Raw genomic sequence first — 142,165 nt, forward strand, 5'->3', positions numbered from 1 at the left:
GGGAAGCAGTTAGAAGACCATAGTCCTGTGACTTCCTTTCTACATTAGCTCAGCAGAGCTGCCATAACAAAGTACTACAGATTCAGGGCTTAAACAACAGAAGTTTATTTTCTCACAGTTCTGGAGGCTCATAGTCCAGGATCAGGGTGTCAGCAGGTTTGGTTTCTCCTGAAGCCTCTGTCCTTGGCTTGTGGGTGGCCGCCTTGCCTTCTCACTATGTCCTCACTTGGCCTTTCCTCTGTGTGTGCCTACCTGATGTCTCTTTGTGTGTCCAGATTTCTTCTTCTTCTTCTTCTTTTTTTTTTTTTGGTCTTTTTTTGCCATTTCTTGGGCCGCTCCCGCGGCATATGGAGGTTCCCAGGCTAGGCATCGAAAAGGAGCTGGAGCTGCTGGCCTATGCTACAGCCACAGCTACTCGGGATCGGAGCCCTGTCTGTGACCTACACCACAGCTCATGGCAATGCCGGATCCTTAACCCACTGAGCAAGGGCAGGGACCGAACCCGCAACCTCATGGTTCCTAGTCGGATTCGTTAACCACTGCGCCACCACGGGAACTCCAGATTTCCTCTTCTTATAGGATACCAGTCAGTTTGTATTGGGATCCATTTTAACTTCATCATCCCTTTAAAGGCTCTACCTCCAAATATAATTACATTGTGAGGTACTAATGGGGGTTCTGAGAATTTGAACATACGAATTTGCGTGTGTGTGGAGGGGGGGAACAACACAGTTCAGTCTGTAACACTTTACTTTAGTAACGTATATAGGGAATGGGGTTTGGAAATCACTGACTGATAGTTGTTTTCCATCTACTCATCAGAAAATAACCCACTCATATAATCTATAAAAGTTGTCTGTAGATTGGACATTGTGATTTGTTAATAATGACTACTTTTATTTCTGAATCCCTGATGCCCAGTAGAGAGTCTGAAACAAATGATGCTGGCACTAGTTGAATTAATGAAAAAGATAAATTAATAAAATCATTATCTGCAGTGGTAATACACATTGCACTGTGGCTGCCCTTTAGAGTCTGGGAAAAAGAGCTATAGGCTAAGACTTGCCCAATGTGTGACTGGGTAGGAACTTTTGCCGCTGAATTTTCCTTTTATTTTATTTCAAGGTTATTGTTACATTTTTGTCTTCCATAGATCAGGAGCTTTCTGAGAACTAAGTCTTATACATCTATCTGTATTCCTGGCCACTAATCCAGTTCCTGGCAAAGTATGAGTACCATTAAAGTCTGTGGAAGAAATGAGATAATTAGATTAAAAAGTTTTAGTGAGCAGAAGCTGTTAACTTTGCACTCAAGTTTCATAAGGCTTTTTTTTTTTTTTTTTTTTTTCACTTTTGGTGGTTGTGGCAGTGGTGAAACTTCAGAAAATGCTTAATTGAGGAGTTCCTTTGTGGTTCAGTGGGTTAGGGATCTGGTGTTGTCACTGTTGTGGCTCTGGTTGTTGCGGGCATGGCTAAAAAAAAAAAAGCTTAATTGAGAAAACAACAGCCATCAGTTAAAAACTCCCTCATCATCACTGCTATTTCTACAAACTGATTTGTATCTTTTTCTTTTCTCTCTCTTTTTGGGGGGTCTTTTTAGAGCCACACCTGCAGCACATGTAAGTTCTGGGCTAGGGGTCAAATGGGAGCTGCAGCTGCTGGCCTACGCCACAGCCACATGCCACAGTCACAGCAAAGCCAGATCCCAGTGGCATCTATGACCTATGTCACACCTCGAAGCAGTGTCATATCCTTAATCCAGTGAGCAAGGCCAGGGACCCAACTTGCATCCTCATGGATATTAGTCAGGTTCTTAACCCTCTGAACCACAGCAGGTACTCATATATATTTCTTCTTTTTTTTTTGGTCTTTTTAGGGCCACACTGGCAGCATAGGGAGGTTCCCAGGCTAGGGGTCTAATTGGAGCTGTAGCTGCTGGCCTACACCACAGCCACAGCAACACCAGGTCCAAGCCGCATCTGTGGCCTACACCACAGCTCATGGCAACGCCGGATCGGATCCATAACCCACTGAGTGAGGCAACCCGCAACCTCATGGTTCCTAGTCAGATCCATTTTTCCGCTGCACCACGACGGGAACTCCTATATTTATTTCCTTAGTGACTGCCTCCCTTACTAATCCTCAAGGTCTGTGTGCCTCAAAGGTTTAGAGCTTTGCTTCAAGAACTTACCTGGCACATGTAAGTACTCTGATATTTGTTAAATAAATAATTTAGTAATTAAAAAAAAAATCCAGACTGGGAGGCATACTCCTCTTGACCTTGTAGTCAAGCCTTATCTCTTCCTGCCTTTATTTCCTAGCCTTGTGAATCAGGGAATGGGATGGGAGGACCAAGCCAGATAGAAGAGGTGGCAAGCACAGAGACTAGGAGAAGGCAATCAGAACTCGTTATGAATGCTGTTCTTTGGGTTTCCTCCACTGGAAGATGGCACTGAGTGGTACAGAGGGATGCAATGTCCTTTTCTCCATTTCGGAGTGGTGTCGAAGCTTCAAAACGTAGGCTTCTATTCCTCTAAAAGAACTCGAGAAGACCTAAGTTTGGGCAGCGAGGACGAACGACCTAACACGCTAGGAAGCCTTTGGTTTCGCTTGGCGAGGGATGGGGAGGTGCTACTGGGCAGGGGCGGAGTCCTGGACTCTGCAGGCTCCGCCCCCGGGCCGGTGGAGGCGGCTGGTCCTCACCTCCCAGGCCTGGGCGTGTCCCGGCGGGCGCACGCGCGCGCACGGCATGCTGGGAAGGCACCCGCGCGGCGGCCATTTTGTCTTGTCGGCTCCTGTTTAGAGGAGGCTTTGAGGCCTGTGAGCGGGCCCGAGGGGGTTGGCGACTGTGTCGCCGGCGTTTTCTTTGGAGGGTGCCAGGGCTGGTGGGAGCAGCCCCCCGAGGAAAGCACCATGATTTCGGCTGCGCAGTTGTTGGATGAATTAATGGGCCGGGACCGAAACCTCGCCCCGGATGAGAAGCGCAGCAACGTGCGGTGGGACCACGAGAGCGTAAGTCCCGCGGGCCTTGGGCCTGTGCCCGGGCGCCGTGGGGGAGGGGAGCGGCGCGGGCTGGGGCCTTCCCCGGGCTGAGGTGCGATTTGGGGCCCGGGCCACCCCGGGGTCAAGTGTCTGACCCCCGTGGCGGGAGGGAGCCGGGAGGATAGCCCAGAGGGAGGAGTCGGCCTGGATCCTCGGATGTGTGGTGATTTGTTTTTCGTTGTTGATTTACTATCAAGGAAGTCGAAAAAGACCCTTGGCAGAATCGAGAAGCACTTTAATGAGGCAGGGAAACGCGGGAAAGGAAGGAGTATTTGATTACGTTTAGAGGCTCCGGAGTTTTCACTCACTATGAAATAGAGCAAAGGGCAAGTTCTTCCGTTATTTGGGTTGAGCGTCAGATTTAGACTGAAATTTCTGGCCAGGATTAGTGATAAAAATCGTGGCAGTGTAGTATTTCAGTAATGGTTCAATTTCGCTCGACGCTTAAGAGGAAGTAAAATTTTAAGACATCATAATTTCGTAGGGTTCACCGTGATTTACAAATATTTTTGCATAGCAGTACGTTCCAGTAAAGCCATTCAGTAAATGGTTAGTTGTCAGAGCTTTTTTCTTCACATGAAACTCATTTGCTCCTTTTAACACTTTAAAGATAAATGATTATAAATCCAGTTTCATAAATGAGGCTTGAGAGGCTGATCCAAGGTGTCCTGGCAAGTTGTTTAGCGAAAAAAAAAATCTTTGTAGTCTTCACTTTCCAGTGCTGTAAACCTGGCTGTCAAGCACATGCCGTAGGGGTATTTCTGGTGTTTTGAATATGGTGTGTAACGTTTATTTCAGGTCTTAGCAGAAAAATAGATGAAGAATTTAATTCTGCATGTGGTTATAATCTAACACATGGTAATTTAAAGGCAGTTGCTAATCAGAATATGAAGGAATAGTTAATAGCCTTTTAAAAAAATTGCATATTTTAAACAGGCTTTGGTCAGAGTGAAATTTTTCTTTTGCAATGCTGGAAAACAAGTTGGTGCTAGAGAAGTCCTTTCAGTATCTTAAATAAGCGTTTGAAGTTTTTGTGGGGTGATGCCTGAAGTGTTAACGGTAGGAATCATTGTATGGGTTAAATTCACTCATCAGTCACTGACCTCAGGAGAGGTGAAGCTTTTTAAACTTTTTTTTTTTGACATTTGGGTTTTTCCCTAAATTGTCAAAATAAAAATAGAGTAACTTTGTTGCTTGCCTTGACTTTTCTAGCCATTTCCTTGTGACACGTAACTTTTTTAACCAATGAAATCAGTAATATTTCTATCTAAGCTTAGCAAAAAAAAAAAAAAGAAAGAAAAAACCATTACAATTTGCTTGATGTGCAAATAGGACGTTTATCTATTTTGAGTTAAAGAGAGAAAATTGGTTTTGATTGCCTGCTCTTCAACTGGAGCAGCCTATGCCTGTGCCTAATTGGTTTTGAATAAGTTTTGTGAAGAAACTGTTTTCCTGATAGTATTTTATTGCCATATTGCATTATATGTGATGGGTTTGTAACATTAGCAATGATGCTCCCGGAAAAGCAACTTAAGTTTTATGCAATTTCAGTTACAGTTAATCTGCTTTACTCTTGGTTTTAGTGCTTGTCACTGATTTAAACTTTCAGTGCTTTGCCAAAATATTTTATGCCATTTTATGCCTTTGATGACAGATCGCACTTCATTCTAGCTTCAGGGATTTGAAAAAGTTAATTGCTGGTGTTTCAGCTTCCTGTTTCTAAGAAAAGGTTGAAGTAGACCAGGAACAAAGCACATGGCTCTTCTGAATAAATTGGAATTACTATAGAGTTTTATAGGGGGGTAAACTCGAGGCGTCACTTCCGGGTCATTTGCTAATGTTGTCTGTTAGTGCTAGAATCCTGGAGGAATGGACAACCCCAGAATATGATGGAAGGGTTTCACCATCCCTGTAACCTGATATTCAAACTATTTTTGCATTCCTACTTTATCTGGAAGTTTTTCTTTGCCACCCTTGCACTAGCTGGGAAAATCATTTCAGCTGGGTGGGGTCCTTTTGTTTAATGATGAATGGAAACTTCACCTTAGTGTTAGAAGCAGTTCCTAGATGTCTGTATCTGACTGATCTGTGGAATTTGTTTTAAATACAGATTTCTGTACTTCACGGCCACCCAATGCTCCCCTCCCCCATTCTGATTCTTTGGGTCTAGTGGAAGGCCCCCCAAATCTACACTTTTTTAAAATGGCATCTTTTGCATTCTAAAGCTCGTGAGCTACTCCTTCCTGACTCATTTCCTAAGCATTGGGTTTTTTTTTTTTTTTTTTTTTTTTTTTTTATTTTATTTTTTTTTATTAAATTTTATTTTATTTTCCCACTGTACAGCAAGGGGGTCAGGTCATCCTTAGATGTATACATTACAATTACAGTTTTTCCCCCCACCATTTCTTCTGTTGCAACATGAGTATCTAGACATAGTTCTCAATGCTATTCAGCGGGATCTCCTTGTAAATCTATTCTACGTTGTGACTGATAAGCCCAAGCTCCCGATCCCTCCCACTCCCTCCCCCTCCCATCAGGCAACCACAAGTCTCTTCTCCAAGTCCATGATTGATTTTCTTTTCTGAGGAGATGTTCATTTGTGCTGGATATTAGATTCCAGTTATAAGTGATGTCATATGGTATTTGTCTTTGTCTTTCTGGCTCATTTCACTCAGTATGAGATTCTCTAGTTCCATCCATGTTGCTGCAAATGGCATGATGTCATCCTTTTTAATGGCTGAGTAGTATTCCATCGTGTATATATACCACATCTTCCGAATCCAATCCTCTGTCGATGGACATTTGGATTGTTTCCATGTCCTGGCTATTGTGAATAGTGCTGCAATGAACATGCGGGTGCATGTGTCTCTTTTAAGTAGAGCTTTGTCCGGATAGATGCCCAAGAGTGGGATTGCAGGGTCATATGGAAGTTCTATGTATAGATTTCTAAGGTATCTCCAAACTGTTCTCCATAGTGGCTGTACCAGTTTACATTCAGCATTGGGTTTTTAATTGTGCGCCAGAAGCAGCACTTGGGGGAAGCTCATTTTTAAGTGAAGGATGAGTCGGTGATGCAAATTACCTTTCATTTATTTGTTAAGGTGTAAGTGTATGTAACTACTATCAGGGAAAGTGGTTTGCTTTACAGGCATTTCCAACTTTTGTAGATTAACTTTGAATCTGAGAGAAAGTAGTTTTCAGGTAAAGTCAAATCAGCTTTAATACTATTATTCCAAGGATTCATTGGCACACCCTCTTCGTTTTTTTTTTTTTTTAATATTTTTACATTTCCTTGAGATTATTAGTATTTTTTTCTCTACTATGTTAATCCTAAACAAGCTAATAAGGAGTGTGAATACCTTTCAGTTAGTGGCTGCAAGGGAAGATTTCAGTGTTTGACAGAAGGCCTTAGTAACCTTCTGATCATTTGAAGAGTTGAGGTTGTAGAGAATTGTAAAGTCTGATCTGAAGTTTTTATTTTTATATATAGTGGGAACTTTGTAGTTCAAATTGAGGGTTTTATATTATAGATTTCAACCACAAAGTGAAATTGCATAACTGTTGGCTTAATTCTAATAACATATAAGTGAGATGTCTTTCATCAGTTACCAAATTCAGTATGTCCTCTTGTCATTGAAGTTTAATAATTTATGAAGGGAATGCTAGCAAATATTGTCATTGACACTGAAAGTTGTTTAGAAAAGAAAAAACAGTTAAGGTTTTCTGTACATATTTTTACTTGTGAACTTTGTTGTTAACATCTAAAAAAGGGATTCACAATCTAGGACGGAAATTGGAAACAAAAATTAGTAATTATAGTGCATGACGTCTACAAGTATTTTACTAGATAGTTGTAGTTCATAGTCAACCCCCAGTTTTTTTTTTCCCCCTCTCAGAAATGTAAACATTGCCCTGTGGACTAGAGGTTATGGATCTGATATTGTCAACTGCTGTGGCTCAGGTTCAATCTGATCCCTGGCCTGGGAACTTCTGCATGCCATGGCCAAACCGCCCCCCCCCAAAAAACAAAACCAAACCAAACCAATGAGTTTGAAAAAAAAAAAATTACTTCTGGAAATTGCCAGCAGTGTGTCTATATGTTGTGTCAGTAACTGCTGTGTGTTTTTTTTTCCCTTTTTCTCTAAAACACGTGCAGAAGTGAATAGTACACTGAACTATACTGAACTCTGCCTGTACCCCTGCCCATACCGAACAAAACAACGTCAAAAACACTTGGCCAATATTATTTCCTCTGTATCGCTTATCTTTCATTATTCGAAGCAGTTCTATCATTTCAGTCTAAAACACATCATTACCTACCTCTAAAATGTAAGGATTTAAAAAATAACTACAGGGAGTTCCCATCGTGGCTCAGTGGTTAACGAATCCGACTAGGAACCATGAGGTTGTGGGTTCGATCCCTGGCCTTGCTCAATGGGTTAAGGATCCGGCGTTGCCGTGAGCTGTGGTGTAGGTTGCAGACGCGGCTCGGATCCCACGTTGCTGTGGCTCTGGCGTAGGCTGGTGGCTACAGCTCCGATTCGACCCCTAGCCTGGGAACCTCCATATGCCGCAGGAGCAGCCCAAGAAAATGGCAAAAAGACCCCCCCCCAAAAAAAACCCCACAATATTATCATGCCAGAAATATTAAGGTATTAATATTGATTTCTTAATCATTATTAAAAAATAAAATAAAATTTTAAAAAATATTGATTTTTTCACAAGGGAAGAAAGTAGCTTAAATTAGTGTACAGGACTTCATAGTTTAATGAAATATGTTTAATTTTCTTATAAGTTGGGGGAAATTCCTGCAATTTAACAAAAATGGATCACTCTTATGGTAGATACAACAAAATATTATGGATATAGCACTTGGCCTGAGAGAACCATTATTTGGTGACAGATATGAAGGAGTAATGCCCTTTTGTTATTAGCACAGTGGGGGAAAAGTATAGGGTCTAGAAAAGCACGTCTGAGAGGGGCACTTAATCCAGACTGGGGTACTTGGGGAAGATTTCTTAAAGTGGCTTTTCAATATTGGGACCTAAAGGATTAGTAGGAATTAGCCTGAGGGAGAGAAGACAAATGTTACTGGGGCTGGAGACCGTCTTGGGCCTGAGAATTTTTATTTATTTTTAATTTTTTTAATTTTTTTTTTGTCTTTTTTTTGTTGTTGTTGTTGCTATTTCTTGGGCCGCTCCGGCGGCATGTGGAGGTTCCCAGGCTAGGGGTTGAATCGGAGCTGTAGCCACCGGCCTACACCAGAGCCACAGCAACTCGGGATCCGAGCCGCGTCTGCAACCTACACCACAGCTCACGGCAACGCCGGATCTTTAACCCACTGAGCAAGGGCAGGGACCGAACCCGCAACCTCATGTTTCCTAGTCGGATTCGTTAACCACTGAGCCACGATGGGAACTCCGGGCCTGAGAATTTTTAAATAACTGAAGTCCTTGATTGTTTTTTGTTGGGAGAAGGGGCATGTGGATAGATGGGCAGGAAACTTGTTTTGAGTGTTTTTTATAAGCCTTGTTAAAAGTTGGGACTAAATAACAGTAAATAACTGAAGGCTTCTTAGCAGGAGAGAGGTGTTTACTATCTGGCTGCTGTGGAAAATTGATTAAAAGGAGAGTGAGGAGTTCCTGTTGGCTCAGCGGTAACGAACCTGACTAGCATCCATGAGGATGCCGGCCGGTTCCACCCCTCGCCTCAGTGGGTTGAGGATCCAGCCTTGCCGTGAGAGCTGTGGTGTAGACTGGCAGCTGTGGTTTGGATCTGACCTCTAGCCTGGGAACTTCCATATGCTGCATGTGTGAAAAGCAAAAAAAGGAGAGTGAACATGACTGATTACTATATTAGGAATTGGTGTTACTGATTTATGTTCCCTCTGATTTAGAATTATTAAATTGATTTTTTAACAAAAGTAAACTTGCTTTATTATAAAAGATTAAAACTTATATAGGCTAGTGAAAGGACAGTGAAATCTGTCCTTGCCTCCCCTTCCCATCACCAAATCTCCCCTGAAAGGCTTAAAAATTGGTTTGTATGTTTCCAGATTTTTTCCTAAAATTTACAGACATACATGTATAAGTGTAAGTTGTTCTATAGTAGTTGAGTGTAAGTTCTATGTTAGTTCATATGTAAGTTAATATATACTTAACTTTAACTTAGAGTGTGGAATCTTTCCTTGTAGGTACATGTAAATCTGTCTTCATCTAACTTTCCTGGTGGATATGTAGATTATGTTAAATTCTTTTACCATTACCAACCAAGCTGCAGTGAACATTCTAGTACATATAGCTGAGTCACTAAGTCACATGCACAGTTTATATTTTGATGGGTGCTGCCAAATTGTGCTCAACTCTAGTAATGTTTGGAGCATTCATTTTTCCCAGCACTGTATTTAACATCAGATATTTTAATTTTTGACAGTTTGACTTTAATGTGATGGAAACTAGAAATTAAAATTTTTGGAGTTCCTGTTGTGGCTCAGGGGGAACAAATCTGATTAGCATCCATGAGGGTGCACGTTTGATCCCTGGCCTCTCTCGGTGGGTTAAGGATCCGGTGTTGCTGTGGCTGTGGTGTAGGCTGGTGGCTACAGCTCCTATTCAACCCCTAGCCTGGAAACCTCCATATGCCATATGCCGCAGGTGCAGCCCTAAAAAGACAAAAAAGGCAAAATTTTTTTCTTTTTCCTAGCTAGAGCCCTAAGATTAATTGTATTTCTGCATTTTCTTAACTGGTAGTGAAAAGTTTGCTCTTAAGGTTGAATTCTTCTGGTCATTGGCGTCACCTTATTTATCAAAAGAATAATCGTAATTATGAGAATTCTGCCCCCTCCCCCCAGCTGTCCCCATGTTTTCTTCCCCACCTTTGGTTATCAGATTTTTAGGTCCAAGATGGACATTTAGTTAAGACCTGCTGAATTAAACAATGTGTTAATATTTTTATATATCCTCAGTCCCTGAGAAGGGTTAAAAGAAGCAGTCTAGGAGTTCCCATAATGGCTCAGTGGTTAATGAATCTGACTAGTGTCTGTGAGGATTTGGGTTCGATCCCTGGCCTCACTCAGTGAGTTAAGGATCCGTTGCTGTGAGCTGTGGTGTAGGCTGGCAGCTGCAGCTCCGATTGGACCCCTAGCCTGGGAACCTCCATATGCTGTAGGTGTGGCCCCAAAAAGACAAAAAAAAAAAAAAAAGAAGAAGATTTAAAAAAAGCAGCAGCAGCAGCAGCAGCAGTCTAGAAGCAGTCTGTGTAGCTAGAGTTTATTGGGTTGAGTAACTTTTTTTTGGCCATGCTTGTGGCATATGGAAGTTCCTGGGGCCAGGGATTGAGCCTGAGCCAAAGCAAAGCAGTAGTCAGAGTCACAGCAGTGACAATGCCAGATCCTCAATCTGCTGCACCACAAGGGAACTCCCCAGTAACAAATGTTTTGATGTACCATTACAATAGTATCTAAAGGAGAGTTGAAGAGTGGAAAGAGCACACAGAACACAGAATTAGGAAAATAGATTTTAATCTGGATCCTTTTAGTAGCTAGATGCCTTGAGGGGGCGTCATGTGGCTGATCTCAGTTTCTCATCTCAGATGGAGTGATTGGACTAAATTATAATTAGATCTGTAGGCATGTCGAGAAGGCAATGGGTGATGTTTTAAAAATCAGACTAATTTGCCCATTTCTCCAATTTAATAAACATATAGGTTTGTTTTATTTTTTTTAATTTTTTTTTTATTGGTCACATCTGTGGCATATGGAAGTTCCTGGGCCAGGGATTGAATCCAAATTGCAGCTCTGGCAACTCTGGATCCTTTTAACCCACTGCACTGGGCCAGAGATCAGACCCTTGCCTCTGTATCGACCCAAGCTGCTGCAGTCAGATTCTTTTTTTTTTTTTTTTTTTTTTTTAAGCATTAGCTTTTTTTTTTTTTTTGTCTTTTTTGCCATTTATTGGGCTGCTCTCGCGGCATATGGAGATTCCCAGGCTAGGGGTCTAATCGGAGCTGTAGCCACCGGCCTACGCCAGAGCCACAGCAACGTGGGATCCGAGCCGCGTCTGCAACCTACACCACAGCTCACGGCAACGCCAGATCATTAACCCACTGAGCAAGGCCAGGGATCGAACCCGCAACCTCATGGTTCCTAGTCGGATTTGTTAACCACTGTGCCATGATGGGAACTCCTGCAGTCAGATTCTTAACCCACTGTACCACAGTGTGAACTCCTGTAAACATATAGTTTAAATTTTATAATCCCACTATGAAATACTTATTGTTTCCCTTTTTTTTTTGTATTGAGGACATCACGACAGAGTTACAATCTACGGTTTTTCATAGTGGCAGCCAAGATTCAAACTGTACCAAGTAGCCTCTCCAAGCATACCTGTTTCCACTTGCCTATTTCATACTCTATCCTTTTTTTTAAATTTTTTATTATTTTTATTTTATTTTATTTTATTTTTTTTGGTCTTTTTTGTCTTTTGTTGTTGTTGTTGTTGCTATTTCTTGGGCCGCTCCCGCGGCACATGGAGGTTCCCAGGCTAGGGGTCGAATTGGAGCTGTAGCCACCGGGATCCAAGCCGCGTCTGCAACCTACACCACAGCTCACGGCAACGCCGGATCGCCAACCCACTGAGCAAGGGCAGGGACCGAACCCGCAACCTCATGGTTCCCAGTCGGATTCGCCAACCACACCACTGCGCCACGACGGGAACTCCCTCTTTATCTTTTCATGGTTCCTTATGCCTAAACTGTCTTTCAGCTTTTCCACTTCTGAACTTAACCAATTCAAGCTTTACCATCTGACATTCATTCCTAAGTTCCTTTGTGTGTCTAGTGATGTGTGTACATTTTTTTAGGTTTTTATTTTTTCTATTATAGTTGATTTACATTGTTCTGTCAATTTCTGCTGTACAGTAAACGGACCCAGTCATACACATATATATATACCCAAACACTTACACACATTCTTTTTCTCACATCCTCCACATGTTCCATCACAAGTGACAGCAGGATCCCATTGCTTATCCACTATGTTTTAATACACTCTATTTTTCTTTTTTGTCTTTTTAGGGCTGCATCTGTGGCATATGGAAGTTCCCAAGCTAGGGGTCAAACTGGAGCTGTAGCTGCCGGCCTATACCACAGCCACAGCAACTAGGGATCTGAGCCAGGTCTGCGACCTATGCAACTCATTGCAACACCGAATCATTAACACACTGATTGAGGCTAGGGATTGAACTCTCATCCTCATGGATACTAGTTGTGTTTATTAACCGCTGAGCCACAACAGGAACTCCCTCCGTCATTTTGCTGTAATGGTGAACAGTATTAATCTTATATTTACTATGAAAACTTACATACATACATAAAAGTAAAATGCATAGCAATAATAAAATTTCATACAATGAGGGTAGAATGCTAAGTTTAGTTTTTAAATTATATAACTATGATTTGTAGCTTTAAATAATGGTAGAATGTTGGTAATAATGGTAAATATATTTTATGTATCTATTACAGTTGTAGGGAATTTGTTAATTTTTGGACCCTCGGAAACAGGGTTAGTAATTTGAAAGATAATTAACATTCCCTCTTTGTCTCTGTTCTCCTTCCCCCAAATGAAAGATATTCTTTTTTTTTTTTTTTTTTTTTTTTAAAGGCCTACACCGGTGGCATATGCAAGTTCCCAGACTAGGGTTTGAATTGGAGCTGTAGGTTGGCCTATGTCACAGCCAAGGCAATGCAGGGTCCAAGCTGCATCTGCAACCCTCGCCACAGCTTGAGGCAATGCAGGATCTTTAATTCACTGATCAAGGTCAAGGATCAAACCTACATCCTTGTGGATACTGTTGGGTTCTTAACTTGCTGAGTCACAATGGGAACTCCCAAGAGCTCTTTTTTTTTTTTTTTTTTTTTTTAATTTGCTTTTTAGGGCTACACCCGCAGCACGTAGAGGTTCCCAGACTGGGGGTCCAGTTGGAGCTACAGCTGCAGGCCTACACCCCAGGAACATCAGATACCAGCTGCAGCTGCAACCTGTACCACAGCCCATGGCAACACCGAATCCTTAACCCACTGAGCAAGGCCAGGGATGGAACCTGCAACCTCATGGTTCCTAGTTGGATTTGTTTATGCTGCGCCATGACGGGAACTCCTTTAGCATATTTATTTTATGGGTGATAGTCTGTACCTTTTAATCCTCTTCCCCTATTTTGCCCCTCACTCTTCCTTTTCCCCACTGGTAACCACTAGTTCTCTATATCAGTTTGTTGTTGTTGCTGTATTTGTTTTTTGTTTTTTTTTAACTTTATTTTTTGATTCCACATATAGGTGATATCATACATGTCTTTTTCCGGCTATTTCACTAAACATAATCCCTTCCAAGTCCATCCATGTTGCAAATGATTAAATTTCACTTCCCCTTGTGGCCCAGTGGGTTAGGAACCTGATATAGTGTCCAGGAGAATGCAGGTTCAATCCCTGGTCTTGCTCAGTGTGTTAAGGATCCTGCATTGCCGCACTTTGCAGCATAGGTTGCACATGTGGGTAGGATCTGGCATTGCTGTGGCTGTGGCATAGGCTGGGCGGCAGCAGCTCCAGTTTTACCCTAGCCTGGGAACTATATGCTGCAGGTGCAGCTATAAAAAGAAAAATTTAAAAGAAATCTCATTCTTTTAAATTTTTTTTGTGTTCCATTTTGTGTATATACACCACATTTTTGTTATTCATCTGTTGTTGATGGATAGTTGGGATGCCTCCATATCATGGCTGTTGTAAATAATGCTACCTTGAACATTAGGGTGCATGTATCTTTCCTTTGTTTTTTTCTCTTTTCATTTTCTGGCTGCCCTGCAGCATATGGAGCTCCCAGGCCAGGGATCAGGTCCGAGCCACAGCCATGACCTAAGGGGCAGCTGGAGTAACATCAGATCCTTAATCCACTGTGCCAGGCCGGGTATTGAACCTGCATCCCAGAGCTCCTAAGATGCCGTAGATCCTGTCAGGCCACAGTGGGAGCTCCTTTTTAAAAAATTTTTTTTCATTACTATTACCTGCAGCATGCAGAAATTCTGGGGCCAGGGATCAAACCTGAGCCACAGTAGTAGTGACAATGCCAGAACCTTAACCTGTAAATCACCACAGAACTCTCTCTCTCTCTCTTTTTTTTTTTTTTTGTTTTTTGTTTTTTAGGGTCCCCAGGGCATATGGAAGTTCCCAAGCTAGGGGTTGAGTTGGAGCTACAGCTGCCAGCCTGTACCACAGCCACAGCAACTTGGGATCTGAGCTGCATCTGCAACCTACACCAGAGCTCATGGCAGCGCCCAATCCCCAACCCACCGAGTGAGGCCAGGGGCAATATTTTGCCTGTGTACCCTAAGCCCAGCTTTTCTGATGATTTATTTTTTAAAATGACCACATAAATATCACATCAAGTATTTTGAACTGAGAACTGAGTGGAGAATACTTATGTATTTTATTTTATTTTTTATTTTTTTTCCTCTTTTTTTTTATTACTGAAATGAATTTATCACATCTGAAGTTGTATAATGATCACAACAATCTAATTTCACAGGATTTCCATCCCACAGCCCAAACACATCCCCCCATCCCCCAATACGTATGTATTTTAGCACTAGCTCTGCTAATGATTTGACTAGTATCCTTATGGATACTAGTCGGGTTCATTTCCGCTGATCCACCATGGGAACCCCTTGCTTATATCTTTTTGAATTAGTGTTTTCTTTGGCTATACACCCAGAAGTGGAATTGCTGGATCATACAGTAGTTCTGTTTTTAGTTTTTTGAGGAACTTGCATTCTGTTTTTCAGAGAGGCTGCACCAATTTACATTCCCACCAGTAGTGTAGAGGGGACCCCGTTTTTCCCCATTCTTGCCAACATTTGTTATTTTTGGTCATAAAGTGCCTTTTAAAGAACTAATTTATTTGTAGGAATGATGTTTATGTTACAGTATAATCTTTAAAATCAAGTATTAGAAGAATTTATAAAGAAAATGGTACGAAGATACTACGATACTACATGGCTACATGTAACAGGATAATGTTGACATAAAACTAAATTTGTGGTGTAAACATGGTATTCGAATATGATTGTTCTTTATGACTTTAGTTTTTCTAGACAGTTTATGAAACCACATTGCTTCAAATAAGTGTGAAGCAATTGACCTTTGAAGGAAAAAACAATCTATTTCAGATTTAACATCTAGCCTCTAAGTGTCTCACAAAAACCTGTCATTCATCTTTCTTTCATATGTCATAGTGCGCTGATAATTTACCCAATATCAAGGATTATATGAAGGGAGATATTTTGCTTAACAGGTTTTGGTTTTGCAGTGTTACAAGATTAAAATATAGGATAGCGCAGTCTCAGAATATATCTAAAGGAGTTACAAAAGTACTAATGGGGAAGTCAGTTTTGTTTTAATAGTTCTTCCTCATACCATCAAAGTCACTCAGTGAAATGCTGGCATGCGTGAAAATATCCAGTACGTTTTAGGGCCTGTTACAGGATCACTGAGTGAAAATACTGAATCAGATTGTGCTTTAAATGAGTGTTATTTGGCATTTAGATAGTGGTTTCCAAATCCTAGGCTGTAAATTGGTTCTGGTCTTTTTGCGGGGGGCGGGGGGGGGAGTGCAGTCTGGGACATGTGGAAGTTCTTGGGCTCTTGGGCTAGGGAACCTGGTTCACAGCAATAACCAGAGCCACAGCAGTGACAACTCCAGATACTTACCCTGGGAACTTCAGTTATGGTCTTTAACAAAGTTAGAACAATAAAAGATGACATTTATTCTGGTTGTCTTTCCAATATTTGTTGCTGCTGGGAGGTGGAGCAGTGGTTTCTGTTACCATAATAGAAATAGAAAATGCTGGTAACTGTCAGTCCTGCACTTCTTGTACTGGAATGCAGGCATCCGAAAGGCATTAATTTACCTAACTAAATGGTTTAACAAATGAAATTGTTGTACTTGGTTGAAAGATGAAGATCACGAAATGAGAAAATAGTTATTTGCACCCTTTTCTGGTATGGTTTTAAAACTGAGCAATATAAAAAAGTTAAATTACTTTTGTTTTTCTTTATTAGGTTTGTAAATATTATCTTTGTGGGTTTTGTCCTGCGGAATTATTCACAAACACTCGTTCTGATCTTGGTAAGTGAATTTTCTGTGTAACCTTTATCAAATTTATGATTAAAGAAAAACTGGTGCTTTATAATTTTGAAAAGAAGTTTTCTCTTAAAGGGTTGTTGATAAAGTAATTTCTTTCCTGGTTTAGATTTTGAATGTATTAATAAATGCCAGTCTGACTAAACATGGCGGCTTAATTGAATATACATATCTATTTCCACTCCCTCCTGAAACTCCTCCACTAAAACGAAAATTTAAAACCAAAAAAGGTGTTAACGGAAGAGGAGATAACATTAGAGATGTCAACAAATTTTTGGAAGATGACAAGTGGATGGAAGAATAGAAGAGAAATCTGTACCTTAAAAGCCTGCAGACGGGGATATTAAACAGAAGCAAGAGTTTGATCAGCAGAACCCTGGACAGGCTCAGGATTTGGAGGCACCAGGTACCATAGAAGGCAGAATTGAATCATGGGGCTGAAAATAAGAGATTAGTCTAGTTTAGGGTTTTTCAACCTTGACATCTAACAGTTTGACCTGGAAAATTCTGTGTTTTATAGGGGGCTGTCCTGTGCATTGTAGGATGTTTTGCAGCATCCTTGGCCTCTACCCATTAGATGCCAGTAACATCTCCCAATTGTGACAGCCATAAATGTCTTCAGGCATTGCCAAATATCCCTTGGGGGCCAAATTTCCCCTTCTTGAGAACCGCTAGTCTAGGTGATCAGATTCTTAAGACCTGTGCATCTAGTGATTCTATGTCTCCCACCCCTACAGCCCAGGAGACTAGGAGGTTGTTTCTGAAGAAATTGGGCTAAATAGACTAGTTCATCGGAACAAAATGCAAAAACCAAAACCAAAACCAAAAAACAAAACCCCAAAACCTGAGTGATTGTTTCTTCTCCCAGGGATGGTACTTAACTTGTATCATTCTAGATACATAGAAGAGAAATTAATTCATTAAGCCCAATGCTTGCCTTAAAGCATCAGAAACACGGTAGGGCTGGATGTATCTAGATACTGGGATTATGGATACAGGACAGGGCAGTAATGAATAAAAATGAGACTGTAAGCGAGATTAAATGAGTCTATATTCTTAATAGTGAGGTTTTCCCATTCCCTTCCTCTGCCCTGTTCCTAGAAGGATACAGCCAGATGTTTTTCCCCAGGCAGAAGAGAAGAGGATTCTTTAGAGAAAGTGAACAGTTCCAGAGAAGTGATTTACAGGTACTGACCCTTGGGGAAAGTCTTGTTGCTTGATTTTCCTGTGGTAAAGCCCATTAGTTGACAAGCCTTGCCTGTGCACACCAACTTTGAGTCAGTTTTTGGAAATGTTTTGCCAGCCAAGGAATACCAGTCAGACATTTTGAAGAAAACGTTCAACACAAAAGATTAACCAAAACCAACAGAAGGAAAGAATTTAGTGAAACATATAGTGGATGATGGGGGAAAACAGAAGAAAAAAATGTTAACGCCATAACTAAATTTAGTATCCTCAGAGAAATAAGATATTAGGAGGAATAGGATGTGTAAAAAGGGAAGGTTTGAAGAACTAAAAAGAGCTCTTGGAAATTAGAACTAGAGAAATCAAATCAGTGGAAAGTTTTTTGAGGATAAAATAAAGGAAATTTATGGAATATTGGGAAAAAATTAAAATTTGAAGAAGTTATCAGTCCATTGCTGATAGCTAATTAAGAATTCTAGATAGAGAAAATGGGAGGAAATTTTAAAATTGTATTACTGAAAGACTTGACTTTTTAGATTGAGTGTGTCCTTTAAGAGCTCAGCAAAGCAAATGAAAAAAATTCATACCAAGGCACACCATTTGTGAAATTTCAGAACACCATGGGTGGGGGTGAGGCACATAGGATTATCCATCAGAATGGCCTCAGATTTGTCAATAACAACACTGGACGCTTGAAGACACTGGAGAAACACCCTCAGGATTCTGAATGAAATTTTTTTTTTATCTAGGTTAGCCACATAGCCAAAGAGCAAACATGAGGGTGAGAAAAACATTTTCAGACATGCACGGTCTCAACAAATATATCTACCTCGAACCTTTTCTCTGGAAACTCCAACACATGGGCATAAACCAAGAAGGAGAAAAATAAGAGATCCAGTAAATTGCATCCAATACAGACCAGAAAAGGAATTTCTAAGGATGACAACTCTATTAGTGGACTTAGATAATAAGCAGGTTGGAAAGCTCATGGAAGAAAATGAAGCTGATATATTTTGGATCTTGAGGGAAATTAGTATTGAGACAGTTCTTGTGGCAGAGTTAAAGAGTTTGAAATGAGTTTGGATATATAGAAACATAGAAAAGACTAAACAGATGAAAAAATTGCAGTAAAAGTATAAAGTGTATCAAAAGTGTCATAATGCATCATAATGCATAATGTTTGGCTCAGCAGTTAAGAGGACTTGCATAGTTAATAAACACTGAGTGTTTATTTAACCTAAAATTTTGATGCCCAAGACAAAGTAAAATAAGCATAGAATTTAGAGATAGGGAAATGGATTCCAGAAGATATAGCTTAAAGGATTAAAATTGGTTGCCTCTTGGAGTTGGTAAGGGGTAGGACTAGCAACTTCGTGTACAGAGACTCAGAGTTAATAAGATGTCATTGATGGTTCAGACCAGTGGTCTGCCCTTATCCCAGTTTTCTTGTATCAGTAAGGAACAATTTTCTCGTTTCTCTTGTTCCTCTTTTTTCTTTACTTATGTAGTAGTTTTGCATTATACTAATCTTGAAGACAAGGAGAACAGTTTTCATGTGCTTACTTGGGCACATGCTTCATGGTTCAGTAAGCTCAATTTAGGTGTCTACAGACTACTGAGTGATTGAATGGATCTTATCTCCTAAAAAGAACTTTTTGTTTTGGCAAGAGAAAAGTTAACCTCAACAATAATATACACTTATATCTCTCATTCTTTCAGGGCCGTGTGAAAAAATTCATGATGAAAATCTACGAAAACAGTAAGTTGCCTTTGTTCTGGTCATCCCTCTCTTCTTCCCAGTCATTATTTTTTGAAGGGGACAAAGACTGAAGTAATTGAAATTTATGCAAAATGATTGTCATTATTTGGGGGTGGTAGAAAACTTCTTATGATATCTTAAGAGTACATATTATATGCCAAACATAAGCCTAAATAAGCTTTCTTTCTATATCACTTTTTCTTTTTTTGGCCACACCCATGGCATGTGACAATTCCCTGGTCAGGGACTGAACTTGTGCCACAGCAGTGACCTGAGCCACTGCAGTGAAAATGTCAGATACTTAATCTGCTGAGTCACACAGGGACTGCTCTGTATCACATTTGTGAAAAATATTATTGAAGTATAGATGATTTACAATGTCATAAATGATTTATCAAGAGAGGTTGAACTATGGGAGTTCCCATTGTGGCTTAGTGGTAACGAACCCAACTAGTATCCATGAGGACGAGGGTTCAGTCCCTGGCCTTGCTCAGTGGGTTAAGGATCCGGTATGCTGCAGTGTGGGTCACAGATTCGACTTGGGTCCCACATTGCTGTGGCTGTGGTGTAGGCTGGCAGCAACAGCTCTGACTTGACCCCTAGCTTGGAAACTTCCATAATGCTGTGGGTGCTGCCCTTAAGAAAAGTAAAGTGTCATATTTTAAATTCCACATATAAGCGATATCATATGGTATTTGTCTTTATCTGACGAAACTTAGTATCCATCTGGTAATCCACTGGTGTTCACTAGGTCCATCCGTGTTACTGCAAGTGGCATTTTTCTTCTTTCTAATGGCTGAGTAATGTGTGTGTGTGTGTGTGTACAGTCATGGTTTTGTCTGGGTATATACCCAGGATTGTAATTGCTGGATCTTAGGGCAATTCTATTTTTAGTTTTTAAAGGAAGCTCCATACTGTTTCTTGCATGGTGTGGCTGTACCAATTCACATTCCCACCAGCAGTGTAAAAGGGTTCCCTTTTTTTTAAAACCTTCTCCAGCACTCACTCTTTGTAACCTTTATAGTGACGGCCATTCTCACTAGCATGAGGTGGTACCTCATTGTAGTTTTGATTTGTATTTCTCTAATAATTAGTGATGATGAGCATCTTTTCATGTGCCTCTTGGCCATCTGTATGTCTTTGTTGGAGAAATTTCTATTTAGGTCTTCTGCCCAAAGCATCTGTTTTTTAACAGCCCCATTTTGTAAATGAGACTTGTCCTTGGGCCAGGGACACAGGTCCAGTGTAGTGTTTAAGCATCTGGATTTTCCTGAATGTAAAATGTATACTCTGAACCAAATATACTGCTAAATACTGCCTTCCTCTACCAGGATGAGGGAGAACTATAAATTCACTTCTTATAACCTGGTTTACTCTTTAGCCTAAATGCAGTAATCCGTGAGTTTAGTTAAGATGGAATATGAGAGTTGTAATGGATGAAGATTTCTTAAAAATAAAAGCTTGTTTTTTTCATTTTTATTAGGTATGAGAAGAGTTCTCGTTTTATGAAGGTTGGCTATGAGAGAGATTTTTTGCGATACTTACAGAGTTTACTTGCAGAAGTAGAGCGTAGAATTAGACGAGGCCATGCTCGTTTGGCATTATCTCAAAACCAGCAGTCTTCTGGGGTGAGTATGAAATTAATTTACAGTCTTTGTATAGTGTCCTTGTCCTTTGGAAACCCAGAGATCTCCCTATTATTGAAACTTGTGTTCAAGTTCATTGATTATTTTGTGTTCTTTTCTGACATAAAACTTAAAAGATGTTTTTTTCTTCAGTCTTTATTAGTAAATGTGCTAATCATAGGGTTTTTCCTCTTAAGTAACTGACAAAATATGCAGCTGATTAACAGAAAATGAGATAATTGTGTTACTACCCTTGAAATCCAGCATTTTAATTATTAAATACAAATACTAGGTGTGGTGTATGAGGAGTTCGGATGTTTATTTTTGTATTTTAGTTGTTGACAAGATTCTATTGTCTTCATTAGGCAGCTGGCCCAACAGGCAAAAATGAAGAAAAAATTCAGGTTCTAACAGATAAAATTGATGTACTCCTGCAGCAGGTGAGAATTGCGTGGTATTTTGGGAGGTGGGGGCCATACTTAAGGCACACAGAAGTTCCTGGACCAGGGATTGAACCTATGCCATGCCACAGCCTGAGCCACAGCACTGACAATGCTGGATCCTTTACCCACTGAGCCACTGGGAACTCTGAGAATTGTGTGTATAATGTCAGAAAATACTTGGAGAAACTCTTAACTGGAGAAAATATAAGGATGGCAAATAAATACAAGTAAAGGTGCTCAATGTCATTAGTCATTAGGGAAATACAGATTAAAACTACAGTGAGATGCTTATTGTTCACCTATTAGAATTGAATAGGTTGATCATATTAAGTGTTACTGACGCTCTCCATGTACCCTGATTCAGCCCTAAAAAGCAAAAAAAAAAAAAAAAAGTTAAAGGAATGCACCATGAGCCATTCCACTGCTAGAAGGAAATGAAAGCATATGTTTACACAAAGAGTTGTATACCAGTGTTCAGAGTGGGTTTATTCATAATAGGTGAGTGAAAGAAAAGAAGGAAAACAGAAAAAAAAAAACAAATCCTGGAAATAACTCTCAGATGTCTGTCAGTAGGTTAACAGATAAATTGTGATTATATAGTGTGATACTCAGTAATAAAAAGGAATTAAGTATGTGTAACAATATGGATGAATATGAAGTTTTTTAAGTGGCTATATTTCCCCCAAAAGTAATAAAAAGTACATGGTTCTGTTTATATAAAATTCTGGAAAATGCAAATGAATCTACAGTGACAGAAAGCAGATCAGTGGTTGCTTTGGGAGGAAATACTGCAGAGGAGTGGGAGGAAGTCTTTTGGGGTGATGGATATGTTTATTATCTAGATGGTGGTAGTGGGAGTCAAACCTTATGAAATTGTGCACCTGAGAAATTGCTGTTTATTTTTGGTCAAGTGTACGTAATTAATGATTTAAAAAAAAAGAAAATCAGGAGTTCCCATCATGGCTCAGTAGAAACAAATCCGAGTAGTATCCATGAGGATGTGGGTTCAATCCCTGGCCTTAGTCAGTGGGTTAAGGATCCAGCATTGCCACGAGCTGTGGTGTAGCTTGCAGACATGGATTGGATCCTGCACTGCTGTGGCTGTGGTGTAGGCCAGCAGCTGCAGCTCCAGTTTGACCCCTAGCCAGGGTACTTCCATGTGCCGTGGGTGCGGCCCTAAAAAGCAAAAAAATACGTGTATAAAAAATTTAGGAGTTCTCATGGCTCAGTGGTTAACGAATCCAACTAAGAACCATGAGGTTGCAGGTTCGATCCCTGGCCTTGCTCAGTGGGTTAGCGATCTGGTGTTGCCATGAGCTGTGGTGTAGGTTGCAGATGCGGCTCGGATCCTGTGTTGCTGTGGCTCGGGCGTAGGCTGGTGGCTACAGCTCTGATGAGACTCCTAGCCTGGGAACCTCCATATGCCACGGGAGTGGCCCTAGAAAAGGCAAAAAGACCAAAAAAAAAAAAAAAAAAAGAAATTTTTTTTTTTTATATTACATAAATTTTTTAAAAAAATCAGAAGGTTAAATTAAACCCATAGAGTCTTAACTAAACAAAACCAAACAAAAAGACCCCCAAACAACCATTAAATGCTAATGAAACTTGGGGGTAAAAAGAAAAGTACTTGGGATGATTTGGTTCCAAGACACCCTGATTGCTTTTTTTTGTTCCCCTTAGATTGAAGAATTAGGATCTGAAGGAAAAGTAGAAGAAGCCCAGGGAATGATGAAATTGGTAGAACAGTTAAAAGAAGAGAGAGAATTGCTTAGGTCCACAACTTCGGTGAGTAGCAACCTCATTTTGATTAACCCAGGCTGTTCATTGAGAATTACTAGGATGTGTTCCTATTGGAGAACAATTTTTCTAATGTCCTAATTTGAGAGTCAGCAGTCTTAAAGGGCCATATAGTAAATATTTTAGGTTTGTAGGTCACAAGATTTGTAATATAAAAGCTCTGCCTTTGTATTATGAAAGCAACTTCAGACAATACATACAGCAAGTGGGTTTGGCTTTGTTCCAATAAAACTTTACAAAAACCGGCTTCTAGCTGCTGGCTTGCCTTAGATCCGTTAAGTATTCATTTGGGCCTGCTTTTTATTTCCTTATTTGTTACAACAAATTACTCAGGTTGTATTTACCTTAGTTCAAAATTGATATACTCTTAAAAATACCTCTTACTTTCTTAACTTTCAATTAGGGAGTATAATATATCTAATTGAATATTATATTCAATTGTTGTAGATATTGATGCTAGAATATAACTGTTTATTGGTTCCCAAATATTGAAAGGATGTGTTCATGGTACATTCAGTGAGTTTAGTTCCTTAATGATTGTGAGAAACATTTTTAGTATGGAGCTCACACCTTTGACTTGTTGAACCAAGCAAGAAATGAGTTCAGACTAAGGAAGCTTTCTGAAATGTAGTTTAACTTGATTTCAAGGTGGTGTGGGTAATTCAAGGGTTATAGTTGAGGGATGGGGTCTCAATACTCCTGGGTGATATGGCAGGCTGATTGGTGTTGTCATGTTTCTCTTCTCTAAAAGTTGGCCAGTTGCTGCTGAATATTACGGCTCTGAGGAAATGGAAATTAGCAATGCACAAAATTGAAATCTAAGTGTTAAGTATTTTTTTGAAAATTTGTTCTCTCTTCCTCAGATATTCTTATCATAACTGATTTATCATTTCAGACAATTGAAAGTTTTGCTGCCCAAGAAAAACAGATGGAAGTTTGTGAAGTATGTGGAGCCTTTTTGATAGTGGGAGATGCCCAGTCCCGGGTAGATGACCACTTGATGGGAAAACAGCACATGGGCTATGCCAAAATTAAAGCTACTGTAGAAGAATTAAAAGTAAGTTTCTTATAAACACATTTTAGCTAGGGCTAGTAGTATATTTTAGCATGGTTAGAAATTGATCACTTATAACAAACCTCTTGATATTTTTGCTGATGTGTGTTATTTAAAGCAGTGATAAATCCCCGTACTATTTTTCTGCTTATCACATTAGTAAAGCACTTTATTTTCTCTACTCTTTAGTGCCAGGGATTTGGGGAAAAGAACATTCCTGAGGGATTAGTCAAATGATAGCTTGTGTATGCGCATGGTATTGAGATTTCTCCATTTCACCCTTAGGGCATCAACTTCCATAAACTGGTCTGCACATGCTTCATATTAGGTAACCATTGTTCGGCAGTGTCTTTAGGGTTATTTTTCTTTAAAAATTGAACTTGATTTCCTTAGGAAAAGTTAAGAAAAAGAACTGAAGAACCTGATCGTGATGAGCGTTTGAAAAAGGAGAAGCAAGAACGAGAAGAAAGAGAAAAAGAAAGGGAGAGAGAAAGGGAAGAAAGAGAGAGGAAAAGACGAAGAGAAGAAGAAGAAAGAGAAAAAGAAAGGGCTCGAGACAGAGAAAGAAGAAAGAGGAGTCGATCACGGAGTCGGCACTCAAGCCGAACTTCGGACCGAAGATGCAGCAGGTCTCGGGACCATAAAAGATCACGAAGTAGAGAAAGAAGGCGAAGCAGGTATATAGGACACATGAGGGGATGCTGAGCATATAGCAAGTGTACAGTAAACAGTAGTAACTACAGTGATAATTCCTTGCTACTTGGGATGCTCTTAAGTATCGTTAAGCACTAGGATGAATTATGAGAGTTGAAATCAGTGAATGAGTCTGTCTTTGAGGTAGCTTCATTGCCATTTCCCTTGAGGCAGTCTAAGGAGGTTTGATGCAGTCTTACTAGAAAGTCAGCGTACCGAATGGTCTCTCTCTCTCAAGGGCTTCTCTTTAAGAGACGAGTCTCCTCGATTCTAAGAAGACATTTAAATTATTCATTATTTTGGATAGGATTACCTTACCTATTCGAAAAATTGACGTTAGGATTATCAGTTCTTAAGATTTCTAATGTAAGTATGTTTTAATAATAGATTCTATTAATTTGCTTTTAAGGATGTTTTGGTTAGTCTTATTATTTAATAAACAGTATATAATTCTTCAAAGGTTTTTTTCTCACTGTAGTATCAGCTGAAGTTGCTTTCCTTTTGTTTTAAATTATTTAAGAAGTAGAGATCGGCGAAGAAGCAGAAGCCATGACAGATCAGAAAGAAAGCATAGGTCCCGTAGTCGGGATCGAAGAAGATCAAAAAGCCGAGATCGGAAGTCATATAAGCACAGGAGCAAAAGTCGGGACAGAGAACAAGAAAGAAAATCCAAGGAGAAAGGTTAGTTTTAATGAGAATTTAATTCATTAAGAGACTTCTTAATTTCTTGTCTCCCCACCCACTCACCTTTCTTTCTTTGGATGAAGGCAGAGTTCCACTTCAAGCTGTACTCATTTTCACTTAAAATGAACACCATTCATTAGGAGACAAGTATTATTTTCCCCGTTCCTACTCTGATTTGTGAGAATGACAGTTGACCTGGTGTTTTCTTAGCGTATGTTAAAACCACGTCCTTCAATTGAAAACTTTAAGGCTTATTATCCAGATTCTTCCAAGTACTGCATTACCTTTCAGGGTTTTAGGCTATGGCATTCTTGGTTATTGGCAACATTGGGTTTTTTTGTTTGGTTTTGATTTTTTTCTTTTTACTCGATGCAGTGTTCCATAATATGTCTTGTAGAGTAAATGTACATTATCTCATTGGTCCTCATGTATAGCATTCATTTAACTCAGTACTTCTAAATTTGCAGAAGTTGAATGCGTTACATGTGACTTAACATGTTTTTTATTGAAACATGTTCTTTTCCCTCTATTTTTTCTTTCGTTTTTCTGTGGCATTCCACTGTGCCCTCTTACTGGAATTTTTCATTTTGTCTTTGGCATGTTTTCACAAGGATATTCTCATCTTTTGACTTAGCCTTCATTGAGTAATTCTTTTAATCTTAATCATCAGGATCCCCTTTCTGTGTTTTCTTCAGATTTTTGAGCATCTATCATTTTTATATTGACCAGGCTATTCTGCTTTGCATGATTTTCAGGAATGAGAGAAAGGGCTTGTTTCTAATTTTCTTGCCTCTGCTTGTTGCATCTTGTCCTGCCTAACTGTGTCCATGTTTGGTCACCAACAATATATGTGCGCCTCTTTGAGTTTATTATTAGACTTGTATGTGATATTCACTATTTTCTTTTATGGAACTAGCCTGTGGTTTTTGTGGGGTATAACAGTGAGAAAACTAGCAGCACAAACAGTGGCCTTGTTGGGTCTTCTGCTTTTATTTTTCCTCAAATAAGTGCACCTTCTCTTTTAAAAGCATTTATATATATTGGCTTTTTCTACAACATGGAGCAAATGTTATTAAAAAGTAGGAAACAACGATGATTTTTTTTTAAAAAACTTAGCGTCATGAGCTTTAGTATTTGCCATTTAAATTTAGAAATTTTGTGATTCAAAAGGCAGCTGATAGGAGTTCCTGTCGTGGCTCAGTGGTTAACGAATTCGACTAGGAACCATGAGGTTGCGGGTTTGATCCCTGGCCTTGCTCAGCGGGTTAAGGATCCAGCATTGCCATGAGCTGTGGTGTAGGTCGCAGATGTGGCTCGGATCCCGTGTTGCTGTGGCTCTGGCATAGGCCAGGGGCTACAGCTCCGATTCGACCCCTAGCCTGGGAACCTCCATATGCCATGGGAGCAGCCCTAGAAAAGGCAAAAAGACAAAAACAAAACAAAACAAACAAACCAACCAAAAGGCAGCTGATACAAGAGTTAACTGACTAATAATAGTTGTGAGAAGGCTTCACCCAATGTTTTTGCAAGACTTTCTGTATGATGTATTTGGGGGATGAGGGTCAATTCTGAAGAGCCAGATATGGATATCAGAGATGAAGTCATTCACTTCTCCTTGAGAACTAAAGCTCTTTGCTATAGCATCATTTGTGTCAGTTGAAATAGTTGGATTGATTCTCAGGGACAAAAGCTAGTAGCTAGCCTTCATAATTATCTGGGATCAGAGTTGAGCAATAAATGGCAATGGCCTGACACAAAAGCAGATATGTTTGTGTCATTTCTGAAGAGAGCATAAAAGATAAGTTGAATTGCTTAGCCGTGATCCTAATTGTAATGATAACATCATGGAATATAATCAAACTTTTAAGTAAAATAAGCTGCATTGTGTTCAGATTATGAACAAACAGGGATTTTCCTGGTGAGATGTGGAGGAAGGAGTGAAGACTTGATTCAGAGAAAACTCTGCATCTGGTCCATCTTGGGTATGCCATTATACATTTATTTTTAACTTTGAGGTCTCTTTTAGAAGTGATGTGATTTATTGGCTTTTGAAAATACCATGTGGCCACTTGGGCACTCCAGTATAAATTTAACTGAAGGCCTGGACTTTGAGTCAGATATGAGCATAGCAAGCAATTGATTATGGCAGTGATTATGGCTCACTACTTCATGTGCTGTGATGAAAGCACTTTATCTGAGTCCACAAACGAAGAGTGGTTTCTTACACAAATCTATGGTGGTTTCTTACCACCAACCAATTTAGGGTGCTCTCTTTGTCAAGAGAGGTTCCTTTTTTAATACATAGCCCTAAAATCCACCACACTTTGTGGATGTCCTTAGGACTATTAAGATCTACCATATTTATATAGGGCAGAAGATAAGATTATTGGACTGACTACTAGTCCTCTACGGGGCAACAAGACGACTCTTCCTCATTGAAGCTACCTGTGCACCGGAGAAGCCCATAAGGCACAAAGGGAGGACTTTCCCACAAGGTCAGTTAGAGCACACTATACTGGCACAGTTCTCATAAGTGGACAGACAGACATGAAGCAAGTCCTGCAATCAGCTACGTGGACATTGCTTTGTGCATTATACAAGTGTTATGGACTAAGTATGCTCCTTCATATAAGATCTTCAATTCGTAAGGTTCTTTGAATGAGTGCCCCCCCACCCCCATATCATATTTTGTTTTCATTACACATCTCTCTCCCAGTTATTTGATGTTGTGTCTTAACAACTTTGTCTAGAATCTGTAAAGGGTTCTGCCTTTCTTAATGTCTGACTTATGAACTGCTCTGCTAGACTAGCTATTCTTAACTTAGTTTTAGGTGAAAAATAATAAAGTTTGCTGTTTGCTTTAACATTTTCTGTTAGAAATCTTCGGCAATACTTGGGACTGAAAAGGCTAGAACATACTTGCTCCATGTATCACTTTTTGCCTCTAGTATGATGTTTCACCATTCCAAAGAAAAAAGAAGGAAAAGTTGACGTTTTTTTCATTCTTAATGTACAGCTGAGTTGAATTTTAATTTCTCCTTTTGGAAAAACAATTCTGAGATGACATATACGTTACTTTCCTTAGCAAAGTGCAACAGTTCAGGACTTAGAATGGGATTGAGATCCACTTTTGTTGGGCTTGTCCCTCTTGGGTATTCAGACATGTATAGGTATAAGTCATCTTTTACATTTAAAAATATATAGTTGGAGAAACGTGCCTATTAAATGTTCAACTTTTTTCACCTTTTGCGGATACTATTTTTACTTTAACTTCATGTGAACACAATTTTTTTAATACTATCTTTCATACCTTTCCCATTGCCTTTTGATGTTCTTCACCCCAAATGAAATTTATTTACATTTTCGATTCTGCAGTGATTTGGTGTTGCCTGTACTTAGTAGCTTCTTACCAGTTTGAGAGAACTTGTCCATTATTTTGCCTTTTGCTTTCTCTAATTACCTGTCCCGTGCTCTTCTTCCTTTATAAATGACAAATTTTATCCCTTTGATAAATTCGTCTGACTATGTTACTTGCAGTCTGTGGGAGATGATTGTCTTTTCATCTCTCAATTGTTTTCACTTTTCAACGTGTCATTTGTATATTGTATTTTACTTTAAAATCCATGATCAATGTCTTCTTTTATGGCAGAAAAGAGGGGATCTGATGATAAAAAAAGTAGTGTGAAGTCCAGTAGTCGAGAAAAACAGAGTGAAGACACAAACACTGAATCAAAGGAAAGTGATTCTAAGAATGAGGTCAATGGGACCAGTGAAGACATTAAATCTGAAGGTGACACTCAGTCCAATTAAAACTGATCTGATAAGACCTCAGATCAGACAGAGGTAAGTGTATTGTTTCTCACTTTGATTAGGGCTTTTTGTTACTGTTTGACAGTGCAGCGTAAGTATGCACAGATGAAGATGGAACTAAGCCGAGTAAGAAGACATACAAAAGCATCTTCTGAAGGAAAAGACAGTGTAGTCCTGCAAAACATTTTGAGGTACATTGTTTTGTCTCAGCTATTTTGTAGCAGACTCGTGCCCCCATTAGTGTGCCTCTTTGGAAATTACTGCCCACATTTGTAATATAGTCGCCATTGAAAAGTTAATTATCCTTTTTTTAGGGATTTTGCTGTCATTTCTTTTTTTTTCTTTTTTTTTTAATAAAAAGGTTGAACTGTTTTTTTTTTTTTTTTTTTCTTTTTCTTTTTGGTATTAAGTCCATCTTGTGTTGGTACATTGGCAGAGACATATGCTTTAAAAACTTAAATATTTCTGAGGCACATGTTGGACTACGTTGTTTTAATTAAACTGCTAGTATTTCTTTGTCAAGGATGTTTCTAGTTTTTTGCTTTATTGCCTTGCATTCTAATGCAGTTTGTTCTGTAACTCGAGAGCCAGTAGCATTGGATTGATGGAAGTGTAGGGTTTATGAATTATTGCAGCTGACTACCATACCTCACACAGCGTTGGTGTTGTGAGCGGCCCATGAAAAGCCAAATTAAAAATCAAGGATTCAGTCAAACTAAGCAGGTACTCATGCCAGGTACTCCTTTCTCTACCCACATCCATGTTTGAATGCTATTGCCTGTGATCTTTACGCTTAACTGTTGTGTATCTTTTTTGTTCTTTACAAGAAGCACAGAGGGGTTTTTTTGTGTATTGCGTGAAAACTTGTAATCAAATGTTAACAGAATGGAATTTTTTTTCAACTGTGTGTAGGGATGCAGTGGTGCCCAGAATTAGATATCTTTAAAGAATTTTAAATACAATAAACACTTCATATTATTCGCCTTGTTACATTCAATGCAATTCTCAAGTCTTTAAGAGGTATGTGTTTATTAATATTTCCTACTGTGTAGGAGAATTTGCAGTCGGCCATAGGTGTATAGGAATAATCACTGGCTGATATTTAAAGCAGCAGTGAATAGCAAGGACAGACACCTTCCAACTGTGAAATACAAAGAACTGATGAGCCATATAGAATGAATTTGGGTTTTTAAAGAACTATTAAAGGTCAGGTTTTATAGGAGTTCTTAAAACCTATAAACTGTTCATTCTTTGGGCTAGTGGCATGGGATTAAATATTCCTAATGAAAGGAAGTACCAATTAGTTGATTTGTTGGTGGCATTCCTTTTCTAGGACAGCAATGTAGTTATATTTGTGTGAGCCATTCACACATAGGCAGGCATACACAGGCACATGGCTTTAAGACCACACTGATGCCTTGATAATTTAAAAGAATACGAACATTCCATATACATATATGAATTAGCAGTTAGTGACTGGGCCACTTAGTCATAAAAATTTGCCTTTTACATGTTGTCTAATTATCATTTTTCCCCAAATTTTGCATTGTAGGACTACCGTTGGAAGATTTTTGGAAGAAAACTGAAAACGGCATAAAGTGAAGATCGACATTAAAATGAGGTGAAAGAAAACAATAGTGGCATAGAAAAAGTATAAAGCTCAGTTAGTTTGTTTGTTTTTTTAATTAAAAATTAATTCAGGACTGATGTGACCTACCACATTTCAGAACATGTATTAGTAGCATATATATGCCACTGAAAACTTAGGTCCTGTATCATATTTTTTTCTTTAAGACTTTTTAAGAAATATTACCTAAATATGTGGCTTGCTCAGTGTTTAATTGCAAGTTTTCATTCTTGGACTTTGAAAACAAGATTAGTATTTGTGTGAATCAGACTAAGTGGGATTCCATTTTTACAACTCTGCTATACCTAGCCTTTGGATTTAGAAGTGAAAATAAAGTATCTCTGACTTTCTGTTACAAATTTGTCTCTGTCATTGAAAAGTTTTAGTATTAATCTTTTTCTAATAAAGTTATTGACTCTGAACTAGTCCCTTGTTTTAAATATGAGATACACTGTTACTAAAGGTGTTGGTGTACAGTTTTATCTGATTTATTGTTTAAAATTAATTTTTTTTATCAAATTTCCACAGATTAAATGTTTTAAATAATAATGGTGCTTCAATATTGGGTGGTTATGAATACATTTGAATTTTGCTTTTAATAATGAAGATACACTATGAACTAGAATATATTTTTACATCCCTGAGAGATTTCCTTAGTAGTAAAAAATTCAAAACATCCTTCTGATAAATGCAGTCATCCTCTAGCTATGAAATAATGATGTTAGAAGAGCACTCGAGACCTTTTAAATAGTTTTTGGTCTTAATATCCTCTATCAAGATTTTTTTAAATACATTTTAGATTATAAATGTATTTATTTCTGTGCATGGGTTGTGTAGTACATAAAGATTAAAAAAAAAAAAACTGATGCTTAAGGTGGTTGGTGGGATGGAGATAACAGCAAATTTGGCAGCACATTTCTATCTATAGTCAGCTTGCCGACTGTATAAAAGTATTACCTCCCATCTACATGTATGATAGCAATTCTTTGAGATTTATAATTTTCAAATATTACCATCAGTTTATAGCTAGAGAAACTTGAGAGTTAGTGCATTAAAGGACTTAATGGCTCCGTGTGGATGGAGAACTGGCACAGGAAATCTTGGTCTCTGTCTCATGGTCCCAGTGCCTCACTGTGCCACTGTATTCATTTTAATAGGCATAAGAATAGGCTGCCGCATTTATTTAAAATACCTACCACCAAGCTTTGGGAAATAATGAAGCTGCCACTTCAGAGGCTTTGTATGTGATATTATGGAGACTTCACTCCTGGCTTACGTAGCTAATCCTGGAGCAATAGATGGATAGTTTGTCAGAGTTGATTCAAGTGAGGATTAATGTGAAATGAATAAAGAATCTAACACGAAGTCAGCCACATCCCAGACACTGCTTTGTATAGTTTGAAAAGATTACGGCTGTAGGAATAAAGGACTTAAAAGTGATAGTTCACCATATTCTTTTACTAAGTATTAAGAAAAATAAGGAAACAGAAGAAATTTACTTAAGTATTAAGGTACTTAGCCATTAAGGTATTAGATCATGGAGAATATTAAAATGCCAGGTTTGTTCTGCCTCATGGAGAATCAATAAGTTTTTTTTAATGGAATACAGTAAGTTTATGAAGTCTTTGTCATCTTCATATGTGCAGACACTTAGATCTGTTGATCACTGTTGAAGTTAATGTAGGGTTTGAGGGGGAAGCCTAGCCTCTTGAGGTGTCCGTGACTAAAGTCTGGCCTTAATGATGGAGATAGAGAAATTGGGTCACACCCAACATCTGAAATTTATCAGGTTCAAAAGGAAATGATTCTTACTAACCAAATTTATTAAAATCCAATATAGAGGCCGTGTGCTAATATACTAATAATGCACATTTCTTTCAAGCAGACCAAAAGGTTGTCAGTTGCTTAATGTGTGTTTTCTCTTTGAAAAGCCTTTAAGGGAAGTCAGTTTTTATTACTCAAAAGATGACTTGATAAGATTGAAATCAGAGCAACCAGGGTTTTTTTTTTTAAAATCTTATTTTGGAAGATTTAAGACCAAAAAAGTGGGACAGTGTAATTAACTTTTATTAAAGCTCATCACCGGTAAGACTCAGCAGCTATTCTTTGTGTCTGTGTGTCCCTGTCCCTTGTTATTGTCAAGCAAGTCATCTTTTATAAATATTTCTTCATGTCTCACAAAAAGATAAGAACCTAACAGTTTATTAAGATAAGAACTTAAACAACAGTTCATTGGATGGACTTTTAGATGAACTTTTAACTGTAGTACTGGTCTGGTAGCTTACTTTCTCTTGTGCCTCTCAGGGGGACCTGGTTGAGTCTGCTGTTCTGGTATCTGCCCTTCTGCAGTGCAGAGACACTGCATCATCACCCTTTTGGTTAAGACATTTTTCCTTCAAACTGATATCTTAATTTTTCAATTTGGATTAAAACACGTTTCTTGCCTTCTTGAGCTAATCATATTGCCCAGCTTAGAGATGTTTTCCCTCCTTTACTTAGAGCATTACCCGCCTGCAGGTGATCTTTCTGGTCTCTTCAATATAGTTAGTGTTGTAGAGGATAACCAGTGCTATTTCTGAGGTCTGAGAATGCTTTGACCACATGTGGGCTGAGTTCAACCACGTGTTTAAAAGTTTCTAGAGATGTTAAAACAGGAATTTAGGGTGAGAATTTTTTGAGCTTGTGTCCATTCTCTGCTGTTAAAAAATGCATTGTAGATGAGGTTTGTGAGTGTTTTTAAATATGATTCTAAATGTGCATGAAACAAAAAACACTTAAGAACTTACTGTAATATATTTTCTGTGGGGTGGGACTTTATTCAGGGTTGTGTTCAAGTATGAGTTTGGACTGATTTTTAGTTGTTAATGAGAGAACTCCAGGTGACTGCCTTTTAAGAATTTTGTGTTACAATTTTAATGCTTGTACATGGTTCGAACAAACAACAAAAGTGTTAGTGATCTATGTCTCCCTTCTATTCCTGTCCCTCTTTGTCCTGCCCAGGGGCTACTAGTGTTAAGAATTATTTTTCCAAGTGGTTTTTTGTGGGGAGGTGGGGGTGGGTGTAAGTATTTATGTATGAATTTGTGTATGAATCTTTTAAAATATATGATAGTACACCATTATGTTCTGATCTTGCTGTTTTCACTCAGTATATTTAGAAACATTTGAGACAATAGGAGATAGCGATTTTAAGTTTAAACATATAGTATTCGAAAGTACATTTCGGAAGTAAATGTATTTTTCATTACTGTATTAGATTTTTTAAATTTCCTAATTTGAAAATGCAGATTGAGAGTTTCGTAGTTTATCTATTTTTTTCCTCTCACTCATCCCCAGTCAGTTGTCAACAGCTTTAAGAAGCTTTGGAAAACAGTTGGGCATATTGTGCCATGACTTCTCTTGTGGCTGTTCCACCTCTTTATACTTAACCCTAGAGAAACTCTTACGTATGTGCCAGGAGATGGATATAAAGATGTCATGACAGCATTGTTTGAAATAGGAAGAAAAGGAGACAGAAACAAACTGGAAAGACTTCAAATGCCCAACAGGTCCACTGGATTTATATTGTGGAATCTTCCTACAGTGGAACTCCACAGAAGTCAGACTGAACTACAGCTACACATGTGAACATGGATGAATCTCAGTGATCAAAACAAGTTGCAAAAGAATACATCCGCTATAGTTCCTTTTCTGTAAAGGTCAAAACCAGGCTGTTAAATACATGGTAAATGAAAAGCAAGGAAGTGATTCACAGTGCAGTGCATTGGAGGGGGGTGGATCACGGAGGGCAAGGAGCACCCTTCAGAGGAACTGGTGATTGCTGAAGCTGGGTGGGTGGTTTCTCTTTTAAACTGTATGTGTATGTGCTCTTGTATGTATGATATTTCTTAATAAAATTTAAATTTTAAAAAATGGGAAAAGGTCTTGGTGTAGGTAGTAAGTAGTAAAATAGATAAATGTATTTCATGAAATTAATCTTAGATGGGTAACAGATTAAAGGGTACTGGTTCTTGAGTGCCAGATTTAAGGGTCTTAATTGTGGTTTTTAAAGCTAGAAATGAGACCTAAGTGTATGTTTTCTTTGTGATATCTTTTTATGTTGATGTAATTTTCATTTGGGTGTCAGCCAGGGAGTTGCTGTTGGTAAGTAGCTTCCAAGGAAGCTTTTCTCTCAGATTTATGCCATCTGGAATAAATCTGGGAGGGAAATTGCTAGAGTGAGAAGAGCCAGTGTGTCCTTCCCTTTGTTCAAGTTAGATTGTCTTTTTAGGGTGCCTTTTTGTCCTTGTTCTATTTCTTTTTTTTTTTTTTTTTTTTGCACCCACGGCGTATGGAGGTTTCCAGGCCAGGGGTCACAGGGGTCAAATTGGAGCTGTAGCTGTTGGCCTACGCCAGAGCCCAGTCTGCAACCTGCACCACAGCTCATGGCAACACCGGATCCTTAACCTGCTGAGTGAGGCCAGGGGTTGAACCTATGTCCTCATGGATGCTAGTCAGATTCGTTTCCGCCGAGCCTCGACGGGAGTTCCTCCTTGTTCTACTCTTAATAGGGGTACTATGAAGTGTTTAAAAATATTTGCTCCTTGAGGGGGAAGTGGTTTGAAGGTGCATAAAATTCATGTAGCTAAAGGCCCTGTATCAGCAGTGGCCCTCTTACCCCATGCAACCACGTGTTTGAGGTGAGACTTAATCCTCATGGTGTAATCTCAGCCATGGGTTTATTCAGCACATTAGGTGCTGGTAAGTGCTAGGAGCTATTGGATACATCAGTGTACAGAATGGGGACAGCTCCCACCCCTGGTGCACTGAGTCTGCTCCCCTGATCGTGACTCCCTCAGGCCTGTGAGCTGTGTATATGGAAGGACTTCTAATGCTGTGAGTCACTCCATTCTAGGTGAACATATAAACAACAGAGTTGTAGATCATTTTGTGTTTTAGCCTAAATATGTTCTGGAACTCTTAAGGATAGCAATCTGATAACTGATAGATTTCAACAACTTAAAAATAGAAAATGACATAAAAATCTTTGAGGGGAAATGCACCTTACTCAGTAATTAGTTTTTTGAATCTATGCATGAAGGAGTTCCCGTCATGGTGCAGCGGAAATGAATCTGACTAGAAACCATAAGGATTCGGGTTCAATCCCTGCCCTCGCTCAGTGGGCTAAGGATCTGGCGTTGCCATGAACTGTGGTGTAGGTCACAGTTGCGGCTGGGATCTGGGGTTGCTGTGGCTGTGGCCGGCAGCTGTAGCTCTGATTAGAGCCCTAGCCTGGGAACCTCCATATGCTGTGGGTGCAGCCCTAAAAAGAAAAAAAAAAAAAAAAAATCTATGAAGTACATAATAAAAATTACTCTTGAAACTTGGTATTATTAATTTGTAGCCTTAAAACTTAGGTCGGTTATAGAAAATAAGTATGTTATTGGTGTAGGCCATATTGGAGTGAGGATGGGTATTAAGTTTGCTTATCTCCTTTGTGGTATTTAAATTACTACCCTGGATTTTATTGTACTGCACCTGTGCAGCTTCTGCTATTAGTGTAAGCTTTCCTCCCAACAGTAATTTTTTTCAAATATATTCTGTGTCACTTAAAAAGCTAAAATCTCACTTTTCCACAAATGGTAATTTGGGGCCATTAATCAATTGAACCCCTGCCTAAATTTATCCTTTTAAAAAACAAAATCGAGGAGTTCCCCTGTGGCACAGTGGGTTAAGGATCTGGTGTTGTCACTGCAGTGGCGCTGGTTTGATCCCTGGCCTGATAACTTTCACGTGCCATGGGTGCAGCCAAAAAAATAACTTTTAAAACAGTTGAAAATACCTTGGGGAGGTGGTACTTGGAGACTGACCTCCAAACATCCCTATCACAGTCGTAGCAATGGACTTGGCTTTCCTTTGGGGCCATGCTGTCTTAAAAATGTGGCTTAGGTACCAGGCTTCAGTGCTCAGGTCCTCCTACGATAATCCCGTGGATATTAAGTAAAATACAGGTTCAGGGTTCGTATTCACTCATTTCATGAATGAAATAGTATATACTTCTGTACCTGCACTAATCAACATTTCCCCACTCATTAGGCAAAAGGGTGAGAGAAGTGTTGATCTGACGCCCCCCCGGGCCCCTTCACCCTTCATCGAAGCTGTGAGCTGTTGAGAATTTGGAGATGGGGAACAGTGCCCTATTTCATTCCTCTTCTGGAAAAGACTTGCCCAGGGAGTCTGTTACTTATTCCTCTGTTCTGTAAGGATTAGAGATGATTTTACATGGTGTGAAAAGAAGTGACAATGTGGTGTCTGTTAATAAGTGTTGGTATATGGAGTCAGGCATGAGTGCTCCTAAGGTACAACCAGTTATTAACTAGAAGTTGGTGAGTTGACCCAGAAGGATTCCAGGTAGACTGGTAGAGAAGAATGTAGCATAGGATCTAATCACAGCCCATCTTGGAGCTAGTTGTTAGGCTACCAACCTTTTTTTCTTCTTCACCTGTTTGGTAAAGTTCAATGCTTTGGGCTGTGCCTTGGCTTTTCTGCAAGTTGGATGTTTAGCCTTAAAGGTGTTAGTCAAGTTGTGTAAGTCTTGTTCTTTTATGGGTAAGTTAAAATGGTGTAAAAAGGAAGTAATGGTACAAAATGCTTTTAGAAACAGCTTTGAACCAGTGTGCCAAGTGGGTCCTGACCTTCCTAGTTCCATCAGCTTCACCCTGCCCTTAATGGAGTTCATGCGAACAGATCCTGGCAGTTTGTCCTGACTGAATCTCAGGAGTGCATAGGATTGGGGTACAATTTTATAAACAAGCTTGTTGGTAAGTATCGTACTTAGGAGTTTTAATAGTTCTATTCGGCAAGAACTTTTTGAGGTCCTCTTCTCCCAGCCCAGAGTAGTTGGAGACAAGGAAATGTAATAATTTCTGAAGTACACACATGAGGTTAGCAAACTGATACATGCATGCATCCAGGCTTCATTATTTACAAAATAATTGATTCCAGTTTTTATTTCTCAGGTTTCTTAGTATGTCAGTTTTGCAGCATTGCTGTTGTAGCAGGGCTTCTCTATAAGGGATGGTGTGTATTCTATTGGTTCAGAGCTTCCATTTTTCCTTAAAATGAGTTCTACTTCCTGAGAGTCCCGTAGTCTTAGAATGTCTTTGTCCTTAATGTGGAAAACAAAATATACAATGATTCATAAGAACTCATGAAGTTAAGATGAAAAGGCTTAATAATATTGGCCAAGCATTGTTTTCAAACACTGTCTATCCATGGTAAAATAAGTTAGCAGCTGAGAATTCTTTTTTCTAGGCTTTGTTCCCTCCCAGTCCATGTTGCAGGTTTCCAAGGGGAATAAAAGTCCAAATTTGATGCTGCCCAAGAAGAAACTTTAGGGCAGGGCATGCATTTATTTATTTATTTATTTATTTATGTCTTTTTGCCTTTTCTAGGGCCGCTCCCTCCCTAGGGCAGGGCATTTAAAAAAAACTAGGAAGTATGTTCATTCCACACCATTTATATTTGAAAAAGAATATACTATTAGCCAAGTCAGACGTAAGAAAGTTGCTTTAGGAGTTCTGGGTTAAGGATCCGGCGTTGCCGTGAGCTGTGGTATAGGTTGCAGACACGGCTCGGATCCCGCGTTGCTGTGGCTCTGGCGTAGGCCTGCGGCTACAGCTCCGATTCGACCCGTATCCTGGGAACCTCCATATGCTGCAGGAGTGGCCCAAGAAATGGCAAAAAGACAAAATAAATAAATAAATAAATAAAACAAAATATATAAATAGAAAGTTGCTTTAAAAAAAATGCCCCCCCAAATGAGACTCTTCCTCTGAAATTAAAAAGAGATTTGTATTTTATTTTATTTTTTTTGTCTTTTTTTTTTGCCATTTCTTGGGCCGCTCCCATGGCATATGGAGGGTCCCAGGCTAGGGGTCGAATCAGAGCTGTAGCCACCGGCCTATGCCAGAGCCACAGCAACGCGGGATCCGAGCCACGTCTGCGACCTACACCACAGCTCACGGCAACACCGGATCCTTAACCCACTGAGCAAGGGCAGGGACCGAACCCGCAACCTCATGGTTCCTAGTCGGATTCGTTAACCACTGCGCCATGACGGGAACTCCCCAAGAGATTTGTATTTTAAATCTGTAAAATATATTAAAATCCTCAAAATTTTGTTTCCTGAGATTGCAATGGCTGACTTGTTAAGCAGTTAAGAGTGGATTTGTGTTTTCTGTTTTGGGGACCAATTTTGCCGAAGTTGGAGGCCGGCTATATGTAGTAAGCTAGGGTCTTAAATTTGAGTATTAGCTGTAATTCAGACAATTTAAAAGTGTTTGTGGAGTTCCCTTCGTGGCTCAGTGGTTAACAAATCCAACTAGGGACCATGAGGTTGCGGGTTTGATCCCTGGCCTTGGTCAGTGGGTTAAGAATCTGGTGTTGCCGTGAGCTGTGGTGTAGGTTGAAAATGTGGCTTGGATCTGGCATTGCTCTAGCATGGGCCAGCGGCTCTAGCTCCAATTAGACCCCTAGCCTGGGAACCTCCATATGCTGAGGGTGCGGCCCTAAAAAAGACAAAGAGACCCCCCCCCCAAAAAAAAGTGTTGATGAATTAGGTAGGCAAATTTGTAAAAGCAACAGATAGAAAATTACCTAGCTACCATGCTGGGTTATCATGCAGCCAGAATTTCTAATGTCTTGGATTTTGTCTTCATATTAGAAATGCAAAAACTAGTGGTAGGTTTCACAGAATATAATTTTACCCACCTGGAGCCCAATCTATATTTAGAACCTTGTAAACTCTACCTTTCTGAGCAGTGTGTTTGGTAGCTTTCTGATCTTCTCTACTTGCTCTGGGTTAATCCCCAGTTCACAGCAGCTCACTTTTAGTAGATTTTGGTAACTCAACTTTTGTCTGTCCAGTTCAACTTCAATGAAGTCATTTTCTTTGTGGCTCTGAATTCTGACTTTAAGCACCAGCTCTGGATCACCTACAAATTTATTCATAAAAGAAACAAAACATTTTTAAAGCCTTTCAACACTGTCAACTCTAGTAGCATAGATAATCCATAGTAGATCTGGAGCTTTTATAGGCATATATAAACTTTTAATTATCTGAGGCTTGGACTGCTGGGCAAGCTCTGGTATGTATGCCCCCGTATACCCACCAAAAGGTAGTTTGAAGCCAGGCTACAATTTGAAATAGGCAGTACATAGGCGTTGTCTACCTTGTTGGCCATTTGGAAACCTTCAAGGAAATTTGTAACCCTGGGGCTCTATATCCTTAAAAAGCCATTGTTGCAGAGAGGTGCAGGTCATTCTCTTGATTCCTACTGCAACCCCTGGGACTTCAAGATGAGAGAGAGGCTCTGAGAAATAGGATAATTCTGCCATCTTTTAGGACGGTAGCATTGAGCGAATCTTAAGGCTTAACTGTGTCCTAAGAAGGAGCAGTGTTGACTGAAGGTAGAGGAAACCGAATGGTAAATGAGGCTTTGCAATATGGCCTAGAAGTTGAGTCCTCACCTGGGCAGTTGTCATCAGGTTTGGCATTATCTGGATCATCAGCTGGCAACTGTGGTTTTGAACCTTCTTGTTTATATTCATCTGAGAAAGAATTGAGAAACAGCAGCATCTCAGCATTTAGTTCTCTGCCAGATCTGCCAGTTAGACAAGGGACAATAGAGCCCCATCTCCATTTCTGCTCTGCAGCTCCTCTCACGGGAAAAAACAGTTACGAAAAGGGCAGTAATTACCTTCAGACTTGAAGAGTAATTTTCCCTCATCACTGCTTAAGTCATGAAAAGGAACTGAGACTATTTTTAAGTGGTATGTAATCTGAGAAAAATATTTATAATCTGTGTGCTTAAGTTTTTACTTCAATAGGCTTTGAAGGCTGAGGGCTTTGTGCTTCCACTTCTGTAGCAGGGTTCTGCCGTTAGAAGAGTCCCTTTATGAGGAGACCTTCTCTCACCTAGAGGGAAGGGGAAGGAGGAAGCTTACCAGGTGCCAGGCCTCTGACATACTCAGAATATCCTTCCAAGCCTCCTCTCCACCTGGCACTGTGCTTGGCCTACCACGTGTAAAAGCATTTTATTCTCTGGTGAATCTGTCAGGTTAAGATGGCCCCTGGGTGGACAGGGTCTCTTACAGAGGTCGGAAATGATGTCCTTTGAAGTCAGGCAGATTGAGATTTGAATTTTTCTCACCACTATTCAGTAGCCGTGACAGCTTTGACAAGTTATTTAACCTCTCTGAGCCTGTTTTCTGATCTGGAAAATGGGATTGATTTCTACCTCACAAGGTTGTAAGAAGCAAATGAGATCGTGCACTGAAAGTATAACCACTCCTATGGCGCAGGTGCGGCCACTTTAAAAAAAAACGAAGAAGGAGTTCCCGTCGTGGCGCAGAGGTTGACGAATCCGACTAGGAACCATGAGGTTGCGGGTTCGGTCCCTGCCCTTGCTCAGTGGGTTAAGGATCCGGCGTTGCCGAGAGCTGTGGTGTAGGTTGCAGACGCGGCTCGGATCCCGCGTTGCCGTGGCTCTGGCGTAGGCTGGCGGCTACAGCTCCGATTAGACCCCTAGCCGAGGAACCTTCATATGCCGCGGGAGCGGCCCAAAGAAATAGCAAAAAGCCAAAGAAAAATAAAAAAAATTAAAAAAAATAAAAAAAACGAAGAAGAAAAAAGAAAGTCTAACCACTCCTGGCACATCCTGAACACCAGTATTGGCTGGCTGCTCTTAGAACTATTGATACTTGCCTCCCCCTGAAAGGACCCTTGGCCGGCTTCCTCTGCTGTAGACTACACCACTGGCAGAGTGGGGGAGGGCACCCCACCCCTCCCGCCCTCTGGCCCCTCCCCTCTCCTCCTTGAGGATCCTGTTGGAGACAGGACTTAAAGACTCACCTGCAGGCTTCTCCCTCCTGTCCTGTTGAGGTTCCGCCATGGATCAGCTCTGCGGTCTCTCAGATCAGCAGCCCCTCTCGCATTGATGCCTGAGCTCCCTCCCAATCAGATAAAAGCACCTTCTAAAGCCTCAGTGCATCTGTCTGTGATGAAACAATAATCCATTCTTGCCAATGGCTGGTGGGATAGGGCAAGGGTTGGCCTATTTTACAGACAGGCAAACTAAGGCTCGGGTGTGTTGTATGATGTGCACAGGATGGCGCAAATGGAGAAAGGGACTGAGATTCAAGGCTCCTTCCCCAGGCTGTGTCCACCTGGAAGCCGTGCAGGTCAATAGTGCCCACCCGAGGGCCTCTGGGAGGGGAGGCTTCGGAGGCACAGCTCTCCTTGGAAAAGGTTAGCAGCTACTACCTCAAAGGATAAGAAAAGCTAAACACTTAGAATCTTTGATTAAACAGGCTCTCTTCCCCAGTTTTTTCTCCCTTTTCTCCCAGTCCCTTCCTCCACAGTTGTGAGTGACAAGAAAACAAGAACAGGAGTTCCCGTTCACTCCTTGGCCTTGCTTAGTGGGTTAAGGATCCAGCGTTGCTGCAGGTCACAGGGGCGGCTCAGATTCAGCGTTGCTGTGGCTGTGCCTACAGCTACAATTTGACCCCAGCCCAGGGACTCCACAGGTGTGGCCCTAAAAAGAAAAATTACCAAAGAAAAAGAAAGCAAGAACATCCTGGTTCATACCTGGGGACGCTCCACCTTGGCGAGGATCCTGAATTCCTGATCCCTAATGTTAAGATGGAGGAGGCAGGGGCTGGAGCAAGGGCTTCAGTGAGGTCTGGGTGGGGCTGGGCAAAGTCCTGGGCAGGGCTGCTGCCTCAAAGGGCTGCAGGTAGGAACTCACATGTTCGGGGTGACTCTCCCATTTCATTTAACTCTCTAATGTCAGAAGACAGGGCGTCAGGTGGGCCTCAGCATCATGAAGTTAGAGGGAGCTTCGGAGATCAGAGGCCATAGGTTCTCAAACTTAGATGTGCATTGAAATCACCTGCCAAGCCTTTAAAACTGTGGGTGTCTGGATCCTACCCTCTGATGAATCCTATTTAATTGATCTTTGGTGCCGTCTGGGCCCTGGAATTTTTAAAAGGTCCCTTGCTGATTTTAATGTGTGGCCAAAGTTGAGAATCATGGATTTGGCCAAACTGCTTAAGGTGCAAGTGGGGAAACGGAGGCCCAAGACAGGGAAATACTCCCCCATGGTCACGGGGACAGCTGGGCACGGGCCTGGGGCTAGATCTGGGGCACCTGGTGCCAGCCTGATGCTGCCTCCCGAGCACACCTGATGGCCTCTGCTCCGGCTGCACAGAGAGGAGGAAAAGCAGGGATCCACCTGGCCTGACCTCCTAAGGGAGGGGAAGAAAATGCCCTTTGGCCAGCCTGGCTGCCAGGGCGTCAGCACCCTGTGCCCCTCGCCTGAGTGGATGTGGACTTGAGGACAGAAGTACTGGAGAGGAAAGTGCCTGTGCTTTGATGGCGCCTATTCTGTTTCCAGGTTGCTGCCTGCTTTGCCCATTCACTAGTCCACTCCCCATTCACCAGTTCACTCGTTCTCATGTTCACTCAACAATACTTACAGCAGTGGGGGGGACACTCTTTTCTTTAAATTTATTTTTTTTACTTTTTAAATAAAAGTATTACATGCTCTAGTATAAACAGTTTAATGGTGTTGGAGTTCCTGTCTTGGCGCAGCAGAAACATATCTGACTAGTAACCATGTGGTTGCGGGTTTGATCCCTGGCCTTGCTCAGTGGGTTAAGGATCCAGTGTTGCCGTGAGCTGTGGTGAGTTGCCCAGGCTAGCGGTCACATCAGAGCTGCAGCTGCCTGCCTACACCACAGTCACAGCCATGCAGGATCTGAGCCAGATCTGGGACTTACCCCTCAGCTTGTGGCAACGCTGGATCCTTAACCCACTGAGCGGGACCAGGGATAGAACTCACATCCTCAGGGATGCCAGTCGGGTTCTCAACCTGCTGAGCCACAATGAGAAGTCCCCAAGCGAGTAATTTTGTCATTTATCCCTCATTTGGTTGGTTTGATGTTTCCTTGTAATCAGCATCAGATTATGTGCTTTGCAGGAATCGAAGGGAAGTGCTGTGTCTTTCTTAGTGCATTAAAATGGGAGGTACATCTTGGTTTGTCCCACCTTATGCGACAGTGAATTTAATCACTTGTGAAAGGAGATATCTGCCAGCTTTTCCTTTGTACAGTGTCTTTTTCCCTTTGTAGTTAATATATAGCTTATGGGGAGATACTGTGAAAGCATACAGATACTCTATTCCTCTTTATTCTTTAGTTTTCAGAATCCACTGAAGACTTCGAGTTGCATCAGTTGCTACCGTGATGATTGCAAAATGGTGATGCTCTGATTCCATTATTCTTCCTACATTAATTTGGTAGTCTACTGTAAGCACTTCCCTTCTCATTCATTCATTTATTATCAGTATGGGCTCCTGGATTCTGAATTATACCCCATTATTACCATTATTTATGTTGATGCTCACATTATCCCAACTTTGTACAGTATCTTCTTACAGCTCTTTCCCATATCCTGTAATCCTGTCCATATCCATAATTTTATGAGCACTTTCTTACTTCCTGGCACATCAAGATATTCTGGGCTCAACTTGTGCTTCCCCCTGCCCCAGCCCTGGAAACAGTCTTTTCTCTAGGGAGCCAGGTTCCTCTCAGTGGGGAACAGGTATACTCAATTCTCTGAGGATGCTGAGAAGAACCCTTCTAGGCCCTTTTAGTGGATATAACTAGGAAACACATGCACACATGTACACGCATCTATAGCTATTTCTATGTATATAGGTTTAAGACCACACATTCATACTGAGACTTCCAATTCCATTTCAAAACCAAAGGGCTTGCCCTAGCTTTCTCCAATTCCATTTTGCAGTTCTCTTCTCCAACCGTGGGAAATCTGTCTCCTAACATCTTTAATATATTTATCCACTTGCTCAGTCTGACAATATACAAGTTCCAGAATTGCTTATTTGAAATACAGTTAGGTTGATTGTGTTTGCATTTTATTTTATTATTTATTTATTTATTTATTTTTTGCCATTTCTTGGGCCGCTCCCGCGGCACATGGAGTTTCCCAGGCTAGGGGTTGAATCGGAGTTGTAGCGACCGGCCTACACCAGAGCCACAGCAACGCGGGATCCGAGCCGCATCTGCAACCTACACCACAGCTCACGGCAATGCTGGATCCTTAACCCACTGAGCAAGGCCAGGGATCGAACCCACAACCTCATGGTTCCTAGTCGGATTCGTTAACCACTGAGCCACGACGGGAACTCCTGTGTTTGCATTTTAGCACTTTAGGGTTCTTTCTAATCCTTATTGATAATTTTTTGAGTATATAAAACACTAATATGGGAGTTCCCGTTGTGGCTCAGTGGTTAACAAATACGACTAGGAACCACGAGGTTGCGGGTTGGATCCCTGGCCTCACTCAGTGGGCTAAGGATCCAGCGTTGCCGTGAGCTGTGGTGTAGGTTACAGACACGGCTTGGATCCTGCTTTGCTGTGGCGCTGGCGTAGGCCGGCATCTATAGCTCCAATTAGACCCCTAGCCTTGGGAACCTCCATATATATGCTGCAGGAAGCAGCCCTAGAAAAGGCAAAAAAAAAAAAAAAAAAAAAAAGTAAAACACTAATATGATCCTAAGAGCCAAAATTTTACAAGAAATTATATTTAAAGATGAATGAGGAGTTCCCATCCGTGGCTCAGTGGAAACAAATCTGACTGGTATCCCTGAGGACACAAGTTCGATCCCTGGCTTTGCTCAGTGGGTTAAGGATCTGGCAGTGCCGTGAGCTGTGGTGTCGGTCACAGACAAGGCTCAGCTCTGGTATTGCTGTGGCTGTGGCTGTGGTGTAGGCTGATGGCTACAGCTCTGATTTGACCCCTACCCTGGGAACCTCCACATGCTGTAGGTGCAGCCCTGAAAAAGACAAAAAATAAGTAAATAAATAAATAAAGATGAGTGATTTGACATTTCCATGCACTTCCACGCCTTCCCCTGTGCTCACATTTTCTTTTTTTTTTTGGTCTGTTTAGGGCTGTACCCATGGCGTAGGAAGTTCCCAGACTAAGGGTTGTATCAGAGCTACAGCTGCCAGCCTACACCACAGCTCAAAGCAATGCTGGATCCTTAACCCACTGAGCAAGGACAGGGATCAAACCTGCATCCTCATGGATACTAGTCAGATTCGTTTCTGCTTCATTCTTTATGGGCCTGTTGGGTGCAGTCAGTAGAGCACAGGCATTGGTTATCTTTGTTTGGACTTGTTCAAGAATATATAATGAACAACCTTGAAGTCAGAGATAGCATCTCTTTCCAGAGAAAAGGGCAGCTTTCTTTACTTCCAGAATAACAAAGATAATGTCTCCTTTTGGGATAAAGTTCAGGCAGGTCTACTGCCCATTATAAAAGATGCTGGTTCCCTAAACTTGGGGGTTCCTCCTCTGTAAGCTTTTTTTTGGGCCCACACCTGGGACATGAGGAAGTTCCAGGGCCAGGGATCGAACCTGTGCCACAGCAGTGACCTGAGCCACAGCAGTGACAACCCTGGATCCTTAACTTGTTGGGCAACCAGGGAACCCCTGTGAGCTTTTTTATTATTAAAAAAATTATTTTCACATATTACTTTGAAAAAAAGAAAAAAATATTTTTAGTGGCTGAGGAAAGTGGTCCAGAAGGCAGCCTCGTGGAGCCTCCTACACACACACACCTGTGTGATATGGAGCAGACAGCTGAGAGCTCCTGGTACCCCCAAAAGGCTCAGGGGTATCATGCCTCCACTGGGCCTGAGTAGACCTGAGGTTGCAGTGAAAAACGAGACTGAAACCACCAGACTGTTTCTGTGATTAACAATCCAGGAACTGGGCAAAAATAACTTGGCTGCTGGCTTTAGGAAATACTTGCTCCTGGTAAATAAGACTGTGAACCCTCTAAATAGTACTTGGCCCTTGGCAGACCCTCAGACTGGCCTCTACAATTGGAGACCAAGCTGAAGATTCAATCTAACTTTATAAACAAGAAGGCATCTGGGAAGGGAGGGCTGGGGGCAGGGGCGGCTAGGAGGTTTACCTGTGAGTTCAGGGTCATAGGCACTTGGCTTAACTCTCTGAGCCTCGGTTTCTTCATCTATACAATAGACGATAATAGGATTTCATCTGTTCTGCAAGGATATATACACAAACATGTTTTTAAATTAGAGCTTTGTAGTTGTTTTTGGTCATTGCTGGATGGAATCCTGGTGGCCTTAGAGAAGTCAATTCAGATAAAGGCATAGAGTGACCACCAGGGGGCAGGAGGTGACGGGGGTGGGGAGGGCTCCATTTCTTCAGGGACAGTTCTTTTTGCTTTTTGCTTTTTAGGGTCACACCCACGACAGCATATGGAGGTTCCCAGGCTAGGGGTCCTATCAGAGCTTCAGCTGCCAGCCTACACCACAGCCACAGCCACATCAGATTGGAGCCTCATCTGTGACCTAGACCACAGCTCATGGTTAACGCCAGATCCCTAACCCACTGAGCGAGGCCAGGGATCAAACCCAAAACCTCATGGCTCCTAGTCGGATTTGTTTCCACTGCGCCACGATGGGAAGGACAGTTCTTTTCAAAGGCTCTTCACCCACCAGCCCCACTTTCCCTCAGCTGTTTTGTTTGCTTCTTGCAGGAGGGGAGCACTATTGTAGGTAGAAAAAATTCTCTTTGGTCTTGGAATCAGCAAGAAGGCTCCCTTGAGAAGGATGCTGACATATAAATAGACCTGTTGGCTATTTACTACCTTGTGTGAACGATAAGGGTGGGTGGAAGAGCAGAGTCCCAGGGCGGTTGACGAGATGGGGATTTGAATTTAGGATGAAGGGAACACAGGGCTGTTCAAGAGCTTATTGGGATGGTGGCTTATCAGGGTGCCACCACACTCCAGGGTTCAAGCAGCCAGGATCACTGTGAGGCTTCTGCCTATGGCATTCATGCTTCTTTGGTTTCGCTCAGGCTGTGGGTATCTTTCTCACACCAGGAGATGCAGGCGCACAGGTGGCTGAGAAGAGCTGGGGCTGAGAGTCCCCTCACCCGACCGGCCTACCTGCTGTTTGGTGCTGTGGGATTCTCCCTGCCCTGACCCATTTCTTTCCATCTGTATCTATGTGCTGGGTGGTGTGGTATCTGTTGTTTTTTACTTACTAAGTAATATAATGCTTCTGGTTAAAATTAAAAAATCAAAACCTCAAAAGCCTGAAAAATAGACAATTCCATTTGCCTGGGCACTTCCCACAAAGGCAGGGGCTGCTTCTGCTTCGTTCTCTGATGTGTGCCCAGAACAGACCAATGCTGGCACCTCAGGGTACCCAACGTTTGCTGAATGAATGAAAGGATTACGAGTGAATGAGCAGTTTGGTATGAATTTTCCAATATTTTTCCTGTGTGTACACAGCATAAATATATTTAGGGCAAAAACGGGATCCTGGTATAAATGTGGTTCTGAACTTCCTTTTTTGTTGTCTTTTTAGGGCCATACCTGTGGCATATGGAATTGGAGGGGTTGGATTGTAGCTGTAGCCTCAACTTGGGATCCAAGCCTTGTCTGTGACCTACATACACCACAGCTCACAGCAGCACTGGATCTTTTAACCCACTGAGCAAGGCCAGGGATCGACCCCAGTCCTCATGGATGCTAATTAGGTAAATTACCACTGAGCCACAACAGGAAATCCTTTCTTTCTTTCTCTTTTTTTAAGGCTGCGTCTGCGGCATATGGAAGTGCCTTGGGCTAGGGATCCAATCGGAGCTACACCTGAGGCCTATGCCACAGCCACAGCAACACCATATCTGAGCCGAATCTGTGACTTATGTTTCAGCTTGTGGCAACTCTGGATCTTTAACTCACTGAGCGAGGCCAGGGATTGAACTCGCATCCTCATGGAGACAATGTCAGGTCCTTAACCCGCTGAGCTGCGACGGGAACTCCCTGGACTTCTTTCTAATTGAACAATTCATTGTGGGTGTTTCTTCATGTTACTTTATACCAGGGATTCAGAGTTCCCGTCGTGGCTCAGAGATACACAGGCAAACCCAAAGAAAACCAAGGTCATGACCTGAAGATCAGAGCTGAAGTCCATCAGGCATGGAGCCGATCTATCATGCTGCAGAGCTGAGGCAGATAAAACGCACACCCAACATAAAAACATAGGGGAGTTCCTGTCGTGGCTCAACGATTAATGAATCAGACTTGTATCCATGAGAACGAAGGTTTGATCCCTGGCATTGCTCAGTGGGTTAAGGATCTGGCGTTGCCGTGAGCTGTGTTGTAGATCGCAGATGTGGCTTGGATCCCGAGTTGCTGTGGCTGTGGTGTAGGTTGGCAGCTGTAGCTCCAATTTGACCCCTAGCCTGGGAACCTCCATATGTCGTGGGAGTGGACCCAGAAAAGGCCAAAAAAAAAAAAAGAAAAGAAAGAAAGAAAAAAAAGGGAGCCCTGTTACATTGTTAGTAGGATTGTAAAATGGTGCAGGCACTTTGGAGAACTGTTTGGCAGTTCTTCAAAATGTTGAACATAGTTATGCTATGACCTGGCAATTGTAGTCCTATATACATTCAAGAGAAATGCCGCGGGTATGGCCCTAAACAGCAAAAAACAAACAAACAAAAAACCCAAAATAAAAAAAACCCGTAGGTCTCTCTGTCTGTTTCTAAAGTATACACCATTGTTTTCAGCGTGTATCTTGTAAGCATACATATGGTCAGTGCTCAGCCAATGTTCCTTCCTTCCTCCACTCTGTCCTCACATAATGCCCTTCCTCAGACCATGCCTCCCTGGAGCGGCCACTGCTGTCACAGGGCTGAGCTTTAGATCCCACTGAACGCCCTTAGTCCTCGCTCAGCCGCTCAGCCGGGTCTCAGAGCTTGGCTGGCCCTCCCCTCTTCTCTCCTCCAGGGCCATTTGTGGGACAGGTTGGAGCCACCGAGTTGCCATTCCCCTCACGTCCACCAGAGGCCGCCCCACGCCTGCCTGAGTTTCCCCCGAGAGCTTGTCTTTTAATTAATCTCGTCCCTCCCAGTCCTTCCATCTCTTCCAACACCACCTTCGGGTTTAAAGCCCCAGTCAGCATTCGGGGTTCCCCAAAGAGCCCATCCTAGCAGTCATTGTGATTTAAGCTGTCCTGTTGGAAATCAGCACAATGCAATCAATAGCTCAGTGTTGAAGTGTCCTTATCTGTAAAATGGGAATAATTTCCCACCTCTCTCAGAAATAATGTGTATAGTGTTTAGCGTGGAGCTTGACACACAGTACGTACGAATAAAAGCAAATCATTTTAGGAGTTCCCGCTATGGCACAGTGGGTTCAGAATTCAACTGCAGCAGCTTGGGTTGCTGCAGAGGTGGGGGTTCGATCCCTGGCCCAGCGCAGTGGGTTAAAGGATGTGGCATTGCCACAGCTGTGGCTTGGATTCATTCCCTGGCCTGGGAACTTCCATATGCCATGGTTGTGGACATAAAAGGAAAAAGAAAGTCATTCTACTGAGGCTTCAATGTCCTACTCAAGTCTATTGCATAGCTCTCCCAAAAGCTCTCCAGGCGTCTATCCTTTGCTCTCTTGGGCAAGGACTCTGGAGGGATTCCTTGGGTTGGGACCCCTCTGTAGCCAGTTCAAGCTTCCAAGTCCACACAGTCAGAGGTGTGAACGTTTTTATTTTCCATCACTGACTTTAATTTTCATCTCAGTTTTCCACATTGCATGGTGTGGAAGCATTTCCTCAAAGAGTTGAGGGTTTCTTCAAGTCAATTCTGTTTCTGCCTCCCTTTCTCTCTGGGCTTCCAGCTAGTGCTGTCAGTAGGGAGATGGCTTCTGATCTTGGTCACTCATTTTCTCTGCTGGCATCTGTGAAGGTGGCCCCACTGGCCATCATCTGACACACACCTGCCAGCATTCACCACACCTGCCTGCTGGTGCCCACACCTGCCAGCATTCACCAAGAAGGCCCTGGTCCATCCAGCCTCTTTTGTCACTGTGTCACTCTTTTTTTCTTTTTTCTTTTCCTAGGGCTGCACTTGCGGCATATGGAGGTCCCCAGGCTAGGGGTCTAATCGGAGCTGTAGCTGCCGGCCTACACCACAGCCATAACAAAGCCACATCCGAGCCGTGTCTGTGACCTACACCACAGCTCACAGCAACGCTGGATCCCCAGTCCCCTGAGTGAGGCCAGGGATCAAATCTGCAATCTCATGGTTCCTAGTTGGATTTGTTTCCACTGTGCCACGATGGGAACTCCTGTCATCGAGTCATTTGTAACCCTCAGCCTCTTCTGGCCCCAGGACCTTCTCCCAGCCACTTCTGTGGGAAACGTGGGAGAGGGGGCTGTCTCCGTCACTCTCTGGCCAGACAAGCCACACCATCAGGTCTCTACATGGAAATGTGTGTGGGGTGCCCTGAGAGGGTTTATCGTCATGCCCTCACCCAGGGAGCCAGCCCCCTCCCTTCCTCCCTGAGTTCTGTGTGGGAAGAAAGTGCTCTTTCATGGGATTTTTATGGAGGCAAGGGCCTCAGTATTTGAGCTTTAGCTCCTTTTGCTTCTCTCTGCTTCTTTTGGAACAGAGCTACCCGGGGGACACCCTCGCTGCCATCTGCACTGGCGCAGGCTGGTATGACATACTAGGAAAGAAGCCTGGATGATGTTTCCAAGTAGCAGCCAGCCACACCTTTACCCTTTTGGGCTGGGTTCTGTGAGCACAGGCTGACGCACAGGCCGCAGCACTCCAGGCGTGTTCCGTGCTCTGGGTGGTGTTTAGGGTGGAGCCAAGGCTGAGGGCTGACCGAGGGTTTCTGAGGGTGGTTACTCAGCCCCTTTGGCTAGGAGACAAGCCAGCATTCCTGGGGGCAAAGAACAGGAACAACTCTAGTTACCTACAGCCTGAAAGGAATGTTCCGGAAGGATGATGGGTGGCTATAGCATCACAAACTAGGCTGGAGAACCGGGCTTATCAATTGGGCAGGAACCCGGAAGGCTGGGAGGTAGAACAAAGCCGAACAAGTGAGGATGGGCCGGCCGCTGACATCGCGGTCACCACTGCCCCTGGGTGCTGGTTTCTGGGCCCCCAACATCGGAGGAGAAACACCTGCATGGTCCCAGCTTCTCTGTGACCTTCAGTCAATGCCCAGTCCTAGGTAGCTGGATGTGCTCAGGCTGAGCAGCCAAGCTCTCTCTGCAGGGATCTGGGAGAGGGAGTTTGGCCCCACTGGGCTTCCATAGGGGAACCCTGCCTCCTGCCCGTCTAGGGATCTGCCCTCCCAACCCTGGGTCTGGATGCTAAGCAACCAAAAACAACAAACGCCATACATCTCTTTTCTTTCCCCAGTTGTGCGTTTGCCAAGAGGCAGTTTCCAACCTGCCTCACATAGGCCGTCTGATACCCGGAGTGCTGCTGGTTTCCACCCCTCGGAGAGCTTGCCAAATATGGTTAAGTCATGTAAACAGACTAAGTGCTTCTAGATTGTTCTTACCCGGGGCTTCTTACTGTGGCTAGCGTAGTGGCTAACATTTGTTGAACCACGTCCCAGGCACTGAGCTAAGTGCTTTATGTTAATGATTTCATGGGATCTCAGTTACTGCCATCCTTCCGAGGGGGAAGGTTTAGTAGATTTCCTACATCCGCATGGGTTTAAACAGGAGGAATCAAGGCGTGAATGCAGGCAGCTTGTCTCTGGAGCTTGGCTAAGAAAGGGCCCTGCTTTCCATAATCCAGCAGAGACAGGCATTAACCCAGAGAACACAGGATTACAATGAGCCCCGGAAAGGGGGAGACAGGGCAGGGGGGGAGGAGAAAGAGCCTCCCAGCCCATCATCCAGGGGGTGGGTGGGGTCCCCAAAAGGTCTCTATGAAGGGCTTTTCAGCTGTGACCCAGTGACAAGGGTTCCCAGGCAAAGCCAGCGAAAAGTGGTGACAGCAAGTGGCAACGGCTTGAGGCAGGGGAGAAATGCATGTGTTTGAGGAATGAAAAAGGGGCTAGTACAGCGGCAGGGAGAGGGCGGGCGGGGGGGCCCTCCGGGCAGCACGCCAAGGCCTCAGGCGGGGTCTCGTTGCTGTCTTCGGCTCAGAACTCCTTCCTGCTCTCATGGGCTCACCCCCACCTCCGTCCTTATGCAAATCCTCCAGCTCTAAGCACCCCCCACACCCTCCCGCTCAGAATCCCACCTCATCTCCCCTGCTCTGCGGTGGCCGCCCCTGGTCTCTTTACTGCCACGTCCCCCAGCCCTCATCTCCCTGCTTCTGCCACATGCCTGTATCTTTTCTCACCAGCAGTACAACGATCACACCCGCCTCCGCTCATTTCACATAGAGGAAAGGCCCCCCCTGTCTCACTGGGGTCTGCAAAGTCCTCGGTGCTCCTGTGGCCTCCCTGGGGACTGTCCCTCCCTCCCTGGGCTGCCCTGCCCTCTCTCGAGCACACCGGGCAAGGTCCTGCCTTCGGGCCTTGGCATTAGCTGTGCCCTCAGCCCAGCCCAGAATGTTCTCTACACACATATCTGTGGGGCTCTCATCATCCGGCCGGCTTGCCCGGGCATGTTCTCGTGATAAAGCAAAGGGCAAGAGCAGAAACACGCAGCCCTCCACACACCCCGTCTAACAGCCGACTGGATCAAAGTCCCGGGACTGGAGTTCCTGTCATGGCGCAGTGGAAACAAATCCGACAAGGAACCATGAGGTTGCAGGCTCGATCCCTGGCCTCGCTCAGTGGGTTAAGGATCAGGAGTTGCCATGAGCTGTGGTGTAGGTCGCAGACACGGCTCGGATCCCATGTTGCTGTGGCTGTAGGCCAGCAGCTACAGCTCCGATTTGACCCCTAGCCTGGGAACCTCCACATGCTGCGGGGGCGGCCCTAAAAATAAATAAATAAATAAATAAATAAAAGCAAAGTCCCAGGACTGAGTCTAGAGGGTCACACTCGAGGAGGCAGGGAGGGCTAAGGACCAGGGCCCTCCTGTGCTTGAGCGAGACCCCTTGATCTGAGCTCCGAATCCCCCACCTCCGGCCCTGCATAGGAACCCACCTCCTCCCATCACCATTTTGTTCTATTCAACAAATATGTATATATTTTTTGTCTTTTTAGGGCCACTCCCGTGGCATATGGAGGTTCCCAGGCTAGGGGTTGAATCGGAGCTCTAGCCACTGGCCTATACCACAGCAACGCCAGATCCGAGCCTCGTCGGCAACCTACACCACAGCTCACGGCAACGCCAGAACTTTAACCCACTGAGCGAGGCCAGGGACCGAACTTGCAACCTCATGGTTCCTAGTTGGATTCGTTTCTGCTGAGCCACGATGGGACCTCCTATTCAACAAATATTTATTGAACATTTGCAATTCAGTAAGCCCTGTTCTAACACCGGGGACACAGCGACATGTAAAGTGACAAAGTCCTTGTCCTTTGGGGGCTTACAATGCGGAGGCCAGGACATAGAATAAACACAGAGTAAGGTGCACTTTGAGGACTGGGAGGCCCCATCTGAGGCTGAGCAGCCAGGGAAGTCCTTGCTATTGAACTGAGATGAGCCCTAATGGGGGAAAGAGTGAGCCAGTGAGTATGGGAGGAAGAAGTTTCCAGGGCAGCAGGTGCAGAGGCTCTACGGCAGGAGGTGCTGGGTCGCCCGGGCCCTGGAACCGAGGAAGGAGGTGAACTCGTGGCGTGGCGATGACTGATGACCCAGGCCACCATGGCCCTCTGTGGGTCTGATGAGCAGCTTGGACTCTGCTCCAGGTATGAAGGGAGCCGTCAGAGGGCTGAATTACATTTTCAGAAGGGAGCCCCGGAGGGGATGGGGAGGCTGTTCCTCTTGTCAGGGAGAGAGTTGGTAGTAGCGAGGGGGCCAGAGTCAGCATGCACCTTGGAGCTGGTTGCAACAGAGGTGGCAGGTGCACTGGAAGAAGGAGAGGCAGCAGTCAAGGAGATGCTTTGGTCTGAACCAGTGGGTAAATGGAGCTGCTTTGGCCTTAGATGAGGACTTCCAGGTAGGGAGTCAGTTTTATTTTATTTTACTTATTTATTTTTTTAGGGCCACACCCATGGCCTATGGAAGGTCCCAGGCTAGGGTTGAATCAGAGCTGCAGCTGCCAGCCTACACCATAACCACAACGCCAGATCTGAGCCACGTCTGCGATCCACACCATAGCTCACTGCAACGCTGGATCCTAAATCCTCTGAGTGGGGCCAGGTATTGAACCCACATCCTCATGGACACTAGTCGGATTCTTAACCTGCTGCACCACAATGGGAACTCCCAAGTGGGGGCTCAGTATTTTATTTTATTTTATTTTATTTTGTCTTTTTAGGGCTGCACCCAAGGCATATGTGGTTCCCAGGCTAGGAGTTCAATCAGCTGTAGCCACTGGCTTACACCACAGCCACAGGAATGCGGGATCTGAGCCGCATCTGCGACCTACACCACAGCTCACGGCAATACTGGAACCTTAGCCCACTGAGAGCGGCCAGGGATCGAACCCACATCCTCATGGATGCTAGTCAGGTTCATTAACCACTGAGCCATGACGGGAACTCTGGGGCTCCGTTTTAGACACCAAATATCCTCTGGGAGGGGATGGTCTTTGGAACCGGGACAGAGTGACTAAGGGAGGTGTGAGATCTTGGCGGCCCCCACTTTCTACTGTGTGAGGGAAGCAAGAGGCCATTAAACGGTCACCAAGGATAAGCCAGGCACTTTTCTGGATGCTGGGAGAATAGCAGAGAGGAGAGACAATGTCGCCACCCTGATATGGTACCTTGCTTCTGCTGGAGGAGACAGGCAGTGAATAAATAATACACACTAGGGAGTTCCTGCTGTGGTGGAGCGGAAATGAATCTGACTAGTGTCCATGAGGATGCAGGTTTGATCCCTGGACTTGATCGGTGCGTTGGGGATCTGGTGTTGCCGTGAGCTCTGGAGTAGGTCACAGATGCGCTCGGATCCTACGTTGCTGTGGCTGTGGCTGTGGCCTAGGCTCCGACTGGACCCCCAGCCTGGAAACTTCCATATGTTGCAGGTGCTACCCTATAAGGCAACCCCCCCAAAAAACACAAAAAACAAAACACATGAAAGATGCACTTGCTTCAGAGGAAAGTTCATGCTACAGGGAAGCTCTGGGCAGTGATGGAAAGTGACTGGGGAACCACATTTGGGCAGGAGGTCACCAAGGCAGCCGCAAGGACCAAATCCAGACTCCCCAGGAGGACCCCAGCCCCACTTGACTTCTCTTTGACCCCCAAAGAGGCTGCCATGCCATGAGGAGGGGACCCATGAGGAGTGGACCCAGTAATCCTCAGGGGCCTTTTGAGAAGGGCTTTGCCCTCCTGAGGCAGGTGGGCAGCCTCTGTGGCAAAATCCTGGTTCTCAGGTTCTGGGAATCAAGAATCTCCAACAGCAGCCAGGTAGACCTGGGGAGGCCCCCTTGGGGGAGAGACCCCGGGAGAGGCGCGTGACTGTGTCTGGCTGAGCAACACTGCTCACTCCGCCACAAGATTCTTCTCTGTGAGTGTGGAAAGGGGGCTGCTCCCTCGGCACTGGTTTGAGAGTTTCTGCTATGCAAAGAATTTTCTTTGTGCTTCCTGGAGCTTTATCCTGCAAAGTATGGGAGAGTAGAGCACCGAGTCTCTGAAGGCTCATAAACCATAGTTCCCATTGCAGTCCTGCCATCACAGTCCTGCCATCGCAGTCCTGCCATCGCAGAGACGGGGGACCTCAGGTGGTGTCTGTGTCCTTCTGGGACAGCAGGGAGCTCACACAGGGGAGAATTTAGGCTGCCTGGATTTTGAAGAAGCTGACTCTGACAATTGTAAGCAAGCTTCAGGGGTGGTTGAGGTCCTTACAAGAAGTTAGGAGGCTAATATGAGAGCTGAGAGCCCTGGCAGAGTACAGGGAAGGGCGGGTAAGATTTGGCAGCCAGACATTGTCAGGCTCATGGAGAGCATGGATGTGGGGCTGAGGGACTGGGAGGGTCACGGCCGATCCTGAGGTTTCTGGTTGCAAAGCTTGACTGAATGATGAACTATTTACAAACCACGGAAAACGAGAGAGACTTGGAAAAAAAAAAAGAGGATCAGGTTCTGTTTGAGAAGTCTGGCATGCTGTTAGAAATTCGGATCTGGGAGTTCCCGTCGTGGTGCAGCGGAAATGAATCCGATGAGGAACCATGAGGTTGCGGGTTCAATCCCTGGCCTCACTCAGGGGGTTAAGGATCTGGCGTTGTTGTGAGCTGTGGTGTAAGTTGCAGATGCAGCTCGGATCCTGAGTGGCTGTGGCTGTGGTGTAGGCTTGGCAGCTATAGCTCTAATTTGACCCTTAGCCTAGGAACCTCCATATGCCACGGGTGGGGCCCTAAAAGGACAAAAAGACAAAAAAAAAAAAAAAAAAAAAAAGGAAAGAAAGAAAGAAAAGAACAAAATACAGATCTGAAGTTTAGGAAAGAAATGGGCCTCATAAATGCTGAGTTCGAGGCTCCCAGGGCCCTGCCCCTTTCCCTGGCTTTCGGGGGCCACATTGAGAACGCACTTCTTGTCTCCCTCCCAGCTGGAGGCCATGAACTTGTGGCCAGGCTCTGGCTGGCGGAATGTGAGTGAAGAATGATGCCACTTCCGGCCTGGCCCGTGCATCATGGTCACCAGTCCCCCCCGTAGAAGTTGGCAGACTTTCTCTAAAGGGCCAGGTGGTAACTGTTTTAGGTTTTGTAAGCCATACACAATCTCTACTGCAACTATTCAACTCTGCCCTTTAAATTTTCTTTTTTAATTTTATTTGTATTTTTTCCTTTTAGGGCCGCACCTGCAACATATGGAAGTTCCCAGGCTAGGGGTCGAATTGGAGCTGCAGCGGCACGTCTATACCACAGCCACAGCAATATGTGACCCAAGCCACATCTATGACCTACACTGCAGCTTGTGGCACCTCAGGATCCTTAACTCACTGAGCGAGGCCAGGGATGGAAGCTGAATCCTCGTGGATACTAGTCAGTTTCATTTCTGTCTTTTTTTTTGGGGGGTGGTTGCCTTTTCTAGGGCCACTTCCCATGGCCTATGGAGGTTCCCAGGCTAGGGGTCTAATCGGAGCTGTAGCCGCGGCCTACACCAGAGCCACAGCAACGTGGGATCTGAGACACATCTGTGACCTACATACAGCTCACGGCAACGCTGGATCCTTAACCCACTGAGTGAGGCCAGGGATCGAACCCGCAACTTCATGGTTCCTAGTCAGATCCGTTAACCACTGGGCCACGATGGGAACTCCACTAGTGGGTCTCTTAACCTGCTGAGAGACAATGGTAACTCCCCCGACTCTGCCCTTGTAGGAGAACAGCTGTAGTGATATGTAAATGAATGGGCCAGACTGCGTTTTCCTAAAACTTCGTCTACAAAAACCAGCCCAACCTGCTCTGCTCTCTTCTATGTGCTGCCTGGGCTCTCATGTCCAGGTCTCCCTCAGAAGCCATATATCCAGAATGTCACAGCCTCAGTCTGTCTAAGCCCCTGAATGACTGCAAGAAACAGAGGTTCCTAGTCCTTCATTCCCTCTCCTGCTTTTCACATAAGTGGAAAAAAAAAAAGTATAGGGAGTTTCCATTGTGGCTCAGTGGAAACGAATCCCACTAGGAACCACGAGGTTGCAGGTTGGATCCCTGGCCTTGCTCAATGGGTTAAGGATCCGGCATGGCCATGAGCTGTGGTGTAGGTCGCAGACGAGGCTTGGATCCCGCGTTGCTATGGCTCTGGAGTAGGCCGGTGGCTACAGCTCTGATTCGACCCCTAGCCTGGGAACCTCCCTATGCCGAAGGAGTGGCCCTAGAAAAGGCAAAAAGACAAAAAGACAAAAAAAAAAAAAAAAAGAAAAAGATAGAAAATTGTACCAGGAGTGGGGTTTTATGGCACTGGTATGTGGTCGGGGGTAGGTGGTGCAGAAAGCTGGAGACCCATGCTTACGCCATGGCCAAACATTTGCTAGGACAGTTTCTTGGCATGAGGAGGCCAGCTATCCTCTGAGCCTGCATCCTCTGGGAAGCGGTACCAAAACAGATTGTCCTAGGGAACCTTGGTTGTTGCAGGCTGTATGAAGCAAGGTTTTAGAAGAAGTAGATGGGCCCAGGCAAGAAGTGGCTGATTTGCAAGCAAAACTAAAATGAAATAGAAAGAATCCAGAAATCTGGGGCCTTGGTTGGGAAAGTTGACTGCCTCTAGGCTCAGAAGCGAAGAAAATCCTATTCCACAACTCTGTGAGCAGAAGAGGTCTGTTCAGCCTCTGCCTGTGCCAGGTCAGAGGATGGGGGTGTCCTTTCTCCCGGCCCCAGAGCCTCCATCTCCCTTGGTATGTTCGGGGAAAAGGCCTGAGGGCATCAGCCAAAAATCAGTCTGGAGAAGTGTGTCTCAAAATGAATTTCGCATGTGGTCACTGGCACCTGAAATTGACTGGAAGCAGAGATTCAAAGAGGCTTTCAGTTTCTGAGGGATCTGTACCATCCAGTAAAAAAAAGGTCTGTGACCCTTTGGGCTTTAAAACCACCCTCAGTCCCCTGAACTGTTACCAGTAGGAACTGCAGGCTACAGAAGAGAAGCCGTGACCAGGGAGGACCCTTCCCCAACACCCAGGCCAAATGTGGTGCTGGAGCAGAGTGGCAGGAAGAGCTCCTGGAGTGGAGACAGGAGCTGCAGGGAGACGGGGCAGAATTTCCTGGCAGCACAATCCCAGCGCCTGCCCAGCCAGATGGCCTCCTGCTCTGCATCTTCCTTTTCCCTCCTGGTTGAGGTTTGAGCTGTGGATATCCTGTCTGGGGTGTGTGTGTGTGTGTGTGTGTGTGTGTGTGTGTTGGGGATGTGGGGGCGGTGAAGAACATAAATTTTTTTTCTTTTTTTTGTCTACACCCTCAGCATATGAAAGTTCCCAGGCCAGGGATCAAACCCTTGCCACAGCAGCAATCCCCCATCTACTGCACCACAAGGGAAACCCTTGTTTTTTTAGTTCATTGGTTCCCAGATCACCAGGAACCACACTGGACCTGAAGAGAGACCCTCATATCTCTGCGGGTGTGTGGGTGGTGTGGGGATCCCAGCCTGTGGCTGAGGCCCCGGAAGGCACTGAGAGCCCAGGGCTCAGTCTCTTGTGGGTGAGAGTGTGTTCCACGTGGGAGAGGAAGCCTGAAAGGGTGCTTTGATGACCAGAGGGGCAGCCTGTGCAGGGCTCACCCCATCTAAACCCTCTGCTGCCAGCTGTACCCCTAGACCCCTTCTCCCTGCTTCTCTGCAGTTAGGCATGGCCATGGGCTGTGTCACTGACTGAATGTTTTAGGCCCCCTGCCCAAATTCTTATGTGGAGATTTTTTTTCTTGTTTTTTTAGGGCCACACCTGCAGCGTAGGGAGGTTATCAGGCTAGGAGTTTAATCGGAGCTGCCGCTGCTGGCCTGCACCATGGCCACAGCAATGCGGGATCGGAGTCACGTCTGTAACCTACATCAGAGCTCACGGCAACGCTGGATCCTTAACCCACTGAGCAAGGTCAGGGATTGAACCTGCATCCTCATGGGTGCGCGTCAGATTCGTTTCTGCTGAGCCACGACAGGAACTCCTTACGTGGAGATGGTGTCAGGAAGTGGGGCCTTTGGGAGGTGATCGGGTGGTGAGAGTGGAGCCCTCCTGAAGGGGAGAGGCTGTGGGGAGCTCTCCCACCCCTCTCCCAAGTGAGGACACTGCAGGAACCAGGTATTGGGCTTTTTTTTTTTGCTTTTTAGAGTTACACATGTGGCATATAGAGGTTCCCAGGATAGGGGTCCAATTGGAGCTGTAGCCGCTGGCCTACACCTGAGCCACAGCAACGTGGGATCCGAGCCACGTCTGTGACATACACCACAGCTCACGGCAATGCCGGATCCTTAGCCCACTGAGCAAGGCCAGGGATCCAACCCGCAACCTCATGGTTCCTAGTCCAATTCGTTAACCACTGAGCCATGATAGGATTTCCAGGAATTGGGCTCTTGATCTTGGACTTGCCAGCATCCAGCACTGTGTGAAATCAATGCTGTTGTCCATAAGCCACCCAGTCTGTGGTACTTGGTCACAGTAGACCAAGTGGACAAGACAGGCGGAGTTCTGGCCAATGAAAGGTGAGTGGAAGTGACATCTCTGTCTGTCATAAAAACCCAAGAAACCGTCCACGCCATTCTCCATGTCCTCTCAGGCCCCCGGCTGGATGCAGATGCCCAAGGCCACCGTGGACACCACATAGTAAAGAAGGGGCATCGTTATACAACTACAGACGTGATAAATTCATTTGAGTAATTAAAAAAAAAGTAATAAAAAAATAAAAGAAGGGGCTGATCCCTTGGCGACTTTGGTGACACGTGCCAGCTGGATTTTATTTTATTTGTATTTTATTTTTTATTTGTTTTAGGCCATACTCATGGCATGCGGAAGTTCCTGGGCCAGGGATTGAACCCGTGCCACAGCAGTAACCAGAGCCACAGAGGTGACAATGCCAGATCCTTAACCCACTGAGCCACCAGAGAACTCTCCCAGCTGGATGTTATATCAAGAAAGACCTTACTATGGCATTAAGCCACTGAAACCTTGGGCTTGTGTGTCAGAGTGGAAGCTGTAGGGGCAGGGGTGCCAGTGCGGGGATGGGGGGGCATGAGGCAGGGCCCTGGGGAACACTGTCCCTCGAAGGGCAGGTGAAGGCGAGGTGGCAGCAAAGGAGGCTGAGAGGGAGGTGAAGGGGGAATGAAGGTAACGGGGCTTCTGGATGAAAAGGACTGTGGTGGATAGAGAAGAAACCTGTTGAGGAGTTCCCGTCGTGGCGCAGTGGTTAACGAATCCGACTAGGAACCATGAGGTTGTGGGTTCAGTCCCTGGCCTCGCTCAGTGGATTAAGGATCGGTGTTGCCGTGAGCTGCTCATTGACTCAGCTGGTCAACAGATTTTTTCTGATTCGACCCCTAGCCTGGGAACCTCCATATGCCACGGGAGCGGCCCTAGAAAAGGCAAAAGACAAAAAAAAAAAAAAAAAAAAAAAGAAGAAGGAACCTGCTGAGACAGGTTTGCAAACAACCCTTGGGTCAGGCATGGGTACAAGCATGGCCCCGCTTAAGTCCTGGTGTGGGACACTGGTCACCACAGTGCCACACGGTAAATGGAGCTCACAGCAAGCTGCAAGCAGGTGGGAGCCCTGGGAGGATGCTCGGCCCAAAGTGGGAACAGTGAGGGGCTCTAGGTGAGGGACTTATGCTGGGGTCTTGATTTCTTGGTGTTACAGTTCTGGGGAGAACCAGACAAAAACTAAGGCCCCTCTCCTCAGAGCAACGCACGTAGCAGGCACATACCATGTAGCCCCAGGCTTGAGGCTTCTGTAGATCTGACTCAGCCCAGGAGCTGGAGGAAAGAACCCCTGCTCACCTCGATTAACTTCCTCCCTAGCCCTGCAGGGATCTGTACGTTGGCTCATCATTAAAAAAAAAAAAAAATTATTGGGAGTTCCTGTTGTGGTTCAGTGAAAACGAACCCGACTACTATCCATGAAGATGCAGGTTCCATCCCTGGCCTTGCTTCGTGGGTTAAGGATCTGGTGTTGCCTTGAGCTGTGGTACAGGTGGCACACATGGTTTGGATCTGGCATTGCTGTGGCTGTGATGTAGGTTGGCAGCTGCAGCTCCGATTTGACCCCTAGCCCGGGATATTCCATATTCCACAGGTACGGCCCTAAAAGAACAAATTAATTAAGACATTATTGAAGTCTAGTTGATTTACAGTGTGGGTTAGTTTCTGGTGTACAGCAAAGTGACTCACATATATATTCTTTTTCATATTCTTTTCCATTATGGTTTATCACGGAATATTGAATATATTTCCCTGTGCTATACAGAAGGACCTGGTTGCTTATCCATTCTACATGTAATAGTTTGCATCTGCTAAATCCAAACCCCCAATCCAGGAGTTCCCGTCGTGGCGCAGTGGTTAACGAATCCGACTAGGAACCATGAGGTCGCGGGTTCGGTCCCTGCCCTTGCTCAGTGGGTTAACGATCCGGCGTTGCCGTGAGCTGTGGTGTAGGTTGCAGACGCGGCTCGGATCCCGCGTTGCTGTGGCTCTGGCGTAGGCCGGTGGCTACAGCTCCGATTCGACCCCTAGCCTGGGAACCTCCATATGCCGCGGAAGCGGCCCAAGAGATAGCAACAACAACAACAAAAGACAAAAAAGACAAAACAAACAAACAAACAAACAAAAAAAAACCCCCAATCCAGCCCTCCCCCAACCGCTAGCAACCACAAGTCTGTCTCCATGTCTGTGAGTCTGCTTTTGTTTTGTAGATAGGTTCATTTGTGTCATATGTTTAGATTCTATATATGAGTGATCTCACATGATATATGTAATTTTATTTATTTTTTCTTTATTTTATTTTTTAAATTACTCATTGAATTTTATTACATATATAGCTGTACAACAATCATCACAACCAAATTTTATAGCATTTCCTTCCCAAACCCTCCATGCATCCCCCCACCCCCCAAACTATCTCCTTTGGAAACCATACATTTTTCAAAGTCAGTATCTGTTCTGCAAAGAAGTTCATTATGTCCTTTTTTTAGATTCCACGTGTAAGTGATAGCATTTGATGTTGGTGTCTCATTGTCTGACTGATTTCACTTGGCATGATCATTTCTAGGTCCATCCATGTTGCTGCAAATGCCAATATTTCTTTCCTTTTAATGGCTGAGTAATATTCCATTGTGTATATGTACCACATCTTCTTGATCCACTCCTCCGGTGATGGACATTTAGGTTGTTTCCATGTCTTGGCTATTGCATATAGTGCTGCAATGAACATTGGAGTACACGTGTCTTTTCGAGTCATGGTTTTCTCTGATAGATGCCCAGCAGTGGTCATGTGATATTTTTGTTTCTCCTTCTGACTTACTTTGTTTAGTATGATATTCATTATTGTTGCTGCAAATGGCATTCATCCATGCCAAATTCATCCATGTTGCTGCAAATGGCATTACTTCATTCTTTTTTATGGCTGTGTAATATTTCATTTGTATATACATCACATCTTCTTTATCAGGGATCTGTACATCACAAGGAGGGAACAGAAACACTGGATGGAACAAGCTCAGAGTCACGCAGCTGGAAGTGGTAGCGCCTGGATTGAAAGCAAGCCTGTCTGTTTCTTCTCCTGTCCTCTTTGCATGATACCTGGGGCCTCTTCAGCTGTCCAGAGGCAGTGCTAACACAGAAGACACCTGGAGTGAACACAGGAGAAAAACCCAAGGTCTGGAGACGGGCCAGGTCTCACTCAAGAGTGGCACAGATGTTGGAGCCTGGCTGCATCGGAAGTCCATGGGGGACAGCCAGCTCCATCACCTGGAGGTTTGAGAAGATCCTGCACCTGCTGTGCGCATTGCTGACTGCCTCCTCTCCCTGAGTGAGGAGAGGTCGTGGGCCCAGGCTCTGATGGGCTCCCCTCTGCCCAGCAAATCCATCCCTCAGGCTTTGCTCCTGCCAGCCTACAAGAGAAAAAGTGGGGACAGGAAAGGATGTGACAGAGGTTCCAAAATCACTGTAAGGAATTGGAGACGTTTCAGCACTCCTGAATGATGTCGGTCCCTTGTGAGCGGTTGATGGGCGACAGTGCTTGTTCATCCCAGGACGGGAGCAGTGACGTCAGGAGGCTGGGTCATTCACGGAGAGGGTGCGTGTCTGGGTTGGCGGGGTCGGTAGGGTCAAGGGTCCCGGGAGAGAATAGAGGATGGCATCTTATGAGGGTCCACTGCTCTCAGAGTGGCAGCAGAGCCCTAGGGGCAGTGAGTGCAGGTGGGGGCTCGTATGAAAATCTTCGCCAAGGTCACCTGAGGGCTCTCAGTCTTGGGTCAGGGTCAAGGGTCCTAGGTGCTAGATGGGGTCCTACCTCAAGGGTGGGGAGCTCAGAATACCGGAGGGTAATTTAGAACTGCCCCCTGGTGAGTGAGGAGGCAGCCTTCCCCTTCTGGTGGAGTGGGTAGCCTGGCTCCCTTGGAGCCACCTTCCTGGAGGCTGCCAGGGTGGTTCTGGAACTCGGGGGCATGGATACCACACACAGGTGACCTCATATCCGGGACAATCACGAGGATTGCTAAGTCTCTTCATCTGGGCGCCTGGCCAGACTGTGTTCCCAGCTTCCCTTGCAGTTAGAGAGACCATGTGACTGAGTCTAGACCATGAAATGGGACCATTTTTTCGAGTCTGCTATGACTATAAAAAACTTCCTGGAGTTCCCTTCGTGGCACAGCAGAAACGAATCTGATTAGGAACCATGAGGTTGCGGGTTCGATCCCTGGCCTCGCTCAGTGGGTTAAGGATCTGGCATTGCCGTGAGCTGTGGTGTAGGTCACAGACGAGGCTCAGATCCCAAGTTGCTGTGGCTGTGGTGTAACAGTTTGGCGGCTAGAGCTCGGATTCGACCCCTAGCCTGGGAACCTCCATATGCTGCTTGTGCAGCCCTGAAAAACCAGAAACAACCCCCCGCCCCCCCCCCAAAAAAAATCCCTACTGGGAGGAGTTTGCTGGTGGCCTAGCATTTAAGCATCTGGTTGGCTGGTGGCGCTGGTTACAGCTATGGCGCATGCTCAGTCCCTAGCCTGGGAACTTCCACTTGACATAGGTATCCCCCCCAAAAAAAAACCCATACTGGGAGCCTCATAAAAGTGATGTGGCCTCAGCCCCTGCCCCGTTCACTTGACACTAGTGCACCAATGACCATTGCTGGGTGTCCACGGCTCCTCCTGCCACGTCTGCATCGCCCAGCCAGTGAGGACAGTGAAGAGCCATCCCCGGGCTCTTTCCAACCACAGAAGTCACCTGCCCTCTTGCCCTCTCTCTCCAGCTCCCCTCGCCCACCACATACCCTCACCCACCATGCACTTGCCTCACCAGCCCCAGCTCTGTCAGCCCCCTGGGTGGGGCCGGGGACCTAGAAAGGTACAGAGGAAACTCTTGCACACTCAGAGTGAGAAGGTCTGCCTTGGGTATTTGAGATGTCCACACCTCGGGGCCTCCAAAAGATTCTCACTCCCCGAGGGGCTGTCCACGGGGGACAAGAGCCTGTGGGACATCTGCGAGAGGTGTTCCTGGCTGGGGGGCACTCACTGCTGTCTCGGGGTTGGGTGGTGAGACTCGCAATGTTCTTTCTGTTCACGGGGCCCCCTTCCCAGCCAAGTGAACTTGGCCGTTTCCAAGAGGGGTCCCAATCTGCGTGTGAGGGTGAGGTAAGCACGGCTGGGGCGATGCACCCCCTCGCTCATGCCCCTGCAGGAGCCAAAGGCATCTGGAGCCACAGCTACAGGCTGTGGAAAAAGACGGAAGATGAGAGCTCTCAGAGCAACTGAGTGTCAAGTTCTAGTAGGAATTGAGAAAGCGGGAAGGTGAGCTGAGGCTGGTGGTTCAGAATGGAAGCTGAAAATGCCAGGCTCTCCAGAGGCCTGTTTTTAAAATTTTTTATTGAATTTTAATTAATTAATTAATTAATTTATGGCTGTTGCACCTGCAGCATAGGGAAGTTCCCAGGCCAGGGGTCGAATTGGAGCTGCAGTTGCTGGTTCTACATCGCAGCTTGTGGCAATACCAGGTCCTTAACCCCTGAGCAAAGCCAGGAATCAAAGCCATATCCTCATGGACACAGTGTTGGGTTCTTAACTCACGGAACCACAATGAGAATGCCTTATTTTTTATTTTTTTTGTCTTTTTGCCTTTTCTAGGGCTGCTTCCATGGCATATGGAGGTTCCCAGGCTAGGGGTCGAATCGGAGCTGTAGCCACAAGCCTATGCCAGAGCCACAGCAACTCGGGATCCAAGCTGCGTCTTCGACCTACACCACAGCTCATGGCAACGCCGGATCCTTAACCCACTGAGCAAGGCCAGGGATCGAACCTGCAACCTCATGGTTCCTAGTCGGATTTGTTAACCACTGTGCCACGACGGGAACTCCAAGAGAATGCCTTATTTTTATTTTTGGCTGTGGTGTGCAGTGGCTTGATGTGAGATTTCAATTCCCAGACCAGGGATTGAAGCCGGGCTGCAGGGGTGAAAGTGCTGAATCCTACCCAGGAAACTCCCTACAGGGGCCTGTAGATTAGCCGTGCTTGCCATACAGCTTCCCAATCCCCGGGCGTGGCAGGGAGGGGCGGAGGACGCTGCACTTCTGATGAGCACCTTAGGACATTCTCGTATACGTGTGTATATGTGTGTATAGGCATGTCTGTGTATTTAGGCACATGTGTTTGTGTTATTATTATTATTTTTTTTTGTCTTGTCTTTTTTGTCTTTTTTGCCATTTCTTGGGCTGCTCCCGCAGCATATGGAGGTTCCCAGGTTAGGGGTCTAATTGGAGCTATAGCCCCCGTCCTACGCCAGGAGCCACAGCAACTCGGGATCCGAGCCATGTCTGCGACCTACACCACAGCTCACAGCAACGCTGGATCCTTAACCCACTGAGCAAGGCCAGGGACCGAACCCGCAACCTCATGGTTCCTAGTCAGATTCGTTAACCGCTGAGCCACGTCGGGAACTCCTGTGTGTTTGTGTTTAAGTGCGTCTGAGTATGTGTTTTCCCAGGACTCGGGGGAGCTGCTGATGGGCTGGAAAGTGGAGGGAGGGAGTGATCGGGCAGCGTGGACGATTCCCTCCTGGGGACTCGGTGCTGTGATTCCAGGAGACGGACTGACCCGCACCCATGCGGTATTGCACAGCTCAGCAGCCGCGCACACATCAGCTGTCCTGCAGCTCCAGGTAATCAGGTGGGCACTTTGGGGCTCACTTCCAAACCCTTCTAAGGAAGGGGCCGTGGTGGCCCAGCAAAGGAGTGCCAGCACAGTGCCCGCGATCCAGTCCTGGCCTCTGGGATCTTCTTTGTCCTTGGTTCCCGTGGTCCTGGGCTTCTCACAGACCTTCCTCTCTCCTCCTGGCTGGTCACACTGAGCGCAGGGCAGACACTCAGCTTCCTGGCAGTGACCCTACGATCCAGATTCCCCATCACTGAACTTCTGCCGCCCTGGGGTTGCTCTTCCTAACCCATCTGGGTGGCCTCCGGCCCCAGACCCTGCCAAAGCTGCCAGTGACCTGGGTGGGGGGCTTCTCTCTGCACCCCCACAGGAGGGCTGTGTGGACCACCCTGACTTTCAGTGACATAAGAACAGCTTTCTAGTCCAGTGACCATGAGCTGGGTCTTGCCAGTGGGCAGGTATCTGTCAGCTCCAAGTTAATCCTCCTCCCAGCCCCCACTCGCAGCAGCAGCAGCACATGCTTAACCCTTTCATGCCAAAGTTGGCAACGGAGTTCCTGTCGTGGCTCAGCGGTTAACGAATCTGACTAGGAACCATGAGGTTGCAGGTTTGATCCCTGGCCTTGCTCAGTGGGTTAAGGATCTGGCGTTGCCATGGGCTGTGATGTAGGTGGCAGACGCGGCTCAGATCCCACGTTGCTGTGGCTCTGGTGTAGGCCAGTGGCTACAGCTCCAATTAGACCCCTAGCCTGGGAACCTCCATATGCCATGAGAGCGGCCCAAGAAATGGCAAAAAAAGACAAAACAGAGAAACAAACAAAAAAACAAAGTTGGCAACTCCATTCTGTGGAGTTTCACAATGGCTTCCCCACCCACTTGGAGTCGAAGGACAGGAGGCAGCTGTGATGCTAAAACCAGAGTGGGGGTGGGGGGCTTTGAATAGCAATGAGGACCAGCCGCTGCTCCAAGATGTGAAGCGCCAGCAGGGATCTGAAGGCTATGATGGGAGTGACGGAGCAAAGGGGACCAGAAACCATCAGCGGCATGTGAGTCAGTGAGGGCCTGGCTCAGGAGGGGATGTTGAGCAGGGAGCCTGGCGGGAGGGCAGGTCCCAGGCTGATAAGTTCAAAGCCCTTTGTCAGACGCCTGCTCCAGGACACAGGTCGGTGCCTTGTCTCCTCTGTCCACCCTCCTTGCCTGGCTCCCCTGGAATCCAAAGACAGACTCTGTAGGCAGGCATTAGGCCATCAGAAGCAGAAGCAGAGTGATACAACTTCTTTATCTCTATTTGTTTTTAGGGCCACACCCGTGGTATATGGAAGTTCCCAGGCCAGGGGTTGAATTGGAGCTCTAGCTGCCTGCCTACACCACGGCCACAGCAAATGCAGGACCTGAGCCGCCTCTGTGACCTACACCACAGCTCTCAGCAATGCCAGAGCCTTAACCCATTGAGCAAGGCTAGGGATCGAACCTGTGTCCTCATGGATACTAGTTGGTGCCTTTAACCACTGAGCCGTGATGGAAACTCCCTTCTTTATTTTTTGTATGTATGTATGTATGCATGTTTTTTTTTTTGGCCACACCTACAGCATTTAAAATTTCCCCGGGCCAGGGATCAAACCTGCGTCATTGCAGCAACCCAGGCCCCTAAAGTGACAACGCCAGATCTTTTTTTTTTTTTTTTTTAATTTTTTATTTCTTTTTGTCTTTTTGCTATTTCTTTGGGCCGCTTCCACGGCATATGGAGGTTCCCAGGCTAGGGGTCTAATCGGAGCTGTAGCCACCAGCCTACGCCAGAGCCACAGCAACGCAGGATCCGAGCCGTGTCTGCAACCTACACCACAGCTCACAGCAACGCCGGATCGTCAACCCACTGAGCAAGGGCAGGGACCGAACCCGCAACCTCATGGTTCCTAGTCGGATTCGTTAACCACTGCGCCACGACGGGAACTCCACAACGCCAGATCTTTAACCCGCTGTGTCACAAGAGAACGCCTATTTACTATTATTATTATTTTGTCCAAGCACACAGCATGTGGACGTTCCTGGGCCAGGGATCGAATCTGAGCAAGCCACAGCGGCAACAACGCTAGATCCTTAACCTGCTGCACCACCAGGGAACACCTTCTCGTCTCCTTTTAAAAACGAAAAACACCCCCACGCTGACCCCCAAGTCTCTTCACGTTTCCTTGGTTAGAATTGCTTGGCCTGCTCACCGGGCCTAACCCCTCATCTGGCCAGAGACCCAGCCAGCGGGATTGCTTGGGAACAATGAACATTCATGCCCATGGGCTTGGCAGGCCTGGCCTTCCTGAGGATCCTGGCTGCTTCCCTGGCGAGCAGGGTGAACCGAATTAGGATCCCGCCAGCAGGAAGAAGTAGGGGGTGGAGGCGTTGGTCAGGCAACAGCATCTGCCGGGAAAAGAGGTGGCCTGGGCATTTGGGAACAACGCAGTGGCGCCAAAGAAGGACACCTCGAAGCTGAGGCAGACCTCATTCACTTGGCATTGCTTTGACCCCAGCTGACCTTGACCTCAGGGCACAGGCTATGTTCATCATTCTGTCCTGGGTCAGTCCCCGGATAGTGGGCCATTTCCGTCCTCACTAAGTGCCCCCGTGGACATGGATCTGCGTGAGCTTTCTGGAAGGATGGCCATGACCTCTGGAAGGCAGGAGTCCAAGCTGTGTGGACCCTGCGGTGGCTGAAGTTTGGGGGAAATTAGAGTGTGGAAGCCAGGGTGCAGAAGAGGGATGGAAGGGAGGCAGCCAAGGGGAGGGGTGCCTCTCAGGGGTGTGGGTTCCAGGGATTGCAGGGAGGGGCATGGATGACCCCGCATCTTGCTCGGAGCATCTCTTCCATTTGACCTTGAGTTGTAGCCTTTATAAGAAACTGATGAGAGTAAGGAAATGGTTTTCCTGAGTTCTGTGAGCTGTTCTAGAAAGGTGTGGAACCTGAAGAGAGCGTCGTGGGAAGCCCCTACATTTGTAGCTGGTTGGTAAGAAGTCCTGGCGGCCTGAGACTTGTGACTGGCATCGGAAGTGGGGGAAGTCTTGGGGGACCGGACGGGAATGTGTGGTGCTAATTCCAGGTACTTGGTGTCAGAATGGAATTAAGTTGCAGGACACTCAGCCAGTGTTGGGAAATTGGCTGGCGTGGGGGAAAGAACCCTCGCATTTGTGCCCAGAATGCTCTGTGGGTAGAAACAGAGCTCAGTCAAGGGTGACTGGGAGGCATGGAGGTGCTTCTGGCTTCAGAGGGCTCTGGGTGCTGACCTGGTTGGGAGAAGCACACCAATTCCTGGGCTCAACTCCCATGCCTTTTTTTTTTCGTTTTGTCTTTTTTTTTTTTTTTTTTTTTTTGCCATTCTTAGGCCCCTCCCATGGCATATGGAGGTTCCCAGGCTAGGGGTCGAATCGGAGCTGTAGCCTCCGGCCTACACCGCAGCCACACAACTCGGGATCCGAGCCTCGTCTGCAACCTACACCACAGCTCACGGCAACGCCGGATCGTTAACCCACTGAGCAAGGCCAGGGATCGAACCCGCAACCTTATGGTTCCTGGTCGGATTCGTTAACCACTGAGCCACGACGGGAACTCCTCAACTCCCATGCCTTTGAGCTGACCACTGGTGCCCAGTCCACAGGGGACCTCACAGAACAAGAAAGTATCCAGCTCAACCCTGTCTGTTCCATTTTACTTTTTTTTTTTTTTTGTCTTTTTAGGCCTGAACCCATTGCATATGGAGGTTCCCAGGCAGGGGGTCGAATTGGAGCTGTAGCTGCAGGCCTACGCCACAGCCACAGCAACACAGGATCCCAGCCATGTCTGTGACCTACACCACAGCTCACGGCAACGCGAGGTCCTTAACTCAGTGAGGAGGCCAGGAATTGAACCTGGGTCCTCTTGGGTACTAGTCAGATTCGTTTCCACTGAGCCACGACGGGAATTCCCTTTTACTTTTTTTAATTGTAGTAAAATACACATAACATAAAATTTACTTTTTTTTTTTTTCCTTTTTTGGCTGCCCTGTGGCATATGGAATTCCTGGGCCAGGGATCAGATCTGAGCTGTAGCTTCAGCAACGCCAGAAAGGGCCAGGGCTTGAACCTGAGCCCTAACGCTAGAGAGATACTGCCGATCCTGCTGCACTACAACAGGAACTCCTAAAATTTACCACTTTAACCTATTTATTATTTATTTACTTCTGTCTTTTTAGGGCCGCACCTGTGGCATATGGAGGTTCCCAGTCTAGGGGTCGAATTGGAGCTACGGCTGCCGGCCTACACCACAGCCAAAGCAACGAAGGATCTGAGCTGCGTCTGTGATCTACACCTTAGCTCACGGCATGCCAGATCCTTAACTCACTGATCGAGGCCGGGATCAAACCCAAAACCTCATGGTTGTGAGTTGGATTCGTTTCTGCTGCACCACAACGGGAACTCCATTTTAAAGTATACAATTCAGGAGTTCCCATCAAGGCTTGGTGGTTAACAAATCCGATTAGGAACCATGAGGTTGCGGGTTCGATCCCTGGCCTCCCTCAGTGGGCTAAGGATCTGGCATTGCTGTGGCTGTGGTGTAGGCCAGCGGCTACAGCTCTGATTAGATCCTGGGCACTTCCGTATGCTGTGGGTACGGCCCTAGAAAAGACAAAAAGACAAAATAAATAAATAAATAAAAATAAAGTATACAATTCAGTGACATTTCATATATTCATGCTGTCGGGCAACTGTCTTGATTATCTGATTTCAGGACAATTTCATCACCCCAAAGGCAATTTCACACCCATTAGCTGTCGCTCTTCAGTGCTCCCAGCAGTCTACTTTTTTGTCTCTATGCATTTGTCTGTTCTGGACTTTCATATGAACAGAATTTTGCAATGCTGTGTCTGGTTTCTTTCTACTTAGCATAACGTTTTCAAGATCCATTCACGTTATGCATAGATCGATATGCCATGATCTTTTATGCCTGAATAATAATATTGCATTGCATGGACAGACCACATTTTCATACCTTTTTTTTTTTTTTTTTTTTTTTTTTTTATGGTCATACCTGCAGTATATGAAAGTTCCCAGTCTAGGGGTTGCATTGGAGCTGCAGCTGCAGGCCTATGCCACAACCACAGCAACATCAGATCGGAGCCACATCTGCAACCTACTTACTTAGCAGCTTGCAGCAATACCAGATCCCCAACCCACTGATCAAGGCCAGGGATTGAACCCACATCCTAACAGACACTCTGGCCAGTTCTTAACTCACTGAGCCACAACGGGAACTCCCATATCTGTTCTTGAAGGAACAGGCAGGGAGAAGAATTTCCACAGCAGGGCAGTTGTATGCTGGGGGTGGGGGTGGGTGGGGCAAAGCCAGCCAGGAGCATGACTGTCTTTGCAGGGCTTCAGGGTTGGGGGCAGAGGGCTGCCGACAGCCACAGGTCCTTATGGGGGAGGCTACTCATTGCACAGAGCCCCCACATACTCCATGACTCAGATGGCTTCTTCAAACCTCCCAGGGGGGACAGGGGGACTCCTTATCCTGCAGGGGAGGCTTCCAGATTGGTGAGGCTGTGACTGCAGCGTCACTTCTATGCTACCTGGGGCTTTCCCACCCTAGCAAGGGGCTCTAGCACAAGTCTGGCTCCAGATAGTTGTGTTCTTCTTGGATTACTTGTGAGTTTCCTGGCTTCATTTCCACCCCCATCCCCCCAGCTTACTTCCCAAATATTTGAGTGAAGGAAACTTTGCTCTTGGGGGATGTCACACAGTGAAGTATGTGAAAAGCTAGGTTCCTGGGGAGTTCCCTTTGTGGCTCCACAGAAACAAATCTGACTCATGTCCATGAGGTTGTGGGTTCAATCCCTGGCCTCACTCACTGAGTTAAGAATCCGGCGTTGCCGTGAGCTCTGGTGTAGGTCGCAGATGCGGCTCGGATCTGATGTTGGCGTTGCTGTGGCTGTGGTTATAGGCCAGTGGCTACAGCTCCTGATTCAACTCCTAGCCTGGGAACCTCCCTTGGCCACCAGGGCAGCCCTAAAAACCAAAAAAAAAAAAAAAAAAAAAAAAAAAGCAAAAGCCAGGTTCCTAATCCCAGTGAGGTCGGGATGGTTTCACCAGCCCTCCAGTGATTCCCATGTGTCCCAGGCTCCAATTCTCTACAAGACTCTCCTCAAGTTCATGCTCAGAGGAGGAGCATATGCTTTCTGCAGACGGTACGGGTCTTCCTTCCAGTTATCGTTTCTTTCTTTCTTTCTTTTTTTTTGCCTTTTGCCTTTTCCAGGGCTGCTCCCATGGCACATGGAGGTTCCCCAGGCTAGAGGTCTAATCGGAGCTGTAGCCACCAGCCTACACCACAGCTCATGGCAATGCTGGATCCCGAACCCACTGAGCGAGGCCAGGAATCGAACCCACAACTTCATGGTTCGTAGTCAAATCGTTGACCACCGAGCCACGACGGGAACTCCCAGTTATTGTTTCTAAGCTGAGTGTCTCCTCCTCATGAATCCATTCAGGAAAACCAACCAGAGTGGTGGCTTATTCTGTAAAATTTCACTGAATAAGTCAACAAAACCTTACCCTATGCTAGATACCATGGTAGGCATGGGAGATGCAGTGACTAAGACATGGTCCCTGCCCTCAAAGTCCTTCGATTCTGGTTGAAGAGACATCTGGTCACATTCCAGTGTGATGAATGAGACGGCAGGACTAGTTCCCAGGTCAGGGCATCAGGAAGTAGGAAGCAGTAACTCGTTTATGCTTTTTTTTTTGTTGTTTTTTTTTAAGCGAGAAAGAGAGAAGCTGAGAACTTAATCAAATCATGATTTGATCATAAGCATTTTAGCATTCTAGATTTTCTTCATTCATGATTCAAGAGATAAAAATAATAAACCTGGGATTTCCGTTGTGGTGCAGTGGTTAACGATCTGACTAGGAACCATGAGGTTGCGGGTTCGGTCCTTGCCCTTGCTCAGTGGGTTGACGATCTGGCGTTGCCATGAGCTGTGGTGTAGGTCACAGACGTGGCTCGGATCCCGCGTTGCTGTGGCTCTGGCATAGGCCGGAGGCTACAGCTCCGATTCGATCCCTAGCCTGGGAGCCTCCATATGCCGAGGGAGCGGCCCAAAGAAATAGAAAAAAGACACACACACAAAATAATAATAATAATAATAATAATAATAATAAACCTGGGCGTTCCTGTCATGGCTCAGCAGTGATGAAACCGACTAGTATCCATGAGGACACGGGTTCGAACCCTGGCCTTGCTCAGTGGGTTAAGGATCTGGCATTGCCGTGAGCTGTGATATAGGTGGCAGACAGGGCTTGGATCTGCGGTACAGGCCGGCAGCTACGGCTCTGATTCAACCCTTAGCCTGGGAACTTCCACATGCCGTGGGTGTGGCCCTAAAAAGACACAACAATAAAAAAAGAGTAAAAAGAATAAAGCTATGTTAGGATATTGCTATTTAGGATTTCCTTAGACCCAAAGGAAAATGTCTTCCCTCGTGAGTCCATTATGGAAATGTGTGTGCAGATGATATGCAGATAAAAGGAAGAACTGTATGACTTTAGCGTTACAACAAGTGTGTTGGGCTCTGGGATGGCTTCTGCAAAAGCTGAGAAAAACCTGCCGAATCAATTTCCGGTACATGATGAAGTCTGGCTAGTTGCCTTTGGGGAGGCCTGGTATTTCTGGATGTCTCCGAGTCTGCAGGTAGGGCTTTGAAGGCTACTGCTATGCAGCTGGTCTGGAAGTCCTGGGCACGAGAGAGGTCGCCTAGGGCTACAGCTTGAAACCCCGGCTGCACCTTCAGAATCACCTGGGAGCTTTTAAAGCTACCACATCTGGCCCCACTCTAGCGACAGACTTCATTAGGCAGCACTCAGGTGCCGGTTCCTTTTAAAATCTCCCCAGGTGACCGTAATGTGTCGCCAGTGATGAAAACCCCTGGCTGTGGGGGGAGGAGGCAGCCTCGACACCGCCTGGAGCATGAAAGCTGGAGAAGGGAGATGGAGGAGACGCCACCAGGGAAGGGGGTGGAAAGCAGGACAGGTCCTCACCCAGGAGCAGTGGTCAATGGGTCACATGCTGCAGAGATGGCAGGACGCACGTTTGGGCGTGCCAGTGGTTTAACCGCGGGTCTGTTCGCAGTGACAAGTGGGAAGCTGGATCAGAGGGTGCATAAGAGCGAGAGGTGAGTCGGGACTCAGAAGGAGCAAGAATGGATACAGAGAATGCAGACGAACACTGGAGGTGAGTGTTGTCCACGGAGGTGGGGCGTGGGGTGGAGGGAATGATTTGGGGATGCGTTGAGGATGGGCGAGCCTTGAGTGGGTCCAGATGCTAATGGAGACGACAGGAGTCAGGAGGAGGTGGTGGGGGTTTGGAGGAGACAAAGCATCACTGATGGTGGCAAGTTCCTGAGAAGGTGGAAGGGAGAGAGGCTGGGGACCCGACACACCGGGGTGGTTGAAACAGGATGGAAGATGGAGAGGTCTAGGCGAGGGGAGGGGACACATCTCCCCTGGTGCCTCCAGGGAGGCGTGTTCCCCAGTAGTTTACTCATAGACGGGGCTCCAAGGCCTTGACACAGGCCTTTGATCCACTTCCTGTCTCCTATGAAAGCTGTCTACCTCTTTCTCTTTCTTTCTTTTTTTTTTTTTTTTTGTCTTTTTTTTTTGCCTTTTCTAGGTCCGCTCCTGCGGCATATGAAGGTTCCCAGGCTAGGGGTCTAATCGGAGCTGTAGTCACCGGCCTACGCCAGAGCCACATCAACACAGGATCCGAGCCGTGTCTGCGACCTACCCCACAGCTCTCGGCAACGCCGGATCCTTAACCCACTGAGCAAGGTCAGGGATCCAACCCGCAACCTCATGGTTCCTGGTTGGATTCGTTAACCACTGCGCCACGATGGGAACTCCTACCTCTTTCTCTTTCTCCTCTCTTCTTCACATGGCAACCAGACCTGGAGCCTCCATCCCAGCAGAGGGTGAGCTGGCAGAGGCCTGGCTGTCCTCTCTTCCTGCCCACCTCTCCACGGGTGGCTGGGCGTTGGATCCGTCAGCCAGCTTTGACCCCACAGCCTGAGCCCTGGGGAGGGAAGCTGGGAGGTGACGCCCTGGGGCTCCTGGCCTGAGCCCCCGTCTCAGTCAGGGTCTGTTTTACCCGAGAGTGTGTTTTGGCTCAGGCACAAAGCCCCAAAACTAAGACTGATGAGTGTGCGGGTCCTGCTGGCCTTTGTCTTTGTGTGTTTTCACTCCCTCTTTGGGAAACCTTTTTTTTTGGGGGGGGGTGGATTAGTCACAGAGTTCAGGCTTTGAACCCTCACCACAACACCCTAATACCCTCTGCCCTCCGTGACGTCATCTTCACCTCTCATGATCCTTATGTACCTGAGGCTACCCTGGGCAGCAGGCAGGTTCAAGGTCTTTGCCTGTGTGTTGAAACCTGAAGGTATGGAGAGTTGGCCCCTTTGAGTGGGTGTCTCCTGCGCCCCCTCTCCATCTCCCTGCTTATTCCCACTTATTCCAGGTGCTGCCCTGGAGTTGGGAATAGCAATTCCCTGCCCTCAGCCACGATGCCCCCCCACCATACTCAACATGAGAGCAGCACCTGCCCCTGGACCACTCAGGGGCAGGAAGTCCTTCTGGTGGATTTCTGACAAATGGGCTGGGTGCATTTTTCTGCCCCTGCTCTGCATCCAGCTCTGTCCCCAGCCATCCTGCCGTGAAGTGGGCAGTAGCGTGCCCCGCTCATCTCCTTCACACTCCTAGGAGAGATCCGAATACTGATGCCGTGTGTTTTCAACCAGCTGCTGGTGGGGCCTCACCAAGGGCTCTCCTGCCGTCTGCTCTCCCCTTAGCTGCAGACTGGGTTTGTTTTGTATGTTTGTTTTCTCAAATCCCCCCCCCAACACCTGCCCAAAACAGAATCTTAAGTGCAAAGGAAACGTTTTTATTTTTATTTTAAATTGTATTTATCGTTTTGCTTTTTCTAGGGCCGCACTTGCGGCATATGGATGTCCCAGTCTAGCAGGTGAATCGGAGCTGCAGCTGTCGGCCTACACCACAGCCACAGCCACACGGGATCTGTACCCCATCTGCAACCTATACCACAGTCACAACAATGCCAGATCCAAGCCGCATCTGGGACCTACGTCACAGCTCACAGCAATGCCAGATCCTTAACCCACTGAGTGAGACCAAGGATAGAACCCACATCCTCATGGATACTAATTGGGTTCCTAACCTGCTGAGCCACAAGGGGAACTCCTGGAAATATGTTTATAAGTGGAAGGTAAAATCCAGGCCTCCTTCCTGGAGGTGGTGTAGGTGTGGGGCAGAGACTCTCCCCTCTGAGTCAAGTCCCTCTTGGAGCTGCGTGGACTTGTTCCTCCCCAGTCCCCTGGTTGTCTGGCAGCTCCTGATGTCCCATGCTGCCTCCCACCTCACACACAGCCTTTGCCAGTGTTATTCCTTCCTTGCCCAGCTACATGATTCATTCCTTAGGGCTCCACCTCTGGAAGGCTTTCGACATTGGGAACAGGGCTCCTGACTCCCACTGCTCTTCCCTGGAATCTGAGCCAGCCAGATCTTCAGAGTCCATCCCAGCTGACATCCCACCCTTCACACGTGGAGAAAATGGACCAGAAGGGGAAGGTGGCCTGGCCCCATTGCCCGCTATCAAGCACTCTGTGTATTTCCTCCAAGCACCCTCGTCATCTGTCATTTATATTCATTTGTGTATCTGCCTGGTAACTGTAACCTACATCAAAATTCCAACTCCATGGAAATGGAGGCCACAACTGTCTTATCTTCCGCCATCTCCCCAGTTCAAAGTATAGCACAGGATGCCCAATAGTTCCTTAAAAATGTTTGCTGAGGAAGTTCCCTTGTGGCGCAGCGGGTTAAGGATCTGGCATTACTCTAGCTGTGACACAGGTCACAACTGAGGCGCGGGTTCCATCCCTGGCCTGAGAACGTCCACATGCTACGGGTGGACCCCCAAAAAAGTTTGCTGAGAAAAAAAAAAAACCAATCACCTTCTGCTTTGGGTCTGTTGGCCTAGGGTCTGGGAATGGTGCTCTCCTCCGAGGCCCCTCTAATGACATTGCTGTAGGCATAGACCCAAGTGTCCCATCTCAGAGTCTACAGGGCACTCTGGCAGCATCCTTGTTTCTGACTCCTGACTTGTCATGAGCTGAGCAAATGACACTGGCTTCCATCCTGTTCCTACATGCCTATTCCAGTTATAAACTGCTCTTAAAACTACCACCAAAGTGGGAGTTCCCATCGTGGCTCAGTGGTTAACAAACCTGACTAGTATCCTGACTAGTATCCATGATTTGATGTAGATTTGATCTCTGGCCTCGCTCAGTGTGTTAAGGATCTGGCATTGCTGTGAGCTGTGGTGTAGGTGGCAGACATGGCTCAGATCTGGCAGTGCTGTGGCTGTGCTGTAGGCCGGCTCTGCAGCTCTGATTCAACCCCTAGCCTGGGAAAGCCCATATGCTGTAGGTGTGGCCCTAAAAAGACAAAAAAAATAAAAAATAAAAAAATAAAAAAAATTTTCACCAAAGTTAGTGGCTTCAAACCTTTTACTTCCCATGGTTCTGTATCTCAGGAGTTTGGGCAAGGCTCAGCAGGGCTGTTCTTCTGTCCCATGCAGCATTGTCTGGGATATTCACTCAAATGTATCCAGCTGGTGGCTGGGCTGGGCTGGAAGGTCCAAGAAAAGGCATTTGCAAGACGGGTACCGTGCAGCTTCTCCATGTATCCATGTTTCTCTCCAAGTGGTTAGCGTCTATTTAATTTCAAATTCCAAATGTTCCTTGATGGATAAAGGAAAGTGATCGATGTGTGTATAATAGCTTTGTGTCCTGCGGCCTTGAGCCCTCTGATAGAGACCATGGAAGCCCTCAGATCCCTGGCCTTTTGTTCTTCCCAGCCTTCCCCAGTGATCTTCGACTTTCAGAACGCGCCATCCCATGTAGAAGAGTTAACTTTTGTTTCAGTTATGCATACCAATTTGTGCACGGCGTCACCCAAGAAGAATGGATTTCTTATTATTTCTTACCACGTGTTGCAGTCAAAACATTTAAAAGCCCCTAGAGTAGGAGTTCCTGTCATGGCTCAGTGGCTCACGAATCTGACTAGGAACCATGGGGCTGCTGGTTCGATCCCTGGTGGGTTAAGGATCCAGCATTGCCCTGAGCTGTGGTGTAGGTTGCAGATGCAGCTTGGACCTGGTATTGCTGTGGCTCTGGTGTAGGCTGGTGGCTACAGCTCCGATTGGATCTCTAGCCTGGGAACCTCCATGTGCCGCAGGAGTGGCCCTAGGAAAAAAAAAAAAAAGAAAGCCCCTATAGTAGAGGAGTTTTCTTCCCAAGGATGGCAGGTTAGAGTTGGGCTTCATTCAATTCAGCCCCTTCTTCAGCCCCTGTCTCCCGAAAGCATGTTCAGCGCCATCAGCCCTCTTGCCCTGTGGGGGTGGAGCAAGGCTTCTGCTGTTGGGTTCCGTTTTCAACTGCTCTGGCTGCCCAGAGCCTGCTGGGTTCCTTTCCTTTGACACCATCTTGATCGACAGTTTCTGTAAAAGAGTAAAACAACAGGAGTTCCCATCATGGCGCAGTGGTTAACGAGGTTGCGGGTTTGATCCCTGCCCTTGCTCAGTGGGTTAAGGATCCAGGGTTGCTGTGAGCTGTGGTGTAGCTCGCAGATGTGGCTTGGATCCCACGTTGCTGTGGCTGTGGTATAGGCTAGCAGCTATAGCTCCGATTGGACCCCTAGTCTGGGAACCTCCATATGCCATGCGTGAGGCCCTAGAAAAGGCAAAAAAAAAAAAAAAAAGAGTAAAACAACAAAGAGAACACCCTTGAAGGAAGCAACTAATGGTGTAGTTTAGGAGCAGGTCATGGTGGCTATGCTAATTAGGCACTGACTGCTGGCCTCCTGGATTGGATAGAAAGAATCTGCAGGTTTGCACCAAGTTGATTAAAACAAGTCCCAGGCGGAGTTCCCGTCGTGGCTCAGTGGTTAACGAAACCGACTAGGAACCATGAGGTTGCGGGTTTGATCCCTGGCCTTGCTCAGTGGGTTCAGGATCCAGTGTTGCCGTGAGCTGTGGTATAGGTCACAGACGCGGCTTGGATCCTGCATTTCTGTGGTTCTGGCGTAGACCGGTGGCTACAGCTCTGATGAGACCCCTAGCCTGGGAACCTCCATATGCCACAGGTGAGGCCCTAAAAAGACAAAAGGCAAAAACAAACAAACAAACAAACAAAAAAACTAAGTCCTGGAGTTCCCGTTGTGGCGCAGAGGAAATGAATCAAACTCGGAACCATGAGGTTGTGGGTTTGATTCCTGGCCTTGCTCAGTGGGTTGAGGATCTGGCGTTGCCATGAGCTGTGGAGCAGGTTGCAGACGGGGCTCAGATCTGGTGTTGCTGTGGTCGTGGTGTAGGCTGGCGGCTACAGCTCTGCAGGATGAGACCCCTAGTCTGGGAACCTCCATGTGCCACAGGTGCGGCCCTAAAAAGACAAAATAAATAAATAATAATTAATTAAAAAATAAAACAAGTCCCATTATTCACTAGGCAGGCAAGTCTTCACTGAGGTCCGGCAAGTGTCTGGCATCTGAGTCATTCAAACCCCATGGTTCTTGACCAGCCTCACTGAGTACAGGAAGTTGTGATGAAACCCTACAGTCAGTTTTATTCTCCTTGGCAAGTTTCCTACGTGGAAAAGTTCTCTTTTTCACTTTCTGGAGCAGCTGCTTATTCCTCCTCCTCTTCCTGCTCCTCTCTGCTCCTTCCTGCACTGCAAGAAGGCAGAAGGCAGTCCCTAGGCTGTCAGTCAAACCGTCCATGGAGCCGTCTCTCTGCCGGCCAGTGGTCGTTTCCAGGAACCAGGCAAGAGCCCTCAGCTCCTCATGACACTCTCCAGCCTGGGCCTGCAAGCAGAGTCCTCCTCCCGCTGTCCTGTGAGTGACCCAGGGCCTGCCTGCATGAGAGGCTCTGCTCCAGGGCCACGGCCTCTGCATGGGCTTCGCACCCTCCTGCCCATGCCCTCTTTTCCACATTGGATACGCGCCACCTTTCGGAGTCCCAGTGGCATCGTTCAGCCCTAAAATTAAATCCAGGAGTTCCCTTTGTGGCTCAGCGGTTAATGAACCCAACTAGGATCCATGAGGATGTGTGTTCCACCCCTGGCCTCGCTCAGTGGGTTAAGGAGCTGGCGTGGCCATGAACTGTGGTGTAGGTCGCAGGTGGGGCTCAGATCCTGCATTGCTGTGACTGTGACTTAGGCTGGCAGGTGTAGCTCCCATTCGACCCCTAGCCTGGGAACGTCTATATGCTGCAGCCCTAAAAAGCAAAAAAATAAAAATAAATAAATAAATTCAGTCCAAACTCTACACCACAGCCTATAAGCCTGCTGCGGTCTACACCCTATCTACCTCGGCAGCCCAGCCACCAGCTACTTCTCTCTCATTCGGGACTCCAGCCACACCAGCCTTGCCATTGATCTGCCTACAACTTTCCTCTCCTCAGTGAGAGAGACCCTGTGTTTTCTGGTTGACCCATTCCTGCTCTCCTCAGATGCCCTCAGGGCACAGCCACTAAAAAAAAAAAAAAAAGGCGTTCCAGGGGTTTGGGCCTTTCCCCCTAATCTGGGTCCAGAATGAAGGAGTGTCTTAGGGAGCAGCCATCCTTGGATATTAAAGCCAAAAGCCAAAAATAAGGGGTGGGGGCGAAATTCCCTGGTGGCTTAGGGGGTTAAGGATCCAGCATTGTCACTGCTGTGGCTCAGGTTCAATCCCTGGCCCAGGAACTTCTGCATGCCTGCGGGCAAGGCCAAAAAAAGGGGACAAAGCCACATGCTGAGGGTGACAGAAGAGAAGAGATAAGAACCAGGGCCCTGAAGAATTAGCCAAGCTGCTTGGAACTTCTTGTTCTGGGAGAAATTGAAAAAAATGAAGCTCCTAATTATTTAAGCCACAGCTGCTCAGAGCTTGTTACATGCTGCCAAATGCACGCCTAATTGACAATCATGCTGACTGCTTATCTCTAGCCCTCAGGATCATTGGACTCCTTCTGCCAAAAAGCCTGTGCCCATGGCTCTCCCTTCTCCAGCAGCCACGCAGCGACTCCCACCCACAGTCAACTCTTCTGGACTGCTGCCTCAGCTCACTCGCATCAGTGCCAACCGTGACCCTTCCCACACCCGGGCTGCCCGTCCACCCTCAGCCTTCATCACCTGCACTGCTGCTGGTGCCTGAGGCTGTCACCATCTGACTCTGGGTCCCTGGCACAGTAAATGTCGTCTTCACGGGCCACTGTGTGGTCCAGGCTTGGGCCCCTCACCTCTGGACTGTTCTGCCAGCACTTCCTTTGGTTTTGTCCTGCAGGAGAGTTTCTTGAACATTTTAGGCAGAGGGAATGGCCTGAGCAAGATAGAGAGAGCAAGGTACCAAGGGTGACCAGCCATTCTGGTTTGCCCAGAACTAAGGAGTTTCCTGGGATGCAGGAGTTTCAGTGCTAAAAGCAGCCTGGCCCCAGGCAAACCAGGGTGGCTGGTCATCTTAATGGGAGGTTTGAACATAAGTCATTCTGTACAGCTGGACAGCTGGAGAGGTGGCAGGGGCTCTACTAGTCATTTCATCCTGATCAGCCAGGGCCATTGAAGAGTCTGAGGAGTTCCCATGGTGGCTCAGTGGGTTATACAAACCTGACTAATATCTATGAGGATGTGGTTCCAATCCCTGGCCTTGCTCAGTGGGTTAAGGATCTGGTGTTGCCTGTGGTGTAGGTCACAGACACGGCTTGGATCCCACATTGGTGTGTCTGTGGCATAGGCTGGCACCTACAACTCCAATTTGACCCTTAACCTGGGAACTTCCATATGCCACAGGTGTGACCCTAAAATGTAAAAAAAAAAAAAAAAAAAAAAAAAAAAAAAAAACAGAGAGGGAGAGAGAGAAAAAGAGATGCCTTTGAGGCAGGTATATAAGCTTCCTAGGGCTGCCATGATAAATTACCACAAACTTGGTGGCCTAAGACAGCAGAAATTTATTGCCTTAGTCCTGGAGGCCTGAAGACCTAAATCAAGGTGTCAGTGGGGCTGCATTCCCTCCAGAGGCTCTAGGGGAGAATTTCTTTCTTGCCTCTTCCAGCTTTTGATGCCTCAGGCATCCCTGGGCCTGTGGCTGCTTCCATCTTTAATGGCCTGCCCCTCTTCTCATTCTTCCTCTGCCTCTCTCTCTCTTTTTTGGCTGCTCTGCAGCATATGAAGTTTCTAGGTCAGGGATCATATCTGAGCCACAGTTGTGACCCATGCCAGGCTAAACCTACTGTGCCGGGCTGGGGATGAAAACTTGGAGTCCCAGGAGTTCCTGTTGTGGCTCAGCCGAAATGAATCTGACCAGCATCCATGAGGATGCAGGTTCTATCCCTGGCCTCGTTCAGTGGGTTAAGGATCCGGCATTGCTGTGAGCTGTGGTGTAGGTCGCAGGCCAGTGACTACTGCTCTGATTGGACTCCTAGCCTGGGAACCTCCATATACCGTGGGGGCAGCCCTAAAAAAAAAAAAAATTTAATTAAAAAAAAAAAAAAAAAAAAGAGAGAGAGAGAGAAGAAACTGCATCCCAGCATGCCCAAGACACCAACTGATCCTGTTGTGCAACAGTGGGGACTCTTCTCCATCTTTTTCTCTCTCTCTATCTTTTTTGCTTTTTAGGGCCACACATGTGGCATATGGAAGTTCTCAGGCTAGGGGTCAAATTGGAGCTGTAGCTGCTGGCCTAGGCCATAGCCATAGCAACGCCAGATCCAAGCTGCGTCTGTGACTTACACCACAGCTCATGACAATGCCACATCCTTATCCCGCTGAGCCAAGGCCAGGAATTGAACCCGTATCCTCATGGACACTGGTCAAGTTCACTAACACTGAGCCACATTGGGGAACTCTGTCTTCTCCTCTCTCGTCTAAGGACACCTATCACTGAATGAGGGCCTCTTGGATAATCTATGATGGTCTCATTTCCAGGTCCTTAACTTAAGCCTCTCTGCCAAGACCCTTTTCCGAAATAAGGTCACATTCCCAGGTTCCAGGCCATAGGACATGGACATATCTTTTGGGGGCAGCCACCATTCAACCCAGTAGAGCAGGGAAGCAGCATATTCACGTCTGGAATTTGAAACGATCACTCTGGAAGCAGAGAAGAACATTCTTGAAAGAGGGGCTCTTCAGCTATTAAATGGGACACGGAGGAGGCCTGGGGAGAGGCCAAGGGATGCAGATGTGAAGAGCAGCATGGGAGCTGTGTTGGGTCCCACTGGGCACCTTCCTTCTGTCCCTGTGGCTGCCCACGTTGATGCCCAAGCTTTCTCCAAACCCCCTCCCCCGTCCAGGCCTGCCCCTTCCAGACGCCAGGGTCCTTGTTGCCCAGAGTTGGCTGAAGGGCCCAGGGACAGGTGTGCCTCCCTTATCTGAATAAAACTGGTATCTGGAGCTCTGGCTTCCTGTCCTGGGACTAACTGGACTCTCTCAGGTGTGACTGATGTCACAGTCTGCTTGCTTGATGGGACCATCCATTTGTTCTCCCAATGTACATCCGTTGAGTGCATGCTCTCTGCTGGGGCCATGGACCAAACACAGCCCCTGGCTGCCAGGAGTTCACCGGCCAGCCTGCGTGATATATGAGGAAAAATCATTTCAATACCATATTAAGTATGCCCAGGTGTGTCATAGGCAATCTCAGGATGACCATATTCATAAAGAACCTCAAATATGGATTTTTTTTTTTTTGGTCTTTTTAAAGCTGCAACCGTGGCATATGGAGGCTCCCAGGCAAGGGGTCTTATCGGAGCTGTAGCCCCGTCCTACACCACAGTCACAGCAATGCCAGATCCCAGCCTTGTCTGCAACCTACACTACAGCTCACTGCAACGCCGTATCCTTAACCCACGGAGCCAGGCCAGGGATTGAACCTGTGTCCTCATGGCGCCTAGTCAGATTTGCTTCTGTTGAGCCACAATGGGAACTCCTCAAATGTGGATTGTTAAAAAATTGAAATATGTGGGAGTTCCCGTCGTGACACAGTGGTTAACGAATCCGACTAGGAACCATGAGGTTCAATCTCTGGCCTTGCTCAGTGGATTAAGGATCCGGCGTTGCTGTGAGCTGTGGTGTAGGTTGCAGATGTGGCTCAGGTCCCGTGTTGCTGTGGCTCTGGTGTAGGCCAGTGGGTACAGCTCCGATTAGACCCCTAGCCTGGGAACCTCCATATGCTGTGGGAATGGCCCAAGAAAAGGCAAAAAGACCAAAAAATTAAAAAAATTAAAAAAAAAAAGGATCCCAAGTTGGGGGGGGGGGGAATTGAAATATAGTTGATTTACAATACTGTGTTCATTTCAGGTATACTGGTAGACTATACTGTATTAGTTTCAGAAATATATATATGCGTGTATATATGTCCATATATCCTTTTCTTCGATTCTTTTCCATTATAGGTTATTACAAAATATTGAATAGAGTTCTTTGTGCTGTACAGTAAATTCTTGCTATTTTCTATATGTCAGTGTGTCTCTGTTTAATCCCGCACTCCTACTTTAGCCCTTTCCCTATCAAATGTGGATATTTTTTTTTGTCTTTTCTTGAGCCCCTCTTGCGGCATATGGAGGTTCCCAGGCTAGGGGTCTAATTGGAGCTGTAGCTGCCGGCCTACTCCACAGCCACAGCAATGCCAGATCCAAGCTGAATCTGCAGCCTGCACCACAGCTCACAGCAATGCTGGATCCTTAACCCACTGAGTGAGGCCAGGGATCGAACCCGCGACCTCGTGGTTCCTGGTCAGATTTGTTAACCACTGAGCCACGACAGGAACTCCCAAATGTGGATGTTTTGATGTTATCACCCAAACTAGTTTACCATTTACAGAGGCACAGACATATGTCCTGACAGGGCTGAATGTTTAAACTTTGCCTCAGGTTTTGTATCCCAGTTTTTGTTTTGTTTTGCTTTTTCTTTTTTTCTTTCTTTCTTTTTTTTTTTTTTTTTTGCATTTTAGGGCTGCATCCATGGCATATGGAGGTTCCCAGGCTAGGGGTTTAATCGGTGCTACAGCCGCCGGCCTACACCACAGCCACAGCAATGCCGGATCCTTAACCCACTGAGCGAGGCTGGGGGTTGAACCCGTAACCTCATGGTTCCTAATTGGCTTCATTTCCACTGCGCCAAGACAGGGACTCCTGTTTTGGTTTTCAATTAAAAAAAAAAAAATGATACCAGAAAAAAAGAAAAACCCCTGATACCAGAAACCCCCCAAGGTGGCTTGGGCCTCCCTCCGCCTCTGAGGTCAGGAGGGCCTCCTGAAAGCTGCAGCTTCTAAGACAGGTTGGGGAGCAGTTGGCCAGGAGAAGGTGGAACCCGCCAGGGGAAGGGAGCACGTCCATGGCGAGGAGGACACCCACAAGAGGCCAAAGGGAAAGGCCGCGTGAAGCTTTCAAAGGTCTGGAAGAGCAACAGGGCAGCTTCAGAGATTGAGAGAGAGACACGCAAACGATCAGACTGGAGACGTAAACGGAGGCGGAAGCTCACGGTGGTGCAGGCCAAACGCTTGGCCTTGGTCTGGAAGGCGAGGGCGGCCATCTTGAAGCCACAGGTCTTGTAATAATGGTTAGTTGGTCAGGAAAGGCCTGTTTCTTGGTCACTGTACATTTTGTGCTGTCGGAATGGGTATTCGGTTTGCACTTGGTTCTAGAAGATACGTCTCCTTGGCTCAGCAGTGTGCCGGTGAGCAGGCAAGAGTCCAAGGCCTCATTTCCGTCCCATCTGAAAGGAGAGAACAGTGGAGGCAGAGGGTGAGCAGAGCTGAGGAGCCAGAGGAAGCGTCTAGGGTTGGGGCGGCCTGAGCGGGAGGGAGGCCATGGCTTCCTGCTGGACCCTCAGACCTTGTCCTCCACGAGCCGAGAGGAGAGGAGGAACCCGTGCTCCCCGCTCGTCTTCCCTCCCATGTTTGTCTTGGCCGAGAGTGGCTTGAGCACTTTGGAAGCCAGTTGGGTCAAGGCAGAGCTGGAGGAGTCAGGCCGTGGGATCGCAGAGGAGGGAGTGGGAAGAGAAGGGGCCTCGGGTGAGGCAGTGGGGCGTTCCTGCCAGCTCCTGGCCCGGGGCTCAGCCTCAGCACCATGGAGCCTCCCTGGGAAGTGCCTGAAGTCCTGAGCACCCCAATTCCCACCTGCTCCAGGAAGGCATGCGAGGACTCACAGGAGTCCGGGATTGAGCTGTACTGGAAGATGCGTCTTCTGCTCCTGCAGCATGGCACACAGATCTGTTCAGACACTGGCTCTCAGGCTTCCAGGGACTTGGCCCCACCAGCGGGCCCCCTGGCCCTGGGCAGGAGTGTAAAGGAGGCCTGGCTGGCCCAAAGCCCTGGGCCAGGCGCCACCGCAGCCAACCCCGTAATTCTCAGATCTTGATTCAATGCTGCCTCCCCCAAGGCCCAGCAAGGACCCCTCCCATGTCCTGCTCTGCACAGATGCTGCCGGGTCACGTGTCCCACAGCTGAAGGCCTCCCCCGTCCGCCTCCACCATCTGCTGAGGCCCCATAATTATTCCAACGCCGGTGCAGTCTCACTCCGAGGGGAGAGTTCAACACAGCCCTGTAATGTAACCCAGGCCCTGGGCTGCTCGGGCAGGGGGTCCCCAGCTGGGTAATGAGACGCGGGCTTTATTGAACTCCCTGGCTTGGCTCTGACTAATCACTGCTGTTAGCCAAGGCAGCCTGGCCTTCTGAGAACCCACCCGGGCACGGTGGCTGAGAATGTCCTTCTCCCCAGCACCCCAGTTCCCGGACCTCAAGTTCTTCCTGCTCCCCAATATGTTTAAATGACAAGAATCGGGGCAGGGAGGATCCCAGTGGATTGGCCTCCCCCATCCATCTGAGAGTAAGTGTGGCCACCTCGGGTCCAGGAGCCCAAGCAGGATGGGCCAGAATTTGGGCCCCTTTGCTGGGGCCTCCCCAAGTGGAAGCCGGACCTGAAGCTCCCACCCCTATCCCCTCTCCACTCCATCCCCTCTCCTCAACCCACCGGCTTCCCTCTCACCTCCCCTTCCAGAGGCCTGGGCCCCAGGAGGGAGGGCCTTGGCAGAGGAGGCCGTGCTGTGGGCCAGGCCTTCCCAAGGGGCAGGGGAGGAAACAGGATCCTATTCAGGCTTCAAGACCCAGCCCAGGTCACGTGCTCAACAACCCCCAGACCTTTCTTTCCTCCCTCCTCCCAGCACTCCTAAGGCCCCCCAAGACAGCAGATATCATTCTTATGCTTTCTGCATATTTGTTTTCTGGCTAAGATTGTGCCCTTTCCGTGGACAAGGACTGCTGTCTATCTCTATGTCCCCACAACTTAGCACATAGTAGGTGATTTAAAAAAAATCAAGTAGGAGTTCCTGTCGTGGCTCAGTGGTTAACGAATCCGACTAAGAACCATGAGGTTGCAGGTTCAATCCCTGCCCTTGCTCAGTGGGTTCAGGATCCAGCGTGGCCGTGAGCTGTGGTGTAGGTTGCAGATGTGGCTCGGATCCCACGTTGCTGTGGCTCTGGCGTAGGCCAGTGGCTACGGCTCCGATTCGACCCCTAGCCTGGGTACCTCCATATGCCACGGGAGTGGCCCTAGAAGAGGCAAAAAAGACAAAAAAATAAATAAATAAATAAATAAAAAAGTCAAGTAGGGAGACAGGGAGGAGACTCTGCAAGAGGTAAGAGGTTTGGTCTTGCATGAGGGATGTGGCATCTGAGAGGCTGGCGTGATGTCCCCATGGGTCTCCAGGTGTCTCCACATTTATGGCTGATGTCTCTGGAGGGGGATGACCCGGCCCACTTAGGAAACAGTGTCAGCTGTGTTATCCTGTCAAGGCTCTAATCGTTCAGGCGTTGTTCTGCTAACAGTGAACCTGAGGTCAAAGGTCACCCTGAGTTCACTGTCCTGGGTGACTTCTGGCCGGCTGCACCTAGAGTAGGCCTTGAACCCATCCTGGAGGGTGTGACGGGTCCATGGCCCCTCTGCCCTCCGACAGCGGTGGGTCTCTTCTGAGATGAGGTCAGGACCCGGGCCTCTTTCAGACCCATCCAGCCCATCTCCATTCTACAGAGGCCCGGGTTGGTGGGGAGAGGCAGCTGAGCCCTCCTCTGGCCCCCGGGAGTTGGTGAGCGTGGGGTTCCCTGCCACCCTCCAGGGAGGAGTGCGAGGGGGACAGAGTCAGACGGAGCCAGATCCCAGGACCGTGGGAGGGAGGGCTGAGGAGGAGGGGACTTCAAAGCGCTCCCGCAACAGCTTATAAACAAGCTGGGCTGGTGGGGCGGCCAGCGGGGGCCTTTTGGAGGGGCCGGAAGCTGGCCCGGGGGGTGGTGTGTGTGTGTGTGTGAAGAGCCCAGGACAGGGGTCAGGGAGGGGAGATCCGTGAGCCCCAGGACCCCGAGCAGCCCACTTAGCTGTTCTGTGACTCGATTTCCTCCCGTCCACCCTGAGCTCCCTCTGGGGCTGGCGTGAGGGTCAGCATGACGCAGTGGGTGAAAGCGCTGTGTGGGCGCCAAGCCCTGATCAGATGTTATTTATTATTCTGAGCTGTGTTTTGGTGGGAGACTTGGAAGGGCTGAGAGGGAGAGCGTTGTAGGGCCCCTTCTTCCCCAGTGCTGTTTTGAGAGTTCTCAGCAGAATGGCCAGGAGTGGGGCCCGGCCAGGGAGAGGCCCACGGCTCCCTCTCCACAGGACAGAGCGGGCGGAGGAGCAGGGGGCGGGATGGATGAGCATCTCTGCTTTTCCCACCACCCCCTCCCCCTGCTCTGTGCCCCTCCCCGCTCCCCCCTCAGGGGTCCCAAGCGACTCCCCAGAAATCAACCTCCTCTCCCCGGATACTTGTCCTCCAGCCATGGGGCTGTGACAATTTTTCTAAGTGCTGCTCAGAAATGTGTCACTGTCCATTTCCCTTTATGCTATCAAAGGAGGCTGCACACCCCGCGTTCATCTAGCACTGTGCAGAGGCCCGGCTCTGAGCAGCTGGAACATGGGTTTATGAAATTACAGGGAATTCAAAGCAGCCGGCGTCGCCCGCTGTCTGGCTTCATTACTGGGATCGGCCTCGGAGGGAAGTTTATTCCAATAATTTAGGGGATTAGGATCTGACACCCTTCATTAGCTCTTTGACAGAAGCAGAAAAGACAGATCTTGCAGAAGGACCCACACGACAGGAAGGAATTGGCTCAGGCGGGAAGGAGGCAACACACCGCCTGCGAGGAAGAGGCCAAGGCTGCAGGCTGGAGAGAGGGGCGCTGCCCTTTCACAGGCCAACCGGAGGCTGAAGTCTAGCCCCAAGCGGAGAGTGGGCCTGGGCTCAGCACTCAGTGTCCCTGTCTGTGAAATGATTTTATGTTCCTGGACGACAGCAGCTCCCCCAGCCCTTTGCCGTCTGGCCTTGAAAAGGTACCTCTCTCTTCCAGGGAGCTGTCTCCCCACCACCCCTCAACCCCTGGGGATGGAGTGACCAACACAAAGCCACATCCCACTCACTTTTCTTGGCACTTTGGATATGAGCCATTTCCTGCCACATGGGAGAGAAATCGCCCCCACCCCCCCGGCAGCTTCTGGCTCTTCACCTGGCTGGCTCCTTGACAAATATAGCCCTTGATGTTGCCCAAATTTTGTATCCGGCCTGTAAAGGCCAGAGCTGGGGCTGCGCCTTGATGGCAGTTTTGATAGCTGGCTGGGGAGGGGTGCTTTGCAAAGGCCCCGCTAGCTGGGGTGCCTGCATTAATCGTAGGGTTGTGTAGCTGTGTGACATGGGGCAAGTGGCTTAGCCTCTCTGTGTGTCTTTTCCTCAAATCTAAAATGAAGGTAGCATTTGTCGTGAGGATGAACTGAGACGATGCACACAGCCTGGCACATGTTACAACCCCAGGAAATATCAGCAATGCATAGTCCTCCCGCTGCTCCCAAGAGGTGACTTTCTTCTCCGTATAGTGGGGGCCCTGAGAGCTGACCGGCACTCCCTGAGCGCAGCCTTCGTGGTCACTAGCGAGGCGGCTCGGCTGCCCAGTGCCGTCCGGAGCCACTGTGACCACGTAGATTCTCTTGGAGCTGCAAGTGTGTCAGTCGAGGAGCGGGAATGTGATACGTCCCGGAGCCGGGGGAGCCGGAGCATATCTGGTATGTGTCTCTGGAATGATTTGGGGAAAATTCATCGAAGTTGGAACTTGAGCCGCAAACGGGCCGGGACAGAGAGATAGGGAGCTGTCCGCGCGCCCCCCACCCAGGGACCTGGTGCCGGGGCGGGAGTCGGCTTACACAGCACAGGCTGCTCAGGCCCGCCCTGGAATGGCCGTGAACTTGTTGTTTTTCCACGTCAGTTGCTCTCAGATGTACTATCAGGCCGGCGATGCTAACCCTGCGGCGGCAGGTCCCTCCTTGTAACAAGCGAGTGTGTGTTCTTCGGAGGTGGCCAAGGGGAGGAGGGGGCCCGCGAGAGGTGGGGGGAAGGGAAGCAAGCCTCTGCGTACAGTGAGCTTGCGTGTCCCGGAGCCAGCTCCCCCCCAAAGCACATGCCATTTCTGGCCCCCGAAGGGGTTAAAGGCCTCCTGGAGTCAAAAACAAGCAGGTGTCCCACCGTGCCAGATACGCCGCCTAAACTGCTTCCAGCTTTTTTTTTCCTCTTCTGCAACAAGTCTGTGATTAGCCACAGGACAGAGAAGCCAGCAGCCTGCCTGTGACAGGCGTCAGGTTAGCTCGCTCCCACTCGGGTGGCGCGCCCAGGACATAAATCCAGGCTCGGGCCCCTGTGCGGCTCCTCTTCCTGCACCCCCCGGAGAGGGAGCTCCCTTTATCTGAGGCCGCACAGCCTGGAGGGCTCCGCTGGCTGGGTGGAGGCAGCCGCAGCCCCAGCAGCAGCGAGGAGGCCTGCTGGGGTGGGCAGGGCAGGTGTCTGCAGCCCCCGAGGAGCAGAAGGCCCTGGGGGCCCCCCCCGCCCTGGCCTCGTCTCAGGGGAGGTCTCTGGCTGCCTCAGACCGCACCATGTGGGCCCCGGGGCGCCGCCAGTCCCCCGCTGGGGGCAGGTGGCAGCACTGCTGGGGGCAGGTGGCAGCACTGCTGCTGCTGCTGCTTGGGGTACCCCCGAGAGGCCTGGCACTGCCACCCATCCGGTATTCTCATGCTGGCATCTGCCCCAACGACATGAACCCCAACCTCTGGGTGGACGCCCAGAGCACCTGCAAGCGGGAGTGTGAGACAGACCAGGTGAGTGCGAATCTGGAAGCCTGAGATGGGCCGAGTGGGCTTGTTTGTGAGTGAGAGTGAACGCTGGGTGCTGGGGTTGACTCGGGTCTGTGCAGCAACCGGGGTCCCAGGCCATGGAGATAAATAGGGTGTGATGCCCGTCAAACTTCGAAGGGGCCCGGAAGATGAGGTGGGAGTGGTGTCTGAGTTTTTCAGTGACTGAGAATCCTCGGATTCCTGGTCTCAGGTCTGCTGAGAGCTGCTCTGAGCTAGCTCTGTGCCAGGCACATCAGACAGACTGCTACGACCCATCTGCCCGTCGACAGGTAAGAGTGGAACTCAGGAGGCTGCAGTGAGCAGCACAAGGCTCCATGGCTGGGGGAGAGGGGGGGAGGTGGGGTGGGGTGCCTGGACCCCGTATCTGTCTGGCCACAAAGCTTGGGCTTCATCCGATGCCAGGCCACCTCCCCGGGGGTTCAGACCCTGACCCTGAGATCAGACCAGGCTGATGGGAATGGTGGGCATGAGTGGATCCGAATAGACTCTCTGGGTGTCCCTGGGAGGGAAGTGGCCTAAATTTCCACCTGCCAGAGTCCTCTGTCCTCCCTTCTGCTCTCATCAGAGTTCTTACAGTGCTCAGGGCAGCACTGGTTCTGAAGCCAAGCTCTCCCAGCTCCTGAGCCCAGGGGCTGTTCCCGCCACTTCCCCTGGGTTACCTGGCACCTGCCTGGGCAGAAGTACTTCCTGTCAGTCTGGCAGCTCTGGGGGCTCTGGCTGTACTGGGCATCACCAGGGAACGTGAGAGACCCCAGTGTTCCCTCTGCCAAACGCATGCGTCCTACGGGATGAGGGCTTCCCCTGGAGAGAGTGGCCTCTCCCTCACACTGAGTGCCCAGGGGACAGTCCTCAGGCTTCTCACTGGCAGGGAGCAATGGGGGCACCGCAGGGAAGGGCGATAAGGACTGGGGAGGGTGGCAGAGCCTTCCCATCTGGCTGAGGTCATACTGTTACCTGGCTACACTGGCTGGGGAGCCTGTTTCCCTGGCACGGGCAGGTCTCATAAATCAGGTGCGGCTTGGGGACAGCGAGACTCTGGCTGATTTTGCGTGTCTTGGGGAGAAAGCGCCTCCGTGGGCTGGGGGTTTAGACAGCCTATGGGTATGTTCTGAGCCCTTCGGCAAAAACTGCAAAAGATTCCCTCCGGATTTCCTGTGCCCAGAAATACCCTTCCGGGTGCCCAAGGACCCAGCCTTTCGTGGACTTCTGAGTCCTGAGGGTGCTCCCCCGCCAGAGTCCTTAAGGAATTGGAGGATCCTGTTGCCCCTACCCACCCCGGGCCTCTCTCCCTCAGACCCCAGCTCTGAGATGGGTCCATCCCTGTCCCAGAGGGTCCCCATGTGGCCCAGAAACCTATGCCAAGCAAGGGCTGCAAAACAAAGTCTCCATTCTGAGCCGAGAGGGGAGAACAGTAAACAAGTCAAGCAGGCGGTCTCCACGCAGCCTTAGCTGATGTGGAATGTCCGGGAAAGTCGGAGCCGCACGAGGCCAGCCCTGGTGGGGAGCAGCTCCCGGAGCCACAACCAGGGCTCGGGATTAGGGGCACTGCCCGCGCCCCAGCAAAAACACCACGTGAAATCCTTGTTTGTGTCGGCCCCAGAGCATGTTACTAATTTGCAGGAATTAAACTAATGCCTTACGCGGCTCCACAGAGAATCAGAGGGAATTAGAGCCGGGCGAGTTCTGGCTGACGGCCTCGCTGACCTGTGCCACACAAGGGGAACTTCTCCCCTGTCGATTGCCCCATGCCATGTCCCACACGTTGGGCTGGCCACAGTGACGAGGCCTGGCGTTCCTCCAGACTCTGGATGAACCTGGGCCCTCCGAGCTGCCGCTCCTGATGTGTAGGTGGACGGCCTCGAACAGTGGTCCCAGTGGTCCGACTTTTCTGCTTGGCGTGTGGGTGACACTTTGGCTAGGGTGTCCCCCGTGGGAAAGATCAAAAAGCAGGCTCATTTGTTTCAGCCTAGACCTCACGTGGTAACAATACGATGTAGACGTAAAACCCTCTTTCCAGAATCCCATCCACCTGGAGCTCGAAGCCCTTTCCCACCACCTCCCAGCTCTGTGGACATGACCATCGGGTCTCTTAGGCTCTGCCTTCGCATCTCACCTCGTGGTAGTAGGAAGACTTTCCCTCTTACAGGATGTGGCCTGCCTCTTTGCACACCATTGCTGTGTGACTTTGGGCAAGTTGCCTAATCTCTCTGTGCTTCAGTTATCATCGCCTGTGAAGTGAGGATGATGGTTGTGCCCACAGTGAGCATTAGATAAGTTGATAGATGTTAACCTTTTTTTTTTTTTTTTTTTTTTTTTGTCTTTTTGCCTTTTCTAGGGCCGCTCCTGCAGCATATGGAAGTTCCCAGGCTAGGGGTCTAATCGGAGCTATAGCTGCCAACCTACGCCAGAGCCACAGCAACACGGGATCCAAGCCGTGTCTGTGACCTACACCACTGCTCTCGGCAATGCCGGATCCTTAACCCACTGAGCGAAGCCAGGGATCGAACCTGCAACCCCATGGTTCCTAGTCGGATTCGTTAACCACTGCGCCACAATGGGAACACAAATGTAAATGTTCTTAGATGGGGGCTGGCAAACTAGGTACTAGGTACTCATAGCTGTTATCATTATTATTATTATCCTTATCATTTAAAAAAAATTTTCTTTTTAGGGCCGCTCACAAGGCATATGGACGTTCCCAGGCTAGGGGTCAAATAGGAGCTGTAGCTGCTGGACTACGCCACAGCCACAGCAACCTGGGATCTGAACCGCATCTGCAACCTACACCACAGCTCGCGGCAATGCCAGATCCCCCACCCAGTGAGCAAGGCCAGGGATCGAACCCACATCCTCATGGATACCAGTCGGATTTGTTTCCGAGGCGCCACAACGGGAACGCCAGTCATTGCTATAATAATAATAATAATAATAATAGCCTGTGCTGCTCCTAGGATGGGAGCCTAGATGAGTTCCCTTCCCCAGAGGCCCTGGGGGAGGGTGGCGAAGCCTGTTCGCTCTCCTCCTCCTTCTCCTCCTCGCTCAGGCCTCTCTCTCCGACTCTCCCCAGGAGTGTGAGACCTATGAGAAGTGCTGTCCCAACGTGTGCGGGACCAAGAGCTGTGTGGCAGCCCGCTACATGGACGTGAAGGGGAAGAAGGGCCCTGTGGGCATGCCCAAGGAGGCCACGTGCGACCACTTCATGTGTCTGCAGCAGGGCTCCGAGTGTGACATCTGGGATGGCCAGCCCGTGTGCAAGTGCAGAGACCGCTGCGAGAAGGAGCCCAGCTTTACCTGCGCCTCCGACGGCCTCACCTACTATAACCGCTGCTACATGGACGCCGAGGCCTGCTCCAAAGGCATCACCCTGGCCGTCGTCACCTGCCGCTATCACTTCACCTGGCCCAACACCAGCCCCCCGCCCCCCGAGACCACTGTGCACCCCACCACGGCCTCCCCGGAGACCCCTGGCCTGGACACGGCGGCCCCGGCGCTGCTCAACCACCCCGCACACCAGTCGGTCACCGTGGGCGAGACTGTGAGCTTCCTCTGCGACGTGGTGGGCCGGCCCCGGCCAGAGATCACTTGGGAGAAGCAGCTGGAGGATCGGGAGAACGTGGTCATGGGGCCCAACCACGTGCGTGGCAACGTGGTGGTCACCAACATCGCCCAGCTGGTCATCTATAACGCCCAGCCCCAGGATGCTGGCATCTACACCTGCACCGCCCGAAACGCCGCCGGTGTCCTGCGTGCTGACTTCCCGCTGTCAGTGGTCAGGGGCGGGCAGCCTTCGGCCACCGCGGAGAGCAGCCTCAACGGCACGGCCTTCCCCGCAGCCGAGTGCCTGAAGCCCCCCGACAGCGAGGACTGCGGCGAGGAGCAGACCCGCTGGCACTTCGACGCCCAGGCCAACAACTGCCTGACCTTCACCTTCGGCCACTGCCACCGCAACCGCAACCACTTTGAGACCTACGAGGCCTGCATGCTGGCCTGCATGCGCGGGCCGCTGGCTGTGTGCAGCCTGCCCGCCCTGCAGGGGCCCTGCAAGGCCTACGCGCCCCGCTGGGCCTACAACAGCCAGACGGGCCAGTGCCAATCCTTTGTCTACGGCGGCTGCGAGGGCAACGGCAACAACTTTGAGAGTCGCGAGGCCTGCGAGGAGTCCTGCCCCTTCCCCCGGGGGAACCAGCGCTGCCGGGCCTGCAAGCCAAGGCAGAAGCTCGTTACCAGCTTCTGTCGGAGTGACTTCGTCATCTTGGGCCGAGTCTCCGAGCTGACGGAGGAGCCTGACTCGGGTCGCGCCCTGGTGACCGTGGACGAGGTCCTGAAGGATGAGAAGATGGGCCTCAAGTTCCTGGGCCGGGAGCCGCTGGAGGTCACTCTGCTCCACGTGGACTGGACCTGCCCCTGCCCCAATGTGACCGTGGGTGAGACGCCACTCATCATCATGGGCGAGGTGGATGGCGGCATGGCCATGCTGCGGCCCGACAGCTTCGTGGGAGCGTCGAGCACCCGGCGGGTTCGGAAGCTGCGTGAGGTCATGCACAAGAAAACCTGCGACGTCCTCAAGGAGTTCCCGGGCTTGCAGTGAAGCCCTCCGCCCCTCCCGGCCCCCCTCCCCAACCCTCGTCCATTTTCCCACCCCCGGAGTTCCTCAGTCCACAAACTGGGCAAGGTCAGATTAGACGGTCTTAGGTCTTAGGCCAGTAGGGGAAGATCCATGAATGCATTGGTCTGAGATCCTTACTCTTTGGTTCAATAAAGAGGGGTCTGTGTCTTTTTTAGCGGAGGGGGACAAAGCAGAGGTCAACAGACACCTGCAGGTTATTCCTGAGACCGGTCTGCTCTGGCCTTGTTAGCGTCTCTCTCTGCTGGCCATCTCCCAGCTGCCCTGTCCCCAGCCAGGCTCCCAGCCAGGATGCTAAAGATGGCGGCTGCATGGTGGTCACAGAAATAGTTGGATGAACTGGTTTGCAAAAGGGGTAGGTGGGGATAAAAAGGAGGGCCCAGGAACTGATGGGACAAATTCCTCACAGCACCCCCCTCCCCGGCAGAGCTTTATGAGCAGGAACCACTTCATGGTGAGGGTTGTGGGATGGAGAAAGCAGTGAGGCATGGTCCAAGCCAGGGCACAATGGCCCCTGAGTGGAGGCTGCTGGGCAGGTGCCTTTGGGGGGTGGCCAGCCTGTGCTTTGGTCAAGCTGGCCCGGCAGGCAGTCTCTCAGGCCGCAGAATACACGTTTCTCTTGTTTCTCCTCCTTGGCTTTATCGATTGCTTTATTGGTTGATTGATGGATTTGGTTCTGTTCCATCCAACACTTACTGGGCGCCAGGTGCTCAGACCCCGGAGAGATGTAAGTCACTGCCCAGCTCATAGTGACGGAACACAAATGTCCAGGTCCCAGGGCTCCTGCAGAAAGAAGCTGGCTGGCTCTCCCAGTTGCCAAAAAGTCCTATTTAACAGACCGTGTGCGTTCAGCTGCCCTTGGCTTCCTCGGACATAAAGAAGAGAGGAGCCCCCAGATTTGTTTTGGTGGGAAGAGGAACGACGGAAGAGGAAAAGCAGGCAGGGAAGGGGGGTGGTGAAGGAATAAGGAAGGAGGGAAGAAGGGAGGCAGGCAGGCTTGGGAAGGAAAAGGAATGTTGCTTGAGGCTCCCATCTGGTGGTAGATTCAGGAACTGCAGGGACCAGGAAGGAGGCTTTAGGTGCGGCCGGGGGAGGGGTAACCTTAGGGGATGTGGCAGCTCTGTTGGTGATTTCTGTTTCTGGAGTTCCTGTGCAGGTCCTGCCGCCCCACCACCTGATAAAGGACTTGGGAAACCCACTGTCAGCTCTTTGTCTACCCCCATTCCCTCCTTAGCCTTTCATTCTGTCCATGCCCCTCCAAAGCTGGAGAAGGTCATTGTGGGAGTTCTCTTTTCTTCCTCAAATGTAGGGGGAAGATACCAATTAAAAGCTCATAGTCTCAACAGTCTTTCTTGTGTGATTCCTTTGGGCTAATGTGTGTGGGGGGCAGAATGGAGGACTGGACAGTATCATTTGCTTTGGTGACCTTGCAGTGGGAAGACTGGCCAACGGAACCATATTTGGGTGATGCTGACATTTAGCCCATCCCACAGCTCCGTGGCTCCTTGATGTGGTGCTCAGCACAGCTCTGTGGATTAGGCACAGGAGAGGCCGGGCCAGAGAGGCTGGGAGACTTAGTCAAGAACACAGAGGCGGGGTGGTGCCAGCTGAGGCTCATGTGTTCTGACATGTATCTCAGTCTCCTGTCCCATCAGAGCAGCACAACTGGCCAGGACACACTCCAGACGGGCCACCCCCCAGCCCCCACCCCCGCTGGCGGGGAGTTGAGGAGTGCAAAGGTGGAGGAGACAGGAGCCTGCAGGGGAGGGTTGTCTGGCTGTGTCTCCCTAGGGTACCTCTGTGTGAGGCCTGGTCCCGAAGCCCTGGGTACTCATAGCACATAGCTTGGTTCCCAGGCTGGGGCAACAGTGCCTTCAGTGCCAGGGTCTCCTGGCTGCTCCCCTCCCCAGAGATGTGTTCAGGAGCCTGCTGCTGGGACGTGCCCCCAGCTTGTCTGTCCCCCAGGCTGGGAGCTGGCTAAGCATGAGGAACACCTGTCCCCTGTCCCCTTTCCTGGGTCTTCTCAGGCCACAGCCCTGAGGAGGAATCCAGGCCCAGCCCGGCGCAGCCTGGCCAGCCTCTCCTTCGAGATAATTCCCTCCAATAAGGAGGGGCCAGGTTGGAGAAGACAAGCTGCTCCCTGAGAGAGGAGGGGCCAGAGGCCTGGGAGCTTCTCAAGTATCCCGGGAAAGAGCACAGAACTTAACAAAGAATGCAGGCCCCGCCCTGTTCAGGTCCAGGAACTGGGGAGAGCTGTCTGGGCTCCTCACCCTCCCTCAAAGGCTTGGGGACATTCTGCTGCACCTGCTTCCAGGCAGAGGTGCTCCTATAAGTAGCACATTGCCTTTGAGCCTGAGGGGTCAAGAGTCTACATGGTCAAGTGTCCACATGCCAGCACCTGCTACCTGACTTCTATTTGCACAGATGTGGGGCTGAGCTGCGTGGCTACCTGGTGTAGGTGTGAAGTTGAGGGCTCTGATCTCTGGGCTCCCTCTCATCAGCTCACTGCCCACACACAGCCGCAGACTCCGGGTCCCCATCAACCTCGGTCCCCAGCTCAGCAGGGTAGGAAAGCCTACCTATCTAGGGCTGAATCTGGGCTCTGACACACATCCACACTTCTCTGAGCCTCAATTTTTTCATCTGTAAGATGGAGCACTTTACAGAGACCTGGGGAGCTCAGAGGGCTACCCTTGGGCCCCCTCTGTACCCTCAGCAGCTCCCTGGGTAAGAACACCCCCCAGGACCTAAAGCCCTCCCCTTGCCCTTCCATCCAAGCCATGGATTTCACAGGCTTGGTGACCTCACAGCTTCAGACATTGTCTTCTGCTGTTCAGAGTACATCTGAAACTGACCATCCCACGTAGGCTGATCTGGGCTTTGGAAAATACAGGTACTTGGGGATGGGCGATATACATCAATTATTCTTTTTTTTTTTTGGTCTTTTTGCCATTTCTTGGGCCATTCCCACAGCATATGGAGATTCCCAGGCTAGGGGTCAAATCAGAGCTGTAGCTGCCAGCCTACACCAGAGACACAGCAACGTGGGATCCGAGCCACGTCTGCAACCTACAGCACAGCTCACGGCAATGCCGGATCGTTAACGCACTGAGCAAGGCCAGGGATCGAACCCGCAATCTCATGGTTCCTCGTTGGATTCGTTAACCACTGCGCCACGACGGGAACTCCAGCATCCATTATTCTTATGAACCTGCTATATGGCATGTGCATCCTATCTTTGACACCTAGTCTGTCACTCAGGACTTACACGGCAACGGACTTCCAGGAGGGGTTCAGTGCAGGATGAACTGAACTCCCAGGGCCTGGCTGCCAGGTAACCTGAGGCGGGGGGGTGGGTGGGGGGGGCATACCACCTAGTCTGGGAGATTTGGCCCCCGAGGGAGGAGGGGGAGTCGAGGATTGAGCCCTCCTTTACGTCATGGTCAGACACACCCACTTTCCTGTCTCCACGGGACCCTCCGTCCTCCTCTGTGGGTATCTACTGACCCCCTCCGCATCCTCCTCCCCTTCCAGCCCATCGCTCTGTCTGTCACTTCAGAGGCCTGTTCTGGTGCCTGCTGTCTCCGCACCAGCCCCGAGGCCTCTGGGGGCAGGACAGCTTGGCTTTTTCCACCCTCTGCCTCCCCCAACACCTCCAGCCTCCTAGGACACTCTGCTCCATTGTCTGGCCAGCTGCTCCATAGTCTGATGTCACCCCCTGGACAGCGGGGCCAGAGAGCAGGGACCAGGGGCGGAAGCTGATGAGGGAAGGGGGAGGATAAACACGCAGCCACATGGCCATGTTTTCAGGCCGAGGAGAATGCCCTGAATTCAACTGCCCCTGCGGGACCATCAACACCAAGTGGGCACTGGCGACGGGACAGGCACTGGGGGTCGTCTCTTGTCATCTCCATCACCACTGTGGGAGACAGAATGCTATCTTGTGGGTGGGAAAACCGGGACTAGAGGGGATCAGAAAACTCGCCCAAGATCACCCCACCCACCGCTAAGTGCCAGAGCCAAGATGTGAACATTGGTCATCTGACTTCAAGGCTGTCCATGCTCCTGCTATGCCATTTCTCCCAGCATGTCCCCCCCACGGCTCTGGGCTCTGGGCAGTGTGGAATCCTACTGGGACCCCAAATATTTCCAAGAGAGCCTGGCTCCCGTCAGCCACGCGCACCCCTCCCCAGCACGCTTAGGCTCTTGCATGGCCCATTTCTATCACACACATAAGCAGTCATGGCCTAGATTCCTGAGCCTACTCATCCTTCAAGACTCAGCTCCTTGGGGAGCTTCCACGGTCCTCGGGCGGCACAAACCCTCTTCTCCAAGGCTTTGTCTCCCTCAGCACTTGCACGTGTCCCCAGCCAGAGTCACTGCTTAGGAGGTCGGTGGGCCCAGAGCTCCAGAGGGACTCGCTGGACGAATCCCTGGGAACAAGGGCTACGCATGTGGTACCCTGGACGACACGTGGCTGTGGAGGGGCTCCTGGGGGCCTTCCTTCCTTTTCCCCAGATCCACCGCCTAATATTGGCTACTGCCCCCTACCCCACGGACTCAGTCGCCATCTCTCTCCTGCTCTGAGAGTGTGTGATTAATAGGGGCAGGATGCAGGGCAGGGTTCCTGGGTCCTATTCTTGGCTGTGGCCTCATTCCGGAATGTGCCCTGAGGTCAAGTGACACGCCTCACTCAAGCTGTGTCAGGAGGAAGAAGAACCATCCAGCTGGCATTGCCCCGAGGGAGTGGGCAGGGCAGGCAGGTGGACAGCCCACCACCCTCTCTGTCCCGCCTTTCTGGCTCCTGAGCCCCTCAGCACTTCTATTTCAGGTTGGGTTGGAGTCTCTGTGTCCGCACCCCACCTTATCCCAGGACTTGGAACTTTCTGGCATCCAGGTCTGCAGCCACCCCCAGCCCCACTCAGAGGAGGGGAGAGCAGGCCTTGTCGCCAGTGCTTCCTGGACTGGACTCTCCAGAGGCAGGACCACTTCCCGGCACATCTGTTGGGGTGAGGCAGGGTCCTTGGGTGTTTTCTGCCCTTTTCAAGTCGGCAGGATGCTGCTAGAATGGGTCCACGTCATGGATTTTCAGTCCTGGTGTGAGGGACACACCCAGTTCTGTCCATGGATGGTGACTTTTTTTTTTTTTTTTTTTGTCTTTTTGCTATTTCTAGGGCATATGGAGATTCCCAGGCTAGGGGTCTAATCAGAGCTGTAGCCGCCGGCCTACGCCAGAGCTACAGCAACGTGAGATCCGAGCCGCGTCTGCAACCTACACCACAGCTCTCGGCAACGCCGGATCCTTAACCCACTGAGCAAGGCAAGGGATTGAACCCACAACCTCATGGTTCCTAGTCAGATTCGCTAACCACTGTGCCACGATGGGAACTCCGGATGGTGACTCTTTTGTCTCCTTTCGGTGTGGCAGCCAGGAAGTGGAGACAGGAGCCTCAGCAGGAGAGGAGCTCCGTGCCAGAAGGGAAGGTAGACCTAAGTGTGCTAAGGGCTCCAATCGGGGACTTTGCATTCGCTGTGCAGTTTAACCCTCTCCACCCTCTCTCAGCCACATCTTTTACCGTTTCACCACTTGGCAGATCCCACCCTAGGCTACTTATATTCAGGAGGGCTTTGTCCCAGCCAAGTCCTGACCATAGGAGGTGGTCAATAAATAGGTGTCGGAGTTCCTGTCGTGGCTCAGCGGAAACGAATCAGACTAGCATCCAGGAGGACGTGGGTTCAATCCCTGGCCTTGCTCAGTGGGTTAAGGATCCGGCGTTGCCATGAGCTGTGGTGTAGGCTGCAGATGCAGCTCGGATCTGGCGTTGCTGTGGTGTAGGCCCACAGCTACAGCTCCAATTCGACCCGTAGCCTGGAAACCTCCATAGGCTGTGAGTGCAGCCCTAAAAAGACCAAAAAAAAAAAAGTGTGGAATGAATGAATGGCTGATGAAGCAAAGCCCAACAGGCCTTATGGAGGAAGAGATGCCCTCATGGGTATTGCCTGTTTTACAGATGCTGAATCATAAATTAAACATTGAAAGGAAATTTGCCCAAGGTCATAAGGCTAACAAATGGAGGAGCCGGGATTCAAACCCAGGTCTGTCTGACTTCAGTGCCCATACTCTTCCCAGGGTGACATGTGTATTTTAACTATTTCAGCTCAAGGCCGAGGACCAGCAAATAACCACCACTTCCAACTGGTCCCTGACCTCCAGGAGTGCCAATGCCATACAGAAAGCTTATAAAACTTCACCCTCCAAGAGTTAGTATTGAATTCATATGATTTTAAATCCAGTTCCTCAGTCCCACTAGCTATTGTCCAAGTGCCACATTTCATGTGGTTTATGCTACCATATTGGAAAAGCAGACATAGAATATTTCTATCCAGGAGGATTTTCTATCATCACAGAAAATCCTCCTGGATAGCCCGTTACAAAGGATAACCTGTAATTCCTGTTTTCTCCAGCAGAGATCTTGGGGTAGAGGTGGGGTCCCCTGACTCTAAGTTCCTGCCCTGCCCAGGACTCCAGGGATTCCTGCTTGGTTAGGCTGGTCTTGGTCTTCTGGGTCCTCTTGCTAGAAGGGGTTTTGGAATTATTCCACTGACTCTGGACTCTGATCCTGAGGTGCTGAGGTTGACCTCAAAATCCCCTCATCTTTTCTCCCAGAAGGCTTCTGTAAGTCTTGCAATTTTCTTTTTTTCCCCTCCACTCGAGGCATATGGAGTTTCCCAGGCCCGGGGTCGAATTGGAGCTACAGCTGCCAGCCTACGCCACAGCCATAGCAACATGGGATCTGAGCCACATCTGCAACCTACACCACAGCTCACAGGAAACGCTGGATTTTTAACCCACTGAACAAGACCAGGGATGGAACCCACATCCTCATAGATACTAGTCGAATGCATTTCTGCTGAGCCATGACGGGAACTCCCGCCTTGCATGTTCCTGATGGTCTTTCTTAATGTCCCAGGGTTCCTAAAGAGGTATGCAAATGAGTATATACATACCAAGCCCTAAGAGTCATGGCTTTCAGGGAAGGATGGGTTTACCAAACCTTTAGCTACATACGCTGGAGAGGGGTTGCTGATAGGAGAGCATGGGGACTATAGGCTAAGTCTTCTCATGACATAGCCCAGTGCCCACAACAACTGTGACAGGACTTCTACCAATGGGCCTGTTCTGTACTAGCTCTTCAGATTAAAGGTCTAAGAATTAACTCATTTGTTAGAGTCATTGCTGTTTGAGTTGAATTGTATAAGTCTTTAAAAACAAACACCAGATATTTTTGGCCTTGGGATCCCTAAATGTCCTTGGTATACAGGGTGGGGGCCTCCAAGAAAAGGCCAGAATCAGGGAAGAGCAGGGGTCCCAGAGTTAATCTCTCTAGGCTCCAACACTGGCTCTGCGACTTTGGGTAAGTGAACCTCTTGTGCCTCAGTATCTTCATCTATAAAATGGAACAGTATGGTACCCAGGGTCTCTCTCCAGTAAGAGTCAGCCCTGGGCCTGGTTGCTCCCGGTGCTGGGGGATGATGGCTGTTGCCTATTCCTGACTGTGGCCAGAAAGAACAAGGTGATGAAAACAGGCCCCTCCCCCCGCAGCTGCCCTTGGACAGCAGGTAAGAACAGATTCAGTCTCCTTTGCTGACAAATGAAGAGTCCAGGAAAAGGGTAGCCAGAGAGGAAGGAGGAGAGGGAGAGGGAGGGAGAGAGAGAGAGCCACACACTCTGGGGAGTGTGGTTAGAAGCAAGCAGAGACATGCAGCGATGAGGGAGGGATGGGGCACCTCTGGGACCTCTGTGGAGGCCCAAAGAGCATCTCTCCACCAATCTTGACTCGAATATCTCCAAGCATGGAGCTGAGTTCTAACTGGCCCCTTATTTCCAGGACCGCTCCCGATCTCAAGGCACCAAAAAGGACACCAGAACAAAAGGGGAAGCCGCCTCGGGATCTTGGTGGGACCAATAACTCAGACGCAAAGCAACCCTCTCAATCATCATGACTACCAATTTCGCCCTGTGACCCTAACAAGAGGAAAAGCTGGTATTCACGGATGAGCGGAATGCAGCTTCAGCCAGACTCACACAGATGGCAAGCCTCATGAAAGAGGGGTACTCTACCAACTCGATACCCCGATGGCAGGGTTAATAATTTCCATCACTAATAGCTGACAGCACCTGACGTGTGCTCAACATATACTGTTAAATATTTCCAACCTCGTGGTGTGTATATCATTCGCCTCCGGTTAATACTCTCTCCATTTCAGAGATGATGAAACTGAGGCTCAGAGAGATCAAATCATTGACCCAAGGCCCCTGGCCAAGCAGGAAACCAAGCTTAGGTTGATCTACGTGGCTCCAAAGCCCATGCATTTAACCCCAATCAAGAATAGGGGAGGAGTTCCCGTCGTGGCACAGTGGTTAACGAATCCGACTAGGAACCATGAGGTTGTGGGTTCGATCCCTGGCCTTGCTCAGTGGGTTAAGGATCCGGCGTTGCTGTGAGCTGTGGTGTAGGTTTGCAGACGCAGCTCGGATCCTGTGTTGCTGTGGCTCTGGTGTAGGCCGGTGGCCACAGCTCCAATTTGACCCCTCGCCTGGGAACCTCCATATGTGGCAGGAGCAGCCCAAGAAGTGGCAAAAAGACCAAAAAAAAAAAAAAAAAAAGAATAGGGGAGTATGGGGAGTTCCCACTGTGGCTCAGCGGGTTAAGAACCCAACTACTATCCATGAGTATGCAGGTTCTATCTCTGATCTCACACAATAGGTTAAGGATCTGGCTTTGCTGCAGCTGCCGCTCCAATCAACCCCTAGCCTGGGAAATTCCATATGCTGCAGGTGTGGCCCCGAAAAGCAAAAAAATAAAAATAAAAAAAGAATCGTGAAGTACGGTTTTCTCTCTTTTGGTAATCCACCAAGAAGTTTCACTGAGTAGATTTCTCATGAATAGGCATGTTTAAGGCCAGCTGAGGAGTTCCCACCGTGTCAAAGCGGGTTAAGGATCTGTTGTTTCCGCAGCTGTGGCTTGGATTCAATCCCTGACCAGGGAACTTCCATACCCTGTGGGCACGGCCGAAAAAAAAAGGTCAGCTGACCTCCCCTAAGGAGGCTGATCACATGCCCTTGAGACGAAGCCATAGGCACAGACAAAGACGAGAACAGGCAGAATTCAAGTTATCGCACGTGGGGAAGAGGACTGCGCTTAACACTTTCTGTATCTTACACAGTCCCAAACTAAACAGGACAAGTGGGATTTCTCAGATAAGAAATCTGAGGCTTCATAGAAGACAGCTACTCCAGGGTGAGTCAATTGAATTGGGATTCAATTCAAGTCTGACCCCAAGGTCCATACACGTCTTAGGGCCACACTGGTGGCTTATGGAGGTTCCCAGGCTTGGGGTCAAATTGGGGCTGCAGCTGCTGTCCTAAGCCACAGCCACAGCCACGTGGAATCCGAGCTGTTTCTGCCACCTACCCCACAACGCATGGCCATGCCAGATCCTTAGCCCACTCAGCGAGGCCAGGGATCAAACCCGCATCCTCATGGATACTAGTCAGGTGTGTTACCACTGAGCCAGGATGGGAACTCCCATACTCTTTTCTTGTACAGGATTATTAGGAGTAATTTTATTTGGAGGCTCAGTGAAGCCCCTACACTCCTGTAGGATGTTCTTACTTAGCTCTTAGCAGTTACCGAGGAGCCTGGAGGGAAGATTGTGGGGTCTCAACCTCTATCCCTACTGTAAAGTTGGGGTGAGACCTGGATCAGACACCAGTGTTTTCTGTTCCGAAGTAAGATTCATATTTCATACAGAGCAGTGATGCTTTCTGGGCAGTCCTGGGTCACATGAAGAGGCTTGGCCAGTATTTTCAGTGGATGACAGGGTGCTTGGCCACAAAGGAAACCCCGGGGAGACTGGGGAAGGGCATTGCTGAGGGAACGTGACTCAGGGGGAAAGTTATTTGTGGCTGTTAGTTTCTTGCTTAGATATTACGAAGCTTCCCTGCCAATCCCCCACCTTTTTTTTTTTTTGTCTTTTTAGGGCCGCACTTGTGGCATATGGAGATTCCCAGGCTAGGGGTCGAATTGGAGCTGTAGCCACTGGCCTACACCACAGCCACAGCAACACGGGATCCAAACCACGTCTGCGACCTACACCACAGCTCACGGCAATGCCAGATCTTAACCCACTGAGCAAGGCCAGGGATCAAACCTGCATTCTCATGGATGCAAGTCAGATTCGTTAACCGCTGAGCCACGACGGGAACTCCCTCTTTCTTTGATTTATGCTCAAACTGGAAGATGTTATAAAGCTTCCAAAAAGCCAAACTGGGGAGTTCCCGTTGTGGCTCAGTGAGTTAAGAACCTGACTAGTATCCATGAGGATGTGGGTTTGGATCTGGTGTTGTTGTGGCTGTGGTGTAGGCTGGCAGCTGCAGCTCCAATTCGACCCCTAGCCTGGGAACTTTCATATGCTGTGACTGCGGCCCTAAAAAGAAAGAAAAAAGCCGAAAAGCCCAGGTACTTTGGCCAAGAGTAGAATGTGGCGATGGGGACAGTGGGGGGGGATTGAGCTGGAGGTGTCGGTCAGAGCAGTGAATCCCAGCGACACCATTCCACATCCCACAACACCAGCTTCCAGAGGGGTACTACCTCCTAGGAACCCTGATAATTGCAAAAACAAAAAGACGTTTTGTCTCTCAAGGTAGGAACACAAAGGAGATGACCCCTAGAGGGAGCTTCTAGCCTGAGGAGGCTTTGAAGAGAAGCATTAACCAGGAGCTAGGATAGGCATTCGGGCTGGGCTGCCCCTCCTGAACCTCCCCTCCCCAACACCACGCCTTCTTCCTGGGGCTTCTTACCTGCCCTGCCCATCTCACCCCTGGGTCTCACAAAAGAAGACATTCTAAACCACCTCTCTGTCTCAATAGTTCCGTTCAAAACTCGGCACAATGGGAAAAATGACAAAGGCCGGAGTCAAAGGCAGCTTGTCCTAGGAGGGATGGGCTTCTAGTTCCGATTTCCTCTGCCTTCCGCCCCAAGAGTTAGCACAAGTTCTCCCACTGTGGATGGGTCAGATGAAGAAAAAGAACCAGGAGTTCCTGTCGTGGCGCAGTGGTTAATGAATCTGACTAGGAACCATGAGGTTGTGGGTTCTATTCCTGGCCTTGCTCAGTGGGTTAAGGATCTGGCGTTGCCGTGAGCTGTGGTGTGGGTCGCAGACGTGGCTCAGATCCTGTGTTGCTGTGGCTCTGGTGTAGGCCGGTGGCTACAACTCCGATTCGACTCCTAGCCTGGGAACCTCCATATGCCACGGGAGCGGCCGTACAAAAGGCAAAAAAAAAAAAATAAAAGAAAAAAGAAAAAGAATCAGTACCAAGTTTTTCCTCCCCTGGGACTGGGAATTTGAGAGAGGCCACGCTTCCCCAGGTGACGCATTCTTCGTAACTTGATAACCCCTCCCCAGTCTGGAACCCCTCAGACAGACACGACCTCTCCCTTTTCTCTTCCTACCTTCCCGTTCTCCCCTGTATGATTATTTGGGTGTGTGTGTTGTCATTTCCAAGCGCTTGGAAAGGTCCTAAACTTTAGAAGTGTCATCACCAGTTCCTAACCTACTAGATACTCAGTCAATGTGTTGAGTGGGTGAACATGACTGTTTCATTTTTTTAGTTTTTATTTATGTTTTTTAGGGTCGCACCTGTGGCACATGGAGGTTCCCAGGCTAGGGGTCACATCGGAGCTTAAGGGGCGGGCTTACACCACAGCCACAGCAACACCAGATCCAAGCCATGTCTGTGACCTACATACACCACAGCTCATGGCAATGCCAGATCCTTAACATACTGAGCACGGCCAAGGATCGAACCCACAGCCTCATGGTTACTAGTTGGATTCGTTTCCACGCCACGACCGGGAACTCGGAACACGGCTGTTTTAAATGCTACCTCACTTTGTTTAAGACAATTTAGGGACCTGCATGGAATATGCTGCCAGAGCAGCAACTCAAATGAGCCTAACTCTTTTGCTATCTAAGGACTGGTAAAACCCAGGACCAAAGCCTTTTGGTACATGAAGTGATTCAAGTTACTTCTTGGAGAATCTGAGCACCTAGATAGCAGTGGAGTTCCCGTTGTGGCTCAGCAGGTTAAGAACCCGACTAATATCCATGAGGATGTGGGCTCAGTGCCTGACCTTGCTCATTGGGTTAAGGATCCGGCATTGCCATCAGCTACGATGTAGGTCCTGGATGCAGCTCAGATCTGGCATTGCTGTGGCTGTGGCGTAGGTCAGCTGCTGCAGCTCTGATTCGACCCCTAGCCTGGGAACATCCAGATGCCAGGCTATGGCCCTAAAAAGGCAAAAAAAAAAAAAAAAAAAAAAAAAAAAAATTAAAAACCTAGCCCATGACTTAGAGTTTCTTTGTGGCCTAACATTAAGGATCTAGTGTTGTCACTGCTGTGGAGTGGCTTCCATCCCTGGGGTCAGGAACTTCTGTATGCCGTGGGCATGGCCAAAACAAACAAACAAAAAACTAGTCCATGACCCACGAATTCGTAGAACCTTGTCCCCCCTATGTGTCCACAGCAGATCTCCCTTTCCTAACTGAGCTGGCTGAGGCTGATATTAGCATACGTTTGGGGTCGTTGAGCAAAGGACCACTTACAGGGCCAGGCCAGGTATGCGGGGAGGGAAATGGCACAGTTTAAATAGTGTCTTCTTTGTAATCGGGTGTGCTTCTTCCATAAAGCCTTCCTATGGAGACCAGGCAAAGCAGAAGTGCAGGTGATCTTTAAGGATCATGGACTTTGTTTTTGTTTTTGCCATTTCTTGGGCCGTTCTCGCAGCATATGGAGGTTCCCAGGCTAAGGGTCGAATCGGAGCTGTAGCCCCTGGCCTATGCCAGAGCCACAGCAACACGGGATCCGAGCCACATCTGCGACCTACACCACAGCTCAGATCCTTAACCCACTGAGCGAGGCCAGGGATCGAACCCGCAACCTCATGGTTCCTAGTCAGATTCGTTAACCACTGGGCCACGACGGGAGCTCCAAGGATCATGGACTTTGGAAACAAGACCCCACGGTTCAAATCCTGGCTCTACTGGCAGTAGCTCTGTCACCAACTCTGCTTCCCTCTGGAAATGAGGGAAATAGCATAACCTTCAGAGGCTCCTTACGCAATTTAAGCAGGTTAAAATGTACAAGTGTTTTTTTGTTTTTTTCCTTTTTTCCTGTGGCATATGGACATTCCCAGGCTAGGAGCTGAATCGGAGCTGCAGCTGCCAGCCTAGGCCATAGTCACAGCAACGCCACAGCTTGCAGCAATGCTGGATCCTTTCACCCACAGAGTGAGGCCAGGGATGGAACCCACATCTTCATGGATACTAGTCGGGTTCTTAACCTGCTGAGCCACAATGGGAACTCCGATAAGACTTTTGGTAATGAAATCATCATCATTCAAAGAGGTAGCCAGGGAGTTCCCGTCATGGCACAGTAGTTAATGAATCCGACTAGGAACCATGAGGTTGCAGGTTCGATCCCTGGCCTTGCTCAGTGGGTTAAGGATCTGGCATTGTCGTGAGCTGTGGTGTAGGTCGCAGATGTGGCTCGGATCCTGCGTTGCCGTGGCTCTGGCATAGGCCAGGGGCTACCACCCCGATGCGACCCCTAGCCTGGGAACCTCCACATGCCGCGGGAGCGGTCCAAGAAATGGCAAAAAGACAAAAAAAAAAAAAAAAAAAAAAAAAAAGAGGTAGCCAGGCACTGGTGCAGCTACTTACCTTCTTTCAAATCTGGAAGGAAACTTGTAACCATCAGCAAAGTGTAGTGTGCCTGGACTAGGGGACTTGTCCTGGGTCTCCGAAACTTCTGTCAAGCCTCCATCCAGGGAAACTGATCTTCAGGATGAGTCCCACAGCGCCACACACAGTGGCTCCCCCCTTTTCACCTCCACTTTCCCACACCTGAAGGACGGGCAGTTAGAGAAGACACATCCTAACCTCCTTTCTCCCAGCTACCAGATTCTCCTCCTCCGGCAGAGCTTCCTGGGACGATTGATTAGGTCTTACCTCCATCTCTGTATTCCTTTTATTTTTATTTTTTTGGCTGTGCTCACAGCATGCGGAAGTTCCCAGGGCAGGGATCGAACCCGAGCCACAGCAGAAACCCAAGCTGCTGCAGAGACAGCACCAGATCCTTAACCCACTGCACCACAGCAGGAACTCCTATTCCTTTCATACAGAACCTGAAAAGTTCTTTGAAATTTTGTGGCTCAGATAATAAGAGTCTCCTTCCAAAACACCTTCCTCCAGATTTTCCAAAAAAATTTTTTTCTTCCTTTCTTTCAATCTATTTTCCAATTTATTGTAAGACTCAGATGATGAAAAATTGCCAGGCAAACCCCTTTACAACCGTGTGAAAACTGGATTGTTCTCAAAGTCTTTAGTTAAAGGGCCTCTGGTGACACCTTAGTTTCTAGAAAGACTGCTCAGGGATTGCAGCTAAATGGGATTGAAATGGTTTAGAGGTCCCCGTCGTGCTTCCTGGAAATAGAGTTAGCAGAAAGTAAGTCACAAGGACTCTCTAGAACTTTAGAATGAACAGCAGATAGTTTACAAAACAAGGAGTGTTTTTTGCTTTTTTTGTTTTTGTTTTGGAAAACAGAGCTCTGAGATCAGTGGGCAGATCTGGATAATCAGAGTTAAAAAAAAAAATCAGACATGCTCACTACAAAACAAATCAAAATCCAACCTCATCCTTCCTAGAAATGAATTGATGGAATGGATGATGGAGGCATGGCAAAGAAAAGCCATCTGAAATGAGTACCTGCATTCAGCTCAGAACATAGAAAGGAACTGTGCCTATAACTACAGAACCCGTGTCACAGGGCATTGGGACCCTGGACTGCAATGGGCGTCTGTAGGGCCCTATGATTCCATTTCTTAAACCATACTCATAGAAGCTTCCAGAAGTCATCAGTTTATACCCATCTCTCAGCTTCCGGAAGTCATCAGTTTATACCCATCTGCTAGAAACCAAGCTAGACGGATGCCATGTCTATGCTTGTCCTATTTCTTTCTAGCCTAAAGGAAGTATGAAATTGTTTTGAACCAGAATCTAGTTTGGAGGAATATCACGACCCAGCTTTTATGCTGCAAAAAAGGCTATGGTGCCACATTCTCCCAATTCTCTCAACAGCACTAAGGAGGGGAGAGAAAAGGAGACTCAAGAGCTGTCAAAGGGCACACGCAGAACCAGTGTTTCAGGAGTTTCCATTGTGGCGCAGCGGAAACGAATCCGACTAGGAACCACGAGGTTGCGGGTTCGATCCCTGGCCTTGCTAAGTGGGTTAAGGATCCTGCATGCCTGTGGTGTAGGCCAGCAGCTGTAGCCTGGGAACCTCCATATGCCGCAAGTGCGGCCCTAAAAAGAAAAAAAGAAAAAAAAAATAGAGAGAGACAGAGAACCAGTGTTCCAAAAGAGCTACAACCTGATGGCTGGGAAGGAAGTTTATGTTTGAATTTAACATTTGGTACAAAAAAAAAAAAAAAAAAAAAAAAAAAAACCAAAAACAAAAAACCATAAAAGCAATGTCTAACTTATTTTGTAAATGTAGTTTTTCCACAATTATTTTTGAAACACTTGAGGGTATAGACAGAAGGGATGTGACCTACAGTATAAGCCAAGGTTTGTCTAAAAATATTTTACACCTGTTCTCTGTTCTGCACACTGGTCATATTTTATCAGTGAAGCAAAGTGCTCGTAGTGCCAGACGAGGAATGTGTTTTTCCTTCCAAGTCCTCAATGTTTTTCCCTTCTGTAGAGCAAACCTCCTCTTCTTTTCTACCTGCACTGAAATAAAATTAGCACCATTCTCTACACGACATACCTGTCACCAGAACTACCTTTTAACTCCTATTCCCTACTGTTTGGAAACAACCATTTCAATACTTTTCACAACAGCATGGACACTTTAGCCAACGTTTGGGCTGCTCCCAAAAGGAACGCCAACTTGTATTCTGGGTTTAAATCAACTTGCTGATTGTATGAAAAAGAATGCTGAAACACTGGTTTCCCTATCAGAGACTCAAAACTAGAAATACAAACCCAGTGCTATTACTGAAACATGAATAGAATAGCTCTGAGGGTATTTCGGTAGAATTTTTATTTACTTCTCCTTGATGCAAATAATAGCCTGGACGACAAAATCTTGAATATAATAAAAAGACAGTTCTGGTCTTTTTTTATTTCAAAGGGCAACAAACATGGGTAAAATTCTGGACTTTACGGCTTATAAATACTGTGAGCTCCTAAAATCACATTGCAGTTCCTCATAGCAAGGTGATGAGTTCCTCATAGCGCCTCAGAAAAGTGTATTGATATCACTGTACCTGCTTAGCAGATGAAGAAACTGAGCCATCCGAGTCAAATGACTTAATATGCTTGAGGAAGGAATTAGACCCATAATTTCCAATAGCCTCCAGACATGAGCTGCTTCCCAATGTTTTTTCCGCCTCTAAGTTTTGCCTAAATGTAAGATGATCTCAAAACTCCACTTACAGACTACATGTATAAAGCATGTCTTCTAAAACACAAACCTTGGAGTTCCCGTCGTGGCTCAGTGGTTAACAAATCCGACTAGGAACCATGAGGTTGTAGGTTCAATCCCTGGCCTTGCTCAGTGGGTTAGGGATCCGGCGTTGCCGTGAGCTGTGGTGTAGGTTGCAGATGCGGCTCAGATCCCTGAGTTGCTGTGGCTCTGGCGTAGGCAGGCGGCTGTGGCCCCGATTCGACCTCCCATGTGCCACAAGAGTGGCCCAAGAAATGACAAAAAAAAAAAAAAAAAAAAAAAAAAATACAAACCTTAAAATTCAAATATTGAGAAAAGGTTGGTAGAGGTTAACTATTTATTTACAAGTCAAATTCCATCACTGACAAGACTTCTAGCCCAATCTAAACCTCCAAAAGCCCATCTAACGCTTCAGCAGTATTTGGTCCAATCAAATTCTAACTAACCCCAAATCAAAATAGTAGGCACGTAGTATAACAAGATTTAATTCATATGGAAACTATAGAAATTCTGAGCTATTTTTAAAATGGGTTTTGGTTTACTGTGCAGTTTAAACATGTTCAAAACTAGTAGCAATAATAAAGGGAATATAAGTTCATTCATAATAGCTTATGCTTCTAAAATGTGACTACTTCTTGTTCTAAGCCAAAATATATGGATATTTTTCAACAAAGGCTTTCAGAATCAGTTTGAGGTGAGGTCATTTGGTTTTCTTAATATTCCCTAAAATAAAAGCAAAAAGACTATCACAATATCCATATATACAGAAATCATGTATTGCAAAGGTGCATCTTAAGAGAGTTTTCCAAGTAACTTAAATCATAGGTACAAGGAACGCATTTTTTTTTTTTTTTTTTTTTTTTTTTTGCCATGCCTGCCTGCAGCATGCGTAAGTTCCCAGGTCAGGGATTGAACTCCAGCCACAGCAGTGACAATGCCAAGTCCTTAACCACTAAGCCACCAGAGAACTCCTAGAAACACACTGAATCTACAGCCCTTTCTCAATCTGAAGGACTCATCCAGTGGTTCCAAAATGAGAGAAGTAATGGACACAAATGAATTAGAGCATTGATACAATTTAATGATTTCTGACATCTCCAGATAGCCTGTGGTTATAGTTTATGGCTCCTGGAAATATAAAGCATCTCTCTCCAAACATCATCATGACTTTGGAGCATGGCTGAGAGCCTTCCACTAGCTCCTTCTCATTAACACTCTGTAGAGAGATTCTACAATCATGTGGCTACAATACATCAAAAATGGTCTTATTCCTCTGATTTCAAATTACAATAGCAACCAGTTGGAGGGAACAAAACATAGAGCTTAAGAGCACGAACTCTGGAACTAGGCTGAGTTTGAATCCCCAGTCGGCCAATTACTGGCTATGCAATATTAAGCTGTGTCTCTGCCCGCCTTCCGTAAACTGGGTTAGAACTGTGAACGGCACATAGTAAGTGATATATATTTGTTTACTAAATGATTTAAAACATTTTAAAAGAGGGTTTCGACCCAAGCGTTGTACCACTTGTATGTACATAATCCTGATCCTAGGTCCTTTAAACATGAAGGTATCTTCCTAATGTAACAACAACAACAACAAAAACCCTTGAAGAACTCTGATCTAAAGTGACCTCCTGGAGTTCCTGTCGTGGCTCAGTGGTTAACGAATCCGACTAGGAACCCTGAGGTTGCGGGTTTGATCCCTGGCCTTGCTCAGTGGGTTAAGGATCCGGCGTTGCCGTGAGCTGTGGTGTAGGTCGCAGACATGGCTCGGAACCTGCATTGCTATGGCTGTGGCGTAGGCTGTCGGCTACAGCTCCGATTGGACCTCTAGCCTGGGAACCTCCATATGCCATGGGAACAGCCCTAGAAAAGGCGAAAAGACTAAAAATAAAAAAAAATAAAAAAATAAAGTGACCTCCTGGGCCAAACTGATTAAGCATCAGCTGGTTGGCATACTAAGCAATATAATGGGTTTTATTAAGCAATGGTAATTTCACATCTTTGTCTTCTAATAAGGCTCTTCTTATCTAAACTTGCACTCGAGTATTGTTATCCTGCTTCTGACAAATGTATTCTAGTCAAGCAAGGATATGTATTTGATGCACCATGCCTATGTTATTTTCTGTTTGTGTAGGAAGGTCTCCAACCAGCATTTTATTTCAATAGCTGAAGTATGTGCAGAGAAAGGTAGAGTTGACCCTTGAACAGCATGGGCTTTGAATGGTGGGTTGATACTTACATGTGGATTTTTTTCAATATCAAATACTACAATACTACACGATCAGAAGTTAGTTGAATCCTAAATTTGGAACTGCAGGTATGGAGGGCTCACTATGAGTTATATGTGGATTTGGGGCTGAGTGGAGTGTGGGCACCCCTCCTAACCACCCCGGCTCCCCACCGACTGCCCCTCGTGCTGTTCAAGGCTCATCTGTACTTCCTCTGTATGTGAAACTGACTTATTTTAAAATAATTGGTCTTGAAGATTTGTTGGATTAAGTCAATGAAAACATGGATACCTAAGACATTCTATACAAGAATGAAATTAACACCAGTACACATTAGAAAAATATTTTAAACTCGGGGCAACTTTAGTTTCACCTCAAAAGCTAAGAAGGTGATCAGAGTAAATAAAGACTGTCCTAATCTTTCAGGAGGCATTTTGCCTGGAAGCCTTACAGTTACCATCGAACATAGGTTAAGACTATTCAAAGGAAGTTTCACAATACACCTGATTTTAGAAAATATAGGTGGTAAAGATTCTAAACGCAGAGAGCCATGTTTGGGTATCATCATCTTCACTCATCAATGATCCATGCACTCTGTAAACAAGTATGTCGACACCAGGATAGGGCCATTCAGACCTGCCACAGTATCTGAAGTTATAGAAGACCAAAAAAAAAAAAAAAAAAAAAAAAAAAAAAAAGAAAAAGAAAAAAATGGGAAAGACCTGTTAATATAATTAACTCATCAAACTGTCAGCTAAAAGTCTCCACACAAAGGGTCAAAAGTGTGATGGCCCAGTGGAGGGGAAAGATTTGGGACTAAGATGTACTTTTTCTAGGTTTTAGAAGGTGTGTTAGAGAAAGGAAACTTTAAAAAAAAAAATCCATTCCTAATGAGCAAGAAGGGGATGAAAACAGAGCTACTGTTCATTATTATTATTATTGGTCTTTTTTTTAGGGCCACACCTGAGGCATATGGAAGTTCCCAGGTTAGGGGTCGAAGAGGAGCTGCAGTTGCCAGCCTATGCCACTGCCACAGCAACATAGGATCCAAGCCTCACCTTTGCCCTGCACCACAGCTAAGGGCAATGCTGGATCCCTAACCCACTGAGCAGGGCCAGGGATCGAATCCATGTCCTCTTGGACATGGTCGGGTTTGTTACCACTGAGCCACAACAGGAACTCCCACCACTGCTCAATCTTTAAAAAAAAAAAATCATATAGTCCTCAATAATACCAAGCTCAAATCAACTTAAATTCAACTAATTTTCTTAAAACCAATCAAGATAAAATTGAGCTTTTTCAAATACCAAAACTACTACCTGTACCAATATGAAACTTCCCTAAGATTTTTTGCCAGTACATACATGCCAAAGATTTGAAAGATATGACTATTTACCTTAAGCTCAATTACTTAAAATATGAAATGTATCAGTGTTTTAGACTGTTACAAATTCTATTGTGCCTCTACTGGCCAGCAGCAACCCCAGCCAGAGAATCAACAGCTCTAGATCCTTAACCCACTGAGCCACCAGGGAACTCCCCAGTTGCCTTATTTTGATTTCCAGAAAAAGCGAACTCTAGCCTTTTTTCCCTTATAAAAAGGCATTTTTCTTCCAAGTTAAGCCTATGATAACTTCACTCAAACGTCTCTAGCAGAAACCAGGGCTTAAAACCGTTACTGATTGTTCTTAGTTATCCAAACTTTGTGATCACAGAACTTAACTGATAGCAATAGGCAGACCAGTCTCTGTCGGTTCCATTCACTATCCCAATACTTCTTCATAACCTCATTCTGTCCACTAAAGGACAAAGGCCTTACCATGGAGCTGGCAGAACAGCTTAGCTGTTATTTCCAGTACTTGTTTCCTTAAAATTTTTATTGTTCGAAACTGCAAGGCTAACAGACAAAAGGCTTTTGTAGACTGGTATCCAAAAAAACTCATTTGAGACCAAATTTACTTCACAAGTTAACCAGACAGTGCTGGTTTCTTACTACAAAAGTACAAAGTTATTTTTTCTTCTGAGTCAAGACGATCCCCCCCCCATATGATGTCAACACGGTATCAATGAACACTAAACAGTGAAATGACTCATTACTTAAAAAAAAATAGTCTCTCTTGCAGCTCAGCTAAAAAAACCCCTCCACCCTTAATGAGCCACTACAATTTGACACATTATAGATGACTAATCTTTGAACACCCCAAACCAGTAGGTTGGATGTCCACTTGCAAAAACACAAATGCACACAAAAGCTCATATTTAGCAACGTGTCCAATCTTGAATAGATTTTAATCATAAATTCTGTAGCTACACACAACTTATCTTCTAGTGTAAGGATTAGGAAAAACAGACCCAATTTTCAAGGTCTGCTGTCCCAGCAAGTTTTCTGAGCTATTCATCTCCCATGCAGAACGAGAAAACTGATCCTTTGGTCATTCTCCATATACACATCAAATCAATCCTCTCCGTTTACATGAGTGCATTTCATGTTACCACCTAACTCCATCTTAGATGTCAGCATGACACGTTTTAAAACTTGCTATAAAATAGGGCTGACTTGCTGTAGCATACCACCCCTATCAAGGGGAGAACAAGACATGGAATGAAGACAGTTGCTAAAAACAAAAAAGCTGTCCCCAGCATTGTCAGGCTAGGGACAGCTTTCTATGTGGCAAACTACTATCTGTGCCCTACTAGAGTAACTGCTTTCCTTTGCGATCCAGTGAGTCAGATCTTTTTGTCTTAACCAGCATTTACAACATCATTAATTCCAGAATCAGATCTTTGGCAAAGGCTTAAAAACAAACACCATGATAAACATGTTTAATTTTAAAGAATTTTAATACAAACTTAATATAAACTATTTCAGTCCCTCTTTACATGTAAGACACTGACTCAAAATACTTTTATACCGTTTTTTCAAGTATTGCACAATATAGGTACAAAATTAATATTTACGATTACATTTTCTTCCATAATATATAGCAAAAATCTTTAAACTTTTAACAGAAAATACATTTTTTTTTTGAAAAAGCAAATATTCGTACATTTTAATTCCACCACTAAAGGAATATCCTGTACACAATTTTTAGAATAGTTGATGTCTTTAAGATGGATATTTTACAATTTCAGTAAAAAAAATACAACATGAAGCTGCTGCTGTCACAGATCACTGTAGTAAAAAGATATAAATGCAATACCATGTCGTAGAAACAATATATATATATCCTCTGATATTTTACAAACTTTGTACTAAATTAAATTATACAATTAGAAAAGACCAATAAACCCACTTATTAGTGCCAATTTTTTATAAAAAAAAAAAAAATCAGCCATGTCCTTGCTATATCTTAAATACTGTAAGAGGCCATATCTGAGAGTATACTTTAAAATATACAGTCAGTATAAAATAACTTTGTGCTTGGTTGGCAATGAAAAATGATGCATGTTTTATTTTTGTAACCAAGCTTGAATGTATCCTTACTATAAGCTTAAAAAAAAAAAAAAAAAAAAATCTCAAGGAGGTTATAGAAAAAAATCCCCCTTGGGTCCAAGCATTTTAATTTGTACGATACACTTTTTTTTCTTTTCTTTTTTTAGTTAGCCATAACAGGCTGGAATTGCTGGTTAGAATACTGCATGTTATTCAAGCTAAAATTCAAGCCATCTACAAAAGACTTCTCGTTGAGGCCTCCATAGGCCGAAAACACATCAAAGGCATTACTGTACTGGAGAGGACTGAGGTTAAGGGGGCTGTCACCTGGGAACATTCCACTGGTACTACTACCTTGACCCTGCATATTAGGAAAAATAAATTCCTTGGCATTAGGAGAAAGGGCAGAGGTTTTCTGCTGCTGCTGCTGCTGCTGTGGTGGTGGCGGTGGCGGCGGCGGCTGGGATGGCTGCTGCTGCTGCTGCGGCTGCTGCGGGCTACCCAGGCCAAGCCCATACAGAGAGTGCATTGAGGAAGAGATGGCTTTCTGCTTCAAGAGGTCATTCACATTCAAGCCGAGGTTGATAGGAGAAGTACGTGCGACCTTGTTGCTGCGGCCACTATTCTTCATTTTGGTAGAGCCGAACTTGGTGGCAGCGAAAGTGGCAGTGGTAAAGGTTAAAGGCTGAGTGGACCGGGGCATGAAGGTAGGGCTTACAGCAGCAGAGTGACCAAAGGGAGGCGATGGAGAGCTGGACACTGATGAGGCTGGGTCACTTATGGGCATAAAAACCTGGGCCTCTGGGTTAAAGCTGTTTTTGATCTCCTTATCCAACTCACATCCATTTTCATTATTATCATCCACATAAAGTACCTTCACTGGTCCCTTTTCACCAATTTGGTAGGAAACCTCAAACGGGTCGATCCAAACGCTAAGATCCTGTGGCAGATTGCCACGAACATCATCAATGTCCAAACCACTCTCTTTGGATGCTTGTTCAATCACTGGGTCCACTTTCTCCCCTATGTGTATACATCTAAACCCTGATCCTTTATATGGCTTTTCAGGATACCAGTGCCCTTCATATTTCTTCTTAAGAAGTCTTTCAAGCTCTTCACCAAAAATGTTGACACGTCTCCTGGGAAGCTTATTGTACAGATATGAAATAATGAAATTTAGTGCTACTTGGATTTCAAGCTGCATAGCTGCTATGCCACAAAATTAGGTTTGTGTTTCAACTCCCCCCCAGACACACACAAAAGTGTTCAATTTGTGGCAGAGAAACAAACTTTCATTCAAAGTGCTGGTATTAGTAGATATCCTTCACCTTGAGTGGTCTTGTTCCTTAAAGAAAACAAACAAAACAAAAGCAAACATGTCCACGTAAGATAAATGTTAAGTTCCACAACCTTTTTCTACCCTAGAGTAATGTCACTTTTGCAAAAAAAATCTAATAAGCTAGAAAGTCTGAAAAATATAATCAACACAAAATAAATGAACATACAATACAAAACTGTTTATTGAAGATTAAAAGCTCAAGGAAAAACTGAGGATTTACAGTTAAAACAATGTTTTTTGTTTTTTTTTTTTAAGCCTATTATTACCTTCCTGTTTCTGAATAGAGTTCTAAGAGAAAAAAATATTTCCGGGGTATAGAGCATATTCCTTCTTTTTCTTCCCTTAGTTCTCACAAAAATACGTACTGGAAACTATACTCGGCATATATATACCGAAGTTATATACATACACATACCGAAGTTTTAGAAGTTGGTTATACTCCTATTCACCAATGTAGAAACGAATGCTGTTATTTCAGTTCATTTTGGATACAGACTACTTACATCTTGTTTTATCGATAAACATTTTGAAATTTGAGAAGTCAGGGAAATTATTTTAATTTCCAAAGCTCATGATACTAAAGTTAAGGGTACGAAATACTAAATGAATTGCCATCCTAGTGGATGATAATCATGAACCAAATTATCCTACACAGTTGCTGTTTTAAATATACTAAGTGCTCAAAATGAAATAATCGAGCTTCTCTGTGCTTTTCTTTTCAACGTGTATTTTTCTAAATTTGAAAATACCTCGTGGGCATCAAGCCTAACAAAAGAAACAATGAATTTCAAAAATTTATTGATTATTCTGCTGAAAGGGCAGAGTTTCTGAGTTTTACTCTGATTTTTAAAATCACCTCCATCCCTCGTGATAAGAAAACAGCCGGACAGGCGGGTACGATAAGGTCGACCTTTAAACGTTTGCTGGATCAGCACTGGGTGGGGATAAGGAAAGATCAAGGGCAAACAGAAGATATTTGCAAAGGAGGGATCTGAGGTTGATCTAAAAGGACATTTAAAAATCAAGTTGATAATTCATCTGTTTCATTTTTCCATACTCGTAGTGACAAAGGAGAAAGAGTCCCCGGCTGCCCTAAACTACAAACACTCTCCAAGCCAAAAGCCCTGAGTGCTGGCAAAGGCAGCCGATTAGGCCAAATTGCTTGAAGGTGCAGCCGAGCGAAATTCAGGCTCGGCAGAAGGTAGTTTCAAAGCAACGCCTTAAGACAGGAGCGTGAAGAATTACATAAACAGCCAGTTGGGTCTCATTAGATTTCTGCTCACAGCCCTCGGAGCCCAAGCGCTACAGCGGCAGCAGCCAAGAGGAGGAGGAAGAGAGTACAAGTCTCCTCCTCCAAGGAGGAGGAGGAGGAGGAAGGCCACGAGAGATGGAAACGCGACCATTTGGGGCCAGGGGCCCGGACACCCGGCGGGTCGCCGCGCCGGCTGCACCGGGTCAGCCGCTCCCCTCCCCCCGCCCCAGCCGTAACCCGACCCGCCGCTCCCTGCCCCCCGCCTCAAGGCTCCTGGGACCCGGCCAGAGCCTGGGGAGCGCTGGTTCCCTGGCACCATTTTCGGGCCGGCCAGCCACCCGCCCCGCGGAGCCCAGCGTTCCCTTCGCGTTCGCTGCTGCTCCTGGGCACCCCAACCCCCGATTCCCATCAGCTCGCCCCGGGCCGCCCTTCCCCGGTCACCCGGCCCCGCCGAGCCCAAAGCGCCGGCCAGCCCCGCCTCCAGCTCCCGGGCGCACCCGGGCCCCTCGGAGCTACCTCGGGTCGGGTGTTGAGAGCCGCTCCCCTCCACGCCCGGGCCGCGACGCCGCCGTCCCGAGCCCCCAAGGGCCCGCGGCTCGACGCTGCTGCAGCCCCTCCTCCTCCTCCTCCTGCCCCCGCCCGCCGCCCCTCGATACTTACGGGCTGCTTCCACCACAGACCCAGCGGCTGGGCGGAGGAGAAGGGAGGGTCGGCGGCAGCGAGCTGGCTGGGCCTAGTGCACGCCGACGCTGCCGGGAGGAGGTTGCGGAGGACGAGAGCCTCAGGAGTTCGCCCCTTCTGGCTCGGGTTGGCGAGGACGGGGTCAGGTGAGCGCGCCCACTTCTCCACACAGCCCGGTGCCCGGCCCAGCGTCCCCGTACAGCGCCCACTCCGCGCCGGGCCAGAGCTTTGCTCCTTCTGCCGCGGCGCGCGCCCCGCCTCTCGTTTTATAGTCTCCTCCCCGCCCCCCCATCCCCTCCCGTAGGGGTGCGCGCGCCCGCTCCGCGTCACACAGCTCCGGGCGGCGTCACCATTCCCTATCCTCCCACCCGGCACCCGAGACCCTCACCGGCTGGCTCCGCCCCTGCCCTGCCCCCGGACGCCATTGGCCAAGTCCCTCCTGCCCATGTCCCAAACCGAGGCGGTGGGCCGGGCGGGCAGGCCACACCCCTCGGGCTCCAGGATGGCCAATGAACCGACTATCTGGAGTCACTGTGGGCGGGATTAAGAAAAATTGGAAAGGGATTGGGGGAGAGACGTGCCAGTGAAGGCGACAGAGGTGGTTTGGGGCGGCTGACTCTGCGTCTAGGCCGAGAGCACCGGGGAGGAGGGGGGAGGGGAACGGAGCTGGAGGCGAAGCGGCTGGGGAGAACTGTGGCGAGCTGTCGATCTCGAGAGGGAGGGGAGGATTTACAAAGCATGCTCCACCCGAGTGGGATTGTGGTCGAGGAAAATCCCATTCGTGGACGAGCTACCACGTCGGCCTCCAGTGCACCCAAGAGAGCTTAGAAAAAGGGCGAACTGTGACAAGGACTCGTGCACTCGGTTAATTAAATCACCGCAAGGGCCTAGGCCAACTGCCGTCCAGAGAGGGGCAACTGCAGAATCCAAAGCTGCTGTGCCAGGCTGGGGGTGGGGAAGGGAAGACCACCCGGCCACACCTCCCGCCCCGGTGACAGTTTAACTGCCTCCGCTTCCCACATCAGACCTCCCCGTGCAACCCGGCAGCAACTCGGACGTGGGGGTGTCTTGAGAGTATAAGAAGAATCACATTTTATTCCGAATGTCCCAGTCCAGCCCTCCATGCCAAGTTGCGTACGTATCTAAGTGTATATGTGCATGCGTGTATTTCAAGTGCCTGTTTTAACATGAATACACATAATAAACACAGTGCCTTCCTATATTGTACGTTTAAGATAAAATTATCTTAGTTAAAATATGGGTGAAAAAATAGGGAGCAGGGAAAGACAGGGACTCAAAAGGGGCGGGCAAACGCTTCTTTTTCACAACCTGCAGCAGAGAATTACCCCAAGTTAACACTGGGAGTGGAACCAGGCGTCTCTTACGGCTAAAAATATTACTCACAGGTAGCAACGACGCCTCATTGGCCAGACTTCTCCCCTAGCAACCAGGCGATTGGCCGTCTGGTATCCAGGAGACCGACGTCAAACTCGCACTGGGAAAAGGAGCGAGAAGGTCTAAGGGGAGAGAAGGGTAGGAGGGGGAGAAAGAGGAGCAATGAATGAAACGCCCATTGCCCGGCCTTCCCCTCTCCGCTTTCTTCAGCCCTCAAGGAGTGCTTCCTGGAAAAACACCAATTGGGGCGCCGCCTTCCTCTCAAAACCGAGGGGTTTGCACTCTCTACCTGCTACGTGGAAGTTAAACCACAATCCACCGAGGAGTGGAGTGTTTGCGAAGCTGGCTGTGCAGACCAGCCGTGCTCCTGCGGCACAAACCCGCTTTATGGACGCAAAAAAAAAAAAAAAAAAAATTATAGTTTTTTTTCCTCCAACTTGATTCTCTTGCCTTCCTTTCCTCCTCTATTTGAAGGATAGAATTGAAAAAGAGTGTTTCCAAAGACCCAAAGTGTGTGAGGGGGGAGGGAAAGTGGGTTTGTGAAATAGGCTGAGGGTGGGAGTGGTCGGGTGACCGAGTTTTTCGTTTATTGTACTGATTCCTAAAATTCAGGTATTGTTTTTAAAGAGCATAGAAGTTTTTACTCAATGATTCTTTAAGTTCTGTTTTTTTACTATTTGGGTTTTTCAGTTGTAAACAAGGACGAGTAAGATTTGGTTGTGAAAGTATGTAGGCATTTTAAAGTAAAACGCCCCTTGCGCTGCGTTAATATAATATAATATAATATAATATATAATATAATATAAACCAATTTATATTATTCGTTCAGTGTCTTCTTTTTGCTCATTTGTGTTTTTTTTCAGTAATGAACATTAATTCCATTTAGTTTTTTTATTTTATTTTTAAATTTTATAATTAGTTAAGCATAGAAATTGCAAGAATATAGGATGTTTGGGGAATGGTTTACCCAGAGAAACACTTGCTTTTCGTGTTCTCTAGAACATAATTTCTTTTACCATTAGGGAAATAATATCACTGTACCAAACATCCAGAATTGCAGGATCATGAATCGGGGCCATGTGTCTTAATTTGTAATTTGGAAAATATTTCTCTGTAATTATAGGAGCATATTATGCTTGGTTGAGATTAATCCATCTACCTAAGGATAGATGAACTGTAATTTTGTCAAGCTTGTCTATACTTTTCAAGAACTCTGTAAAGGGAAGGCACAGATTCTCTTTACTGAACTGCCCAGGTTTAAAACTTGAGAGCAGCATCTGATAAGTGTTGATTAAATATCAATAGCATGGTTCATGGACATGGAAGGCAGACCTGTGTTTGCCAGGGGGGAGGTGGGGGCTTACAAGGAGTTTAGGGTTAGTAGATGCAGACTGTTATATTTAGAAGGAATGGGTGATGGGGTCCTGCTGTACTGCACAGGGAACTGTATCCAGTCCCTTGGGTAAGAACCTGATGGAAAAATGAAAAAAATAAAGGGTGTGTATGGGTGGCCAGGTCACTTGGCTGTACATCAGAAATTGAAGAAACATTGTAAATCAACTATACTTTAATAAACATTTTTTAAAAATAAAAAAATAGGAGTTCTCATCATGGCTCAGCAGAAACGAATCTGACTAGTATCCATGAGGACACAGGCTCCATCTCTGGCCTCGCTCAGTGGGTTAAGGATCTGGTGTTGCTGTGAGTTGAGGTGTAGGCCAGCATCTACAGCTCTGATTTGACCCCTAGCCTGGGAACTTACATATGCCATGGATGTGGCCCTAAAAAGACTAAATAAATAATAAATATCAGTAGCAGTACATAGAATTTTTAAATAAAAAATTTAAGGATGATACTTAGTCTTTTTTTTTTTTTTTTTTTTTTGCTTTTTAGGGCCACACCTGAGGCATGTGGAAGCTCCCAGGCTAGGGGTCCAATCGGAGCTATAGCTGCTGGCTTATGCCACAGCCATAGCAACTTGAGATCTGAGCTGTATCTGCGACCTACATCACAGCTCATGGCAACGCCGGATTCTTAACCCACTGAGCAAGGCCAGGGATCGAAACCACTACCTCATGGTTCCTAGTCCAATTCATTTCCGCTTCACCATGACAGGAACTCCTAAATCAGAAATTTAGATATAAAATTTTTACTAGTTGTGGCTCAGCCCAAATGTATGAGAGGGTTTCAAACCAAATATAAATATGGACACACACACACACACACACACACACACACACACACACACACACAGTGAGGCCCTCTGGCATACTGAAAAAAGTACTGAAGAGCAGGTTTTGGGAGATCTGAATTTCACCCTTTTCTTTTCCTTTCTTTTCTTTTCTTTTCTTTCTTTCTTTCTCTCTCTCTCTCTCCCTTTCTTTCTCCCTCTCTCTCTCTCTTTCTTTTTTTCTTTCATTTTTTTAGGGCCGCCCAGCACATGACAGTTCATGGGACTAGGGAGCGGAGTCTGAGACCTATACCACAGCTCTTCATCGCAATGCTGGATCCTTAACCCACTAAGCGAGGCCAGGGATTGAACCCGAATCCCCATGGATACTAGTTGAGTTCTTAAGCCGCTGACCCATCTTTCTTGCTTTCCTCCCTTCCTTCCTCCCTTCCTTTTTTTTTCTTTTTTTTCTTTTTAGGGCTGCACCTGTGGCATATGTCAGTTCCCAGGCTAGGGGTCCAATAGGAGCTGCAGCTTCTGGCCTATGCCGCAGCTTGTGGCAATGCCGGATCCTTAACCCACTGAGTGAGGCCAGGGATCAAACCTGCATCCTCACAGATACTGTGTCAGGTTCTTAACCTGCTGAGCCACAATGGAAACACCTTCACCCATTTCTTTCTTTCTTTCTTTCTTTTTTTTTTTTTTTTAATGTGTATCTCTTTAAATTAATTTATTTTTTAAATTTTTTTATTTTATTTTTTGTCTTTTTACTTTTTCTAGGGCTGCTCCCACAGCATATGGAGGTTCCCAGGCTAGGGGTCTAATCAGGGTTGTAGCCGACGGCCCATGCCACAGCCACAGCAACACCAGATCCGAGCCACGTCTGCAACCTACACCACAGCTCACAGCCACGCCAGATCCTGAACCCACTGAGCAAGGCCAGGGATTGAACCCGCAACCTCATGGTTCTTAGTTGGATTCATTAACCACTGCGCCACGACGGGAACTCCAAGATGTCCTAAACTTTCTAATGCTCGTTCTGTTTCCTTGTACATTGAGACAGGATTATGGAAGTATCACCATCACGCAATGTGTATTACCAAGGCTCATTTCACTTCTAGGGAATCAACTTTTTGCCTGTATTTGAAAATTAGGCAACATACAAATGTACTGTTATTTTTATTATGGTTATTCATTTCTTTTGGACAGTCATGCAATGTAAACCATAGCATGCACATTTAAAAAATTGTTAATGAAGAGCAAATATAAATTAATCATTGAGTTATTAAAAACCAAGTATACCAATCTTTCCTAAACATATCTCAAAGGAGGGCATGGAATTATGACTGAGGAAACCTCAGCGTGGTTTCCTGTGGCTTCTCATATGGATTAGTAGAGGAGGGCCATACATTGTCCAAGAAGTGGGAACGCAGGCATTTGTAATTACAAGATAATTAGATAACATTGAACAAATCCATTTATCTTTGGAACGGGTAATTTCACTGGAACAATCTGGTCTTATAGGAAAACGTCTGCTTATAACTTGCTCTCTCCCTATTGTCTTGATGGGTAAAAATCCAAACAAAATTTTGAAATTTCTTTCTATTATCCAAGGACGAGGATTTTTATTTCAGCCAGAGAGCTTAGTTGCAAGTTCTAGGAGTGATACAGTGTGATACCACTTATATATCACTGATGTATCACTATATACAGTGTGTAAGTGATACAACTTACAAAGAACATTTATTAAAGTCTCTGTGAGCTACTGTTATTATCTTAAATATACAAATTCTAGATTTCATCCATAGCAGAGTATGTTAAGGAAAATTGAAAATGCTCTATCATTGTAATGATACATAAATTTAAAGCATAAATTGGGAGTTCCCTTGGTGGCGCAGTGGTTAACGAATCCGACTAGGAACCATGAGGTTGCGGGTTTGATCCCTGGCCTTGCTCAGTGAGTTAAGGATCTGGCATTGCCATGAGCTGTAGTGTAAGTTGCAGACACGGCTCGGATCCCGCGTTTCTGTGGCTCTGTGGCTCTGGCGTAGGCCGGCAGCTGTAGCTCCGATTAGACCCCTAGCCTGGGTGCGGCCCTAGGAAAAAAGAAAAAAAAAAAGCATAAATTGTATTTGTTATTATGCAGCTCTGCTTAAAATAGAAATATGTACATGCACGCACAATTTTTTTAAAATTTTATTATTATTATTATTATTTGGTCTTTTATTTTTTTGCCTTTTCTAGGGCTGCTCCCGCGGCATATGGAGGTTCCCAGGCTAGGGGTCGAATCGGAGCTGTAGCCACCAGCCTACGCCGGAGCCACAGCAATGCGGGATCCGAGCCACGTCTGCAACCTACACCACAGCTCACGGCAACGCCGGATCCTCAACCCACTGAGCAAGACCAGGGGTCGAACCCGCAACCTCATGGTTCCTAGTCGGATTTGTTAACCACTGCGCCATGACAGGAACTCCCACAATTTTATTTTTAAAAATAGATAACTTGGTTCTGCAATTCTGGATCTCTCTCTCTATCTCTCCATCCATCCATCCACAATTGTAGCAGGTACTATTGCTAGCTCACTCTTTGCCATATCCTATCCCCTTCCCCTTGTCTACCTGAATAAAGAGCTGTCTTCCCAGCCCTCACACAGTTGGGTGGCATTGTGGCTCTTCTGCCAATGAGACATAAACAGGCATCAGCTGGGATGGTTTCTAAGAAAGTTTCAATTTTCTTATCAAAGCAGCCTGTTCTAGTTATTATTGCTGTATAACAAAGTATCCAAAACTTAGTGGCCTAAAACATCTATCTTTTTTTTTGTTGTTGTTGTTGTTGTTACGGCCCCACCCGTGGCATATGGAGGTTCCCAGGCAAGGGGTCAAATGGTAGCTGTAGCCGCTGACCTACACCACAGCCACAGCAATGCCAGATCCTTAACCCACTGAGCGAGGCCAGGGATTGAACCTGTGTCCTCAAGGATGATAGTCAGATTTGTTTCTGCTGAGCCACGACAGGAAGTCCCATAAAACATCTATCTTGCTATGCTATTGGATCCTGTAGTTCAAGAATTCAGACAGGACACATGGCGGGGGGGGGAACGGGTGGATGGCTTGCCTCTTCTCCACAATGTCTGCAGCTTCAGCTAAACAATCAAGAATCTTGGGGACAGGTTTGTCTAATAGCACTTTCTCCGGTGATGGAAAGATGCTGTATCTGTGCTGGGCAGTATGGTTAGCCACAGTTCACATGTAGCTAATGAGCACATGAAAAATGGTCAGTATGACTGAGGAACAGAAACTTTTATTTAGCGAGGCCAGGGATTGAACCCGCAACTTCATAGTTCCTAGTTAGATTTGTTTCCACTGCGCCATGATGGGAATTCTTGCCCTCTTTTCTTTTTTTAAGCATTCGTTGGGAACCTCTGAGTCAGGCTGAATGTTAAAAAATCAAGCAACAGATTGGAAATCAAGGTTCTAGACATCAAAATCGATTACATATTTAAAACATTTAGGCAAGTTCTGGTGCAAAATTTAAGATCAGAATCATGTTCAGCCATGTATTTGACACATAGTGTGTATGATGCTCACACAAATTAAAGGGAAAAACACAAAGACCCCTAATAGAAACATGGAGAAAAGGTGTAGATAGAAAATTCAGGAGTTCCCGTTGTGGCGCAGTGGTTAACGAATTTGACTAGGAACCGTGAAGTTGCGGGTTCGGTCCCTGCCCTTGCTCAGTGGGTTAACGATCTGGCGTGGCCGTGAGCTGTGGTGTAGGTTGCAGACGTGGCTCGGATCCCGCGTTGCTGTGGCTCTGGCGTAGGCTGGTGGCTACAGCTCCAATTAGACCCCTAGCCTGGGAACCTCCATGTGCCACGGGAGCGGCCCAAGAAATATCAAAAAGACAAAAAAAAAAAAAAAAAAAAAAAAAGAAAAGAAAAAAGAAAGAAAGAAAATTCATTGAAAGAGTAATACAAGGAGCTGATAAACATGTGAAAACATCTTCATCCTATATATTTTCAAAGAGATCCAGATTACAACAACAGAGATGCCATCTTACTTATCAAATTATCCAAGACTAGAAAAAAATGTAGGAGATAGACATGATTATACACTGGGAGTGTTAAGTAATACGATCTTTCTGGAAAGCGGGTCATTATGCATTAAGAGCCTTAAAAAAAAATCCCTCTTTCTGACCCAGTAAATTCACTTATAGAACTCTCCCAAGGAAATAATCAAGGATGTAGTTAAAGACTCATATATTAAAAAATGTTTGGTTAAATGATTTTTTAATACAGAAAAATTTCCAACGTCCTACATGCTGAGCAATAATTAAATAAATTATTCTAAATCATAGAATGCAGGCATTAACAATGATGATTATGACAATGCTGAGTGTCTGGGGGAAAACAGGAATAATGTAACATTAAATGAACTGCAGCTACAAAAGTGCATGCAGGAGACACTCCTTCAGCAAGAAATGAACTATGGTGTAGGTCACAGACTTGGCTTGGATCTGGTGTTGTTGTGGCTGTAGTGTAGGCTGGCAGCTGTAGCTCCGATTAGACCCCTAGCCTGAGAATTTACATATGGCACGAGTGCTTCCCTAAAAAGCAAAAAATTAAATTAAATTAAAAAATAATAAAAGGGCAATACAAAATAGTTCTAATTCTTTTCCTCAGTGCCCTTTCTCCCTGATGTTTCTTTCACTTTTCACACTGTTTACTGGAAGCTACTCGAAATATTCCCTTTTGACTTTGCACATTCTTGCATTGCCATCAGATGGACCCAGAGTGGCTCCCACCTCCTAACTATCTCAGCTGCAGTTAAAATGTAGTAGAAAAATCATCAACTTGACACCAGAGGATTTGCTTTTGAGTTCTGCTCTGCCAGGTGTTAGTTGAGCAGGGCTGTGCTGAGTCCTAGCCCTCAGGTAATTAATAGACGCAGTAAGTACCCTCTGAGTTGTGTGAGAATCAAATGAGATAATGCTTATGAAAATTCTTCATGAACTGTAAAACCCTACATAGATGTTCACAGTTTCTCTTCCTTCCTTCTCTCCTGACCTCTCCTCCTTATCCTCTTCCTTTGCTTCTTAGAGCTGATGAAAATTTGATTCAGCTCAACTGAGAAAACGTGAGGCGTTCTCGTTGTGGTTCAGCAAGTTGAGGACTCAACATAGTGTCTGTGAGGATGCAGGTTCCATCCCTGGCCTAGGGTGGGTTAAGGATCCGGTGTTGCTACAAGCCACTGCATAGGTCACAGATGCGGCCAGGATCTAGCATTGCTGTGGCTGTGGCAGAGACCAGCAGCTGCAGTTCCGATTGGACCCCGAGCTTGGGAACTTCCACGTGCCACAGGTGCGACCTCGAAGAGAAAAAAGAAAGAAAGAAAGGAAACATGTGAAATTACTTTTAAACTATAAACAAGTATTATTAACAGCCTCTTTGCTCATACACAGCCTCCCCAAACTGTCATTCCCTCCTTCAAAATGTCTCTGAGAATCTCTTGCCTTGGTCTTATTTAATTCTTAGGTTATCTAACTTTCCATGGTTTAGATCCTGTCTCCTACGTTGGCCTGATTCCAAATTTTTTTAGGGCAGGCAGCATGTCTTCTTTTTTTTTTTTGTATCTTTGCACATGAGCTCTTGAGTGCCTTGTATTCAATCAATATAAACTGTTTGATGGCTTCGCTCTGCACTTGCTAATCCAGAGAAAGAACACAGAATATTTGAGAAAGAGTAAGTGGTTTGAAGTGGCTGGTGTATGACTTTTGAAGGTGAGAAGTGAAATGCTGGAGAGGAGGCTGGGTAGGCAGAAGATAGGTTATCAAAGGCCTTGGATTAGGAAACTAAGATTTTGCTCTTAATAGGTCAGAAGATGTTGAGTGAGTTTTCAGTAGGGAAATGACATTATTGGAATTCCAGTGTTTTTTTTTTTTTTTGTCTTTTGTCTTTTTGCCTTTTCTAAGGCTGCTCCCTCAGCATATGCAGGTTCCCAGGCTGGGGTCTCATCGGAGCTGTAGCTGCCAGCCTACGCCAGAGCCACAGCAATGCCAGATCTGAACTCCATATGCCACAGGGCAGCCAAAAAACAAAGAAAAAAAGAAACAAACAAAAAAACTCAATTCTCTGTGAAGAATTCTGCTGGGGCTCCAGCAAGGTTGGTTGGTTTCTCTTACCTTAACTTTATTGACTGTGCTGGGTATTTGCTGTCACTTTAAACAACATCCGCTCCCCTTCCTCCAGCAACAGGCCTGATTTTTGTTTGGGTCTTTCTCCCACTCCCTATCCACATACTTCCTTTGGGACCTGCCATCTAGGATCTGAAGACACAAAGAACATGGCATTCTCCTGGCCACTGTGATGGGTCCTATTAGGCCAATCAGAGCCAGTAACTCTCAGTTCTGGGACTACTTTTGAAGTCTTGAGGAGAAGGACTCTTTCCCATAAACCAGGACCCTGAAAGGCTCATATTTGAGGCTTCTGGGCAATCTTAGTATCATCAGGAGACAGCTGTCAGAGAATGCAACTAACTAACCTGGGCAGAACCTGGAGAAAAACCAAATCCTGGAAAACAGCCTTTAAACCCCGTGTCACCTCTACCTGGACTTTGAGCTACAGGCTGTCTAAGCATGGGTTCCCCCAAGAGTGGAGCCAAAGGGCTTTGTGCTGCCGCTTTAGTTGGGAGTCAAACTAAACTCACAGGGAGCAGGAGTGAGGAACATGGGAAATAAGACAGGGGAGGAGAAATGGACTGCCCTGGTGGGCTAGCAGTTAAGGATTCGGCATCATCACTGCTATGGCTTGGGTTTGATCCCTGGCCCAGGAACTTCCTCGTGCCTTGGGTGCGCCCCCGCCCCCCCCCCAAAAAGACAGGGTAGGAGGGAAAACAAAGCAAATTTTGCATTGCTAAGCTGGCTGCTGTGAATAACAATGGTTTGATTCCCATGGCCCAGTCTTCCAAAAAGCCACTTAAATTGCATCCCAGAACAGCACATCTGAGGAAAGAAAAAGTGAAGAATTTATACACGGGTTACTGTTTCCCATTGATCAAAAGTCATATCATGGCACGTAAAGGCTCTCATATTTCTGGGTTTTAGACATTGGAAGCCATGTGAGGGCCTTGCACCTCTGGGAATTCCTTAGACGAGAGGCAGGGGACAGACTGTGAGATGTCAGGTTGTGCTAGTGTGACGTTAGAGCCTGTGCAGATCTGGTCACAGCAGTGACAGCTGGAAGGAGAGAAGGTGAGGCCAAGGAAAACTGAGGTTGTACCTCAGAGGTATCAGATACTCATGAGCTAATAATAAGTTCCTTTTTGGCTAAAACCAGTTGGGGTTGGGTTTCTACATAAGCAATCTTGTGTCCACAACCCCCATCTCCTCACTCCCTGGACTGCAGTGGCATTCACTGTCTGGGTCATTCATTTTGACATGAAAGCGTGTGCTCCTTTTTTGTTACTTAGTTATCCTGCATTGGTGTGTGTCCTGTCTCTCCAAGAGGTCTGTGTAGCCATGAGAGCAGGGAAGTAGCTTCTACTGCCCTGTGCCTGTGCTGGTCACAATATGCTTAATATTTGGCTGAGCTGATTTTTCAAATTTCATAAAATTCAGTATTCTGCTATTTGATCATTTGCATCCCAGCGTGATTTCCCAATATATGCTGTTCCCAATATAACCTGTTACATTCTATCATTTGGCCAGTACTTATGCAATGAATCACCAGATGGTTTCACATGCTCAGTAGCACTTGGATTCTAGAGTCAAATCATTGTTCTTCTATTCTCAATATGATTAATATGAAAAATATTCAATGACATGTAGAATGTCTCTAGGAGAGCTGATACTGACTAAAGTAGGAATTCCAGAAGTTAGGAAGGGAGAGAACAGGAGTTCCTGCTGTGGTGCAGGGGGTTAAGGATCCAGTGTTGCTGCAGCTGCAGTGTAGGTCATAGCTGTGGCTCAGATTCATTCCCTAGCCCAGGAACTTCCACATGCCATAGGTGCAGCCAAGAAAGGAGAAAAAGAAAAGAAAAAAGAATGGAGGGAACAACCAAGAAGGAAATAATTAAATCATAGAAAAAGTTGATAATGAGATGAAAGCAAAGATTTGGATAATAAACTTGATTTAATAGATATCTGTGTTCTTGTAGGGTTTTCCAAGGATAGAAATTCTTTTCAAATATCATGGAATAATTTAAAATTGTCTGTGTAGGAGTTCCCGTCATGGCTCAGTGGAAACGAATCTGACTAGTATCCATGAAGACGCTGGTTCGATCCCTGGCCTCGCTTACTGGGTTAAGGATCTGGCGTTGCAGTGAGCTGCAGTGTAGGTTGAAGATGCGGCTTGGATCCCACATTGCTGTGGCTCTGGTGTATGCCAGTGGGGCTACAGCTCCGATTGGACCCCTAGCCTGGGAACCTCCATATGCTGTGGGTGTGGCCCTAAAATGACAATGACAATAATAATAATAATAAAATGAAGTTTTCTGTGTAATATATTGCAAAGAAAATTTCTATAAATTCCCAAAAGAAATTTTCCTTTGGGAAATATATAAACCTAATGACCCAAATTTCCACAGAACATTAACACTAGAAATTAACAACAGATATAGCAAAAAAATCTATTTACTTGCAATTTCAAAGCACTTTTTGAAATAGCTTTTAAGATAGAGGAAGTCAAAACTGAAATTTCTTGTAATGCATAGTCAAATAGGAAATCAAAACTGAAACAATGGATTTGGTTGTTGTTGTTGTTTTTTTTTGGCATGGAAGTTTGAAGTTCACAGGCCAGGGATTGAACTTGTGTCATAGCAGTGACCTAAACGGTTTAACCCTGCAGTGATAATACTGGATCCTTAACCTGCTGCACCACAAGAGAACTTCCCAGATTATTTTAGAGTAATGGCAATGTGGACATTATATATCAAATTCTATAGAATGCAGGAAAAGTGATAATTGGAGGAAAATTTATTAACCTAAACACTTTTATTAGAAAATAAGAAAAATTGAAATGAAGTTATTGGAGCATTCAACTTAGGATGCTAGCAAAAGAGAAGCAAAATAGACCTAAGTAGAATGTAAGAATAATTATTTATTATTTATAGATACAACATAAATTGATGAGATAAAAAACAAATATCAGATGTCTAAAATCAAAAGCTGACGATTGACCAATAAAATAGATAAAATTTTTACAGCTCTGTTCAAGAGAAAAAGACTCAAATTGACAATATTAGAAATAAAAAGAGAATATGATTATATAAACAGAAGTTATTAAAGAATTAAAGGAATATTATTTACAACTGGATTAAATCTGAATTAAATTTATAATTTCCAGGGAAAATATAAATTATCTTAATTGGCTTATAAATAGTATCAAACCTAAATGAACCACCGACTGTGGAAAAATTTAGAAAACAAAATAGTTTAAGATCTACTGACAGGGAGTTCCTGCTGTGACTCAGCAGGTTAAGAACCCAACTAATATCCTTGAAGATGGGGGTTCAATCCCTGGCCTTGCTCAGTGGGTTAAGGATCTGGCTTTGCTGCAGGCTGTGGTGGAGGTCCCAGATACAGCTCGGATCTGGTGTGACTGTGGCTGTGTGGCATAGGCCAGCAGCTGCAGCTGCAGCTGCAGTTGCAGCTCCAGATTCAACCCTTAGCCTGGGAACTTCCCCATATGCAGCAGGTGCAGCCCTAAAAAGAACAACAACAAAAAGTCCTACTGACAGAAAAGAGACCAGGGTGGTTTTAGGGTAAGATCTAACACTCTCACGCCATGAATCTGGCATAACAATGATACCACAGTAGACAAGCATAGAACAATTACAGTAAAAAAAGAAAAAGGCTGAATTTGCTTATAAACATAAATTTAAAAGATCCTAAATAGGGAGTTCCTGTCATGGCGTAACGGTTAATGACCATGAGGTTGCAGCTTTGATCCCTGACCTCGCTCAGTAGGTTAAGGATCCGGTGTTGCCATGGGCTGTGGTGAGGGTAGCAGATGCAGCTCGGATCCCAGGTTGCTGTGGCTGTGGCGTAGGCCGGCAGCTGCAGCTCTGATTCAACCCTTAGCCTGGGAGCCTCCATGTGCCGCGGGTGCAGCACTAAAAGGACAAAAGACAAAAAAATGAAACAATTAAAACCAAAATCCTAAATAAAATGTTAGCAAATTGAATCAGTGTATTAAAAATAATGCAAGGGGGTGGAGGAAGGGAGGATTGGGAATTTGGGATAGTAGAGGTAAACTAGCATATACAGGATGGGTAAATAATAGGGTCTGACTGTATATATAGCACAGGGAACTATATTCAATATCTTGTGATAAATCATAATGGAAAAGTATATGAAAAGGAACATATATATGTATAACTGCTTTTCTTTGCTGTGTGGGAGAAATTAACACAACCTTGTAAACTATACTTCAATAAATTTATTTTAAAACTTCAGAAGAGCCATGCAAGGATGCTTCAGCGTTAGGATATTTGTTAATGCAATTCGCTACACCGACATACCAAAGAGCAGGAAACGATCATTTCAATGGGTACCCCAAAAAATGCCTTTGGTAAAATCCAATGCCTTTTCATGATTGGAAAAAACTACCTTCTTTTAAGTAGAGAGAGAAACATCTTTAACTTGATAAAGTCTCCATCAGAAACGTGTAGCAAATATTACTTAGGGGTGAAGCATTAGACGCATCTTCTTTAAAGTCAGGACTGAGGAGTTCCCGCTGTGGCTCAGTGGTTAAGGAATCCGACTAGGAACCATGAGGTTGCAGGTTCGATCCCTGGCTTTGCTCAGTGGGTTAAGGATCCGGGGTTGCTGTGAGCTGTGGTGTGGGTTGCAGACTCGGCTCAGATCCTGCGTTGCTGTGGCTCTGGCGTAGACTGGCAGCTACAGCTCCGATTAGACCCCTAGCCTGGGAACCTCCATATGCTGCCGGGAGTGGCCCAAGAAAAGGCAAAAAGACAATAAATAAATAAATAAATAAAGTCAGGACTGAGACAAACCAAGTTGATTTAATATCATTATCATTAAATAAGCCTGGAGTACCTAGTTGTTGTAATAAAGTGAGAAAGGGGGGAGTTCCCTTCGTGGCGCAGTGGTTAACGAATCCGACTAGGAACCATGAGGTTGCGGGTTCGGTCCCTGCCCTTGCTCAGTGGGTGAACGGTCCGGCGTTGCCATCAGCTGTGGTGTAGGTTGCAGACGCAGCTCGGATCCTGCGTTGCTGTGGCTCTGGCGTAGGCCAGTGGCTACAGCTCCAATTTGACCCCTAGCCTGGGAACTTCCATATGCTGTGGGAGCAGTCCAAGAAATGGCAAAAAGACAAAAAAAAAAAAAAAAAAAAAAAATGAGAAAGGGAAATAAGAGGTATACATCAACATGTGAAGAGATAAAATAGCATTGTTTATTGTTTACTGATGATATGATTCTTTATCCAGAACCTCAACACCAACATCTTAAAAAATGATTGTGGCTTATGAAAGAGTCTAACAAGGTGGTAAATTAGAAAATAAATATATAAAAAAAATCAATAGCTTTCACATATCTCAGCAATAATAAACTAGGAAATATAATAGAAAAAGAATGTGATTTACATTAATAAAAATACCATAAGACACTTAGGAACAAATTACCAAAAAATATGCAGTACTCATAATGAATAAAACTATGAAATTTTATTGAAAAACATACAAATATTAAATATGGAGAAACAGTTTCTATTCCTGGGTGAAAAGATTCAGTATTAAAAAGATATTAATTCTTCAAATTAATCCCTACTAACATTCCAGCAGGACTTTTTATGGATATACTGATTTCAACATTCATCTGGAAGAGAAATATACAGGAATTGCCAAGAACATTTTGAAATAGAAGCATGATAAGAGGATCTCCTCCTATTATATATCAAGACATACAACAAATATATCAAAACTCTAATAATAAAAATCATGGTATTGACGTAGGAATAACCAAATGGGTGAGGAAACAAAACAGAATCCTGAAGTATATCCTATCTAGATAGGAACTTAGTTTATAATACTGATGGCAATTATAAAACATGGTGTTGGGGCAACTAGCTCTCAGTTTTAGAGGAAAAGAAGTTATAACATCATACAAATTCTAGGTAGTTTAAAGATGAAAAGTTTTTTTTTTTTTTTTTTTTTTTTTTTTGCTGCCATATGCAGCAGCTTGTTGTAAGGATCTCTGTTCTCAGACTGAACCTGGGCCATAGCAGTGAAAGTGCCAAGTCCTAACCACTAGACCACCAGGGAACTCCCTGAAACATTTTTAAGGCATATAAATCAATAAGAAATAAATATACAAACTTTTGAAAATCTTGGGTTGGAGTAGGACTTTATAAGGAAGGCCCACATTCTAAAAGCCATAAAGAAACAATTAACAGACTACAGAGAAACAGATTTATCTCTTAACAAAATGATTAACAGATACACATTTAAATCTTTAGTATAACCTGAGAAACTATAAACGTAACCAGAAAACAAAAGGCCAACTGGGAGTTCCCGTCGTGGCGCAGTGGTTAACGAATCCGACTAGGAACCATGAGGTTTCGGGTTCAATCTCTGCTCTTGCTCAGTGGGTTAACGATCCGGCGTGGCCGTGAGCTGTGGTGTAGGTTGCAGACACGGCTCGGATCCTGCGTTGCTGTGGCTCTGGTGTAGGCTGGTGGCTACAGCTCCGATTGGACCCTTAGCCTGGGAATCTCCACATGCCATGGGAGTGGCCCAAGAAATAGCAAAAAGCCAAAAAAAAAAAAAAAAAAAAAAAAAAAAAAAAGGCCAACTGAAAAGAAGTTTTTTGCATCTTATGCAAAGAAGAAAAAGATTCATAACATATAAAGAACTGCTACAAATTAGCTGAATGGTATTTAAACCCAGTGGAAATTGACTGCAATAAAATAGAACGAACTCACAGAAGAACAAAAATACAACTTGCTAATAAACACATAAAATGTCACTCATCTCACTAATAATATGGAAAACCAAAATGAAAACAATGAGATTTTTTTAATTTTGTCTGCTGGTTTGATAAAACTTGCTAAAAATTGCTAATTGTTGACCAAAGGGCACGCTAACATGAATTCACATTGGTTAAGTATGAGGGTGAGTGTGAAAATTGATGCCATTTTGTAATGAGGACAAAAATGCCCACATGGAAGGCAAATTGGTATAGCCACTATGGAAGACAGTGTGGAGTTTCCTGAAAAAACTAAAAATAGAGTTGCCATATGATCCAGCAATCCCACTCCTGGCCATATATCTAGACAAAAATATAGTTTGAAAAGATATATGCACCTCTATGTTCACAGCAGCATTGTTTACAATAGTTAGGACTTGGAAACAGCCTAAATGTCCATCAACAGGGGAATGGATGAAGAAGATGTGATATATGTATTTTGCCCATGTGATATATATATATATATTCCATACACACACACACACAAATGGAATACTACTCAGACGTCAAAAAAGAATGAAATAATGCCTTTTACATGGACCTAGAGATTATCATACTAAGTGAAGTAAGTCAGAAGGATAAAGACAAATATCATATGTCACTTACACATGGAATCTAAAATATGCCACAAATGAACAAATCTATGAAACAGAAATAGGCTCAGACAGAGAACGGACTTGCAGGTGCCAAGAGGCGGGGTGGGGAGGAAAAGATTGGGACTTTGGGAGAGTAGATGCAAACTGTAGCTCAGGCAAATATATTCAATATCCTGTGATAGGCCATAATGGAAAAGAATATATATATTTATAGATTTGTACATCTATAAATATGTATAACTGAATCACTCTGCTGTACAGCAGAAACTAACACATTATAAAACAACTATACTTCAATAAACTAAAAATTAAAAAAAAATTTTTAAGTGCCCACATGTGTGCAGAAAGATATTATCTTTAAAGATACTTTATTTTGGAGTTCCCGTGGTGGCACAGTGGTTAACGAATTCGACTAGGAACCATAAAGTTGTGGGTTCGATCCCCGGCCTTTCTCAGTGGGTTAAGGATCTGGCGTTGCTGTGAGCTGTGGTGGAGGTCACAGACACGGCTCAGATCCCTGCATTGCTGTGGCTCTGGTGTAGGCCGGTGGCTATAGCTCCGATTCGACCCCTAGCCTGGGAACCTCCATATGCCACGGGAGTGGCTCAAGAAAAAAGGCAGAAAGACAAAAAAAAAAAAAAAAAAAAAAAAAAAAAAAGATACTTTATTTTTGTTGTTGTTGTTTTTAGGACCACATGTGCAGCATATGCAAGTTCCCAGGCCAGGGGTTGAAGCAGCTGCCGGCCTACACCACAGCCACAGCAATGCAGGATCCAAGCTGAGTCTTCGACCTATACCACAATTCATGGCAACACTGGATACCTAACCCACTGATTGAGGCCAAGATCAAACCCAAGTCCTCATCGTTTCTAGTTGGATTTGTTACCACTGAGCCACATTGGGAACTCACTAAAGATACTTTAAAAATACTTACTGTTTAGAATTGCAAAGAAAATGGAAATAGTTTGGAGTTCCCTGGTGGCTCAGTGGGTTAAGGATCTGGCATTATCACTGCTGTGGCTCTGGTTATAGCTATGGCATTGGTTAGATCCCTGGTCTGGGAACATCTGCATTCTATGGGTTTGGCAAAAAAGAAGGAAAAGAAGGAAGGAAGAAGGAGGGAGGGAGGGAGAAAGAAAATGGAAGCAGTTAAAAGGTCCATCAATAAATGACAGTTGAATAATTTTGATACATCTTGAAGTTGTTGATGAGATAGATCCATACAGATGGGGAAGATAATATGTACCGGGTATTATTCCCTGTGCTTTACCTCTATTTAACTCTCACAGAAGGGAGTTCATGTCGTGGCTCAGAGGTTAACGAACCAGACTAGGATCCATGAGGATTTGGGTTCTATCCCTGACTTTGCTCAGTGGGTTAAGGATCCGGCGTTGCCATGAGCTGTGGTTTAGGTTACAGACTTGGCTCGGATCTTGCATTCCTGTGCCTGCGGCATAGGCTGACAGCTGTAGCTCCGATGACCCCTTGCCTGGGAACTTCCATATGCCTCAGGTGTAGCCCTAAAAAGACAAAAAAAGAAACCCTCACAGAAATCCTATGAGGAAGATTCCGCAATTTTGTGCTGAGGCGCAGTGGGCTAAGTCATTCATCTAAGATCACACAGCTGGAAGTGGCAGAACTGGGACTGGAACCCCAGTGATCTGGCTCCAGAGCCTGTGGCTTGACCGCGACCCTAAATTGTGCTTCTGTAATGACTATGATACACTGGGAAGATAAGAAAGCATCAGAAAAATACTGAATAATCTCATCTTTGTTAAAGAGAAAAACATGTTTTGGTGCAGAGGAAAACGTAGTTATATTTGGTGAGGGGTGGCTTTCGGGTTGGGTGAAGGGGCCCTTCACTTTGCTTCTATTACTTATATATTGCGTGAATTTTTCACAGTGAGCAGTTATTCTTCCTTTTTTTTTTT

General features: G+C 46.5%; 4 protein-coding genes, 1 long non-coding RNA gene and 1 pseudogene across 15 annotated transcripts; 3 read left to right on the plus strand and 3 right to left on the minus strand.

Annotated features, from left to right (window-relative positions):
* The first annotated feature begins 2,776 nt into the window (after positions 1-2,776).
* Positions 2,777-116,062, plus strand: LUC7L3 (LUC7 like 3 pre-mRNA splicing factor). 8 transcript variants are annotated; one of them, XR_014821228.1, is made up of 13 exons: positions 2,777-3,011; positions 16,146-16,212; positions 19,132-19,171; positions 20,655-20,799; positions 21,162-21,236; positions 22,920-23,024; positions 23,932-24,093; positions 24,484-24,767; positions 25,304-25,464; positions 27,837-27,962; positions 29,117-29,257; positions 29,363-29,468; positions 30,830-31,263. XR_014821228.1 is itself a non-coding variant. In XM_005668920.4 (12 exons), the coding sequence occupies exons 1-12, from the start codon at positions 2,913-2,915 to the stop codon at positions 30,861-30,863; spliced, it is 1,419 nt and encodes a 472-aa protein (XP_005668977.2). In that variant the 5' UTR covers positions 2,777-2,912; the 3' UTR covers positions 30,864-31,263. The 8 variants fall into 8 exon arrangements, 5 of the variants coding, with proteins under 5 accessions (XP_005668977.2, XP_005668978.2, XP_084840936.1 ...); XR_014821227.1 differs by lacking the exon at positions 29,363-29,468 and having other exon boundaries at positions 29,117-29,310; XM_005668920.4 differs by lacking the exon at positions 27,837-27,962.
* On the minus strand, positions 37,799-42,585 carry ANKRD40CL (ANKRD40 C-terminal like). Its single transcript, XM_021067192.2, has 5 exons — positions 42,534-42,585; positions 41,799-41,941; positions 40,415-40,495; positions 39,695-39,879; positions 37,799-38,051 (listed from the first exon to the last, which is right to left on the minus strand). The coding sequence occupies exons 2-5, from the start codon at positions 41,836-41,838 to the stop codon at positions 37,908-37,910; spliced, it is 450 nt and encodes a 149-aa protein (XP_020922851.1). The 5' UTR covers positions 41,839-41,941; positions 42,534-42,585; the 3' UTR covers positions 37,799-37,907.
* On the plus strand, positions 90,502-98,922 carry WFIKKN2 (WAP, follistatin/kazal, immunoglobulin, kunitz and netrin domain containing 2). 4 transcript variants are annotated; one of them, XM_084983096.1, is made up of 3 exons: positions 90,642-91,113; positions 91,525-91,836; positions 96,023-98,922. In XM_084983096.1, the coding sequence occupies exon 3, from the start codon at positions 96,092-96,094 to the stop codon at positions 97,541-97,543; it is 1,452 nt and encodes a 483-aa protein (XP_084839222.1). In that variant the 5' UTR covers positions 90,642-91,113; positions 91,525-91,836; positions 96,023-96,091; the 3' UTR covers positions 97,544-98,922. The 4 variants fall into 4 exon arrangements, with proteins under 4 accessions (XP_013836513.3, XP_084839222.1, XP_084839224.1 ...); XM_084983098.1 differs by having other exon boundaries at positions 90,685-91,113; positions 91,651-91,836; XM_013981059.3 differs by having other exon boundaries at positions 90,502-91,836.
* LOC146398159 (uncharacterized) lies at positions 90,798-92,685 on the minus strand (annotated as a pseudogene).
* A 3,913-nt stretch (positions 116,063-119,975) lies between the features above and the next one.
* TOB1 (transducer of ERBB2, 1) lies at positions 119,976-123,325 on the minus strand. The gene is given in 2 exon segments (NM_001123205.1): positions 119,976-121,162; positions 123,069-123,325. A coding segment is annotated over 1 exon segment (1,041 nt). The 5' UTR covers positions 121,022-121,162; positions 123,069-123,325; the 3' UTR covers positions 119,976-119,980.
* Positions 123,326-123,742: 417 nt separating this feature from the next.
* LOC146398160 (uncharacterized) lies at positions 123,743-124,918 on the plus strand. The gene is made up of 2 exons (XR_014821230.1): positions 123,743-124,223; positions 124,496-124,918. It is a non-coding gene; the product is annotated as an uncharacterized LOC146398160 (long non-coding RNA).
* Positions 124,919-142,165: the final 17,247 nt, after the last annotated feature.

The sequence above is a fragment of the Sus scrofa genome, chromosome 12 (genome assembly GCF_054392235.1).
Source record: "Sus scrofa isolate SSC_HxYL_T2T_F1_AM1 chromosome 12, Sscrofa_HxYL_maternal_Yorkshire_Landrace_v2.0, whole genome shotgun sequence".
Classification (NCBI taxonomy): Eukaryota; Metazoa; Chordata; class Mammalia; order Artiodactyla; family Suidae; genus Sus; species Sus scrofa.

Coding starts and splice junctions, on each gene's coding strand:
- LUC7L3 (XM_013981051.3), top strand. CDS start 2,913: ATGATTTCGGCTGCGCAGTTGTTGGATGAATTAATGGGCCGGGACCGA. Junction 20,800..21,161: donor AAAACCAGCAGTCTTCTGGG/GTGAGTATGAAA, acceptor TGTCTTCATTAG/GCAGCTGGCCCAACAGGCAA. Junction 21,237..22,919: donor TTGATGTACTCCTGCAGCAG/GTGAGAATTGCG, acceptor TGTTCCCCTTAG/ATTGAAGAATTAGGATCTGA.
- WFIKKN2 (XM_005668923.4), top strand. CDS start 92,698: ATGTGGGCCCCGGGGCGCCGCCAGTCCCCCGCTGGGGGCAGGTGGCAG. Junction 92,920..96,022: donor GGGAGTGTGAGACAGACCAG/GTGAGTGCGAAT, acceptor GACTCTCCCCAG/GAGTGTGAGACCTATGAGAA.
- ANKRD40CL (XM_021067192.2), bottom strand. CDS start 41,838: ATGGCGGAACCTCAACAGGACAGGAGGGAGAAGCCTGCAG. Junction 40,496..41,798: donor CAGGAGGGAGAAGCCTGCAG/GTGAGTCTTTAA, acceptor ATTCTTTCTCAG/ATGAATATAAACAAGAAGGT. Junction 38,052..39,694: donor CAAACACACTGCTCAGAAAG/GTAGAGTTTACA, acceptor TTCCACATTAAG/GACAAAGACATTCTAAGACT.